This window comes from Prionailurus viverrinus, chromosome B3 (assembly GCF_022837055.1).
Source record: "Prionailurus viverrinus isolate Anna chromosome B3, UM_Priviv_1.0, whole genome shotgun sequence".
Taxonomy (NCBI): domain Eukaryota; kingdom Metazoa; phylum Chordata; class Mammalia; order Carnivora; family Felidae; genus Prionailurus; species Prionailurus viverrinus.
Window position 1 is genome coordinate 1,060,663 of NC_062566.1, and position 140,631 is coordinate 1,201,293.

The following is a 140,631-nucleotide window of genomic DNA, read 5'->3' on the forward strand; positions in this document are numbered from 1 at the left end:
TTTGCATTGTTGGTGGGAATTCAGGCTGGCGCAGCCCCTCTGGAAAACAGGATGGAGGTTCCTCAAAAAACTAAAAATGGAACTACCCTATGACCCAGCAATTGCACTACTAGGCATTTATCCACGGGATATAGGCATGTTGTTTCGAAGGAGCACACGCACCCCAATGTTTATAGCAGCACTATCCACAATAGCCAAAGTATGGAAAGAGCCCAAATGTCCATCGATGGATGAATGGATAAAGAAAATGTGGTGTATACATACAATGGAGTATTACTTGGCAATCAAAAAGAATGAAATCTTGCCATCTGCAACTACGTGGATGGAACTGGAGGGTATTATGCTAAGCGAAATTAGTCAGAGAAAGACAAATATCATAGGACTTTACTCATAGGAGGACTTTAAGATACAAAACAGATGAACATAAGGGAAGGGAAGCAAAAATAACATAAAAACAGGGAGGGGGACAAACATAGACTCATAAATATGGAGAACAAACAGAGGGTTGCTGGAGGGGTTGTGGGAGGGGCGATGGGCTAAATGGGTAAGGGGCATCAAGAAATCTATTCCTGGGGCGCCTGGGTGGCGCAGTCGGTTGAGCGTCCGACTTCAGCCAGGTCACGATCTCGCGGTCCGTGAGTTCGAGCCCCGCGTCGGGCTCTGGGCTGATGGCTCAGAGCCTGGAGCCTGTTTCCGATTCTGTGTCTCCCTCTCTCTCTGCCCCTCCCCTGTTCATGCTCTGTCTCTCTCTGTCCCCAAAATAAACGTTGAAAAAAAAAATTAAAAAAAAAAAAAAAAAAGAAATCTATTCCTGAAATCATTGCTGCACTATATGCAACAACTATAACTAACTTGGATATAAATTTTTAAAAAAATTTAAAAAGAAATAAATAAAGGGCAAAAAAACCCACAAACCAACACACACACACACACACACACACACACACACACACACACACACAGCAAACTCTTATAGGGGCTCCTGGGTGGCCGGTCAGTTTAGTGTCTGATTCTTGATTTTGACTTAGGTCATGATCTCACGGTTTATGGGACTGAGCCCCACATTGGTCTCTGTGCTGATGGTGCACAGCCTGATTGGGATTCAATCTCTCCTTCTCTCCCTGCCCCTCAAAAGAAATAAATAAACTTAAAAACAATCCTCTTATAGAAGAATACTTAATCACAGAGAAAAACGCCCATAAAGGATTTGGTTAAAAAATGGAGGTGAACACATTGCTGTATTTTATCAGTTTTGGATACGTGTTGCTTTTCACCTCTTAACATCTGAAACAGGGTGCACCAAAAAACCAATTCCAGGTGAATTATAGATATTCATGTGAAAGGTGAAACAATAAAGCTTCTAGAAGATACTATAGGAGAGTATCTTCATAGTCTTGGGGCAAGAAAAGACTAATGAAACAGGAAACAAAGCATACCCATAAAAGGCCAGTAAGTTGGGCTACATTAAAATTAAGGCATTTTTGTGCATCAAAAGACGTATTAAGAAGATAAGAAGGTAAGCCCCTGGGGCATGCGGGTGGCTCACTCAGTTAAGCATCCGTATCTTGATCTCAGCTCAGGTTTTGATCTCAGGTTCCAGAGTTCAAGCCTCGAACTGGACTCCACACTGGGCATGAGCCTATTAATAAATAAATAAGTAAGTAAATAAACAAATAAGTAAGTAAATAAATATTAAAGTAAAGCCACTGAATAGGAGAAAACTTTTACAGCGTATGTATCCAAAAAAGGGAACTCATACCAGAATATATATCAAACTCCTACAAGTCACAAACGGGCAGAATCCAATGGGAAAAAAAAATGCACAAGACTTGAGACAGGCACTTCATAAAAGAGAATAATCAAATGAATATTAAGCATACGATAAGTAGCGCAGTCCCCTCAGTTTCCAGGGAAATGAAATGTACAACCACCACAAGGGGCGCCTGGGTGACTCAGGCTGTTAAATGTCAACTCCTGATTTTGACTCAGGTCATGATCTCACGGTTTGTGGGTTCGAGTCCTGCATGGGGCTCTGTGCTGACAGTGTGGGGCCTGCTGGAGATTCTGTCTCTCTGTGTCCCTCCCCTGCTCATGCTCTCTCTCTCTCTCTCTCTCTCAAAAATAAATAAATAAACAAACATTAAAAAAATAATAAGGTAAAACTTCCATGAGTTACCACTGCACACCCAGAAGAATGACCAAAATCGCAAAGAATGACAGTGCTGAGGGTTAGCGAAAATGTGGCGAGACTGACATGAGAGACTGAAGGTCCCATAGGCTGCTGGTGGAAAAGAAATTAACCAATCCCTTAGAAGACCATTTGGCAGTGTTGGTGAAAGATGAACACTTACACAGTAACTTGTGAGCCGTTAATTCACTCCTAAGTGTCGTCCAACGGAATTTCATACATACATGGAGCAAAAGACAAGGGCTAGAACATTCACCATGCCTCATTAAAATAGCCCCAAACCAGAAAAGCCCCTAATGTTCATCAACAGTAGAACAGATCCGGGGCGCCTGGGTGGCTCAGTTGGTTGAGCAACCGACTTCAGCTCAGGTCATGATCTCACGGTTTGTGAGTTCGAGCCCCATGTCGGGCTCTGTGCAGATAGCTCAGAGCCTGGAGCCTGCTTCGGATTCTGTGTCTCCCTCTCTCTCTGCCCCTCCCCTACTCAAGCTCTGTCTCTCTCTCTCTCTCTCTCTGTGAAAAATAAATAAACATTAAAAAAAATAAAAAAAAAACCAGTAGAATAGATCCATAAATTGTGGCAGATTCATAAAATGGAGTGTCAGACAGCAACAGAATAAATTATAACTATTTTATGCAAAAGCATGGATGAATTTCACAGACGCAATGTTGAGAAGTAAGACACAGCAGAATACATGCGTCTGATTCCATTTCCATCAAAACAAAAATAGGCAAAAACCAGTCCATTTTAGTAGGATTTAGGACGGCAGTTACTTTGGGAGAAGTTGGGAAAAACAGTGCCAGGAGGTGCATGAGGAGGGTTTTTGGGGTGCTGGTGATGTTATGTTTCCTGAGCTGGGCAGTGACTGGGGGAACATTCATAAGTTATACATCAGTAGTTTGTGTACTTTTCTGCATATGTGAATACATATATTATGCTCCGGTAAAAAGTTAAAAAAAAAAAAAAAAGGAGGGAGGATAGAGAGAGAGTTGGACAGAGGATATTAATTACTCACAGACCTTTGTTGAAAGACCTGTTCAATGATGCCTGTCCCATGATGGAATACAAGACACTACCCCGAGCTAAGAAACTGGCAAAACGTGCTGATGAATCTACTGGAAAAACATGAGGGAACTTAGAAAACTCACTGGAACTAAAATACTATGGAATAACAACATGGAATATAGCAGAGAAGAAATTGGAGAGAAATCATAGAAGTTTCTCGTATTTCTAAGACCCAGAAAGAAAATTATCAGTTTTAAACTTTGTAAAGTCAAGTTAAGAATTTAATTTCTAGGGGCGCCTGGGTGGCTCAGTCGGTTGAGCGTCTGACTCTGGCTCAGGTCATGATCTCACAGTTCATGAGTTCAAGCCCCACATCGGGCTCTGTGCTGACAGCTCAGAGCCTGGAGCTTGCTTTGGATTCTGTGTGTCTCCCTCTCTCTCTGCCCCTCCCCTGCTCATGCTCATGCTCATGCTCTGTCTCTCTCTCAAAAATAAATAATAAACTTAAAAAAAAAAGAATTTAATTTTTAGGGGCACCTGGGTGACTCAGTCGGTTAAGCGTCCAACTCTTGATTTCAGCTTAGGTCATGATCTCATGGTTCATCAGTTCGAGCCCCATGTCTGGCTTTGCACTGAGTGTGGAGCCTGCTTGGGATTCTCTCTCTGCCTCTCCCGTTCTCACTCTCTCTCTCAAAAATAAAATCTGAAGGGGCACCTGGGTGGCTCAGTTAGTTAAGCGTCCAACTTCAGCTAGGGTCATGATCTCACGGTTTGTGAGTTCGAGCCCCACATTGGGCTCTGCGCTGACGGTGTGGAACCTGCTTGGGGCTCTCTCTCTGCCCCTCCCCCAATGATCGTCCTCTCAAAATAAATAAACTTCAAAAAATTAAATATTAAAGTACATATATAAAATCACAATCAAAAAATTCTCAAACATAGAGTTAGTCATAACTAAAATAGGACGTATGGACATCGGGCTTCCTGATGGGATGCATTGGGAGTGACACAATTTATAAAATTCCTGTTAAAGGTGTTTAACTTGAATCCAGCCATAAGGAAACCATCAGGCAAAAGAAACAATGTAACTGTTAGGATATTCTACCAAACAGCTGACATGGCTTTTTCAAAAATAGCAAGGTTATAAACACCTCCCACCCATCCACACACAAAAGGACAGGGTAGTGCTTTGGGTTAGAGAAAACTAATGAGGCATGACAACCACAGCAAGGCATGATCTTTATTGGATTCTGGATCCCTGAGTTGCTCCCTAAATTTCACGAAATTGAGACAACTTGGAACAAGGAATATGGACTATCTGTTACATAGCATTATTGCATCAATGTTAAATTTTTTGTGTATGATGATGTGGTGCCCGTTTTTGTGGACTCACTAGTGCTTTCCTCTAGCATAATTCTCAAACTTTTGGGATTTTAGGACCCCTGTACACTCTTGGGAGCTGTTGAGGACTCCAAAAAGCTTTGTTTATAGGAGTTATACAAAACTACATTTACTGAGTTAAAAGTTAAAGCAGATTTTTTTTTTTTTAGGTTTATTTATTCAGGGGCACCTGGGTGGCTGCCGGTTGGGTGTCTGACTCTGGATTTCAGCTCAGGTCATAATCTCAGGGTCGTGGGATTGAGCCCTGTGTCGGACTCTGCACACTGGGCATAGAGTCTGTCTGAGATTCTCTCTCTCTCTTCCTCTCCCCCTCTCCCCTGCTCATGCTCTCTCCCTAAACAAAAACAAAACCGAAACCAAAACAGTACATTTCTCACCCCCCCCCCCCAAAAAAAACTTAGTGGGGGGCGTTGTTTGTTTTCATTTTTGCAAATCTCTTCCTGGCTGAGTTGATGGAAATAGCTGGATTCTCATCTCTGCTTCTGCATTCAGTCTGTTGTGCATGTTGTTTTGCCTGAGGAATATGAAGGAGATCCGGCCACACACAGATTTATATTTGGAAAAAGGAAAATGAAGGAGGATTAAAAAAAATTTTTTTTTAATGTTTACTTATTTTGGAGAGAAAGAGCACCAGCAGGGGAGGGGCAGAGAGAGAGGGAGACACAGAATCCAAAGGAGGCTCCAGGCTCTGAGCTGTCAGCACAGAGCCCTATGCAGGGCCCTGAGATTATAATGAACCTGAGATTATATCCTGAGCCGAAGTTGCCTGCTTAACCGACTGAGCCACCCAGGCACGCCACGAAGGAGGATTTTAACAGCTTTTCGAATATTGCAGATAATCTCTCCCCTCCGATTATCAAAGACCACTTAATTTTTATTTTTTAAACTTACTTTATTTTTAAAAAATCATTTTATTTTTTTAAGTAAACTGCACCCAACATGGGGCTTGAACTCATGACCGAGAGATCAAGAATCACATGCTCTTCCGACTGAGCCAGCCAGGCACCCCAAATGTTTAATTTTTAATTTTTTAAAAATTAATTTTATTTATTTTTAAATTTACATCCAAGTTAGTTAGCATATAGTGCAACAATGATTTCAGGAATAGATTCCAGTGACTTATCCCCCAACCGTTTAATTTTTTTTTTTTTAATGTTTATTTATTTTTGAGAGAGGCAGAGACAGAATGTGAGTGGGTTGGGGCAGAGAGAGAGGGAGACACAGAATCTGAAGCAGGCTCCAGGCTCTCAGCTGTCAGCACAGTCTGAGGCGGGGCTCGAACTCATGGAGCTGAGAGATCATGACCTGAGCCGAAGTCGGAAGCTCAACCAACTGAGCCACCCGGGTGCCCCCCAACTATTAAATTTTTTTTTTAATTTTTTTTCAATGTTTATTTATTTTTGGGACAGAGAGAGACAGAGCATGAACGGGGGAGGGGCAGAGAGAGAGGGAGACACAGAATCAGAAACAGGCTCCAGGCTCTGAGCCATCAGCCCAGAGCCCGACGCGGGGCTCGAACTCACGGACCGCGAGATCGTGACCTGGCTGAAGTTGGACGCTTAACCGACTGCGCCACCCAGGCGCCCCTAAAACATGTTTTTAAAAAATGTTTATTTATTCTTGAGAGAGAGAGAGAGAGAACAAAAGCAGGGGAGGGGCAGAGAGAGAGGGAGACACAGAATTTGAAGCAGGCTCCAGGCTCTGAGCCGTCAGCATAGAGGCAGATGTCGGGCTCGAACTCATGAACTGTGAGATCACGACCTGAGTCGAAGTGGCCTGAGCCATCCAGGTGCCCCAGAACACATTCTGATCAAATAATCTTGCAGAGGAAAGATAACCTAGCTTCAAGGCTGTGACGTGAAAGCAGAGAGAAAATGATAGATTTTCTGCCCAGTTATCAGGTTTAGGGTCTTTTTAAGAAGTGTTCCCAGAAGCACCGCTATGTTGTCTGTGCCAAAAATTTTATGTACTGTCCTTGAGCGTGAAAAACAGCCAACTGGCCGGTTGTATAGAGTCCGCACCGGTCCTCCCACCAAGAGCCTCGTGACTGTCACATGCTTGTTTTCATCCTGTGTGAGGCAGTGATAGATTCCTGCAGGAGTTATTGGAATGTCATCATTTTCTACGAAAGCCTGGATCCCCTCGTCTTCTTTACCTCTTACGTCAAAGTATCCACTGACAGCAGAGGGGCGGTGACTCTTACATCCAAGCCCAACGGCTCCTTACCACGTGCCTTCATCTTTTCTTTGTTTCTTCCAGTTTATCTTTGCATATGGTTATCACGTGCATCCAAGAGTAGTTTCCCTTATTGGATCCCTTCTCGTTCTGGGTCACGCACACATTTGTCAGCTTTCCAGTAAAGGACGCGGAGTTGGCGTGGCGGCTCCAGACTGACCCAGCAGCCGGGCTCTTGGGCGGTGAGGCCACCCTGGGTCATCCTGGGACTCACCTCTGTGCTAGGCCTGCACCACGGCCCTTCCCCGGGGGTGGGTATGGCAAGCATCAGGGCCACCCCAACTTGCACGGCCCACCCGGCTCCTTGATCCAGAAAGGCCCAGGTGGCCTTTCTGCTTTGCATATCTGGGCTCTCCACTGCCCAGCCTTGGTTTCCTGTGTTTCCTGGTTCCTGAGACTGGGTGAGACCCCACCTGGGGATTCTTTTATTATAACAAAACATACAAGGGGTAGTTTCTTAAAAGTTAACTGTTGGGGCACCTGGGTGGCGCAGTCGGTTGGGCGTCCGACTTCGGCCAGGTCACGATCTTGCGGTCCGGGAGTTCAAGCCCCGCGTCGGGCTCTGGGCTGATGGCTCAGAGCCTGGAGCCTGTTTCCGATTCTGTGTCTCCCTCTCTCTCTGCCCCTCCCCCATTCATGCTCTGTCTCTCTCTGTCCCAAAAATAATAAACGTTGGGAAGAAAAAAAAAAGTTAACTGTAACGTGGACTCCAGAACAACGTCAATGTGCCTCTCCTACTGTTACATTCGTATCTGTTACATTCAAATGCATTCATTTAAAAAAGATTTGGAAGCTTATTTATTTATTTTGAGAGAGAGAAAAAGAGCAAGCAGGGGAGGGGCAGAGAGACAGGGAGAGAGACAATCCCAAGCATGCTCTGCGCTATCAGAGTGGAGCCCGATGAGGGGCTGGAACTCACGAACCGTGAGATCATGACCTGAGCAGAAACCAAGAGTTGGGCGCTTAACTGACTGAACCACCTAGGTGCCCCTCAAATTTATTCTTGGACAGATTTTTTAACCCATGCATAACATTTTAACATCACTACTGGTCACCTGGAAAATACTGGATTGCTGAGTTATACAAATCTTCTAAAAACTGATACATTTCACTATACAATATGAAAAAAAATCACATTTGGAAATGCCACCAATCTCATTAGCAACATCCTTAAGAACTGGGAAGCTCTCAAGTTCAGGGGATATGTACAAGTTTCACAAAATTTTAGTTTCCCTTGAAAGCTTAAATGCTGGGCCCCTGGGTGGCTCAGTTAGTTGAGCACCCCACTTCAGCTCAGGTCATGATCTCGCTGGTTGTGGGTTCGAGCCCCACATTGGGCTCTGTGCTGACAGCTCGGAGCCTGGAGCCTGCTTCGGATTCTGTGTCTCCCTCTCTCTCTGCTCCTCCCCTGCTAATGCTCTGTCTCTCTCTCAAAAATAAACATTACAAAAAAAAAAAAAAAGCTCATATGTTATCATTGACAACAAATACTGTCCATTACTTCCTTGAAATGACTAACTTCATTCATTTTTGAGATAACATCTGCCAGATATTCAAGTCTGAAAAACTATAGTTTCTCTATCAGTTGTTCTTTTCAGTTAAAATAGTGATCTAGGGGCGCCTGGGTGGCTTAGTTGGTTAGGCGGCCTACTTCGGCTCAGGTCACGATCTCGCGGTCCGTGGGTTCGAGCCCCGCGTCGGGCTCTGTGCTGACGGCTCAGAGCCTGGAGCCTGTTTCAGATTCTGTGTCTCCCTCTCTCTGACCCTCCTCTCTTCATGCTCTGTCTCTCTGTTTCAAAAATAAATCAACATTAAAAAAAATTAAAAAAATTAAATAAAATAAAATAGTGAACTATGGGGGCGCCTGGGTGGCTCAGTCAGTTAAGCTTCCGATTTTCGATTTTGGCTCAGGTCATAATCTCATGCTTCGTGAGATTGAGCCCCATATGGGGCTCTGTGCTGACACTGTGGAGCTTGCTTGGCATTCTCTCTCTCCCTCTCTCTTTGCCCCTTCCTCCTTTCAAAAATAAATAAATATTTTAAAAAAATGGTGTTCTATGAAAAAAGCAACTCAAATAAGCCTTTAAATGCCTTTCCAGAAGACAACCATCTTACCTGGGTCTCCACCAGCAGCCCTTTCTACGCACTTCCCACTTTTATTATCTAGGCTATTTGAAAGAGGTATACCCATGAGTAAATATTTAATATAGTTATTAATTTTTACTGCTTTATTAAGGATACCTTCATACTGTCCCTTAAACCCAAAGAATGCATGCGGTGTGCAATCAAATCACTGCTACCAGAGTTTGGTGCCTGTGTCAAGATTCCTAGTAAATTTTCAGCAGTTTTCCCCAGGTGCGCAAACATTAACACTGAGAAAGTAACTTCTCAGTATTGTTATGATAACAGTTTTGCCCTCCAGGATAACCCCATCCTTCCCCCTTCTGGGTCTGAGGGCCGCACTTTGAAAACCGAACCACATCCTCCTCTCCTCTCCACCGGACTTTACATTAAGTTCTTATCTTTCGTGCTCCTTGCTCCCAGGAACAGGGCAGCTCCACCCCCCACCCTTGCCACTTCCCTCCCCCCCCCCCCTTCCCTTCCCTGCTCACTCGCTCTGTTCCAGCAGGTGGCTGCTTTCAGCACTGGGGAGTGGCCAGCTGCCCTTGGTGGGGATTGCCTGAGAGCCCCTCACCCTTCTTTCCTGACCTCACTCCCTCTTCCCCTCCCCCAGGCTCATTAACCCTTCACTTCCCCCCAAGGGTGGAAAGGAAGCCAGAGGAAAAGCGTCAATATTGAAGGACACAGCCAGAGTGAGTCGTGCCAGGACTTGGGACACTGTAGAGCACCCACGTTACTGTGGCAATTTGTTTTAGAAATGAAAAAAGTAGGGGCGCCTGGGTGGCTCAGTCGGTTGGGCGTCCAACTTCGGCTCAGGTCATGATCTCGCAGTCCGTGAGTTCGAGCCCCGCGTCGGGCTCTGTGCTGACAGCTCAGAGCCTGGAGCCTGTTTCAGATTCTGTGTCTCCCTCTCTCTCTGACCTTCCCCCATTCATGGTCTGTCTCTCTCTCTGTCTCAAAAATGAATAAACGTTAAAAAAAAAAATTAAAAAAAAAAAGTATATTATCTTGATTGTTCTTTTTCTGGTTATAAAATAGATGCTTGTTGCGTAATATTCAAACCACCCAGAATTGTATACAGTAGAAATTGAGAGTCTCCCCTAATCCCCCTCCCCCCATGCTCTCTCTGGTTTAGGAACCTTCAAATTTTCACATGTATGTATTTTTCATACATATGTATGTATATGACAATGGGATATTTCTCTGCAACTTTCTATTTTCACTTAATGTATTGTAATACAGCAATAAAAAATAAATAATAATAAATAAAAAATCAGCAAATTAAAGATCTACTTCATTTTTTTTAAGTTTATTTTACTTAATCTTGAGGGGGGGAGCAGAGAGAGAGAGGGAGAGAGAATCCTAAGCAGGTTCTGTGCTCAGTGAGGTGCCCTATGCAGGGTTCGATCCCACGTGGGATCATGACCCGAGCCCAAATCAAGAGTTGGACACTTAACCGAGCCACCTTGGTGCCCCAAGAGACTATAAACAGTGCTGCAGTGAAAACCTTCCTCTTATACCCCCGAGCATCTTACGGTGAGTATTTCTATGGTATCCAGTCACTCAAAGTGAAATTTCTGGATGAAAGGGTATGCCCGTTTTATAAAAGGATGTGTGCCACCCAACTGCCCTCCAAAGAGATTATACTAGCTAACACTCCCTCCAACCACATCCACTGTATTTTGAAATGACCTCTTTATACATCCATTTCCCTGACACCCCCAGTGAGCTGAGGTCCCTTCAGGAATTGGAATGTGCCCTCTTTTCTATCCCTGGGTCACAACTGTCATGTCACAGGAGCTCATCCATGGGAATGAACGGATGTGGATGAATGAATGGACAATATGAACAACACCACTGTTAAAAAAAAAGAGAGAGAGAGAGAGAGAGAGAGAGACAACAGGGGCACCCATGTGGCTCAGTTGGTTGAATGTCTGCCTCTTGATTTTGGTTCAGGTCATAATCCCAGGATCCTGGGATGGAGCTGTGTGTGGCTCCAGGCTGAGTGTGCAGCCTGCTTAAGATTCTCTCTCTCTCTCTCTCTCTCTCTCTCTCTCTCTCTCTCTCTCTCTCCTTCTCCCCCACTTGTGCTCTCTCTCTCTCTCAAAAAAAAAAAAAAAAGGAAAGAAAAGAAAAAAGACAACAGGCCCCCCAAATGCCAAAAATGGAGTTACTTGTGCTAAGTCCGGTGTCAGTAAACCAAGACTTAATACCTAACTTAATGGCTGTTTCAGCGTCTCCCAGGGATGTGAACTTTAACCAGTCAATCTGGAATTACCTGTTCAGCCCTAGTAAGGTAATCCACCTGATAGACCCCTTGTGTCCTCCATAGGAAGGTAACCTTGTCTGGAAATAATCCACTCTTTGCTAGCAACTTCCTTGTCCTGCTCCCTTCTGCCTATTAAAGCCATTTTATTTATTTGTTTTTTACTTTTTTTTTTAATCTTTATTTTTGAGAGAGAGAGAGAGAGAGGGAGAGAGAGAGAGAGAGCGCGAGCCAGCGTGTGAGCAGGGGAGGAACAGAGAGAGAGGGAAACACAGAATCTAAAGCAGGCTCCAGGCTCTGAGTTGTCAGCACAGAGCCTGACACGGGGTTCAAACTCATGACCCGTGAGTTCATGACCTGAGCCAAAGTTGGTGCTTAAATGACTGAGCCCCCCAGGTGTCCCCTATAAAAGCCATTATGATATGATATGATATGATATGATATGATATGATATGATATTATTACTATATTTTGGAGAGAGGAAGTGGGGGAGAGGGGCAGAAAGAGAGGGAGAGAGAGAGCCTGGCACTGGGCTCAATCCCACAACCCTGGGATCGTGACCTGAGCTGAAACGGAGAGTTGGATGACCAACTGACTGAGCCATCCGGGCGCTCCAAAAACCTTTCATTTTGTACAGGTCTTTGGAGCTCCTTTCTACCTGCTAGACAGGATGCTGCCCAGTTCATGAAATGCTGAATAAAGCCAACACAACCTTTAAATTTTACTCAGGTGAATGTCAAGACCGCCAACAGGTTTCTTGCCTGTGCGTCAGGCACCATTTTAAGCATTCAATCTGCACAAATTTCTTTAATCCTCATAACTACTAGGAGTGGGTGCTGTTATTATCCCCATTGGCAGATGAAGAAACTGAGGCTGGGAACTTGAATGGCTTGCCCAGGCAATGAGCCAGTCGACTTCCGCAAACAGGCAGAAACCTTTACCCTCCAGGAATGATTACCCTCCAGGAATGATGCCTCCGGTTCCTTTTTAATGCCTTTTTAATCATTTCTCCTTGGCCCATCTTTTGGATCTCCAGTTTTCTTAGGGATTAACTGAAGCAACCTGAGAGAATATTTCATAAAGGTAAGTAGTATTCTGGGGTGCGTGGGTGGCTCCATTGGCTAAGCACCTGACTCCTGACTTCAGCTCAGGTCATGATCTCACCGTTTGTGAGTTCGAGCCCCATGTCGGGCTCTGCGCTGAGGGTGTGGAGTCTGTTTGGGATTCTCTCTCTCTCTCTCTCTCTCTCTCCTCTCTGCCCCCCACTTCTCAAAATAAATAAATAAATAAACTTATAAAAGTATTAAATAGTATTCTGACATCTTCCAAATTTGTGTCTGGACCCTGCCTGTTATTATCCATAGATTTGTTTTACAAAGTTAAAACCAGAGTAGCATAGTGTGTGCTCTTTCATCGGGAGGGGGTCTGGGGAGTTGTCTACCCTGCATGATGACTTAGGTGGAGTCGAATGCTGTGTCAAGCCCCCAGTGCAGGCTTGAAAAGGTGGGCTTGGCCACCTGGGAGTGCAAAGAGTCTACCTGATGGGAAAAAGGGGCAGTGCATAGAGTCAGGGACTGTTTGGGGGAATGGCTAAATTTAGGGTTCTTGGGGAGAGGAAACAGAAGAGAAAGACGGTGAGGAAAGTGAAGGCCAGGAAATGTTATAAGCTAATTCAGACTCGACTGTATCAGGCACGGGGAGCTAGTCCAGGTATCTGGCTGTGGGGTAAAGCTCTCGGGGCTGTGCTTCAGGGTGGCGTGGTGGGAGCAGTGGTCAGGTGACTGGGAAGGGGCGGGAACAGACTGCTGGCAGGGAAATCAGTTTAGAAATGACCATAAATAGCTCTGCTATCAACACCCTCCCCTCCCCCCACACACATACACTTACCCTGCCTTCTCCTCTTTTCTGATTTCTAATAATGGCATTCCTATTCTTCTAGTCCCAGGGACCCAGGGATGGAAGTCTGAGTCACTCTGACTCCTCTCCCTGCCCAAGTCCTGCCAGCTGCAATTTCTGCTGATTCTATCTCTAATCGGTCTCTGGAGTCTTAAGGGTCCTGCCAGGACGTTATGTCAGGCCTGCGCCCGGTTCAGGGACTCTTGGCTCCCTTGCCCAGTCCTGATCCTCTATCCCCCAACACCCTCTCACAGCTATTGTCAGACTTTACACCCTGCCTGCAAACATACCAGGAAACTAACGCCCTGGGGTGTCCACCTGGGTGAAGTACAAGCCCCTCACCTCTCCCAGCCTTCTTGTCCAGCCTTCTCCCATATCTTAAATCTTTTTTTATTAAAATTTTTTTTTAATGTTTTATTTATTTTTGACAGAGAGAGAGAGAGAGAGAGAGAGAGAGAGAGACAGAGCAGGGGACAGGCAGAGAGAGGGAGACACAGAATCCGAAGCAGGCTCCAGGCTCTGAGCTGTCAGCACAGAGCCCGATGCGGGGCTCGAACTCACGACTGTGAGATCGTGACCTGAGCGGAAGTCAGACGCTTAACCGACTGAGCCACCCAGGTGTTCCCCGATCTTAAATATCCTTAAGGGCCAGCTTGCTGGATGCTCTGACCCTACGCTCACCAGGCTCTCCCTCATCAGAAATAGTTTTGGCTTTGAGAGATGCCTCACTGTCATCTAAGCTCTTCTTGGGACACTTGCCTCTTGTGCCTGGTTTGTGGTGATTGCACACATGTGTGTCTGGCTCCCAAAGGGATTGAGTGATGAGCATTTTTGTGCCCCCCACAGGAAACTTGCATATGACCTAGTCTCAATAACTAATTGCAGTTTGATTAAAAATATGGAAGGGTATGGGGTGCCTGGGTGGCTCAGTCAGTTGAGCATCTAACTCCTGATTTCCGCTCGGATCATGATCCCAGGGTCTTGGGATCGAGTCTCAAGTTGGGCTCCATGCTAAACGTGGAGCCTTCTTGGGATTCTCTTTCTCCCTCTGCCCACCCCTCTCTAAAATACAATTTAAAAAAATTTTTCAAAAAACATGGAAGGGTGGAGTTTCACTTCTGCTGACCCCAAACTGGAGGATCTGAGCATTTTTCCTTTAAACACTATTTTTCTATGAAGTGGCTGTCAGGGCCAGTAGTTATGACCACCAAGAATTCCAAGCAAGTGTAGGGGCACCTGGGTGGCTCAGTCGGTTAAGCGTCCGACTTCGGCTCAGGTCATGATCTCGCGGTTCGTGAGTTCAAGCCCCGCGTCAGGCTCTGTGCTGATGGCTCAGAGCCTGGAGCCTGTTTCAGGTTCTGTGTCTCCCTCTCTCTGACCCTCCCCCATTCATGCTCTGTCTCTCTCTGTCTCAAAAATAAATAAAGGTTAAAAAAAAAAATTAAAAAAAAAAAAGAATTCCAAGCAAGTGTAGTTAATAGGGATTGTTTTCTCCTTTTTTCTTAAAAGAGCGATAGACTATGAGCCACATACATGGGTAGGAACTAGAGTTCTGCTACTTCCTGGCTCTGTGACTTTGAGTAAGTGTCCTAACCTCTCTGAGCCAAAGTTGACACCAGCTCCCTCGCCAAACAGGCACTGTATGGGGAAGGCTGGCATGGAGCTGGAGCCCTGGGAGGCAGGGAGAAAGCAGCAGTTTAATCTCAAGACTTTGCCTCAACTGCCCTGGGCTGCTACTGTATTTGTGAAAAACACATGTGCCCCCACCCTGATCCCTGTGCAGGTGAGGGCTGGACTCTGGAACACACCGAGGCTTCCGTGCTACCTCTCACTGGGGCCTCTGACACCCTGGTCTACCATGTAAAGGAACAGATGAGCCCCTGGGGACAGGCAGCAAATTCTTCCTGACCTTTTCAGAAGTGGTAGTCTGGGTAGTTGACATACATTAACTGAATCTCATTGTTTGGGCCAGAAGGATTCTCAGGGGGTCCATTCTCCCCGTTGACAGGTATGGACACTGAGGCCCAGGTGCCTGATAAGGCCAGGATGGCATAAATCCAAACACCAGAGGCCTCCAAGGTCTTTGATGGTGTTTTGAGCAAGAGAATTGGGAACGGAGTGAAAGGGATTAGGAGTCATTCTGGGACACGCTGGCCCGAGATCAGGCCTCTGACTGAGACCTCAGACTTTGAGGGGGTCCAAAAGCAACCTCCCCTTGGACCCAGTCTGCTGGATCTCAGGGCCAAAGCAGTAGCTCTGTCTGGCTGGGACAGGGAGAAGAAGCACTAAAGTCGGTAATTCAAGGTCGCTTTCCTGGCCCAGCCCCATCTGGCAATGTTGACTGTTGAGGCAATGTTAGGGGAGAGCTGGGGACACAGGGCAGAACGTTGGTTGCTAACATTCGGAGTGAGATGGTGTGACCGGGACAGTGGGGGCTGGGGTCAGATTTTTCTAAATAAAACCCAGGCCGGGCTGGTGTCCCATTTCAAGAACATGGGTGAGGAGAGTTTAGTCGCTGATGACAGAACCAATCAGTATGGTCTTGTGCGTGTAAACAGACAAACATGGACCTGTTTGCCAGGGTGGGGGCTGAGCTCACTCATTCAGTCCAGGCTGCACGAGGACTCATCTGGATCGTGATAAGCCATCAACTACAACCGCTGAGCACAGGGTGTGCTCGGAGACTTTTTACTTACATTATTGCACCCACGTCTCCTGGGATCCCTGTGGCTGTTACAATTGCCATTTCGGACGGGGGGAAAAAAACAGACTCTGGCTATGCCGGATGACTTCGAGGATTAGCCGCTTGACCTTCTGGGGAGAAGCAGAGGAGAGAATTCGGCTCTTGACTCCGGACAGTCTACGCAACCCGTGGAGGGGACAGGAGTATCTGAGAGCGCACCTGAAAAGAGCCGACGTGCCCGTGGTCTCAGTTCAGGAACAAGGAACCCGCGCTTGGTTAAGGCGAAGGAGTTTCCGCCCAGCAAACGCCAAGGGCGCGGGAGTTTGCTCACTTTGGGGTGGTTTAAGATGATTCGTCAGCAACTGACACCCTGGCTTAAATAGGGCGTCCTGGAGAGAGGGGCTCGGCCTCGCTACCTGCTGCCCTGAGCCCCCAGCTCCGGCCCCAGCTCGCGGGCCGGTGCGCGTCTCCCCCGCCTCTCCCCGGCAGTTCGGCGGGGCTGCGCGCGGCGCCAATGGCAGCGCGGGCTGCGCGCTGGGGCGGGGTCGGGCCTGCGCGGGGGCCTCCCGAGGGGTCCGGCTCGGCCCCGGCCCCTCCTCCTCCCCGGCGAGGCCCAATCGGGTGGCGGCCCCCGGCAGCCCCGCCCCGCCCCTGCCCGCGCCCGGGCGCCTGGAGGGCCTTGGCAGCCCGCCGCCAGGCAGCCGGGAGCAGCACCGGCGCTCGGATCTCGCCCGCCGCGGTCGGTTCGCTCGCCTGCTCGGCGGGATGGCTGGGTACCTGCGGGTCGTACGCTCGCTCTGCAGGGCCTCCGGCTCCGGGCCGGCCTGGGCGCCGGCAGCCCCGACAGGCCCCAACTTGCAGGAGCAGCCGCGGCGCCACTGTGAGTGCCACGAGGAGGGTCCGGGCGAGGCGCGCTCCCGGCACCGCGACGTGGCGGCCTCCCGGGCGGGGACCGGGGAGCGCGACTCGGGGCGATCGCGGGCCGGGGATGGCGGGGTTGGCACACAAAGAGCCGGGGGGGGGGCGGGGACTTGAAGGACGGTGGCAGCTGGTGGCCCGGGAGCTGCTGGTCCTGCGGCCCTGCGCGAGCGGGGGTTCCGGGCTGCTCCGCGCCTCCCCCCCCCAGCTATTCCCGTGGCGGGTGCTGGGGGTGTCCCGGGCCCGGAGGGTGTCCTGCGCGCCCTGCGCCCCGGGAGGGGCCAGGCCAGCGAGTAGGGGGCTGGAGCGCCAGGCCCGGTCTCCCCGTGAGAGGGAGGGTCTCGGCGCGGTCCCTGCTCAGACAAAGGCGGGGAGACGGCCTCCACTTCCCTTTCCTTTTCAGCCGGGCGCGCTGTAATCCCTCCTCGCTGTCAGGCCCGCGTCAGCTATTTTTGGAGCCTTTTACGCGACAGCTGGAGGAGCGTGCTTTTGATTTTCCCTTTTGTTTGGACACCCCCCACCCCTCCCGTCGCACTGAAGTCTCCATCCTGGAGCCTCTCCTTGGCCTGACCTGCGTTTTCTCGCCAGCCGGCTCCTACGCTGCTCCGCCGGCCCCACTCACCCGACTGCCAGACTGGGTGATTGGGCAGCTGCTCCAAAATGTCACTTTCCCCACTAGTGACTCACTGCTTCTGTGGTGCCCTTAGCACCCTGCTTAGGAAAGAAGACAGTAGTCGGGTCATAATAAGCAGGATTAACCTGAACCCCCGTTACCCTCACAGGCTGCCCTCTGTGGCATGTGGCCTGCACCGTGGCTCTCCATTGCCAGCGACAAAAGGCAGGGAGAATGTAGGTCCCTTGGCCCTGTCTCTTGCCTGTTGCCACGGAAACCCCTTTCCTGACCTGGCCTGGAACCCCTTGGAGTGAGCCAGGACAGTGAGGAAGAGGGAGTGGGGCCCAGGCAGCCTGGCCTTACTGTTCCGGTAGGTAATCTTTAACTAGTGTGGGAGCAGCTGACCAGAATTGGGGAGGGGAAGGTGGGGGAGAGCTTGGGCCCCAGCCCCCACTTCTCCTGCCAAGGAGAAAGGGACATTTCTGCTTTTGTACTTCTGGGATTTGTCTTGTAAGTGGTTAGCCCTGCAACTCCAGGGTTCTAAGTGCCCCCAGGCCCCAAACCACCTCTATCAAAACAGCGTGAGAGTAAAGATATTTTCTCCCTTCTTGCCCCCTGCATTGATGGTAAAAAAAAAAAAAAAAGAAAGTTCTTTTAGCTGTAGGTCCTTCCAGAAGTTCCCAAGCTGGTTGGGTTATTAATGGGGAGAAGGCTTAGTGTTTGAGTTGGACATGAGACTTACAGCCGTGGCCTCTTCGAGCTTGTCACCCAGCAACACCACCGGAGACAGAATATTTAGCATTCCCCTTGATGACAAGGAACGTTTCTTTTGGCTAAAACACTCTGGTGTCTTTGCTGCTTGGTAACTCCACGGCTCCTAGTTTTGCATTTCCTAGGCCTCCAGCGACGGCTGGTGGCGGTTCTGATGAGCCAGATGTCGTGGAGGGGAGGGTGGGCTGTGCCCAAGCCCTCACTGTGAGAACGACTTATCTGGCCTTCCCTACCTTCACTCCTTGCCTGGCAACTTCTTACTTTTCTCACGCTGCCTCTTCACTTCACAGATCTTGGTGACTTGCCTGCACTCTCACATTCAAGGGCAGATTATTATTTAATGATTGTTGAAAGTTCTGGAGGCCCGCCTGGAGAGTTATTATGCGTTCCTCCCCGAGGCTTGTTTCAACTGCATCAGATAAGAACAGGGCTGCCCCATCAGAGGTGTTTTGGGTGGTCATGTTTAGGCCTGGAACGTTTGGAGAAGTCTCTGGAAAGCCTGGGACCCGCCCCCAGGTGCTCCAGTTGAGCTGGGAGCCTCTGGCACTGGTTCCGTTCAGGGCATAAGGTGCTGGAAACTGCCTTCTGGTTATTGGAAGCCGGGCTCTGTGACCTGCCCTGGAGTTGACACTTGTGTACACGTTTAAAATGCCAGTGGAGGGGTGCCTGTGTGGCTCAGTCGGTTAAGCATCTGACTCTTGATCGTGGCTCAGGTCATGATCTCACGGTTTGTGGGATCGAGCCCCGTATCAGGCTCTGCATTGACAACTCGGAGCCTGGAGCCTGCTTCGGATTCTGTGTCTCCCTCTCTCTCAGCTCCCCGCCCCCCGCCCCTCGCTCACTCTCAAAAATAAACTTAAAAAAAAAAAACAGTATAAATTGTGAGCTTCTCAGGGCAAGTTGCCCATTGCCTGGCAGAGACCCCTGTCCCATACATACATCTGTATCTGTGCTGGTCTGGTGCAATCTGATGGTAAGAACTCAGTGGTCTCTATGTGGCAGTGCATCCCAGGAGCACATTTCATCCCAACAGGAGGTGGGGGCAGGGCAGCCCTTACTATAGACCAAATAGACTGTAACTTGACATTCATCTGTGACTTCAACAACTATCGTGCTTCTGCTGTGTGCCAGGCATGTGAAGGTGCTGGGGACAGAGCCAGGAGTAAGAGGCAAAGATTTCTGCCCGTGTGGAGCTTAAATGCTAATGTGGGGACTGTTAGTAAAAAGGTAGAAGTTGGCTAGCATGGCGTTTGGAGAACAAAGAGGCCAGGAAGGTGTGCGTGGAGGTTTGGACTTGGGGGGGTGGGCAGGAAGCACAGAAAAGACCTCCTTGAAGAGTCGCCGAAGGAACAAAGGAAACAGGCCATTTGGTTATGGCCAACAGGTGCCAAGGCCGTGATGAAGGAGTGTCTGATGGAGGAGAGGAATGTGTGATGGAGGAGTGCATGATGGAGGAGCGTCTGATGGAGGAGTGTGTGATGGAGGAGTGTCTGATGGAGGAGTGTATGATGGAGGAGAGGAGTGTGTGATGGAGGAGTGTCTGATGGAGGAATGCGTGATGGAGGAGTATCTGATGGAGGAGTGTCTGATGGAGGAGAGGAGTGTCTGATGGAGGAGTGTGATGGAGGAATGCATGATGGAGGAGTGCCTGATGGAGGAGTGCCTGATGGGGGAGTGCGTGATAGAGGAGAGCCTGATGGAGGAGTGCCTGATGGAGGAGTGCCTGATGGAGGAGTGCCTGATGGAGGAGTGTCTGATGGAGGAGTGTCTAATGGAGGAGTGTCTGATGGAGGAGAGGAGTGTCTGATGGAGGAGTGTGATGGAGGAATGCCTGATGGAGGAGTGCCTGATGGAGGAGTGCCTGATGGAGGAGTGTCTAATGGAGGAGTGTCTGATGGAGGAGAGGAGTGTCTGATGGAGGAGTGCCTGATGGAGGAATGCATGATGGAGGAGTGTCTGATGGAGGAGAGGAGTGTCTGATGGAGGAGTGCCTGATGGAGGAATGCATGATGGAGGAGTGTCTGATGGAGGAGAGGAGTGTCTGATGGAGGAATGCGTGTTGGAGGAGAGCCTGATGGAGGAGTGTCTGATGGAGGAGTGTCTGATGGAGGAATGTGTGATGGAGAAGCGTCTGATGGAGGAGAGGAGTATGTGATGGAGGAATGTCTGATGAAGGAGTGCGTGATGGAGGAGAGCCTGATGGAGGAGTGCCTGATGGATGAGTGTCTGATGGAGGAGAGGAGTGTCTGATGGAAGAGTGCCTGATGGAGGAGTGTCTGATGGAGGAGAGGAGTGTCTGATGGAGGAGTGCATGATGGAGGAGAGCCTGATGGAGGAGTGTCTGATGAAGGAGTGCGTGATGGAGGAGAGCCTGATGGAGGAGTGCCTGATGGAGGAGTGTCTGATGGAGGAGAGTAGTGTCTGATGGAGGAGTGCCTGATGGAGGAATGCGTGATGGAGGAGTGTCTGATGGAGGAGAGCCTGATGGAGGAGTGCCTGATGGAGGAGTGTCTGATGGAGGAGTGTCTGATGGAGGAGAGGAGTGTCTGATGGAGGAGTGCCTGATGGAGGAATGCGTGATGGAGGAGTGTCTGATGGAGGAGTGCCTGATGGAGGAGTGTCTGATGGAGGAGCGTCTGATGGAGGAGCATCTGATGGAGGAGCGTCTGATGGAGGAGCATCTGATGGAGGAGCCTCTGATGGAGGAGAGGAGTGTGTGATGGAGGAGTGTCTGATGGAGGAGTGTGATGGCAGAATGTGTGATGGGGGAGTGTCTGATGAAGGAGTGAGTGACGGAGGAGCGTCTGATGGAGGAGTGTCTGATGGAGGAGTGTCTGATGGAGGAGTGCCTGATGGAGGAATGCGTGATGGAGGAGTGTCTGATGGAGGAGTGTGATGGCAGAATGTGTGATGGGGGAGTGTCTGATGAAGGAGTGAGTGATGGAGAGCCTGATGGAGGAGTGTCTGATGGAGGAGTGTGATGGCAGAATGTGTGATGGGGGAGTGTCTGATGAAGGAGTGAGTGATGGAGGAGAGCCTGATGGAGGAGCGTCTGATGGAGGAGTGTCTGATGGAGGAGTACACCTTTGCTTGTGGGAGAAGCAGAGAGGGAAGAGTCCTGAGCCAGGCAGAGGTCAGGGGAAGGGGGTCAGTGACAGATGAGGTCAAGCGTTGTGGGGACCACACATTTTTGAGGACTTTGGCCTTTACTCTGACTGAAAAGGGAAGTTTTGCAAGGTTTTGAGAAGGGTATTGTGGCCTGATTTACATTTTTTTAAAGCTTTTTTAATCTTTAAATTATTTTTTTAATGTTTATTTTTGAGAGAGACAGAGACAGAGGGTGAGTAGGGAGGGGCAGAGAGAGAGGGAGACACAGAATGCGAAGCAGGCTCCAGGCTCTGAGCTGTCAGCACAGAGCCCCACATGGGGCTTGAACCCACAAACTGAGAGATCTGAGCCGAAGTCCATGCTCAACTAACTGAGCCACCCAGGAGCCTCCCCGCCGCCCCCCTCCCCCATTTACATTTTAACAGGCGCATTCTGGCTTCAGGGTCCTGGTGGGAGGGTGTAGTCATACTCTGGCAAGGTTATTGGCCCTGGGGGTGGTAAGAAGTGGTTGGATTCTGGATGCATTTTGAAGGAAGAGCCAATAGGATGTTTCAGTGGTTGGCACGTGCGTGTGAAGGAATGGGGAGGAGTGAAGGATGACCCCAAGGAAATCTCTTCCAGATTTGCTGCCCTGCCTTCTTGAGCTCCCAGGAACTGGGGGCTTCTCCCCACATGCTGCTGGGCCACGCCGGCTTGGCAGCTTCTTGGCCGACAGCCAGGGCAGGCGTGTGGTTACCCACTTATTCTTGGGGGTGGCCATCTTGGGAGGGACCTTTAGCCTTGAGTTTGGAGCAGCAGGCCAATCCTGAAACAGGCGCCGGGTTTTGAAATCCTTACTTGGTGTTGGGTGCTCGGAATCCCAGACCCGGGAGGAGAGTTGGCCTCCCGGACTCCCTGTGGACTGGTGTAACTCCATCCCACACTCTGGCCAAGAGGCCAGTGTGCAACATGTCATCTGAAAATGTCACGGTGGCTGTCCCTTGGAAGCTTTCAGGGAGACCCCCGTGCTGTTCCTTGGGTTTCAGATTGTTCGTCATCTCTTGTCACCCAGAGAGGGGTGGACGATGGGGGTGGCTCTGCCGTATTGGCTGAACCACACACAAGGTCTCCCACTCTGATGCCTTGGGGCCTGTGTCCTCTGGAGGGTACGCGATAGGCCTGGAATCTTTGTGTAAAATCTCCTGGGTTGCTTTTGTTTTGAGTGGTTTAGATTAAAATTTTTTAAGCATTTATTTTATATTTGAGAGAGAGAGAGAGAGAGAGACAGACAGAGTGCGAGCAGGGGAGGGGCAGAGGAGAGCCGGAGACAGAATCTGAAGCAGCCTCCAGGCTCTGAGCTGTCAGCACAGAGCCCGACGCGGGGCTCGAACTCACGGACCGCGAGATCACGACCTGAGCCGAAGCGGGTCGCTTGGCTGACTCAGCCACCCAGGTGCACCCCTTGACTGATTTAGATTTTTAAAAACTTCGAAACCGTTATTTCTTATTTTTATTGTGGTAAAAATAGTGCATAACACAAATTTCCTGTCCTAGCCATTTTGAAGTGTGCCATTCAGTAGTGTTAAATACTTTCTCACTGTTGGACAACCAACCCCCAGAGCTTCAGCATCTTGCAAAACTGAAACTCTGTATGTACCCGTTAAAAACAGCTCCCCATTCCCTCCTCCCCCAGCCGCTGGCAACTACCATTATACTTTCTGTTTCTGTGAATTTGACTGCTTTTAGGTACCGCATGTAAGGAGAATCAGACGTATTTTTCTTTTTGCGACTGGCTTGCTCTTCACATACTGTCCTCAAGGTTTATCCCTGCTGGAGCTGTGGCTTGTGTCCGCATCTTGCTAATTTTTAAGGCTGAATATTCCATTCTATGTGTATACCCACGTAAAAAATATGCCACTTAAAATGTATCGACTCTCTGGGTAAGGTATGGGAATTGTGCAAAGCTTGGGCGATATGGTTATGAATTCCTTGCCTATTTATCACTGCTTCTCATTTATTTTAAGAGTTCAGAAACGTCCATCGTCGCTGGATTGAAAGTGTGCGGGAAATGTGGCCGTGTTGCTTATATAAGTGTGCCACAGTATAGGTCTGCTGGCCATCCCAAGGGCAACTGGTTTTGTGGAACTTGAGACGAAAGAATGAGCAGCAAACGCTATTGAGGAAGGTCCAGATCCCTCGCTCTTGCTCACAATGGCGGCACTTCCTTTTTCAATTTCTGAGCAAGCACATCCACATTTAAGTGGCGGGGAGCCCAGTCTGGGAGAAGCTCGAAATTGTGGCCATCGTTTAACCTTTTGGAGGGACGTTTTTCTTAGCCGTCCTGGATCCGTTTCCAGAGTCCTGTTCTCTCGAAGGCTCATACCACGTTCTGTTTTTCCCTTCGTTCCTTGAGGGACACTGGAGTTGTTTCCACCTCTTGCCCATTGTGAGCAATTCTGCTGTGGACGAGGGTGGACAGATGTTTCTTTGAGACCCTGCTTTTACTTATTTTGGATAGATATCCAGAAGTGGGATGGCCGAACAATATGGCGGTTCCATCTTTGATTTTTTTTGAGGAAGCACCACACCGTCTTCCGTAGCAGCTGCCGCACTGTCCATGCTCACCAGCTATGCACAAGGGTTCCAGCTTCTCCACATGCTCACCAACACGTTGTTTTCGGCTTTGGGGTTTGGGGTTTGGTTTTGGTTTTGTGGGCAGCCGTCCTTGTGGGTGTGAGGTGGTATCTCATTGTGATTTTTGATTTGCGTTTCCCTAACGAGGAGCGCTGTGGGACAACTTTTCATATGCTTCATATATCGTTTTTTTGGAGAGATGTCGATTCAAGTCCTTTGCCCATTTATTAATTGGTTTTTGTGGTTGTTGTGTTGTCGAAATCGCCTGATTTTAAAACCTTGGTCACATATGCTTTTTTTTTTAAAATTTTTTATTTTTTTTAATGTTTTTATTTATTTTTGAGACAGAGAGAAGACAGGGCATGAGCGGGGCGGGGGCGGGGGGGGTTGCAGAGAGGGAAGGAGACACAGAATCGGAAGCAGGCTCCAGGCTCTGAGCTGTCAGCGCAGAGCCCGACGTGGGGCTCGAACCCACGGACCGTGAGATCATGACCTGAACTGAAGTCAGGCGCTCCACCGACTGAGCCACCCACGCGCCCCTGAATATGCTTTTTTAAAATCGCTGCGTGAGCCAATCAGGAGTCTCTGCTGCTTTGGCTTCCGTGCCCCCCACGCCCCCGGTTCTGGGAAGGGCCCTTTCAAGGAGGCTGTGCTCCTGACTTTGATAACTGGGCTGCTTGCTCTCTCTCCCTTATCTGTAGGTTTTCCCTTTCATACTCACTCCTTTAGGCCAGGAACTATTATATTTTTTGGTGTTTCAGGAAGAGGTGCTTAGCACCGGGTTGTAAATAAGTGGGCCCTGTGGTCTCTGAGGGTTTGACACCTGCAGGCACCACAGGGAGGGAGGGCTGCCTGCTATGATCGTGACATTGAACTCCCAGATGGAGCAGGTGTGGAGCCCACAGCCCACAGGCTGCTGGGTCTGAAGCCCAAAACTTGAGTGGAGCCCAGCGAGGCAGAAACCTTTAAGACTGGCCACAAATGAATTCTCCTTAGGGGTTATGATTATGGTAGCTTCAGTACATTAAAACAACCTTGATTAGCTCTCATGACATTAACTCATAGGAGATGCTCTTAAAAACTAAGCTAGCTTGGGGCACCCGGGTAGCTCAGTTGGTTAAGCGTCCTCCTCTTGATTTCAACTCAGGTCATGGTCTCACGGTTTCTTGAGTTTGAGCCCCGCATCGGGCTTGGCACCGAATCTCCTTGGTGTGGAACCTGCTTTGGATTCTCTGTCTCCCTCTCTCTCTGCCCCTCCCCTGCTCATGCTCTGTCTCTCTCAAAGATAAACATTGAAAAAAAAAATTAAAACAAAACGAAGCTAGCTCTTCAGTGGCCCAGTAGACTTTCTGCGAGTCCTAAAGCCCTTTCCACTCAAGCTTCCAGCCCGGAAGGGTGAAGGAATTCTGCGGCTTGGGTCCAAAGGCCCCTGTGCCTCCTGGAAAGGGGGGCGGAGAGGTGCCGGCTGAGCTCACCTTGTCCTCCAGGGAATGGAATGTTTGGAGTCTGTGTTTGCCTTCTGCTTCTCCATACGTGACCCCCGAGGGTGTCCAGAGGCCACACTGGGGCCAGAGACCTGGGATCAGTCCTGACATTGACACAAGCCACGCTTCCTGGGTCTCATTTGTCTTCCTAAATAACCTCCAAGATTCCTTTTAGATTAAGAAAAGAAAAAACAAAAAAGCCTGTTTGCACATCTTTGGGAGATTATTTTTAGATTAAAAAAAAACCTGCGCACATGTTTGGATAGTGAATCATTTCGCTGCACATAATTCACCTTTTTCTTAGTGGGTTGGGGATGTCAGCACGAGTCATGGCTGTGGTGTGTGTTGTAGGGCAGTGATATGTGGGGGATCTGTTGGGTTTTGGTCACTTCTATTTTAAAATTTTTTAATGTTTATTTACTTTTGAGAGAGAGAGAGAGAGGGGGGGGGAAAGAACATGTGCGCGCGTGTGCGTGAGCGTGGGGGTGGGGGGGAGGTTAGAGAGAGAGGGAGACAGAATCGCAAGCCGGCTCCAGGCTCCAAGCTGTCAGCACCGAGCCCGATGCGGAGCTCGAACGCATGAACTGAGAAATCGCGACCTGAGCTGAAGTCAGACGCTCAACCGACTGAGCCACCCAGGCACCCCAGTCACTGCTGTTGTAAACGTGCTTAGGTGGTCATGCTTTTTCAGTGTCAGGGCCTGCTTTTCGTAGACGTCCGTCCCTTGCTGTCCACCTAGCAGATGTCGCTTCTTCTGACCGTTGGTGTTTTTAAGTGAACATCCTAATCCTTTCTTCTGATTCGCCGTCTCGTGTCTGGTGAGGCGGAAGATCCACGACGACATCTTGTAAGGATTGTGCGTAACCTAAGAGTAAATGGGCCCTAAGCGAGGGCGGAGGGGGCTCTGCTGGGGACAGAGCCCAGTCAGTTCTCAGCTGTCTCACTCCGGCCCGGGTGTCAGCGGTGAGCGAGCCTTCTGATGGTCGAGGCCCGGCTGTAGGTTTTGCACCTGTCTTGTTGCCCTCCCTACTCTGCAGGGGCTGTTTCTTCCCAGGCCGTGGGTACCTCTGTGCTACAGGCTAAGGTTCAACAAGTCTCGCTCAAGGTAGCCTGCACTGATTTAATTGGATGGGTCATTTTCTTGAGTTTTCTCGGGAATTCACTTCCCAGACTGTTGGTTTTTCTCATGAGTCAGACTTTCCTTGAAGAGCCTCCCCCGCCCGGCTCCTGTCCTCCTCCACTGTCGCTTTGGACCTTTGATGCTTCTCCGGCAGGACTGGCCAGCCTGCCAGCTTGGATCAAGGGTTCGGAGTGTCATTCTGGGCGCCCTAAGCCTCCGCTTGCCGCTGAGAAAGTGTGAATCCTGGTAGCTCTGTTGTCCTCAAGCTGTGTCACCTCTGGCAGGAAGCTGGCAAACTCTCCGAGCCTCAGTTGCACCACATTAAAAAAATTTTTTTGATGTTTATTTATTTTTGAGAGACAGAGACCAGAGCACAAGCAGGGGAGGGGCAGAGAGGGAGAGGGAGACACAGAATCCGAAGCAGGCTGCAGGCTCTGAACTGTCGGTGCAGAGCCCGACACGGGGCTCCAGCCCACGAGCCGTGAGATCGTGATCTGAGCCGAAGTCAGACGCTGAACCGACTGAGCCACCCAGGCGCACCCAAAGTGGAGATAGCCATATTCCCTTTGGGAGTGGTTTGAGGATGAAAAGGAATCACGCAAAGCGGGTAGGGGACCACGTCAGGCACAGAGGAGGTGTGAGTGCAGTTTCCGTGCCCACTTAGATTTAGTCGGGCTCTTGTAACAAGGTTACGAGGAAACCCACAGAATCGCTGGGGTTGGGCCACAGCGCCTGCCCTCGGAACTGGGTGGCGACAGCCTGTAGGCATTCCCTCCCCTGCCTGCTCCCGGACAGGTGGCCCTGCTTGGCTCTGGACCTCTGGCTCTTGGGCTCCTCTGCCTTCAGATTCAGGCCACCATCTTTCAGTCCTAGCTGGCCATCCTCAGTGGGGGGTCCGGGTCCCCCCCCCCCCCCCCCCAGGCGGCCCGACCCGGGAGCTGGTCCTGCCGAGGGGGAGTGAGTGTGGGTAACCGAGCCCTGGCTGACACTGCCCTCCTGGGTGAAGGGCAGGTCCCGCGGGGGAGGAGAGGAGCTCGCCCAGGACGCCCCCCCCTCCCCCAGAGGTATGATGCGCCGTGTTGCCCGGTCCTAGATGCCGACAAGAGGATCAAGGTGGCGAAGCCGGTGGTGGAGATGGACGGCGATGAGATGACCCGGATCATCTGGCAGTTCATCAAGGAGAAGGTAGTTCCCTCCCAAAGTGGGCGTTCAGCCCCCGCGCAGGCCCCCTCGTGCCCCTGAGTCACAGTCATCTGGGCTGATGCCTTGCCCTGGTCATCTGTTTCTAGCTCATCCTGCCGCACGTGGATGTCCAGCTCAAGTATTTCGACCTGGGGCTCCCAAACCGTGACCAGACCAACGACCAGGTCACCATAGACTCCGCACTGGCCACCCAGAAGTACAGTGTGGCTGTGAAGTGCGCCACCATCACCCCCGATGAGGCCCGTGTGGAAGGTGTGAGGGTGCGGAGGCGGGTGGGCTGGGGGCGTGGGGGCCGCGACACGAACCCCGTCTCCCTGCGACTTCGTGGGAGGCGTTGGGGCCGTGGGGTTTCCTGCAGAGGAGGCTGGGAGGGCCGGTGAGGGGCTGGCACCCACGTGGGGTGTGGCAGGGCGGAATCCAGGCCCGTGGCGTTGCTGCTGTGCCGCGCGGCTCTGGCCAGCACCGGTAGGTGTCGTGGGCCACGGACACGTTGCTGAAGCCGTCAGAGGAAGGGCGGCCTCCTCGGGCGCCCCTCTCGCCTCCTGGACTGTCCTGCAGGCAGGTTTACAGAGACACCTCGGGGCCACCTCTGGCCAGCCGAGTGCCGCGTGTCAGCTTGTATCTTTCAGAGCTGCAGCGGGCTCTAGGGAGCGTCGCTAGTGTCTTGCCGCTGTCTTGGCCTTGCGGGTCTGTCCCCTGCCCCCTGCGGCCGCGGAGGGGTCTCAGAGAGGTGCGCTCACCAGGCTTGGACCGGCTGCCGGTCCCTGCTTCTGGGGAGCACTTTTGAGGGTTTCCCGAAACAGTGGCACCAGTACAGGGATAAAGGGGCCACGTTTGGAAAATTCGAGAAAGGGTCGTTCAGGGGTGTGCAGAACTCTTTCTCTCTGCCTGCGTCCTACGGCACGAGGGAGCTGGAAGGAAGCATTCGAAGCACATTTCCAAACGCTCCAGACCTTCTTCTGTCTTTCGGGTTTGTACCTGACCCTGGGACATTGGGATCATTTAAGTGCTAAGCTCTTCTTTGTGGGGTTTCTTTTCATTTCTCCTGAACCCTGGGATTTCTGTACCCCTGTTTTATGGAGAAGGAAGTAGAGAGCCAACAGTCCCGGTAACGTGGGCTGGACTCCACGGTTCGTGGCAGTACTGAGGCCTGCCCTCTGGTCTTCTGGCCTCTGTCCAGCGAGACGCCATACTGCCAGAGTTCGTCAGACCGAGCTATGTCCACGCATGACGCGGGAATAATACACTAGCTGAAGGAGCCCCGATGTGCCAGGCACTGTTCTAGGCACTTTCCATAGAGGTTTATTTAATCCTGACAGCAACCCAAGATGCGAGGTATTTTTATCAGTAATTTCATTTTATAGCTCAGGTTAACTCACTGGCATAAAACTCACAGTTACAGGTGGTGGAGCTGGACCTTGAACCCAAGAAATCTGATCCCAGAGGGGCGCCTGGGTGGCTCAGTCGGTTGAGTGTTCGCCTTTGGCTCAGGTCACGATCTCACAGTTATGGGTTCGAGCCCCGCGTCGGGCTCTGTGCTAACAGCTCGGAGCCTGGAGCCTGCTTTGGATTCCGTGTCTCCCTCTCTCTCTGCCCCTCCCCTGCTCTCACTCTGTCTGTCTCTCTCTCAAAAAGAAATAAACATTAAGAAAAAAAGAAAAAAGAAAGAAGTATGGTCCCAGAGCCCACATACTTATATTTTAGACCTTCCCCAGGGTGATTTTTAGGGCTCCCATCTGGCTGCGTTCTTGCTCAGGGTTCAGATTTTGGTTGGAAGGTGGGGGCTGCAGTGGGGTCCCTTCACCTCTGTCCTCCTAGAATTCAAGCTGAAGAAGATGTGGAAGAGTCCCAATGGAACCATCCGAAACATCCTTGGGGGGACCGTCTTCCGGGAACCCATCATCTGCAAAAACATCCCACGCCTCGTCCCCGGCTGGACCAAGCCCATCACCATTGGCAGGCACGCCCATGGCGACCAGGTTGGCCACGGCAGGAGGCGGGACTCGGCTCTTCCTGGCCGGGGCCCCTCGCTCGGAACCCCTGGCCCGAGCCGTGCTCTTGTCTCTGCAGTACAAGGCCACGGACTTTGTGGTCGACCGGGCCGGCACGTTCAAGATCGTCTTCTCCCCGAAGGATGGCAGTGGCGCTAAGGAGTGGGAAGTGTTCAATTTCCCTGCCGGCGGCGTGGGGATGGGCATGTACAACACGGATGAGGTGAGGCCCTGGCGGGTGGCTCCTGCGTTCCCTCCTCCCTCTGGGGCCGCTTCGGGTTGGTGATGCTCACTACTCCCGCGTCAGTGGCTTGAGGAAGGTCCGAGGCCCGTGAGCCAATGCATCTTGGCTGTGTTTCGGGGGGACCAGTGCATCTTGGCTATGTTTCGGGGGGACCTGCTGTGGACCTGGTGTGGAGTGAGGCTGGAAGACAGACCCCCGCTTAGCCAGATGCCCCCGCACTCACTCCCTGACACACCTCTGGGGGCGTGTTGGTTGTCTGGACTCTTGGCTTAAGCGAGCTGGATAAGCAGTCTTTTCCCCTTCCCCGTCTCTTGGCTTTCGTTCCTTCTGCGGTTGGCCTCATTCTCAGGCTGTGACAAGTGACCACCGGCAGCTCCAGGCTTACCCCTGCCGACTTGGTTACCCTGTCAGAAAAGAGCCTCTTTTGCTCCTGGTTCCAGTGAAAGTTCCAGGCCTGGGTCACATGACCCTCTCTGAGCCAGTCACGGAGGGCTCAGAGAGGATAGGCTGGGACACACCGTCAACTCTAGAGACAGGCAGGTGGGCCGGGGGAGTTAGCTTTACCCCAGCCATACGGCCTAAGACCTGGGGAGCCCAGGGAGGGCTGGTAGCCCGCAGGCCGGCCGGGCCCCACGCCAGGGACCTCTCTCCCCCCGCAGTCCATCTCGGGTTTTGCGCACAGCTGCTTCCAGTATGCCATCCAGAAGAAGTGGCCGCTGTACATGAGCACCAAGAACACCATCCTGAAGGCCTACGACGGGCGCTTCAAGGACATCTTCCAGGAAATCTTTGACAAGTAACAGCCTCTCCCTTTATTCCTTCCCAGGGATCCCACAGCCCTTCTCTCCTGTCCCCCGGGCCCCTGTCCTACGGGGTGGCCGCCGTCCCAGTGCTTTTGGCTCGGCTCGAGGAGAGATCCTCACCCTGCCAGCCTCCCGCCCTCTCCCCACAACAGGCCCTTTTGCTCCCAGGCACTATAAGACCGACTTCGACAAGCATAAGATCTGGTACGAGCACCGGCTCATTGATGACATGGTGGCTCAGGTCCTCAAGTCTTCAGGCGGCTTCGTGTGGGCCTGCAAGAACTATGATGGAGACGTGCAGTCGGACATCCTGGCCCAGGGTATGCCGGGAGCACCTGTTCCCCAAGGGGTGGCTCGTCGGTCTTCTCCGGCTGGGGGGATTTGCAGACCCCCTTCGTAGAAAATGTGTCCGGCGTGGCAGCAGGACTGGGGCCGGCCGCCTCATTGCAGGGTGCCCCGTGGACAGCAGGGGGCAGGAGCTCTCCGGCATCTGAGGGAGGAAGGGTCACAAATTAGGTTTGGACTGGTGTATCACTAAGGCTGCTGTTACAGAAAAAGGAGAACCTAGGAGTTCAAGTTCTAAGGGGCCAGGTGCGTCAGCTGTGAGGTTGTTCCTGTCCACGAAGCCAAGCGACTGTGCCTCCAGGTTTGGGCCAGGGTTGGCTCCAGTAGAAAAATGGTTTTGAGCACAACCGGGTACTTTTCGAATTACAGAGAATTCGTTTTGCACAGTCAACCTGTTGGCTGTAGGAGAACACTGGGGAAGATGGCAGAGCCCCAAGCCCTAGAGCGTCCTCTAAGAGATAATTCAGATTGCAACAGAAAGCATGGACGAGACCCTTAGAGAAGTAAGAAGTAGCCGTAAGAGATAGCCCGATTGTGCCCGGCTGGCTCCGTCGGAAGAGCAGGCAACTCTTGATCTCAGGGATTGTGGTTTCCTGCCTCAAGTTGGGTGTAGAGATCACGTAAGAAATAAAATCTCTGGGCGCCTGGGTGGCTCAGTTGGTTAAGTGCCCGACTCTTGATTTCATCTCAGGTTATGATCTCACAGTCGTGGGATCGAGCCCTGCGCCTGGCTCCACGCTGGGCCTGGAGCCTGCTGGAGATTCTCTCTCTCTGCCCCTCTCCCTACTTGCGTGCACTCTCTCTCTCAAAAAATAGAATAGAATAGAATAGAATTCTAAAGTGAAATCTTAAAAAAAGAAAAGAAGAAATAGCCCAGTGGTGTTGGGCACAAGAGCAGCGCCCCACAAGAGTAGGGAGTAGACAACGTGTAGAGCAGAGAGCGGAAGAGAAGGGTACGTGAGATGGTTTGAGGTCTAGCTCCCGAGAAGGGAGGTGACGCCCACCCCGGGGTTGCGAGGAGAATGCGTGAGAATTCCTGATGTTTCATAAAACCTTGGCCTTTATTTCAATAAGTGTGGTAGTGGTCCTCCTACTAGAACAATTCCTAGCTCGGATGGAAGGATGAGAAGCCATAGCAGACAAGAGAGAGGCATGAAAGTTGCCCTTAAGCAAACAAGGAATGGGTGAGTGCGAAGGTCCAGGAAACATGGAGAAGGGACCCCTTCCCGAGTCTCAGCAGCAGAACTTCTCAGACAACGAATTTTCCTGGAGAAGTTTTTCGCTTTTTCTTTCTTGGGACTTAACACAGTTCTTGTTTTGGTGCCATGGGGTGCTTTTGAAGCCCAGGAGACCTTGACAATAGAAAAAGGTTGACATCTGGATTTGGGAGAATTTGGAGATAAGTCACAAAGCTTTAAAGTAGCCTGAAAGAGAGGCAGACAGAGGGATCGTTGGGAGGTAGCTGGTGGCAGGCTTTCTGCTTTCTGTGTGAACGAACCGTGCGGTTGCGAGCCAGGCTGGGTGGGCAGAAGTCCTGGGGTCTTGGGGTCTTGGCTCTGGGGGCCCCAGGCTCTGGGAACCCAGATGTATGTTAATAGGCTGATGATAGCCACCTTTGAACGCCCCCCTGCCCTGTGCTGGGCTCTAGAGACCCACGACAAGGGTGGGCAAGCCCGAAACAGTGGCTGTCCTCCTGGGTGCCGTCGGGGGTCACGAGCTGAGGGGGTCTCCTCCCAGCAGAAGGGCAGGGGGACTCAACCCCGGTGGTCTGAGGAGGGTGGGTGCCGGCACCGAATGGAGGGTCTTTCCACTCTTCAGGCTTTGGCTCCCTCGGCCTGATGACGTCTGTGCTGGTCTGCCCAGATGGGAAGACCATCGAGGCTGAGGCCGCTCATGGGACGGTCACCCGCCATTATAGGGAGCACCAGAAGGTGAGTGTAGGGACCGTGGTCGCATGCCCATCTGTCCCGGGGGCTCAGAACCCACTGGCTCTGAGGGCTGGGGGGATGGGGCTGACCCGTCAGCCTACGGGTGGGCGGTCGCGTCCGGGTGGCCCCCTTGTCGGCCGGTTCGGCTCCCGATCCCCCTACGACCCCCGCCCCCAGGGCCGGCCTACCAGCACCAACCCCATCGCCAGCATCTTTGCCTGGACGCGTGGCCTGGAGCACCGGGGGAAGCTGGATGGGAACCAGGACCTCATCAGGTGAGCGGAGAGGGAGGGGCCTGAGCTGGCCCAGGGCAGCTTCTAGGCGAGCTCTGTATCGGGGCCTCACTCTGGCCCGTCCCCTGCAGGTTTGCACAGACCCTGGAGAAGGTGTGTGTCCAGACGGTGGAGAGCGGAGCCATGACCAAGGACCTGGCGGGCTGCATCCATGGCCTCAGCAAGTGCGTGGCTGGTGACAGAGGGAGGGGCTGGCCTTCTGGGACCTTCTTCCCTGGGTGGGAAGAAGCCAGAGGACCCTCTTAGAGGCACCTCCCCCCCTCCTCATCCTCAGGTCAGCTTAGCTGCCAAGGGCCTGGGGGGGGCCAGGTCCACAGCCCTGAGACCCTGTGAGTTTGCCCCCCATCCCCGAGGCTAGGGGCTCAGAGCCTTGCCGTCCCGTCTGGACAAATGTCTGAAGTTGTGTGGCCCTTTGGCGACGGGCCCTAGGCAACCTTTGACGCGCAGCCTGGGCGTGCCACGCCCCACGGGCACGGGAGGGCAGCTCCTCGGGTGCCCAAGTTCAGGCTCTGCCCGGACCCAGGCTGGAGCCGCGCCTCACGTGAACGGTGTTCTCTCGGCAGCGTGAAGCTGAACGAGCACTTCCTGAACACCTCGGACTTCCTGGACACCATCAAGAACAACCTGGACAAGGCCCTGGGCCAGTAGTGGGCGCGGGGCGCGGCCCGCAGCGGGCGGGCCGGGGTGGGGGGGGCAGCGGGCCGCGGCTGAGCCTCCCGGCCCCTCTCAGGAGGCCTTTCTAGGGGACGTTTTTTATAAGCAAGATGTTTTTAAGAATATCTGTGTGTTTCCCCTCATGGTGATGTGAGGCAGGAACAGCGTGTTTTACCTCAGCCAGTCAGTGAGTTTTGCATACTGTAATTTATGTTGCCCTTGGAACACATGGTGCCATATTTAGCTACTAAAAAGCTCTTCACAAAACCGTCTGCTGTGTTTGTGCCCGAGGGAGGAGGCAGCCCGGCCCGGGGCCCCAGAGAAAGAGGCCCTCAAAGGGCCGGTGGATTCCACCCACGTCCCAGGCCTCCATTCACAGGGGCCACCGTGAGGCGAGGGGACCGGGCAGCCGTGTGAGTGTCCTGAATTCTACAGGAGCCGCCCGGCCAGCCGCTGGGCCTGTGGTGTGCAGGCCTGAAATTACCAAACACGATCCGGTTCCTATATGCTGATCTCCACTTGGGGGTTGTTACCACTTCTGGTAGATTCTGGTTGCATTGCCATTGATTGATTGATTTTTTTGCTTTGTTTTAACCTCCTAAAAATCTTGAGACCTCTTTATTTACCCTTTGCTTGGTCCTCAGAATGGGTTCCACACAGCCGTGGCTTCACGGCCCTCTGCACGGCTGCCTGGGGCTCGGGGCTGGGACTGTGAATGGAGGTCTAGGGCCCATCGGGTCCCTAACTTGGGTTCCTCCTCGCCATTCTTTGGCAGAACCAGAAAAGTAAGATGGAAAGTTGCAGTAAAGCAAAACAGATCCAACTTGAAGGGCTATCTTTTCATGCAGGGAATATATTCTACTTTTGGGGTCTCAATGCCCGGGGCGGGGGCCGGGGGGGGGGGAAGAGTTGTGCCATTTTCACCTGATCTAATAGATACTTGGCAACCCAAAGTCCATTTCCCCAGTTTCCAGGGTTGGGGGCGGGGGAGACTCTCATGGCTCTTGAAACTGGGCAGCTGGGACCTCGGTAGCTCGGAGATGGGTTCTAACCGCCCCTCACCCCGGTGGCCTCCGTGTATTTGAAGGACCGCGTCTAAAAGCTGGTGTGCTGGCTCTGCTTAAGGGCCCAACTCCTGGGGCAAAGCTCAAGCTTTCCGGCCCCTTCTTGCCCGTCAGTAGGAAGGGCCGGCAGCCTCGGAGGCGCAGTCTGGCGTCGTGAGCTGGCTTCTGTCCTGGTACCCTGTCGGTGGGTCAAGAGAAGTGGCTTTTCTCTGCAAGTGGTGGGAATTCTGGGGCCTTGGCCGCAGCCCTCCGCTCTTGGGCTTGGAGCGGCTCCCCGTAGGCGCCTGGCCCTGCAGGTGGCCATTCCAATGCCAAGGATGGTCTGAAGGGCGGTCTGCATTTCTTCCCCCTCCTCGGAGAGCAAGCGACGGAGAGCAAATGCCCTGCTGTGTGGGGCAGGGCAGCTTTGTTGGGAGTTCCTTCTGGGGGAGGGGTGAGGACCAAGTCCCCAAGAACCACGGGAAGAAGCACTCACAGTCACCTCGCTAAAGAATATTCATTTATTTATAATTATTGCTAAGTAAACTTCTCTCTTAAACGGGAACATAAAAACACAGTAGGGCTTTGCACAAGTGGAATTTCTAAACAGTTGGTTCGTATACACGTCAAAATAAGTTAGAATGGAATTCGTCCAGGAGTTTCCAAGTCACCCAAGAGGCCGCACGCCTCTCTTGAGAGGTTGGGGAGGGGTGAGGACAGGAGCCTTGCCGAGACCACCCCCCAGCTCAAATTGTTTAAGTTGTGCTGTTTCCTTCTCTTAGCTTTGCCTGGGTCCAAGGCACAGGGCAGGGGGCGTTCAAGTATTGAACCTCGCAGAGGGCCGAGCTGATGGCAGGGCTGGGGGAGGAAAGGAGAGCCCCGCCCTGGGGGCCAGACCATCTCCCTTGGGTTCCCAAGACCAAGGCCACTGCGCTGGCAGGAAAGAGGAGGAGGAGGAGAAGGAGGAGGTACAGGGTTCTTTTTGGTACCAGGGGAGAAAGACATTGTGGGAAGAGGTAGTTTGCAGGGGGTGATGCTTCTGCTCAGCAGGAGAAAATGTCTTCTACAGTGACGGGGGTCACTGCCACCTGAGGGTCATCATGGCGGGCACCTGGGGGGCTGGGGAGGGCCTCGGGGTTCTGGAGGGGAAGAGGCTCCTTTGAGCCCCCAGTCCTCTCAGTTTGTTGCCCCTTAGCATGAGCTTAAGCAGAGAAGGAAGGGGCACCTGGCTGCCTGATCCCGAGGCCACCTTGTCCTCCCCTCAGTCCTGATCACAGCCACCCTGAAGCCTGGCTTGGTCCTTCACTAAGGGTACAGCTTTGGGGGTAGTCAGCTGCATTTCAAACTGGTCCCCCCCCCCCCCCACCCCACCCTGGCTGTTCCCCCTCCTTTCCTGGTTTCTGGGCCGAAGTTGGTGGCTTCACCTCCTTCGTGCCTTTGGGGACAGCCCTGCCTGCCCCTCTCCACTGAGGCCTCAGGAGGCGAGTGGGCAGGAGTCCGGGTGCCCTAGCATTCCTGAATGTACTATTTCATGCCCTGGGCCTGTCTTCGGTTCCCAGGGCAGGAGCTGGCGCGGGGACAGAGGCGATGAGAGTAGGCAAGCAAGGGAGGGAGCTGTCGGCTGAGCAGAATCGAGCAGCCTTGGCCGCTGAGGTGGGTGGTGCAGAGCGAGTCACTGGCTGGAGAGGCCGGGCAGGGGTGGAGGGCCTGCCCAGCTCTGCGTCCTGCCTCTCGCCAGGGCCCGAGGCTCCCTGCCAGCCCCCCTCCGCGCCGGAGTCCTGCCTGGAGGGCCACCGGAGCTTGGGGAGGCGTGAAGCGCTCACGGCACACAAGGGAGCTTCCATTAGGAAAAAGAAAATGATCTCCAGCAGAAAGAATAGGTGACAGAGTTGGAAAGGAAAAAAAATAATAAATTACCTTCAAAATACCCCTTTTGCTCAAAATTTTTTTTTTCTCTATGGTCTTCATTTTCTTTTTAACTATGTTGTTCTTTCTGGGAACCTGTTGAGTCTTGGCTGTCCCCATCCTCAAAATGGATACTTGTTAATAATAAAATACTCCAGCCACCCCCCAGGTGGTCCTTGGCCTTCTCTGGGGACAGCCCCTCTCAGTCCCCGTGATCCCTTTGCTGTGCCCTGCCCCTCACTCGAGGGGGCCCCCATCTGTCTCAGTGTGTGCCCAGCGAAAGGCACATCCCAGCTTTGTTCACATCGGGGGACCCTGGTGCGGGGACCAGTTCAGCACAGAACCGGAGGACATTTGTTGAAATCCACTTTAGGGACACCCACTTTTCAATGGCTGGAGGGGGGCCTTCTGGGGGTTGGCTGGAGCGGGCATTCGCCGGGGGCTGGGCTACACCCTGCTTTCCTAAGGCCAGGACCCGGGCGGCATGCATGCCTGGCTGGAGGAGAGCGCGGGAGGCACCAGGAGGTAGAAGGCAGAGGGCCCCGCCTGGCTGTTTGTGGACAAGGTGGGGAAGGGGGGCTCTGGGGCCTGGGCTTTTGGCGGCCCAGGGGCTGGTGAGGGATCGGGGGGGGGGGGGGGGCAGTGCTGACCAGCACAGGAGCTCAAACATCCCTAGAGGCAGGAGTTGGTCCAGAGGAGAAACAAGGCAAGACTCACGTTCTCTCTTCCTCCGGTGCCGGGACCCCAGGAGGAGCCGACAGGAAGCGCATCAGACCCCTCCCCACTGGCTGCCCCAGCTCGGCTGGGCCCCCGGAGAGACCCACGGACCCGTGCCCCCGTGACCTATCCCCCAGCGGCCCCGATCAGCATTCCTCCCACCCTCCCACAGCAGCAGGCCAAGGAGACCCAGAGCTGGGCCTCCTGTGCTCTCCTTCCTCCCCCAGATGCCTGGGGCCTGGGCCTGGTTCACAGCTGAGGCCAGTAGTACAGTCTCCATTTGGTCTACGGGTCCCGAAGTGGTGCAAACGACTCCGCGGGAGGGGAGGGCTCGGGCCAGCGGGGCAGTAGCTTTCTCAGCCGCGGGAGGTGCGCCCGCGGCACGTGGGTCTCCCCCCGCGTCCCAAGCCCCCCTCGCCCTGTGGGCGCCCGGCTTGTGCTATAGCACGTTGTAGTAGGCCATCTCCTTCATGGCCTGCTCGGTGAGGACGCTGGCCTCGGTGCTGCTGTGCACGCCAGCGTACGTATAGGCGTTCTCGAAGTCTTCCGTCTCCTGCTGGCTGTCAAGCTCCGAGGGGTCCGTGCCCGTCAGCTCCATCATGGGGTCTGCAAGAGAGGCGCGCGTGAGGCCCGGATGCCGCCTCGTGGGAAGAGCCAGGCCCTCCTACACGGAGGCAGAGGACCTTCCTGCGGGATTTCCTAGTCCTCGCTTCCAGAGGATTCTCAGCTGCCTCCCTTCCTGCACGGAGAGGCCCCCAGGCTCCCTGTGGCTTCTCGCCTGGGTCACCAGACCTGAGCCCTAAAGTTGTGTGGGTGGGTGCAGGGCTGGCCTTGAACTTTTCTTTGTCATGCCTCTCTCGCCTCTCCTAGGGGTCCTCTGCAGGATCTCTTGGCCACATGCAAGCCTGCTGCTCTCTGTCGTGTTTCTGCAACACCACTCGCTTAGCACGAACTGCACGCGTGGTACTTCTCACAAATACTCCCAGCAACCCCGTGTAGGCGGTCAAAAGGAAGTTCAGAGAGGTTAACCAACTTGCCAAAGGGCACCCAGCAGAAGCACTGTTGTTTTAATTTTGTTTGTTTATTTTTGAGTGAGCGAGAGAGACAGAGTGCGAGCGGGGGAGGGGCAGAGACAGAGGGAGACGCAGAATCCGAAGCAGGCTCCAGGCTCCGAGCTGTCGGCACAGAGCCCGACGAGGGGCTCGAACTCACAAACCGTGAGATCATGACCTGAGCCGGAGTCAGACGCTTAACCGACTGAGCCATCCAGGTGCCCCGAAAGCACTGTTGTTTTGATCCACTGTTCTGCTCTGCCTCAAATGGCAGGAGGGAGGGGCGCCTGGGTACCCCAGGTACAACAATCAAAAATGTCTCCAGACTCAGCCAAACGTCGGCAGACTCACCCCCAGTGGAGAACCAATGGTGTGAGGGTAACCTCACCCCTTACCGACGAGCGGTTCAGGAATGAATTCAGGCCAGTGAATCACGAGGCAAGGCCTGTGTGTGAAATCTCTGAAGTCACCCAATTCTCACTGGTTTCCTAGAGCAAAAGGGAAGAGGCTCTTACTCTCCCCACTGGTTGTGCACAAGGAAGCACACTGCCCTGGCGACTGTTGGCAGCCATCTTGTGACCATGAGGAAAATCATAGCTAATGCCTCAAACAGACGGAGGGAGCCTCCCCGCCCCGTGTCATTATTATGGGGCCGAATCAGCCAGCTCTGAAGAAGGCCAGCCTGAGTGTGCGTGTGTGTATGTGCACCCAGAGCATCTGACACACTGTGAGTCTTCCTGTCAAGCCTGAGCTTCTCAGATCAAGGTTATACTCGAGAGGCAGGCTGGCTTGGGTCCCAGCCATTCCAGTGTCAATCACCTTACTCCCTGGTGCAGCCAGCAAGAAAGCCGTCCTGCACATTCCTGGTGACTGACCTCACGGGACAGAGCCTGTGCCTTCACCACCCCCTGGGGTCAAGGTGTGCAGAGACCTGTTTCCAACGGGAAGAGTTCTTCTCCGCTCCCTCCCCGTAGGTTAGATGCATGGCAGGTCTGCAGGGCGCAGGGGCTCTCAAACTCTACCGCACAGAGAATTATCTCAAGTGCTTTAAAGTGCTGGCACACCTGGGTGGCTCAGTCGATTGAGTGTCTGACTTTGGCTCAGGTCATGATCTCACAGCTGGTCAGTTCGAGCCCCGCATTGGGCTCTGTGCGGACATCTCGGAGCCCGGAGCCTCCTTCAGATTCTGTGTCTCCCTCTGTCTCTCTGCCTCTCCCCTGCTTGTGCTCTCTCTCTCTCTCTCATAAATAAATAAACATTAAAAAAAAAAAACAGCCTATAAAGTGCCTTAAAGTGCCGATCCTAGGCCGTATGCCAGATCAATTACATCTGAATCTCTGGGGTTGCGACTCCGGCATCAGCATTTAAAAAATTCCCCGGGTGCTTCCAACGTGCAGCCAAGTTTGAGTGCCAGTCCTTTTAGAGTCTAGATTGAAGGTTCTCCAAGGGAGGTCCCTGATAAGCAGCCTCGGTATCCCCTGAGAACTTGCTGGAAATGCAAATTCTGCAGCATGACCCAGACGTACAGATGCAGACACGCTGGGGGTGGAGCCCAGCCAGGTGTTTTAACAAGCTTCCAAGCGTTTCCAGTGAATACTAATGTCTGAAACCACCACCCTAGCTCCTTGCTTCTGAAACCCCACCGTGCAAACAAACCGCCCTGAGATCTTTTTGGAAATGCAGATTCTGACTCAGCAGAGCTGGGATAGGGCTGAGTCTGCAGTTCTAGCGAGATCCCAGGTGATGCCCACCCGTATTGTTGGTTCTTGTGCCACACTTTGCATAGGAAGAAGGGGCTACAGAGGGCACCGGTCTGCAGCCAACAGGGTTTCATCCTTGCCCCCAAGAACAGAAAACTGAGGACGCCTGTTTCTGCCAGAAAACCCAGGCCACTCCCTGGTTAGCTGCTGCAAAACCGATTCGGGATTATTGTAGGCACCCCCCAGCATCTGACGGACTGCTCGTGAGTTAAGTCCGGGCAAGTCAACTCACCCCTTCTCGTCCAGGCATGTTCCCGGCTACCTTGTCTCAGAAGGTGCACCAGAGAGTCAGATAGCTCCTGACTGTACAAGGAACCTCCCTGAAGCGCCATCATCTCTTGCTTCCGGCAGAATGTCTAAAGTGCCTCCTCCCCTCAGTAAGGCCCGAGAGACTAATGTTTTCCACTACTGACAAGTGTTGAGGGGAGAGGATATCACTAACCTTACGGATGTGACAACAAAGAGCCTATGAAACCTCCACTCAGCACAGGGGTGAGGCCCCTTACCTGAGTACGTGGGCTACGTTCTCTTTGGCAAGCACTACAGGAGTGTGATGGATCGCATTACACTCTTTGCCTTGGCTGCTGGGATGCTCAGAGCTCCCCAGGGATGTCCACTGACCCTCCCATGGTACATCTGGAATTGTGACCTCACCTGGCTTCCCTCATCTTTCCAGCGGCTATTTTCCCTTTTGTTAATTTCTTCCCCCTCCATTTATTTTAAATGTCATCTTCTAGTCGTCAACATAAAAGTGTCTGTCACCTCCTGTGTGTTGTGATCTTGCATGAGTTACCTAACTGCTCTGTCCTCCAGTCCCTGCATCTCAAAAATGGGGATAATAACAGAGCCAACCTCACTGTGAGGACCATGTGAGTTAATAAAGGCCTGGCACACAGTTAGCACTCGATCAATATTACTTATTATTTTTGGGGCGCCTGGGTGACTCAGTCGGTTAAGCGTCCGACTTCGGCTCAGGTCACGATCTCACGGTTCGTGGGTTCGAGCCCCGCGTCGGGCTCTGTGCTGACAGCTAGCTCAGAGCCTGGAGGCTGTCTTTGGATTCTGTGTCTCCCTCTCTCTCTCTCTCTCTCTCTGTCCCTCCCGTGCTTTCTCTTTCTCTCTCTCAAAAATAAACATTAAAAAAAAAAAAAGGTTATTTATTTGTATTTATTATTGTTTATGTGGGCCCACTTAAGTCCTCTGAAGAATACATAAATATCTCATCATTATCACCGTGACGACCTTCCAGGGTGCCTCCTCCCCAGACCTGAGCGCATCCCAGTGAGGTCTCTGGCCTGGCCGGCCTCCCCACGCCCCTAACCGGCCAGGAGGCTCCTGAGTGTGCCGTGACAGCGCTGCTCCCGCTCCGTCCGCTGCGCGTGGCCCACCCACCTTGGCTGTCCAGGCCGATGTCCATGACACCATGCTTGACCTTCATGTGCCGGCTCAGGTTGCCCTTGAGGTTAAACTTGCTGGAGCAGTAGGGGCACTTGAAGGGCTTGCTGCCCGCGTGCAGGTGCATGTGGCCCAGCAGGTTGTACATGCGGTTGAAGGACTTCCCACACACCTGGAACACACCGACTCCTGAGCCCTCGGGGAGCCCGCCGTCCCCGAACCCCCTGCCCGCTCCCGCCTCCCCGGCGCAGCCGGAGTCCCCATCGCTGTGCACGGCACTCACTCTGTCCTTTTCCCCTGTGACCCCAGGGGCCTGTGAGACAGAGTGGAAGCCGCTCCTTGCTGGTCACTGTACCACCCTCCCTGAGCTGGGGTTACCAGAAGCCCAGGGCCCGGCTCTCCGACCACACAGAGTCCCACGCCTGGGCTCTTTCCCTGGGGCTGTGCGGGGACCGTCACCCTCTCCCCAGCTTTGAAAAAAATACAACCGCAGCAGCTTGTAGGCTCTGAACCCTGGCATTTTCACCCCAAGCTGGGCTCCCCTGCTCGTGCTGGCCAGGCCAGCTCTGAGTGGGTCTCAGCTGCGGCCGTCGTGCTGACTCTGGGCGGCCCGTGGGGACATCCCGCCTTGGGGCCCCGACAGCCCGGTACCTTGCATTTGAATGGCTTCACAGGCGAGTGTACAATCATGTGCGTCTTGAGGGTCTGCTTCTGCACGAAGGTCTTGAAGCAGATGTGGCACTGGTAGGGCCGGACGCTGGTATGGATCAGCATGTGTCGCTTCATGTTTGCCTGCAGGGTGAACTCCCGGCCGCACACCTCGCACTTGAACTCCTTCACGCCCTGGCGGGGGGTGGGGAGGAAGGGGTGATGGTCAGGGCCACACGACGGGCACAGCCTCTGGAAGTGTGTGTGTGTGTGTGTGTGTGTGTGTGTGTGTGTGTGTGGACCATAGTGTCTGAGTGAAATGACTTCCTGGGGGTGTTCTGAACAGGGACCATGTGTTTAAAGTGGGGGAATGTTGGGGCAGGGCCACTTACTCCAGGAAGTCCTCCAGTCATAGGCAGAGACTGGCTGGGCCTCAATGGTTCCTGCCCACACACCCGCTGTCTCCCGCTCACCTTGGCAGGTGTACCTGTAGGTTTGCACCAGCACACCAAGGCGAATGTGTTCATTCATTCATTCGTTCATTTCATTCATTCATTCATTCATTCATCCAGCAACTATTCCCTGGGCACCTGCTACAAGCCAGCATCACACACGCCAGGCGCCAGGGACCTGTGGCCAAGAAGGCAGCCGTAGCCTGGTGGACTGTCCTCAGGTCAAGAGCCTGTGTATGCGTCTTCCCCCTCAGTCCCATCCTTCAGTGGTCTTTCTGGTTCACGGACCCCTTTGAGAATATGATTAAAAGCATGGACGCTCCAGGAAAAATGACACTCGAATCTGAGTACAAGAGTTCCCAAACCTCTGGAGCCCATCCACTTGACCCCACGAGAGTTCTGCAAGCTTCCCTGGTGATAAGAACCACCTGAAGTTCTCGTTACCCATACAGCCTCTCAGGAGATTCCTCCCTGGAGATCCCGATCCAGTGGGCCCAGGAATTTTTAGTCTCAGCAGATCCCCCAAGTGACTCCCATCACTGAAGGAGTTTGGGACGCTTGGCCCCAGGAGACAAAAATTCCAGGGGAAAACCCTCTGGTTTGACTGTCAACATGGTCTTTCGTGGTCTGCAGGTGACCCCCAGTGCGGGGCAGGGTGCTGTGGGCACAGGGGGTCTGATGTATTGTCCGGGGAGGAAAGGACAAAAGTTGGGGGCTCATCTCTTTGCTGAGTCAGTAACTTAGAAGATCCCCAGTAGGACAGACACATGTCTGTGGTCACAGCTGCTGTCCCAAGCGCTTATTTGGGACAAAGTTTTGTGTCATAATGTAACGGTGCCTGTGTCTCTTTCTTTTAGCAGATGGGGACACGTCATTTCGTGGGTATGCTTGCTGGACACGCTGAAGAGGTGTCTGACCACCAGGGGGCCCTGCCCCGGGCCGCCTCCCGCCCAAGGGCATGTTGCACACGTAGTGCAAATTCACGCCCATGACAGAGCTATGTGCGATTTTCTTAGCCTTTGATTCTTGTTTTCAGTTTTGCTTCACAGTATTATTTCTCTTTGGACGCTCTGCAGACTTGTGGGGGTTTTCGGTAGAGGAGAAAGACGGTACGAACAGGGCACGAGTGCGTATCACTCTCACCCTCACCCCTGCTCTGCTTTTAAGGCTGAGCTCAGACTCAGCTTCAGAGTCCTTCTTAACACACTTCCGCAGCTCTACCAGCTGACTGGGGGGGAACAGCTGCCATAAAACCTACAAATCAGGGGCGCCTGGGTGGCGCAGTCGGTTAAGCATCCGACTTCAGCTCAGGTCACGATCTCGCGGTCCGGGAGTTCGAGCCCCGGGAGTTCGGGCTCTGGGCTGATGGCTCGGAGCCTGGAGCCTGTTTCCGATGCTGGGTCTCCCTCTCTCTCTGCCCCTCCCCCGTTCATGCTCTGTCTCTCTCTGTCCCAAAAATAAATAAACGTTGAAAAAAAAATTAAAAAAAAAAAAAAAACCTACAAATCATCTCTGCGCCGGTAGAAAACGTTCCCGGGGCAGGGAAGGCCTGACAGGCCCTCACTCCCGCACTCACTGCCGTGTGCACAGGAGAGGCGAGGACAAAAGCTGGCCCTGGAGTGTCCCTAAGGCTGCCACGAGGGAAGGTGGGAGCTGTGCGCACACTCAGCGTCAAAGCGTGAAGCTGGTCGGATCTGGGGTAGAAACGATGGGGCAGCCTAAGCGCCAGAGAGGGGCTGGGGGACCCGAGAGGCCTCGTTCCGTCTGCCTGGACAGAAGGACCTCTGGGAGGGGGGGCAGTGGCTGAAGGGACGGGAAGGGCGGCAGGGGACAATGCGTCAAAGTTACGTCTAAGGGACATAGTGGAGCAGGACGGTGTGTTTCATCTTCTAGCCCCACAAACCGCTCTGCCTCGTTTGGCCACACTGGACTTCTCCGTAACAAGTATTTCCCCTTGCATCTGCTCTCTTTTCAAACGAAATGTATTTTGGGGCACCTGGGTGGCTCCGTCGGTTAAGCGTCTGACTCTTGGTTTCAGCTCAGGTTATGATCTCACGGTTTCACGGGTTTGAGTCCCGCTCAGGGGGGCCACGTAGGGCGGCTCAAAGCCACACTCTGGGGGCCAAGCCTCCGGCTCAGGAAGCATGATGCTAGGTTCTAGGGCCAGGGCTGGGAAGGGGTGGGGGTGGTCTCAGCTCTGGCTGAGAGTGGAGCCTGCTTGGGATTCTGTGTCACTTGCTCTCTGCCCCTCCCCCACTCATGCTGTCTCTGTTGCTCTCAAAATAAATAAACTCAGAAAGAAAGAAAGAAAGAAAGAAAGAAAGAAAGAAAAAGATAATTAAACTTTTCCTAAAGGGAAGGCACAGGTTTTGATACACTTTTGTAATTACAAGGAGAAGGGAAACCCTCTGTATTTCTGTCATGTCTGTTGCCTTGGGGCCTCCTGGCCTCGACCCTCCAGTCTAAAATAGGAAGGAAGGGCAGGCTGCTTCAGTGATTCTCCAACTGTGTTCCCCGGGGCCTGCAGGGGTTCCTCAAATATTGCATTCAAAATTTTTTATTTTATTTATTTTTTAAAAACGTTTATTTATCTTAATTTTTTTAACGTTTATTTATTTTTGAGAGAGGGAGCAGGTGAGAGTGGGGGAGGGGCGGGGAGAGGGAGGCAGAGGCTCTGAAGCAGGCTCCAGGCTGTGGGCACAGAGTACCCCCGGGGGGGTTTCCCACAAACCCAGGGATCATGACCTGAGCTAAAATCAAGAGCTGGATGCTTAACCGACTGAGTCACTCAGGCGCTCCCCAAAATGTTTATTTTTGAGAGAGAGAGAGAGAGAGAGAGAGAGAGCGAGCATTAGCAGGAGAGGGGCAGAGAGAGAGGGACAGAGGATCTGAAGCGGGCTCCACGCTGACAGCAGAGAGCCCAATTCTGGGCTCCAACCCGTGAACCATGAGACCATGGCCCGAGCCAAAGCTGGCTGCTCAGCGGACTGAGCCACCCAGGTGCCCTCACTCAAAACTTTACAAAGTAAGTTTTGCTATTAAAAAACCCCCTAATTTCAATTGTATTTTTTCTAATACTCATCCCAATAAACACGTAACTACAAACATAAGAAAAGTTCATCTGCGTACCATCTATATTAGCGCCTAGATGATCTCAAGCACTATTTTGTAAGCACCGGGTGGAAGACCTACAGGAGGGACCTCAGATCTGGGGCAGGGCCCTTGGGAGGGGCCCTGGCGGGGGGTGAGGGGTCCTGGGAAGGAGAGGGGAGGGGCCCTCCGAGGGAGGGGATGGGTCCTGGAGAGTAAGGGGGTAGGCGCCCTGGGGGTGAGAGGGGCGGGGCCCTGGGAGGGTGGAGGAGGGACCCTAGGGGGAAAGGGGGGAGGCGCCCTGGGGGAGAGGGGCGGGGCCCTGGGAGGGTGGGGGATGGGTCCTGGAGGGTAAGGGGGGAGGCGCCCTGGGGGTGAGAGGGGCGGGGCCCTGGGAGGGTGGAGGAGGGACCCTAGGGGGAAAGGGGGGAGGTGCCCTGGGGGAGAGGGGCGGGGCCCTGGGAGGGTGAGGGATGGGTCCTGGAGGGTAAGGGGGGAGGCGCCCTGGGGGTGAGAGGGGCGGGGCCCTGGGAGGGTGGAGGAGGGACCCTAGGGGGAAAGGGGGGAGGCGCCCTGGGGGAGAGGGGCGGGGCCCTGGGAGGGTGGGGGAGGGGTCCTGAAGGGTAAGGGGGGAGGCGCCCTGGGGGTGAGAGGGGCGGGGCCCTGGGAGGGTGGGGGAGGGGTCCTGGAGGGTGAGGGGGGAGGCGCCCTGGAGATGAGAGGGGCGGGGCCCTGGGAGGGTGGAGGAGGGACCCTAGGGGGAAAGGGGGGAGGTGCCCTGGGGGAGAGGGGCGAGGCCCTGGAGGGTGGGGGAGGGGTCGTGGAGGGTAAGGGGGGCGGCGCCCTGCGGGGGAGAGGGGCGGGGCCCCGGGCGGCGAAGGGGCGGGGCCCCGGGGGGGGAGGCGCCAGCCGGGCCGGCCCTACCTTGTGGGTGAGGGAGTGCTGCTTGAGGTGGTGGATCTGGCTGAACTCCATGCCGCACTCCGTGCACACGAAGGGCCGCACGTTCTGGTGCTTGAGCATGTGGTTCTGCAGCTGGCTGCGGTAGTGGAAGGACTTGTCGCACTCGAGGCACTGGTAGAGGGTGGGGCCCTGGTGGGAGGCCAGGTGGCGCTTGAGCTGGGTCAGGGTGGAGAAGTCCAGGCCGCACTCGACGCAGACGTGGCAGCGGCCGCTCTCGTGCTTCACTTCGTGGGCCTTGAGCTCGCTGGGGTAGGCGAAGCCGCGGCCGCAGAAGTGGCAGCTGTACGGCTTGACCTCGGAGTGCAGCAGCATGTGGCGCTTGAGGTGGCTGGTCTGCGTGAAGGCCTTCTGGCACACCTGGCACTTGTGGGGCCGGGTGCCCTGGTGCGTCAGCAGGTGCGTCTGCAGGTGGCTGGGCTGCTTGAAGAGCTTGCTGCAGTGCGGGCACGAGTGCGGCTTGATGCCGTTGTGACCCAGGATGTGCGTCACCAGGTTGTACTTGGACGTGTAGGACTTCTCGCACATGCGGCACTGCCAGCGCTTCTGGCGGTCACCCGCCTCCACCAGGTAGGAGTCGTCGATCTGCACGTTGATGTCCAGCCGGTCCAGCTGGGCCTTCTTGTGGCGCTCCGCCGTCGCGCCCGCCGAGTCGGCCTCGAACTCGCCCGCCTCCTGCCACACGAAGCCCTGCTCCGGCTTCACGGGCTCCGGGGATTCCATGGTGGGGGCCTCGGGGTCGCTCAGGGGGGCCAGGTGGGGCGGCTCGAAGCCACACTCCACGGGCAGGGCCTCCGGCCCCGGCAGCGCCATGCCGGCTTCGGAGAAGCCGTCCCGGGCCGGGTCTGGGAAGTGGGGGTCGAAGGGGGCCGCGTCCAGCTCCGGCCTCGGGGCTCGGGGCAGGTGCCGCAGCGTCCGGGGCTTGCGGCTGAAGGCGCTGAGGTCGATCATCTTGACGGCGCTGCTCTGCACCAGGGGCTCGCAGCCGCCACTGGCCGCCTCGGCGGGGGCCTCCCCTGGGCCTGCATCCTTGTCGTCACCAGGCACAGACACCTCGTAGACCTCCTGCTCCTCCTCCTCCTCCACCTTCTCGAACTTGACCTTGGGCACCAGCCGCACGGGCGGCCGCGTCTTCCGCCGGGTGTGCTTCTCGAAGGCCGCCTCCACCTCCAGCACCTCCTCTTCCGCCGGCTCCTCCAGGGCCCGCCCGTTGCAGGCCAGCTGGTAGATGTCGGGGCCCGGGGGCCCGGGCTCCCCGATGGCCGTCCCGGACAGCTCAGGCCCCAGGTCCGGGTAGAAGGCTTCGGCGCTTATGGTGGCTCCAAAGAGCTCATTTTCCGAGACCAGGCCCAGCACGGCGGCCTGAGCCAAGGACAGCACCACCACGGCATCCGTCTGTGTCCCTGAGTCCATGAAGCCCTCCATCCCGTGGCGGCTGGCTAGGAGGGCATCGCTGCGGGAAGAGAAGGGAACGTTAATGCCGCACACACAACAACACGCAGACACGCATTCGGCGAGCGCTTGGCCGATCCGGGGTGTGTCCGTCCCTGACGTCTTTCACCTCCTGCCCTGGGAACAGGACACACTTGTAATTACCGGGAGCAATGACACCCTCCGCATATCTGACCATCTTCTCCATCTCCCTGTGGGATCCTGGGTAAGCCCCGCCCCCTTGTTGGCCTCGGTCTTCCCACCTGCCACAGGAGGGTCGAATTGCCTCGGCGGTTCTTAAAGTAGGTTCCCCATAATGCCTTTCCAAGAGCCGCTCAAAAATCGGATTCAAAATCGCAGAAAGTAAAGTTCTATTTTAAAGTTTATTTATCTTGGGAGAGAGCAGGAGAAGGGGAGGGGCAGAGAGAAGAGAGAGAGAATCCCAAGCCGGCGAGGGCCTGGATCCCACCTACGGTGAGATCATGACCTGAGGGTTATCAAGATTCTGACGCTTCACTGAGCCACCCAGGGGCCCCCCTCTATTTTACAAATCAATTTTGGAAAACCCATCTCCCTACATGTAATATACACCTCATTCCAACACATTCTGTAGCTCCGCTGGCTTTGTTGCCAAGGCAATTAATTTCGCACAGACCCTCAGACTGTACGGTGAGGTGTTAAACAGCTGTCACCATTTGTAATGGCTTGACCATACGAGTGAGGTGCTTTGGTTAAAAATAAAGAAAGAAAAAATAAATAAGGAGCCGAGGTCGATCTGTCTTTCAAGCCTGATGCTCTAAGACTGTGTCTGTCACAACAGGTTACTGTTCTGGATTAGCTAAGTATAATACATTCAGATATCCAAACGTATGCCAATTAAAAATACAGCTCTTGGGGTGCCTGGGTGGCTCCGTCGCTTAAGCGTTGGACTTGGGGTCAGGCCATGATCTCGCGGTTCAGGGGTTTGAGCCCCAAATGGGGTTCTGTGCTGACAGCCCGGAGCCTGGAGCCAGTTTCAGATGCTGTGTCTCCCTCCCTCTCTGCTCCTCCCCCCACTCGCCCTCTGTCTCAAAAATAAATAGACATTGGGGCGCCTGGGTGGCGCAGTCGGTTAAGCGTCCGACTTCAGCCAGGTCACGATCTCGCGGTCTGTGAGTTCCAGCCCCGCGTCAGGCTCTGGGCTGATGGCTCAGAGCCTGGAGCCTGTTTCCGATTCTGTGTCTCCCTCTCTCTCTGCCCCTCCCCCGTTCATGCTCTGTCTCTCTCTGTCCCAAAAATAAATAAACGTTGAAAAAAAAAATTTTTTTTAAAAAAAATAAATAGACATTAAAAAAAATTTTTTTTTAAAAATACAGCTTTTATCTGATTTGTACAACTGGAACCTCATGTGAGATCTGATTTGAAGGAAGGGCCTCGTGATGGCTAACATATCTGAGGAGCCAGCTCCCAGGTTCCCAGGCACGCTCTCTGACCTACCAGGTTCTTTCACAGAAGCCAAGGCACCCACCTGCCCGGTCCAGACCCCGGGTGCACTGGCCTTCCTAGGGGCGGAGTAGCCGGCCTTGCACAGGGTTCTCGCACCCGCACCCGTGCTGAGCACCCAGCCCCTCCCGCCGGCCTCCCAGGCTTTCCTCAAATTCCACCTGTTCCTGGGACTTCCCGGCCCTCCCCGCCCACCCTGGCGCCCTCTCCGGGCCTCCCCGGGACCAGGATGTGTGCCCCGGATGTGGGAGGGCACGGTTAGAACGCCCACCCCGCTCAGCGCCTGCTCCAGGCGAAGGGGAAAGACATTCCTGGGGTGGCTCCCGCCTGCCTTGCCTGGTCTGGTCTCAGGGTCACGGTCAGGCGCATGGCGCGGGCTGCGGCCTTTCCTCAGGAAGCCGGCTCCGAGCCTGGTGTCTCCCTCCCCCCACAGGCCGGTGCAGCTTCCCCTTCCTGAAGCGGGCTAAAAATAAAATACCCCAGACAGGAATTTAGCTTCCTTGAAACAGACACTACAGATTAAACTATTAATCTTCAAGGAAGGCTCTCGTGGAAGGGGTCAGAGGAACAGAACCTGACACGGGGTTCAGGGTCCACCTGGAACAGGCTGGAGGGGCTACACCTGATTCAGCCCACCCCCACTTCCCCTGCTGGAAAGAACACGGAAATGGAGGTCAGGCAGCTCGGGCCCCAAGTCCTAGCTCTGTCACTTACAAGTGACAAGAGTCACTCTGAGGAGAGTCACCTCAGAGTCACCTCTGCACCTCAGTTTCCCCATCTAAAAAATGGGAATGGAAACACCTACCCCCTGCGAGGAAGGATTGCAAGGGCCCAGGTCATAACTCGGTGAAGGGGGATTAGTTAATTATAAAGCCCTCACCAAATGTAAACAATTAACTTCGTTATTTGCCCAGACCTCTGGAAGAAGATTTTCCTGCTGGTAAGGCCACAGAGCCTAGAGATTTCTCCATTCCAGGGCCCCAAATTCTGCCAAGGTTGGGGTGTTTCTGGGACAAGAACTCATTCATTCTAGGAACTAAGAACTCATTCATTTTCTAGCGCGACAAAAACTTTGCTAAATCCCTGCTATGGGTTGGGCCTGGTGCTCAGACATTCGAGGGAGGCGAGGCAGGGTCCTGCCCTCAAGGAGTCCTCAGAGGCGACCACTGTGCCCCCTAGGGCCACCCGGTGGGGCAGTATCCTTGCCTTTGCTCTCAGTGGCCAGTGTGACACGGCTCAAGTGACAGCCTTCACGCCCCGTTGTGGGTTTGAGCGAACCACAAACGCAGCACTTTTTCTAGACTGCCCTGAAGTCAGGGCCAGCAGAGGGAGGAACCCATCCCCAGCAACGGAGCCTGTGCTAGGTTTGGAGTTCAAATTCGCATTTTGCCCTTTTCTCGCTGGGGCAGATCCCACAGTGTCCCGAGCCTCAGATTCATTTCTGTGGAGGGGACGCAGTGCCTGGCCGTGGGGTGGTAAGGACAGGTAAGGACGTCAGTGCAAATGTTCGTTCCCTCGGGGCGCCCCGGGCGGCTCAGTCGCTTGAGGGTCTGACTCTTGATTTCGGCTCAGGTCGCGAACCCAGAGTCATGGGCTCGAGCCCTGTGTTGGGCTCCGTGCTGATGGCATAGAGCCTGCTTGGGATTCTCTCTCCTGCTCTCTCTGCCCCTCCCCTGCCTGCACTTGCTCACATGCTCTCTCTCAGAATAAATAAACTTAAAACATAATTTAAAAAAAATGTTAGTTTTCTCTTTGTCTTCCTCTCCTCAACCCCAAAGCTGGCACCCTCCCTTCCTGGCAACCTCAAGGGACCTGGGGAGCGGGAGCAAAGAAATCCTCACTCTGGCGGCAGAGGAGCCAGTGGGGAGCCGGAGCTCAGGTCTGGTGTGGTCCCCCCCGAGGGGCGGGTCACCGTACAGGTGACCATCCTGTTAGGAGTGACCTTTAAGACTGAAAGGGGCCACTCCTAAGGATCACCCCAGCCCCTGACCAGGCAGGCGTCCCCTTCCCGGGGGAGCAGGCAGGCGGTTTTGACCTTGGGGCTGCACTCCAGGTTTCTGTGACAGGAGCCCATGCCTGGGTGTAAAAAGGGACCTGCTCAGGGGTCTGTGCCCACGCGGGGCGGGACGCAGAGGGGCCAACGAGCCACAAATGTGGGCAAAAGGGCTACAGGTCTGGCTTTGCTGAGCGCTCAGAAGGTCCCAGGTGAGTCATTTAATGCGAAAAGCCACCCTACGGGGAGTGGGGGTGGGGGTCGCGTGCACTCCGTTTCACCGCCCAGGAACCCTGCGCCTAAGTCACATGCTTAGCGTCCTGTCGGGGCACAGCTGGGTCTGCGGGCAGGCCTGTGGGCCCTCCAGCCCGGCCCCATCCGGGCCCGGCGCGCCCAGCTCGGTTCCTTTGCCTGTGCACCCTGGCAGGTGGCGTCAGGGGCGTGGGCCCGGCCGCAGCTCCCAGGTGCTGCCCGGGGGTCCTCAGGTCCCGGGGAGACAGCAGGTGCTCCTGGGCCCTGGGCAAACTGCGACTGGGAAGCCTCGGGGCTATTCCTGTCTGGCTGCTCCGGGGTCCCCTCTAGGGCGGCCAGGGGCCCCTACGGGTCTGCACCCCGACCGCACTTCCTCCTGGAGTCCGCACGAGCCCCGTGCCCGCCTGGCCAGGCCAAACCCTGCCTTCCACGTACACGGGACAGACACTTGCCTGAGCAGAACACATACCACCCTGCGCATGCGCGTGCGGGTTGCGCAGGGGCCCCGTGTGCGGAGACAGAGGCCCCGAGAAAGGAGACAGACGGAATCTGATCCCCCTGCATTTCACGTGCGTGTTCCGTCCGCCACCCAGAGAAACGGGTCGTTGGGCAGGCGGGGGCTCTGCAACCCAGTGTCACTACTTCTCCTCCTCCTGGGCCACCTTTTAGGTCTCCCCTCCGCACACACTGGCTCCGGCCCTTGTGTTTAGGCCCCAGCTTGAGGCTACCCAGGGCGGGAGCAGAGCCTGGCCAGGTGCGCACCACCGGGGAGCCAGGCACCTCCCCCAACCCAGGCCCCTTGTGTCATCGGCCTGGAGCCCCCTGGTGGCGCTCCCCTCTCAGGGCAAGGCCTTTGCCCCACCACTCGTGCCGGGGCTCAGAACAAAAGCTCACCAGTGTCCAAGAGAGAGGGGAACTGGGACCTTCGCGGGCTCTCCACAGCCTGCTAGGAGGAGAGGGGCATCCATCCGGGCAGGATGGAGTTCAGCCTCCTGCCAGGGTACCCTTGGTTCCCCAGGGTGCAGAGAAAGGACATGGCTCCGGCAGGGAAACCAAGGGGAGGGAATAGCTTAAACCCTGGAGCTGGGAGTGGGGGGAAGCGAGGCCACAGCAGAAGTGGGGAGGCCGAGGAGGTGAGAGGGGAGAGAAAGGGGGAGGGAAGAGTGAGAGAGGGAGACTTAGAGGGGGAGAGGGGAAGAGGGGGAGGGAGAGATGGAGAGAGGGAAGGAGGGGAAGGGAGAGAGGGGGAGGGGGGAGGGACGAGGAAGTGGGGGGAAAGGGGAGGGCTATAGAGCTGGGGCTCTATGTGCGCCTGGGCCCCTGGGTCCAGAGAGGCTGAGCCTGGCGTGTGCGCGACAGGTGGCTTCTCCAGGGAGGAGAGAGGGTGGTCCCAGGTGTAAGCACTCATGGACTTCAACTTGTGGCAAAACCGCCCTCCATTTCCCCGGCCGTCTCCCTCACTGAAGACTTAAAGGTAAATCCGCTCACGTCCCCAGAAAGGAAGAGGAAGCAGAAGCCAGAGCTGGAGTCTTGTGCAAACCTCGGGGCTCCTTGCCACAGTCTCACTTCTGCCAGCCCCGGGCCTCACTGGACTCAGCAGCGTGAGGCCCGCAAAGAGGGAGCAGACGGGGGTGGGGGGGGGGGGGCGGCGGCCAAGGGGGAAGTGTGTGAGTCTCCCTTTGTCTCAGCTTCCCCTTTTCTCCGTGGACAGATTTGCTGAGCCCGCCTCCAGGAGTCAGAGTGGCTGGGCCACCAACACAGTGCCACCCGACCCACAAACCACACGTACACCGTGCCCGACCACTTCTTTTTACAGATGAGGAAAGGGAGGCCCGGGGAAGGGACGGGTCCAAGGTCACACAGTGAGAGGGCAAGGCAAAGACAGGTTGTGGCCCCAAGCCCACCCTCAGCCATGTGGCCTATGGGATAAAGTCCTCGTGCCTTAGCTGAGTGCTCGGTGCTGTCCCCAGCCAGGCTCTGCCTGACCCTCCACTAAATCTTCCTGTACCTCTGCAGTGTGCGTATGCACAAACACCTGTTTCCTACCTCAGGGCTTTTGCACAGGCTGACCCCTCTGCCAGGCCTGCCCTTCCCCTGCACTGAGTGAAAACCCCCTCATCCTTTAAGGTTCATCGCAGGCACCGCCTCCGGGGAAGCATTCGTCAGCCTGTGGGGCAGGGCGAGGGCCTCTTCCACAGCCTGAGACCCTCAGGTTAATTTTACTGTACATTTGGCCAGGCCGCGGTGCCCCGCTGTTTGGTCAAACACCCATCTAGATGTTGCAGGGAACTATCCTGTGGGTATGATTAACATCTTACGACCAGTTTACTTTAAGCCAAGCGGACTGCCCTCCCTAATGGGGGCAGGTCTCATCCGGTCAGCTGAAGCCTTACGAGAACATCGGAGGTTTCCCAGAGAAGAAGGAATTCTGCCTCAAGACGGAATCCTGGAAATCCTGCCCAAGTTTCCAGCTTGCCAGTCTGCCCTGCAGATTTCGGACTTGCCAGCCCCCACAATTGGGTGAGCCAATTCCTTAAAATAAATGCCTCTCTCTCTTTGTGCGTGTGTATATATATCTCCATCCTACTGGTTCTGTTTCTCTGGAAAAGTCTATACGATCACGCTGATTCATAACTGTATGTTTATGATCATCTCCCCTACCAGACAGCCCACCCAGAGGACAGTGACGGTGGGGGAACACGGTGGGCCCAGTGGGGGACAGTGCTGACAGAAAGACACCGGGGTAGGCAGGAGGCCGGGAGGAAAGAGCCCACGGTCACTGAGGGCTCTGGAATGAACGAATGAAGGAATGAGTGGGACCTGGGGGAAATCCTTGCCAGAGTTCCACAGATGCTTTGTTCTTCTCTGCCCCTTTACCTGCCTCAACCTCAGGACGATCCTGCCTCTTCCACAGGGGGGGCCTCCAGGCTGCACAGATGAGGCCTTGCTCAGAGTCCCCAGGGGTTCAGGCCCAGGAGCTCTGAGTTATTCTTACCTGGGACACCCTCGCAGGCAGGACAGTTCCTCCCGCAGACCTGTGGCAGCAAGGCCTGGTCTGAAAGCCCTTCCCTGTTTGGCCTCCCACGCCTGGGGGCACCCAGACGCACCCACCTTGGGAGCCACACCTCTGCTTTACAAGCTGAGGGCTGAGGAGGGCCTGGCTGCCCTAGAGTGGCCACTATGTGAGGCCCCCTCCTCCAGGGAGGCCACGGGGACCCCTAAATTCAAGAAAACAAGGGATGGAGCCCCTGTGGCAAGAGGGACAACCTTGGGCCCACTGTATCTGTGTGACCTCTCTGCCTCACACTCTCCCAAGGGCAAACATCCTGCTTTCATAGGGTCCAAAGGCATCGTTTGATTAAGAGTGCCGGTGCCCGGGCCTTGGGTATCTGGGAATGGGGCCCGGGGAGCTATTTTTTTTTTAAGTTTGTTTGTTTATTTATTTATGTATTTATTATTGTTACTTTTTTTTTTTAGAGAGAGAGATACAGTGTGAGCTGGGGAGGGGCAGAGAGAGAGGGAGACACAGAATCAGAAGCAGGCTCCAGGTTCCAAGCTGTCAGCACAGAGCCCGACGCGGGGCTCGAACCCACAAACCACGAGATCACGACCTGGGCCGAAGTCGGATGCTTAACCGACTGAGCCATCCAGGCGCCCCTATTTATTTATTTTTAATAATTGCTACACCCAACGTGGGGCTCGAACTCATGACCCAGAGATGTCGCGGGCTCTTCTGACTGAGCCAGCCAGGCGCCCACCCTACCTTACTTATATGTAGAATTTAAGAAACACAACAAAGGGGGCAAAGGAGAAACAAAAAGAGAGAGAGACAGAAACCAAGAAACAGACTTCACGCTAGAGAACACACTGCGGGCCACCAGAGGGGAGGGGGATGGGAGGGATGGGGAAACGGGATGGGGACTAAGGGGGGCACTTGTGATGGGCACGGGTGATGTATGGAGGCGTTGACTCACTGTATCGTGCACCTGAAACTAACGTAACACTGTATGTTAACTGTACTGGAATTAAAACAAAGAGCACTCTACCTTCCTGAAGCTGTGGCAAACCATCCCACGTGGGCTCCTTCCTCCCCCTCCCCTGTGGGCAGCTGCCTCACTCCCAGCCTGGGCCACCCCACACAGGCAGTTCACACAGGAGCTGGACCCACACCTTGGCCCGCTCCTCCCGTGCCCCAGATGGACTTAGGCGAAACAGGTTCCTCTTCTGGAAACAGGGCTAGGCACCAAGCCTCACAGCCTCACCCACAGGAGCAGACGTACAAGGAACTCACGAAGACATGCCATTAGATGGAGTCAGGCCAGGACACGAGCGGGCAGAGATCCTGAGCAAGACTGGGGTACGGTGAGTGGGGGCTGGGGAGGAAAAGGAGGCTCCCCTCCAGAGGAGCGAGGCCCTGGTCAGAGATGGACTGAGGCACCTTCGGGAGGGCCCGGGGAGCCCTGGTCGCTGGATGGGGCCAGCCCCTGCTTCTAGCCTGGGGAATCCCTGCCGACAGTCAACCCCCTTTGTCCTGAGGGAAGGCAGGTGGGTCTCTGATCCTTATAGAAATGAGCCTAAATACTAACCGGGCATCCGATGCACAAATTATGGGGGCAAATGCCAGGCCGCCTGCAGAGCTGTCCACAGGACACAGGGAAGCTTCCCCTTGATGCCAATATGGTGTCTTTGATCTGAAGTCACCAGGCCCCCAGAAGCCGTGGGCCTTGCGTCCTCCTGGCTGACACCCCACCGGCCCCCTGGCCAGATGCGTCTGTTTCTTTACCACAAAGCAGGAAAGAGGGGTTCTCCCACAGCAGAAGAGTGGTTCTGCTGATGGCCCTTGGCCTCGGCCACTTGGGCTGTGTACCCTCAATGCTGGCTTTGGAATCTTCATTGGCAAGGCTGGAAGGAACTTTGTGGACCCTCTTGTCCAATGCCATCGTTTAGAGATGTGGGAACTGGGGCCCCAAGCCCCCACCCCACGACGGACCCTGATTCCTGATACATTTCTGTCCCACCACATCAAACATGGTGGCCACTCGTGCTCAGGCTCCCCCGCCAGGGCGTCTGCCTTCCGTTGTCTGGTGGCGGTGAGGGTGGGCACGGTGGGACTGGGCAGCAAGGAATTCCCGCCATTCAACCAGCCTGCAGGAAGCGTCCTGAGCTCTCAAGAGTTCGGCCTCACAGCTGCCTCTTGACCTTCAACAGCTAAAACAATCCTGGCTTCTCACCTTGCCGAGAACCCCAGGCATTTCCACTGCTCCCACCATCAAGAGCAAACACCTCGCCCAAGGGCTTAGAAGAACTTGCATGATTGGTCTCTGCCCCTGTGGCAACTTTACAGCGAGCGGCAAGTCCCCTTACTTATCACCCTCCAGACGCGTGGCCTTTTTCCATCTTCTTTAACAGACTTGCCTGAACACGCCTTTTCGCATGCGGTTCCCCGTGCCTGGAATGCCCTTCCCGATTTTTCACCTTTCAGCTCGCAGACCTTCCTCGGGAAGCCTTCCCTGACTCCCTCCGTGTCCCCAATCAGGTCTGCAGCCCCAACTTCTAAGAAGTTATATGTTGAATACTCTCCCTTTCTCTTCCTGGACCTTATTACAATTTTTAATGATATACTGATTTATACAGCAGTTGGCTTACTCTCTGGAACTCCAGTTAGATGACAGACTACAAAGGTGGCGCAGGAAGCTTGTCTCTGTAACCCCCCCCCGCCCCCCTCCCCGCTCTGCACTCCCATTATCTGCTGTATGTGTACATATAGAATAAAGGTTGTCCTTTTGAGAACACCCATATTCAAATGCAAAGAAAAATAGAGGTCCCTTGCTGAGCCCCAGGTGGAACCACCCTCCTCCCCTGAGCCTTGACTTCCTTCCTTGAGCTTCAGGACCACCGTCTGTTCCCAGGGGAAGGGACAGCTGGCCTCCTGTTTCCGGAAGACTCCATGTCTTTCCTCCGAGCCCTGAAGCAAAAAGCACATGTTGCCCTCCAAACAACTATACTACGCTGGACCCAAAGATCACCAGCTTCACGTAACAGGGGAAAACAAACGAACAAAGAGAAGAATCACAGCTGAAGGAACGGGCATTTACTGGGCCTGAACTTCGTCACGCACAATTTCTAGGCTTCCAGGTGGCCCTCTGGGGTTGGGAGGACCGTTTCTGTTTTACAGTTGTGGAAACTGAGACTTGGAGAGAGGCAGGCCCCTGCAGGGTGGGTGCAGCCGACTCCAGCTGGGTCTCCCCAGGGCCCAGGCCAGCCCTGGGCAGGGATGAGCTTTCTGGGGCATGTGTTTTTCCCCTGCCAGCCTCAGTTTCTCCTCCAGGGCCTAATTCAGCCCTGGGAGCCCCTCGTGGCTTTCCTTCCTCCTCACCAGGCCCCGCCCTCACTGAGACCTCAGCTTTCTCCATCCCGTCTTCCTCTCCCTCCATCCCTCCCCTCCTCCTGTTTCCCTGGCAACCTCATCCTCCACTCTGCCACTTGGTCCCGCGCTCCCATCTCGTTCTTTCCTTTCATCTCTCCCCTGAGCGCGGGGTAAGGTCCAAATGCCCCTCTGTCCTTTGCCTCTGGTCTCTCACCCCCTTTTTGCTGTGCTTTTACCTCCTTCAATGCTCTCTTGTCATCTCAGGGCAACGTTTATTTACCTCTTGCTTACGAAAAAGGAAAAAAGAAAAAGGAAGGAAGAAAGGAGGGAAAAGAAACCCCGTTTCGCCAGCAGCCCTGGCCTCTCCATTCAGTCCCAGCCACCATTCTCTTTCTTAGGTAGCCCCCAGACGCAGACACCGACGCGGACACATCCTAGAATGGGCCCCCTGCCTGCCACCACGCAGGCTCCTTTCTGGCCTCACCCGTGGAAGGGAGGAGGCAAAGGCACAAGTCAGGGGGGACAGCTGTGAGGGGCCCAGGTGAGGGCTCACTGGGGGCAGGCACTCCAGGGGGCTGGGGGAGACGCCAGAGGCCTCCCCCCCGCCCCCCCCCCCCCCCCCCCCAGGATGAAGCAAGGGCAGGACCTAGAGTGCGGGATAAGCCAGGTCCAGAATCCCAGCAGCCCAGGGACCACCCCGCCCCCCTCGGCACACGGCAGTGGGGATGCCCAACGTACCAGGCCCTCCCCCTCCAAACAGGATGCTGGATTCATTCATTCGTCAAGATTCACTCTTCACCATAATCTTAAATTGCCTCTGAGATAAGGAAGTGTCCACTCTTGTAACCAGGTCTGCCCAGGGAGATGGGCATTTTAATTTGCACTTTACAGATGGGCAAACCGACGCTCGGGAGGGCTGTTACTTGTCCAAATCACACAGCCAGTAAGAGGTAAAGGGGGGCTTTGAATGGATTATAATCATGTTTTCCCCCTTTGAACGTCCCTTCTTCCCATGTTCCCAGGAGGGGCAGGTCAGGCCGCCCCCTGGCCCAGCCCCCCTGACCTTCTTTCTACATTTCTGTGTTTAATCTGGAGTGATCAGAAATGACAGGAGAAACAAAGAGATTTACCACAGAAATTACAAGCAAGCCGATTATCACTGTGGCCCCAGCATCTCAAAGCGACAGACAGAATAGACGGGCTGGTGGAAAATGGTATTACTCCCCTGTGAGACAAGAGTCACATGGAGAAAAAGGGGTCCTGGGTCTTTGGGAGCCCCGCAGGCTTGTGAGCATCTATGGGAGCTGTGACCAGTTCCTGGGCCAGGGCATTAGTCCTGGTATCGGTCCCCTAAGCCCTGGGACCAAGCTGCGGGAGCAGGTCCCGGCGGCGGCCTACCCTATCGGCTGCAGCTGGCAGGGCCTGGTCACAGAGGTGTCAGTGACACAACTCAGCTTCTCCGCCCAGAGGCTGGCTTAGCACCTCAGGAACCCCACGAGCAAGGCCTTAAGGAGGAAGACATAGGAAGGGAAGGACAGGTTTCGGCTCTGCAGAGGACCAGAGGTGAGGAACCTGGCTCTCAGTCCGGCAGGTCTGGCTTGCACCCCTGTCTCTGCCACTTATGAGCTGCATGGCCTGGGGCAATTTCCTTGTGAGCCGGAGTAGGCGTATGGACAGGATCTAGCACGTACCGAGGTTCTTCCTTCAGGTCAGGCTTGTCCCGGATGAGATCGTGTATAGAAAGCATGGAATCCTGATAACAGAACCCGCTTTACAGAGGAGGAAACCCGGGCACAGAGAAGTTGAGCCACCTGTGCAAAGTCCCCAGATACGCCCAAGAAAGCTGGAGTTCGGGTTTCCGCTCTTGGGTCTCACTCGAATGCTGGTGCTTTTAAGGTCAAGGAGACCAGGGAGATCGAATTTGACAACACGGCCGGGGCACAGGAAGGACTCAGTTTCTAGGAGCTCTCATTCTTATTCTTTCTATCCCCATCCACTCTGTTGGGGCCAGGCCAGTGCCGGGTGCTGGGGGGACCCAAAGATCCCCACTCTCAGGGACCTCCCGGTTTGGTGAGAAAGACAAGACGAAGAACTACGAAACAGTAGAGCAAAGCAGCAGACAGGAAATAAGCGGTAATGTGCGGGGCACCACAAAAGGGACGGAGCTACTTTGCTTTTTTTCTCCATTTCCACCTAAGGGGTCAGGAACATTTTTCCTTGTAAGCTGGCCCTTCAGAAGGCGGCCACAGACACGCAGGGAGTGGACCACAGAGCCGGCCGCATCCCAACACGTTGGTTTGCGTGCGTGCCCATCCCCTCATCTGCGACAACCATCTCCCCGGCAGGTTTAACTGAGCCCACCAGCGCAGTGAGCTTGATCCCTGGTGCTCAGTACACAAAGGTCGGCGGTGGTGGCCGGGGGAGGGCTGGGGAGGCCCAGAGCCGGGGAAGGCTGAAATGCAGGAGAGCCGAAGAGGGCCCGGCCAGCTGGAGGCCCAGGATGGAGGAGGGGAGAAGAGCAGCGGGCAGAGAAGGTGCGGAGGGGTGAGGATGGGGGAGGAGCGGGGCCTGGGCCCAGAGCCCTCCTCTTCTTTCTCACAGCAACCCGTGTGAGTCGCCCCAGGGACTCCATCCCGGCAGAGCCCCTGGCACGCCTGCCTGCTGATGCCCATGCCGTAATCAACATTTATTTTGCAGTCACCCACACGCCCGACTCGAGAACAGATTTATGCCAGGAGAGGAGGGAAAAAAAAAAATGCCTCTCTCATTCACGTAATGCCTCCCTGTATCTCCTGGGGGGAGGGACAGCTGGTGCAACACTTAGGCTGACAGTGTGCGTGCAGACATCAGGCACACACGCCGTCCACACAGGCTGGAATCAGCGGCAAGCCGGAGCAACTTGCAACTCTGTTCTCTCCTTAGTCACCTTCACGCAGCGAGTTGGGGGACAGGACCCACGCGAGGAGTGGGAGCCCATGTGCATACTTGAGGACCCCGCGGACTGGCCCGGGCGGGGGGGAACACGCACAGGGCGGGTGGAGGGAACCCACAGTGCAGCTGTGAGATAAGTCAGGCGAGAGACTGGCAGGGAAGGCAGGAAAGCATCCCAGCCGGGTGCTGCTGGGTCCGTACGGTACCGGGAGCTAACGGGGTGCGCCCCGGGGGGCCTCATCTACGGGCTGGAGGAGAGGTGGGGGGGAGTCCTGGAGGACAGGGAGAGCCAGGAGAGGGGCCTGGAGGCCAGGTCCCCAGAGGGGGGCGGTTCCACAGACTCAGAGGAAGTGTCCCAAGCGGCCAGCACAGCCCAAGCGGGACCCGGGTTCCTCTTCAATCCAGATCGCTTCAGAGACCTCATCTGCGTAGGGGGGGGGGGGCCCAGGTGCTGCAGTTCAAACGCATGTGGGGCCGTGACCCAAGGGCCAGAGTGATCTTAGTGGAGGCGACAATTATAAAACGAGCAAATATCTGCCTTCCCCAGAGGTGCTTGTGGTCCAGGTTGAGGATGACCACTGTCCCTGCCGTTGGGAGTCAGCCTACGGGGGCGGCAGTCAGCCTGGCCACCGCCTCCTTCATCTCTCAGAGCCTCAGTTTGCCCAACTGTAAAATGGATGGAGAAGATTAAAAAAGCACTGAGTCGGGGCCCCTGGGCGGCTCAGTCGGTTGTGCATCCAACTTCGGCTCAGGTCACGATCTCACGGATCCTGAGTTCAAAGCCCGCTTCTGATCCTCTGTCCCCCTGCTCTCTCTGCCCCTCTCTGCTCATGTTCTCTCTCTCAAAAATGAACAAACATTAAAAAAAAAAAATATATATATATATATATATGTATATATATAACTGAGTGAAAGTACCTGACATACAGGGCTGGAATTTGGTAAATGGTGATTTCTTGGTTTCACCAATATATATGTACAAGATATGTACACACACAAGGTGAATCACCTAGGACCCTAAAATATTTGCCATATACTTTTTACTACTAAAAATATGCTCTTACCACTCCCATGAATGAGCATGACCACTTGGAAAAAGCAGCTGCGATTCTGAGGAAGAAAAAGTAGCCAAATCAGGTGCACAGGGAGAGAGGCTGGAAATGAACCCGACTTTATGGAAGATTCTAGCTTAGTTGTCAGCCCACAAAGGAGCCCCCGCTTGCTTGGGGCTAGACGTTCCCGACCCCATGCCTGTAGGGCCATGAGGGTCCCTCGGGGCCCAGGACGTAGCGTGGAGCCCTGGAGAGGCAAGAGTGTCTTTCCTGGCAGGATGTGGAAGCCGTCCTCATAGATGCCACACATCATCTCTTCTATGGAACCCATCAAGGCGGCTCAAAAGGCCAAATTCCCGAGGCACTAGGGTGGCTCAGTCAGTTAAGTGACCGACTCTTGATTTTGGCTCAGGTCATGATCTCAAGGTTCGTGGGTTCGAGCCCCACATTGGGCTCTGTGTTGGCAGCACGGAGCCGACCTGGGATTCTCTCTCCCTCTCTCTCTCTGAAAATAAATTAATAAACTTAAAAAAAAGACCAAATTCTGAAACAAATCACAAAACTCCACTCTCCTCACAAGTGTAGCCCGCTTCTGGGGCCCCCGGGCACCTTCTCAGTCTCTAACAGCTGGGATGACCCACCGTCCACAAACACAGCCCCGGGGGGGTCACAAGGGGAAGGGAGAATTCGAGAATGAGATCCCCTGTGCTTCGCCCGATTCCCTGAAACGAAAATGCCCGAGAAGTTTCTCGTGTGAGAACCACACGAACTCACGCGTGCACAGGCCAGGGGGCAAGGGTCACCCTGCTCCCTGCGCTGCAGCAAGGCCTGGCTGGGCAGCGTCCCAGCTCAGAGCAAGCGCTGCCTCCGGGAGGCCTGGCGCAGTCCCTCCCCCATACGCCCCCAGATCTGGGCGCCAAGCACATGATGGAACACAAGCTCGTCGGGGACTCAGGCCGGGGAGTGAACTCGCCCGCTCACGCAGGCACGGCCCTCTGCAGTTTACAAAGCCCTCCCAGGCACAATGCCATTGGATCCTCCCCGCTGGGTGCCGATCTGGCTGGCATCTGTATGGGCATCTCCTCCACTGGACAGATGGGGGATGACGACCCTGATGTTAGCAGACCGGCTGGCGGGTGTCGGTGCCCGCCGGGGCCAACTCTACGCGCATTACCTAAGTCAGTACTGACCACTGTCTGTGTGCACCATCACCCCCACTCTACGGATAAGGAAACTGAGGCACGGAAAGATTAAGAACATCTTTAGAGCAGTGCTCCCCGTGACTGCCTCCATATTGATGCCTGCAGGAAGCATTTAGAAGCTTTTACAGCAACTTGAAGTTGCCAGGATGGGGCGCCTGAGTGGCTCAGTCGGTTAAGCGTCTGACTTTGGCTCAGGTCATGATCTCACGGTTCATGGGTTCAAGCCGCGCCTCGGGCTCTGTGCTGACAGCTCAGAGCCTGGAGCCCGCTTCGGATTCTGCGTCTCCCTCGCTCTCTCTGCCCCTCCCCTGCTCACACTCTGTCTCTGTCTCTCAAAAATAAATAAACGCTTAAAGGAAAAAAAAAAAAAAAAAAAAAGGAAAGAAATTGCTAGGACATCCAGGCAGGGTTGAAAAGGTGTCGTTCTGTGAGGATCACAAATACTAGCAGTTTTAAAAGTAGAAGCACTCACATAGAGCCCAGACTGGTTTCCGAAGGCCTGAGTTCAGTCTGGCCTCTGCTCCTTCCCAGAGGTGTGATTATTCCTTTTCTCTCTCTTTTTAAAAATGTTCAATGTTTATTTGTGAGAGAGACAGAATGTGAATGGGGGAGGGGCAGAGAGAGACAGAATATGGATGGGGGAGGGGCAGAGAGAGAGAGAGAGAGAGAGAGAGAGAGAAAATCTGAAGCAGGCTCCAGGCTCTGAGCTGTCAGCACAGGGCCCGGCGTGGGGCTTGAACTCACGAACGGTGAGATGACCTGAGCCGAAGTCGGACGCTTAACCGACTGGGCCACCCAGGTGCCCCATATTCTGTTTCTCTTTACTAAACTGGGGCGGTTCTGACAGCACCTGCTTACAAGTTAACAAACTCAAGGTGCTCACAGAAGAACCTGCCACGCCTATTTGCTACTATAATTAGCGCCTGGCAACCTGCTGGGGGCCATACTGTGGGTCACTGGAGGTGCTGTGGTCCTTGATGTAGCTCTTGACCACTAGCTCCTCTGCTGTCCTGGTAGCTGGGGGCCCATGAAACGCGCCTGCCTCCGAAAGCCTTTCCCCAGAGGCAGACCCTCACCCCTGCCCCCTGCCCCCCACCCCCAGGATCTGCTCCCCTTTCATCTCTAGGCCAGGGTGGCTGTGGGGGCCTTAACAGGGTGTGAGGAGATGTTCTTGCCCAAACCGGAAATACCTGATGGGCAGCCAGCACACCTAACTCTTGCAATCTCCAGGTTTGCCAGCAGGTGTCTTGAGAAGCAGGTGGGGTCAGGGAGAGCAGTGGTGGTGGCCTCCCCGCCTGGCCCCAGTCTCACATGTCTCTCTGCAGCGGGGACAGCACCTGCCCCCCAGGCATCTCCGTCCTTCCCCGGAGTACAAATCCCAAACTTCCCCAGATAACCACATTGCCTGCTACCTTTCCCCGTCGTCCTCCAGGCCCACGGGGAGGACACAGTCCATGCTCCAGGCACATTTCCTGAATAAACCACCCTTCAAGGGGTTCGGATGGACCTCCCCGAGCCCCCCCCTCCACCTGGACCCCGGCCGCTCCTGCTTACGCCACCCTCCCGTCCGCTGCTGACTTGTCCCCTCTCCCTTGCTCCACAGACGTGGCTGGAACCCTGTCTCCATCTTCCTTGGGGAGGAGACCACCCCCTTCCCTCAATACCCTGTGCCCTCAGCGGGTGGGGGACGGGGTCCCGCTGGGAATGCAACCTTCTGTTCTACACAGCCCTCGGCTGTGTGCTGTGCGGTAACCATTAAAACATCCGCTGAGGACAAATTCAGTTCACACTTCAACAAACATTTATGCGGCATCGTCCGTGGGCCAGCTGTGCGGGGCGCGGCAGAGGACACACACAGAGCTCGCCCTTGGGAGTCACCCCCTCGCCCAGGCCTCCACTTTGGCCTCTCGGCTATGCCAGCACCCTTGCTCTGCATCGTCCAGGCCACCCACACCCCAGGGCTCCTTCCCAGAGACGCCCGTGTCCCCCGAGCTGTCCTAGCCGGCTGCAGCCCCTGGCGGTGCCCAACTTCTTGCCTTCTCTCTACCCCCGAACAGGGGGTCAGGTCCTCCACCCCCTCTTGGACCCCTGCTCTCTGTTCCCCCCACTGGACGCCATAGGTGACCACTTCCAAACACAGAGGATCCGGGGCTCTTCCCTGACCAGGCAGCAGCCCTGCATCTTCCCTGGGCTCCAGGCCGCTCACGGCTTCCTTCTACCTCTGTTCCCTCAGCTCAGTGGCCTCCGCTTTCCCATCTTCCCAGGGCTTCCTCCGACTCTCCCCTCCGTGCTGACATCACTCGGCCTACACCTCTCCTCCCTGCCCCCCACCCCCACCCCCCGCGTTTCCTGGGTGTCGAACCTTCTGCCAACCATCCCTCTAAACTCCAAGGATCCTCCTCTCCAGTTCCGGTTTCCCAGCCTCCTCTCCAGGACTCCAGGTCCAGCCGAGGCAGGGTCCCCCGCCCCCCGGGGCCGAGGCCACACCGGACAACCGTGGCTCCGTGTGGAACCCGGCCCTCTTCCCGATGCTCAGCCTACGCACGGCGTTCCCACGGCCTCCACCGGGCCCTCCCTTGCAGGAGAGCGAGGCTCCCACAGAGCAGGGTGGTTTGGTGGGGAGGGGGGTCCGCATCCACCTCGGACCCTGACCCTCACGTCAAGGCCGCCCCTAGGGCCAGGCAGAGAGGGAGCAGGTCCCCAGGGTTATGTCTGAATCCTGCACAAGGCAGGACCAGGCCAGCCCCTGGTGACAGACTCTCAGGACTTCCCAGTGAGAACCATCTGCCCGTGAGTGGCTCCCTCTGGTCTGGCGGAGCCTCTTTCCCAAACACCCTTCCCTCTCGGAGTGGGAGCCTGGAGGAAGCCATGTCCCGCATGGGGATTTTTTTTTTTTTTTTAACACATTTGGAGCCACGGAGGAAAATGAACACATTCACATTCTCTCTGCTCAAATAAACCGACTTCTCTGTTCGTTCTCTCCCTTGAAAACAGAAGCACTATTCAAAAAGAGAAAGAAAAAAGAAGAAAGAAAGAGGCAACAAGAAAAGAAGTGAATAGAAGAGGAAGAAGGGGAAGGAGGGCGGGAGAAGAGCGTCCCCGAGGGAGCCGGCAGGGCTCAGAATGAAAGGCAGAGCGTGAAGGGAAGGAGAGCGCACAGACAAAGCAGGAGAGAAAGACAGGAGCTTTGAAAGGAAGAGTGTTCCTCGTGAATACGGCGTGCAGGGGAGAGGGAGCACTTGAAAAGGAGCAGCCGAGGCAGTGACCCCTCATTCACACTCGGTGCCAATCATGGCGACAATGCAGACCCTTTCTTCTTTTCTCCTTCTCTCCTTTCTGGGGAGAAAGGGAGGGAGGGAGAGGCTGAGAACTGCAAGTTAATTCCTAAAAATACAAAAAATAAATGCAGTTCCACTGGAGAAGCATCAAAGAGTGGCTTGAAAGGCTTTCCCCGAAACTCACTACACCCGCGAGGGAAGTGCTCCCTCTTGGGGAGCGGGGGCACAGGCCGGTGGCCACCGGCTTTATTCCAGGGTCAGCCTCCTCCCATTGGGTCCTGGGTGAGCCGAGGTGGAGAGGGGCCCCGGGCTGTGACACTGTCGGGGAGGCCCGGTCTCCGCGGGCGGCCTGGCCCTCGTGGTGGAGAGCTGGCTGAGAGCTGAGGGCCCAGGCCCAGGGCGACAGAGGAGGGTCTGCGCCGGGCAGCTGTTCTGGCTGGATGCCGGCCTGGGCCGCACAGCCGTGTGGGAGGCACATGCTACTTGTGGAATGAATGACACTGGCGGCTCGGGCATGGGGCACCCTCTCCAGGGACGGCGCCAAGGAAGCGCCGCTCAGGCCTGCTCGGGTCAGGCCTCGTTCTGGGAGGGTGAGAGGCGGGTGACTCGTTTTCATTAGCTGCCGGCGGTGGGATCACTGTGTTTACAAGGGAGGGGCCTCCATGGACACATCACAGATCAGCACTTTCCTGAGTTAGCCAAGACCCAAACACTGCAAGATATACGGGTGCCCCAAGAAGCCCAGGTCCTGGGGCACCTGGGTGGCTTAGTCGGTTAAGCGTCCGACTCTAGGTTTCGGCTCACGGTTGGTGAGATAGAGCCCCACGTCGGGCTCTGCGCTGACAGCCTGGAACCCGCTTGGGATTCTCTGTCTCCCTCTCTCTCCTCCCCTCTCCTGCTTGCACACACACTCTCTCTCTCTCTCTCTCTCTCTCTCTCTCTCAAAATAAAGATCAATTAAAAAAAAGAAAAAACTCCGGGTCCCTCTTTCGGAACAGTCCGAGATCTGGGCTTCTGTCCTTCCCTCCTCCCTGCGGTCAGACATCAGTAATGACTCGCGCCTACTGTGTGCTCAGCTCCAGGTAACACAGCGCACAGGACTGTCCCTACTTGTACAGTCCTCAGTCTAGTGACCAAATGGCTCCCAAGATGTCCCTCTGAGATCACAGGTGAAGGCCCCGGGTCCCCCTTTCTTTGTCTTTCCTCGTCTCGCTCTCTTCCTGTCTTTCAATACTCATGGAGTCATGACGAAACCCGAAATGGGGTCACCTTTACGCAGAGGTTCCTTTTTCCCTTCTGATCATCCAGACGCTGGATAATGAGAAACGCCTGGGAACAGAGAGGCTGGGCGCGGGAAGACTGATTGGTTTATTGACTGATTGATTGAGCGAGCCTCCATCTCACTTCTCCACTGAGCCATCAGTCTGTGCCGAGCTCAGTGGCTTGGGCTGGGATTAGAGAGTGACAAGGACCAATCAGAGGCCCTGAGATGCTTGAGGCCAATCTAGTAGGGGGTGGGGGTGGGGTGCACCGCAGAGCTGGGAAAGGAAACCCTGCCTTTGCTAGCTTCATCTGGGAAGGGCTGTTCAGTTGGAACGGGCCCAGAAAGGCCTCCAAACCCAACCAGGAAGCCGAGAGAACAGGCACCGGGAAAATGCAAAGGAGCGCAGGGTCGGAAATTTCACTGAACCGCCAGGAGCATATAATTACTCTTGCATTTCAATCCAACAGATGCAAATTCCAACAAATATTTATTGAGCGCCTGCTATGTGCCAGCCAGCTCTTGTGCATTTCTAGGGAGGAGGCAGTGAACCCGACCAAGGCTTGCCCTGGAGAACTCACGCTCATGGTATATAGGGGGCGCGTCAGGCAATGAAACAGGTGATTACAATTTAGGGTGAGGGGGGCTGTGGGCGCCCTGAGGAGGGACAGCCTCGGGGAGCTGGGGGTTCAGAGAAGCCTTTTCAGAGGAGGGGGCATCGGGTTATTGTAATACGTTCCCATGAACTAGATTTTCAGTTGTCTTGAGAAAGCTTTAAAGAATTTCACCGGCGAGATACCCCAGTGCCTAGGAAAAAACCAGAATTGATCAATGAGCTATAGATAAAAACACCTGATAGATGTTTTCTCAATCCTTTGGTGTACTGGGAAGAATGAGTAATAGACCCAGAAAACCAAGCTGCCGAGAACAATAATTAACTTTTTTAAAAGAAGAAATAGAGCTCAGCGCTCGGCTTAGCCGTGAACAGTATGAACATTGTGAGTTTAACCCCAAATCGTGATAGAACGATATTGGCAGGAAAGGCAAGAACATGGAAGCAACAGATAATGTCCCAAATTGCTAAATGGAGAAGTGGTAGGATAAACACAGTCTTTCGAAATATGGAGGTGAACAACAGGAGACATATAAAAGAGCCGAGAGACTGTTTATGGGTCTGGAGGGCTGGGGTGCGCGAGGAGGTGGGTGGGGCCCGTGGCTGTACCCTTACCAGACCTCCAGTATTGACTTTAAAAAAGATGCATATGCATTCGTTTGAGAAAAAACAAAACCAAAAGCAAGCAAACAAGCAAAAAAAGGCTTGGCAGAGGACTCGTTGTTAAGTCAAATTGGGATCTTTCTGGAGGACTCAGCCAAGAGAGACCCAGAAAGGGCACCATGCGTATACATTTATGAGAACAGAAATTTCTCCGAGAAAGAACAGAATTCAGCGGGCTCCTGCCCAAGGTAACATAATTAGACAGAACAGAATGCAGGGAAAGTGCCTTGGGAGAAAAATCTGCAGAATATTGGCATGTGGTTTTGAAAACAAGATCCAAAGCACCAGGGATCCTTCCCTGGGGGGGGGGGGGGGCGGCGAGGAGATCCAGAGACCCAGACATGGCTCTCCTGCAGGGGCCTAGATCCTCGGGAAAACTGGGGTGCGTGTTAATACAGCCCACTAGGGCAAGGGCAGCATGATCTATGCGCAGGGAGGGTGGCGGTCGGGACACACTGGCCTGAGCCCTGGGACCCCCTCACCACGCCCCCCGTCCCTCAGCATCGAGGCCACCGTGCCCAAAGTGCCCTCCTGTTCTGGCCCTCACACGTGCATGCTGTTCCCACCAGCCACTATGCTGTGCCTTACCGTCTTTGGTAGGCCTTTTAAACTCGAAACACATAACAGCAAAACCCCACTTGTCCAGAGGTCCCTTCTCCCGGCAACCCCACCTGTCCCCCAAAACAGAGAACAGCAGAGCAGACCAGACAGCTCAGAACGCGCAGAAGTTGATCGGACGAGCGTGCCTCCGAGAAGAGTCTGTGCTCTTCCCTCCTGGACCACGCCCCTCGCTTGCAGCCTCTGGACCCAGTTCTAACAAGCTTGTGTATCTGGCTTCCCAGGCCGGCAGATGCGAGCTGCAAATGAGGAGGAGGAGCAGGAGGTGGATGGGGTACCACTGCTGGAGGCTGTGACGGCGAGGGCACAGGACGAAAACTACCAGCAGGCAGTGTGGGGCCAGCCAGGGTGGGACAGGCAAGTTCGGCGTCTCCGCACCCACATCACTCACTAAGCTCACGACCGTCAAGACAGGGTAGATCTGGGGCACCTGGGTGGCTCAGTCGGTCAAACGCCCGACTCTCGATTTCGGCTCAGGTCGTGATCTCAACAGTTCATGAGTTCGAGCCCCGAGTTGGGCTCCGCGCTGACAGCGTGGAGCCTGCTTGGGATTCTCTCCCTCTCAAAATAAATGAATAAACTTAAAAAACAAAACAAAAGACAGGTTAGATCCTATTAGAGTATATCCAACATTCTGTTTGGCACTCAGGGATGCACGTGTTGGGTCCCAGGGCTGAGGTTTGGGGATACCACCTTGTCACTTAGCCAGTCTGGAGCAAGCAAAGCACTGCCTCTGCCCAGTCTCCCAGCTGCCACCTCTGTGCAGAGGCACAGGAAGCCCCAAGGCGGGTCACAAGGGCTGGGTTCTGGTCCAGGTCTGCTTACCGCGTGGACCTGTGCACAAGCTCAGTCTCTCAGAATCCCATCCACCAACTGTGGATAGAGAATGCCTGCCCGCTCCGGCCGGGCTTGGCGGGGATCAACTGAAATAATCTCGACAGCCAGCGGAAACATTTTATAAATATAATGTAACGTTGCTAAAGCCACCTCTTTTACTGGTGGCCGGACGGGGCATCCCATGACTCACACAAGGTTAGGGGACAAAGGAGATACCCTCGACCGTACCCTCTGCCTTAGAACTTTCTTAGACACAATGAAGCAATGATCAGGCCAGTTTCAAAACCACGCAAACTGAACTTGTACACGCTCGTTCGAAGACAAAGCCGGAATCCGTTCTACAAGACGGCTGGCCTGCCTGGACGCTTCAAAGCCACTGGCCCACGCAAGGCACAGGGGGACTGTCCGAGATTAAAAGAAGTTTAAAGAAAAATAACCACCGCACATGATGCGCGAGCCTTTTGGGATCAGGAAAAGAACCTAAAAGACATTTTTGGAGGTCAACGGGGGAATATTATAGTATGATATATGTCACACTATATTATTGATTAATGGTAATTTTTGAGGCATGATAATGGCGTGGCGGGTATACAGGGGAAAGTCCTTGCTCCTAAAAGCCACCTGCCGAGGTACTGAGGGGTGAAGCGTCAGGCCGCCTGTACCTCACTTTCAAATGATTCAGCAAAACCATCTCAAAGAGAGCGAGATAAAGCAAACGTAGCAAAATGTTAACAACTGTTAACAACTGGTGAACCTAGATGAAGGTTCTTAGCTTTTCTGTGAGGCTCGACATTTTCAAAATAAAAAGTTATGAGGAAACAGAACTTCGCCCCGCAGGCGGAGTGTGACTTTTTCTTTGCAGGCGCTGGGCCAATCTTTGGTCGGTTACCCAATCTGCCCGATGCAGAAAGTGAGGTGCTCGTGGCGAGGACGGGGCCATGCCTTGCTCCCCGATCCGCACGCACACACAGAAGACACACGGACCGTGCACTGGAGTCCGCAGGCAAGACGGATCACAACCCGCCTTGGCCCCAGCTACCCCGGCCCTGCCCAGCCCCGCTGCTTGAGGGCTGAAGGAAATTCAGTGCCTGGGCACAGCTTCCTCTCGGGTCCGCCCCCAAGGAGCTCATCTCTTCTCCGTCAGGCCCATCTCCTGTGTGTCCAGATTTCAATATTTTATGCCCGGGGCCCATCGCCCCCCTGGATCCTGAGTTCTTACAAATTCTTTCAGGCCCAGATCCTGCTGCTGAAGATGCTCTAACAGTCAGAACCACAAAGTACTTGCCGGAGATCATTTCAACTGTGACGTACTAGCTCAGCCCTCACTGCACCGTAGCCAGGCCGTGGTGAAGGCCGGAAGCCCCCAGGCTCTGCTACCCAGGGGTGATGCTCACTGGTGATCGGGCCTCCGTTTCCCTTTCTGAACATGGGTCCTTCCAGCTGACTCTCTAGGGACCCCAGCTCTGCTTAGCGCTCTCTTAGTTCATTCTGGCCGGAGGCTCGGGGCTGGTTGGGCAAGGCAGCCTTCCCATCGCCGGAGAAAGGTCCTAGTGCATTCTTGCTGCGGCCAGGACTGGCGGCTGGCTCCTGCCACCTTCCTAAAGTGCTCCCAGTGGGTTCCCGGGCTCACCACCCTGGAGGAGTAAATGAAAACGCCCAGGACGAGCCCATCCCCAGAGGCTCTGGTGATTTTCGAAAGCCCTTGGGTGATTCGAATGTGCACGAGGGTGGAGTACAGCCCCCCAAGGAAGCCGATCAGAGCGAAGACAGACCTTCTCCCAGTCCTGCTGCCCTCCTCCCCAGCCATCCTAGGATTCCACCTTCCGCCTGTCCTCTACAGGAGCCGTCCCTTCCTTGTAATGTCCCCTCCCATCCCCACCTCCCCAAACCTCTAGCATCCTTCAAGGTGGGGCTCCAGTCTCACTTCAGCAACTCCGGGCTGCCCGCTTCTTCAGGAGGACAGGGCCCTGAAGGCAGCACAAGGGTCTGGATGCCATTCTCAGGCATCAGGAAGCCAGGGGAGGGTTTCGGGCAAGGAAGGATTGTGATCCAATGGCTGTGTGCAAAGTCCTTCTGGTTACAGTGTGACGGAAGGCCACGACGACGTGTCCCCGCTGGGCTTATCTGTTTAAATCTTTCACAGTCCCCACCCCTACGGCTCTCGGCTCTCTCTCGGCCCCCCTGGAGGAAGCCTGGAGGCCTCCAACTTTTGGAGCCGTGGCCAGATTTGTCACCAGGGCTCATGGGGTGTCACAGGGAAGAATGGAGCAGGCTTTCTCGCCACCATGGCCAGTAGGGCTGACAGCTGAATGTGGGGAGGCCGTGGTGAGTGACAAATGCTAACAATGAGAACTCATCCCAGGCTCCCAATGGGCAGGGACCATCTGGACAGAGCCAGAGGCCACCGAAGGGACATCCCTCAGTGGGGGAAGGTGGTTGCTTGAGCCACGTCGGGGAGGGGCTTTGGAAATCCAAGGAGCATTCGCGCTCATTCAAAGGGAGGTGAAAATCAAACAGCACCAAAGGAATGGTTGGGAGATGCTAGACAGCAAACACGGGAAGGGTTTTGCCCCAGACGAAAGCAATGGGGAGAGGACGAGGGCAACAGAGGCCGAGGGAGGGTGAGAAGGAAAGGTGGAGGAATGGGAGGGAGGGTCCAACGTTTCTGAGTTTACCAAGAGAGGGGGAAACAGGGTAGAGAAGAAAAAGAGAAGTGGAAGTCTCTCCAACCCTTGAGAAAAGCTGGCCTGCGCGTGGGACGGGGTGGGGAGAGCGTGTCTCAGAGCTCACAGCTGGTGTGGCAGTAAAGTCCCTCTTCTTCCAAAGAGAAGCCCAGTTTGGTCACCCCAGAAGCATCAGAACTCCATGAGGCTGGGAAATGCTGACCTCAGGGTGTGGTCCCCCCTGGGGCACCAGGTTCCTGGGAGGGCCGGTGCTGGGTCCACTGAGCTCTGCTGTAGCCATCTTGAGACTCTTACTGATTTTCACACACGGGGCCCTCGTTTTCATTTTGGAACAGCAAATTATGTGGCCGGTCCTGGCTGACCTTTCCAGAGGACACTTTTGCTGGAAAGGCAGGGAGCAGGAAGGCAGTGGGCCGGCTCCGGCTGCAGCTCCCTGTTTGCTAACCAAATACACAACCTGGCCTTGTTGACTCAGCCAGCAGCTATCAGCAAGTACAGGGCTTCCCATCCCTGGCCTGACTCCTAGGGAGCGTGAGAGGCTGGGGGCGCTCAGGGTCCGCCACACCCTGGGCACAATGCGGTCCTGACCCCATCCCTTGGTGTTAAGAGGCGCGGGTGGCACTCAGGCGCAAAAGCCAGGCTGAACGCCCGCCCGGTCCTGGAGAACTGCCGTCCGCAGTCGGCCAGCGGCCGAGGGTCCACATCCGGGAACAGCTGGGCTCCTCTGCGCACAGTGGAAGACGCCACGTCTGTGGTTGCTGAGGGCTCCATGCAGGGAGCCGGAGAGCTGCGGTGTTTGGGGACAAGGCCACGGCTTCACGCGTGTGGCCCCCACACCATTCAGGGGACCACTGTGTGGTCACGGAGTCTCTAAGTGAAGTGGCAAGGGGGCGCTTGGGTGGTTCAGTTGGTTAACCGACCGACTTCGGCTCAGGTCACCATCTCGCGGTTCAGGAGTTCGAGCCCTGCATCGGGCTCCTCACTGACAGTACAGAGCCCGCTTGGAATTTTCTCTCTCTCTCTCTCTGCCTCTCTCCTGCTTGTGCTCTCTCTCTCTCAAAATAAACTTTAAAAAAATAAAATAAATGAAGCAGAAAAGCAGATCCAGCCAACACGGTGACCACAGGCCTGACCCGAGCCCAGCCCGCATCCAAGCTCCCCTTTTCTGCTAGTCCTTCACTCAAGGGCCAAGGTGCAGACCAGGGACCCCAAATCCTAACACACTGGCCTCTCCCTGCTGCCAGAACTTTCCTTCTGAAGACCAAAGGCATACACTCCAAACTCCCCTTCTACCAGGAGGGAAATCCTAGGGTCTCACCGCTCCCACTTTGGTGCTTCTCTGGAGCCCTGGCCATCAGCCTCCTGCTCCCAAAGGGCAGAGGACCCCGACAGCATCATTTCCAAGGGCTTGCAGTTCAGATGATCAAACCCTCTCGGGCCCAACGTGGGGGTGACATGGAAGCAGCCTATGTCCCCACAGGTGACAGGTGTGCAAAGGAAACACACCCTGGGACAGAACTCCAGGCAGCTGGGGCCTGGGAGCCCCACCCACGGCCAGGACAAAGCCAGGCTTCAAAGACCTGCAAAGGTTGTCCTGGGCCCCAGGGTGGCAGGAGGGCAGGTGGGCCTCTTAAAAGGGGCCAGGAGAGTGGAGGCAGGAGGCCGGGGCCCCTTCGCTGCTAGGGAGGGCCCTCCAGGAACTGAATTAATCAGCAGGAAACTGATGACTGTTTCCCCGGACCAAGGGCACAACACACACACACACACACACACACACACACACACAGGAATTCAGAAACAGGGAGGGCAGCTGGCAACTTCCTGGAGACCCACAATGCAATCTACTTTTTCAAATAACACAGACAAAACAACACAAAGAACCCATCCCCCGTTCTCAAGCGCGGAGTCCCTTGTATTATCTCATTTTTATCTTGCACGAAAGCCCTTCCAGGAGGGACCGCCACTCCCCAGTTTCTGAACCCCTGAGACACGGAGAGAGAAAGCCAGTGGGGCCAGAGTCCCAGCCGCCAGTGCCTATTCGCAAAGCCAGGCCTGCAGGGACTCCCAGGGCCATCTCCGAAACCACCCCGCTCTACCCCTGGACGACACGTCTCTCCCGCAGGCTCCCCGACCAGGCTGTACACGAGTCCTCTGGGGCAAGTAGAAGGGCTCACAATGGAGTGGACAGCTGGTGTGGCAGCCAATCGCCTTCTGCATGAACTGGCTTGCTGAGATCCCTGGAAGAACTAAAGCTAGGGGCGCCCGGGGGGGGGGGGGGGGGCTCGGCCGGTTAAGCGTCCGACTTTGGCTCAGGTCACCATCTCATCGTTTGTGGGTGCAAGCCCCGCGCTGGGCTCTGTGCTGACAGCTCAGAGCCTGGAGCCTGCTTCGGGTTCTGTGCCTCCCTCCCTCTGTTCCTACCCCCTCCCTGTTCTGTCTCTCTCTCTCAAAAAAAAAAAAATAATAATAAAACATTAAAATAAATAAACAAAGCTACCGGGCGGCCTCCTCCCTGCCGCAGGAGGTCAACGAGACGCCCACGGTGGTTCAAGATACAGCCGTAGGCCACCCCCCGGGGATGTCGTCCAGGTAGCATCACACGGGACAAGTTGCTGAACCCCATTCTCAATTCCTCTCGGCCAGGTGACACCCTACAGAACAGCACACCCTCAGCCCATGGCCCGTCCTTCTGTGTGGCACCGGCCTGAGAACGTGTGACCGTGCTCATACACTTGAGCGATTAAAGGTGGATGTGTATCTTGGCTCTCGTGCGAACGGTGCTTGGTGAGAGAGCCTCCAATCTGCCCTCTCGAAGGTCGTCTTGGCGGCCCCTCCTGTCTCTTCAAAACAGAAAAATAACAAACGTTTAAGTTTCTTAAGTGTTCTCGGAATTTACATTCAACTGCACATGGCCTGCTGAGCTCCATGGAGCCGAGGTTTGAAGAGAATGGTCTGTCAACGGGAAATCCACAAGCATTCAGTCCGAGTATGAAATTTGCAATCCTTAGCTGCGTTCATCGCTCCGCTGGGTTCCTCCAGAAGGAAACGGGCTCCGGTGTGGACTAGCCCAAGCATCCGCAGGTTTACTCACAGAAGGAAAAGGCCACTGAACAGTTCAAGGTTGGCCCACGTTGGCCGTAACAAGACTGGCAGGTAGGAACCACCTGACGTTATTTCAAGACGTGGTCTCTTGGGGGGGCTGCCTGGGCTCAGTCAGTTGAGCGTCCGGCTTCGGCTCAGGTCATGATCTCATGGCGTGTGGGTTCGAGCCCCATGTCCGGTTCTGTGCTGAGAGCTGGGAGCCTGGAACCTGCTTCGGATTCTATGTCTCCCTCTCTCTCTCTGCCCCTCCCCCACTTGCACTCCGTGTGTGTGTGTGTGTGTGTGTGTGTGTGTGAAAAATAGATACGTCAAAAAAATTTTTTTTAATTAAACACAGAAGAAAAGATGCGGCCTCTTGGGCCCTGCCGGGATCCGGTGGATTGGGGGCTGGATGCAGGGAACTGTAACGTAACAAGTTCCCGAGCAGTGTATAACAAATGGTGTGGCCACTGAACACGCCCCTGTTGTGTAAGAACCGGGGGTTACAGGGTGTCACCAGGGGCTAAAAAGTTTTGGCCTTGTGAACGTAAGACAAGCTCAAACGAACAGGACCAACTGGGTTGACTGCACGGGGGCAGCATCCGTCCCTGGCATTGAGAGACCAGTGGAATAAATCCAGTTTGTTGGTTGAAGGCGGTCTCACAATCTCGGCTCAGTGGGCCTGGAACAGAGTAAACGCTCAACTAATGTCAGCTGGTGCTGTTCATAAACAAGGGAACTGAAGCCCAGAAGGCTTGTGATTTGCTGAAAGTTCAGTTCCTGGCAAAACCAACACTCGCCCTGGAACTCATGCCTCCTTCCCGTGCCTCAGTTTCTTCATCCATAGAATGGACGTAATATAGTTCATAATCCTTACGTGGCTAGCACTCAATAAACAATAACTGCCCATATAATCCTTACTATCCATGTTGAAAGTCTGAGAAGGACATAAAATCTGTTTCTGTCTGACCGGAGTTTGTTTACTCTGCATGGATATTAGCACTGAATGCCATGGTGATGCTGAACGGCCCAAATGGCCCCTATACCTTGACGGGGGCCCTTTCTGGTTGCGCCGGGAGATCTCCCCACCCTGCAAATACACCACCCTGTGACACATGCCTGGTCTGTGGCTGCTCTTGGGGAGGCCAGCTGGCGGAAATTGCAAACGTGTTCCGGGCCCTGAGAGGTTTCCCAGTGGGCACTCTTCCTGCACACTTATTATGTCTGTAATATGCCAGGTGTGGGCCTGGGCACTGGGAAATAAAAGAACAGCAATACACAGAGCAGAGCCTTCCCCTGCCATGAACTTACAAAACTGGAAAGTGGGTACAAATTTCTTCTGATGATGAAAAATTTCTATTATAAAATTGAAAAAAAAAAAACACGAAACAACCTGCCCGTTGCAAAGAGTCTGAAAAAGATGGAAGAGAAAAAAAAAAAAAAATTAAGGGTCACGTGGATGGCTCAGTCAGTTAAGCTCTGACTTCGGCTAAGGTCATGATCAGTCTGTGAGTCTGAGCCTTGTGTTGGGCTCTCTGCTGTCAGCACAGAGCCTGCTTCGGATCCTCTGTCTCCCTCGCTCTCTGCCAGTCCCCTGCTTGTGTTCTCTCTCTCTCTATCTCTCTCTCTCAAAAGTAAAGAAACAGGGGCGCCTGGGTGGCTCAGTCGGTTAAGCGGCCGACTTTGGGTCATGATCTTGCGGTCCGTGAGTTCGAGCCCCACGTCGGGCTCTGTGCTGACAGCTCAGAGCCTGGAGCCTGTTTCAGATTCTGTGTCGCCCTCTCTCTGACCCTCCCCTGTTCATGCTCTGTCTCTCCCTATCTCAAAAATAAATAAAACTTAAAAAAAAAAAAAGTAAAGAAACATTAAAAAAAAAAAAGATGGGGCACCTGGGTGGCTCAGTTGGTTAAGCTTCTGACTTTGGCTCGGGACATGATCTCGTGGTTTGTGAGTTTGAGCTCCATGTCCGGCTCTGTGCTGACAGCTCAGAGCTTGGAACCCGTTTCGGATTCTGTGTCTCCCTCTCTCTCTGCCCCTCCCCCACTCATGCTCTGTCTCTCTGTCTCAGAAATAAACATTAAAAAAAATTAAAAAAAAATTAATACTCCTTCTGGTCCTAACCACTTCTTGTGTATTTCTTGTGTATTTCTTCTTGTGTATTTCTTCTTGTGTATTTCTTCTAGGTCCTCCCCAAGCACCTGGTTTTCGCAAGGCGTTGATCATGGTGTATACAACCTGGTGTATTGCTCCTGGCCCCTCACCTGGACCACTGAGCAACTTTCCATGTCGCGCGTTCATTACAAAAATTGACGTTCATCGACACAGCACGTCCGCATGAACACACAGATCCCCCCTTCGCCTGTCCACACCCACACCGAAGGGCACTCAGATTGCTTCCGGTTTGTCCACACTGCCCACGAGATGCCTTCCTACATTCATGCAGAGGGAAGATAAAGGGAAGAGGCAGACATGTAATTCGATGGTGTCAGATGGGCCTGGGTTGAATAATGCCACGTGTGAACTCAGACAAGTCACTTAACCTCTCTGAGCTTCAGTTTCCCCGAAAATGGGCGTAACGCCCCCTTCGTACAGTTGTGAAGACTGTGAAAACTGGAGGCCGTCAGTAAAACACCCAGCGCGGGGCCTGACAATTAATTACGCATTCTTTTCTCTTAAGTAACAGAAGGTCACAGCTGTGGTTCCTGAATGCCTTCTAGGACAATCTGCAGAGACACCCTGGGAGGATGGTGCTCCCAGATCCTCTGCACAGCTAGCTAAATTCTGGGAAATTTGGGACTCACAACTGAAGTAATTTGTTACTTCAAGAACAAGTTGTGTTCTGCAACTCACTTCAAAACGGCTCAGAAAAAACCAAACACACATACACATGTACGTATGAGGCAAATAAGGCAAATATTAGTATCTGTTCTCTCTAGTCCTGGGTGTGTATTTCCTGTACTATTCTTTCAACTTTTCTACAGATTTGCAGTATTTCATGATAAAACCTTGATGAAAACTCCTGCTTTAAATTTAAACGGTAAAAAACCGTATAATACTTTAAGAAACCTTGCACTGCATTAATTTATCTAGAGAACTGACCTGGTCCCTGACCTCACAGAGCTTACTTACCACACAGCATTTCTTCGGGCAGCGTATTTTCTTGCTAATTTTATGGGCTGTTCAGTTTTTTCTTGCTAATTTTATGGGCTGTTCAGTTTTCTCTTCAAGCTTAAATCTCGATTTTTCTTTTTTTTAAACAAACATATGCATGATCTTAGAATAGAAATTTTAACCCTTTAGGTATCTCATGATAAAATCTTTTCCCCTGGGCTGTCGATTGTTTTGTAGAATTCACATAGTACTTATAATTACTTTTAAGTTTATTTATTTATTTTGAAAGAGAGCAAAGGAGGGGCAGAGAGAGAGAGAGAGAGAGAGAGAGAGAGAGAATCCCAAGTAGGCTCTGCTCTGGCAGCACAGAGCCCAACTTGGGGCTCAATCCCACAAACCATGAGATCATGACCTGAGCTGAAATCAAGAGTCCCATGCTCAACCACCTGAGCCACCCAGGCCCCTCCCCCCATTTGTTTAATGTAGTCAAATCTGTCGGTTTTTTGATGACTTTTTTATTTCTAAACTTTGGAAATCAACCTCTAGCCCAAGACTTGGTGCAGGGTAAACTGTACATACGAAACGTTTACTTCTTTATTACGTATTTCTGTTTCAGTATTATTGTATTGACTAGGATTTTAAAAGCGAGGTTCAACAGTGAATATGATGGCGGGCCTCCTTAGCTTGTTACTAGTTTCAACAGGGATGCCTCTAGTGTTTCACGGTTAGTAACGACATTGGCCATCAGTTTGAATTACATCTTTTTTTTTTTTAATGCTTATCTATTTGTTTTTTAATGTTTATTTTTGAGAGAGAGAGAGAGAGAGACAGACAGACAGACAGACAGAGGGTGAGCAGGGGAGGGCAGAGAGAGAGGGAGACACAGAATCTAAAACAGGCTCCAGGCTCTGAGCTGTCAGCACAGAGACCGACTTGGGGCTCGAACTCAAGAACTGTGAGATCATTGTGAGCCAAAGTTACACGCTTAACGGACTGAACCACCCAGGCGCTCCAGTGTTTATTTATTTTTGAGACAGAGAGAGTGTGAGAGGGGGAGGGGCAGAGAGAAAGGGGGAACAGAGGATCCAAAGTGGGCTCTGTGCTGACAGCAGTGAGCCCAATGCGGGGCTCAAAGTCGGGACCCTCGAGATCGTGACCTGAGCCAAAGTCAGACGCTCAACCGACTGAGCCCCCCAGGTGCCCCTGAAATAGATATTCTTAATCACGCTATGAATACACCCTTCTATTCCTTTTTTTGGTGTATTGATTAGGTAGAAATGGTGGTTCGACTTTAATCAATTTCCCCCCCACATATATTGGAATCAATTCGGTTGTACTTCTTTAACCCATTAGCATGACGCGGTTACTATATTAAGCTTTCCTGATATTGACACTTGCCCCACTGGGTTATGGTGGATGACTTAATACATTATTGAATTTTATTTCCGACATAACATTTCCATCCTTTAATATGGTTTCTTTGCCATGCTTAATATCAGGCTTATTTTCCTTTGTAGGATGAATTGGATCGTTCCATCAATCTTTTGCTAAGCCATGGAAACTGCTTAATGTTATCAGTACCATCAAATTTAAAATAATTACCTAGCAAAAAACACTTGGGACTGGTGTCTTCTTTGGGTAAAGGGGGCAGTGCTTTGATAACAATCACAAATTTTTTTCTCATTTAGCAACATATATATTTTCAGAGAAGCCTCCATTTAATTGAGATTTTCAAACTTAAGGCAATTGGGCTTATATATACATATCCGTATTTTTAACTCTCTATTGCAACGTTCCCTTTCTTATTCCTCCTATTTTTTTCTTTTCTTTCTTTCATTTCTCAAGTCGATTTGCCAGAGGTTAGTCTACTTTATTGTTTGTTTAAAAACAGAATCAGCTCTTGGATATATTTGCTAATTTCGCTGTGTTTCTGTTTTCTAATTCATTTATTTCTGGCTTTATTCTCCGTTTCTCCCCGTTTTCCTTAGGGGCTGTTTTTTATTCATTTTTTTTTTTTTCCTCTAAGATCTCAGGCTAATGCTTGGCTTATTCCCTTTTTCTGTTTCCCTTCTTAATAATAAAAGCATTTAGGTCTATGAGACTAGCTGCAGCTGCCTCCCAGAGGTTTGGTTATGTGGCATTCTGGTTTTCGGTGCTTTCTAAATATTTGTCACTATATTCTTTATTTCTTCCTCGACCAAATAGCAGTTGAGGAGAGGGTTTTAAATTGTTTTCAAGCGGTTGGGTTTTTAGTTTTAGTCCGTTTAAATGCACAATTATTTTGGCTACGTTTACTGCCTGGTGATCAAAGGACTCCCCGACTGGCACAATTTCTGTTTTGGGTGGAACGTGAGTTCTTACAGTTGGTTCCTGGTGGCTGACAGAAATGTCTGCAAAGCATATGCTCGCTTGCAAAGCCCAAGTGCGTTTTAAAAGTTCTTGCTTGCCATAATGTTATGTCAAATGAAAAAGAAAGAGGATATGAAGTTCAATGTGTTTGTAACCATGTTTAAAATACAGTATATTTACATATGTGCACTGAAAAAGGCTGTGAGGAAATACATAAAGGTACTCAACAGTGTTGGTAAAAGTCTACTTGAGGAGATTAGGGGCAATTTTTACTCTCTTTACACTTTCCTGTATTTCTTTTAAAAGCTTATTTATTTATTTTGAGACAGAGGAAGAGAGAGTGTGAGAGAGAGAGAGAGAGAGAGAGAGAGAGAGTATGAGGGAGGGGCAGAAAGAGAGGAGAGAGAATCCCAAGCAGGCTCCACACTGTCAGCGCAGAGCCTGACGTGGGGCTCGATCCCACGAACCGGGAGATCGTGACCTGAGCCGAAACCAAGAGACACGGGGCTTGATCCCACAACCGTGAGATCATGACCTGAGCTGCAATCAGGAGCCAGATGCTTAACCAACTGAACCATCCAGACGCCTCCACTTGTCTCTATTTTTAAAAGTTTCTGGGGCACCTGGGTGGCGCAGTCGGTTAAGCGTCCGACTTCAGCCAGGTCACGATCTCGCGGTCCGGGAGTTCGAGCCCCGCGTCAGGCTCTGGCCTGATGGCTCAGAGCCTGGAGCCTGTTTCCAATTCTGTGTCTCCCTCTCTCTCTGCCCCTCCCCCGTTCATGCTCTGTCTCTCTCTGTCCCAAAAATAAATAAACGTTGAAAAAAAAAAAAAAAAAAAAATTAAAAAAAAAAAAAAAAGTTTCTATGTAAGTGTAAGAATTACTATTTTAATAAGATTTCTTTGAACGCTTATTTGCCTAAGGTTTGGGGACAGAAATGCTCTGTGGCTGAAACTGATTTTGCAAAGCTCCCCCCGGCCAGAGTGAAGGAGGTCACCATGAAGAACCAGAAGAATGACTGAATTTGGACCCCGAACAGCAATAACACCTGAAAACGGTGGCCCTTGTGAGGGACCCAGTCACTCTGGTGCTGGAGGCCCCCTCTGGAAGAGGACATTCATTCCCAGGGGGCGCCCAGGAGGGCCACCCTCATCCTTTGCGGTCCCCACTCGCATATGGGCGCCCCTCATTACTGTGATGGTGGAGCCATCCCTCGAAGGAAAAAACAGCAAAATCCAAGTACCTCAACATGATCTCAAAGGCCCACTCCCACCCCGCCCCCCACCCCCCAAAATGCGTTTTCAGCCCCACGTCAACTCCCAGAGCTGAATTCGGAGCAACTCTGGCCAAACCCCTCCCCCACCCCCACTCCTATTTGAGTCCTTGGAACTGGAAAAGGTGGCCGGCCTCCCCCTCGACTATCCCACCAGCTCCGCGGGTCACCCCAATACCAGCGGCTCTGGAGACTGAAAGATCCGGAGAGATCCAGAAGCCTGCTCCGTGACTGCCCACCCTGACAAGGAAGCAGGGAGGGGAGAGGGAGTTCAGGAGTTCCTGGGAGAACCACCCTTCGATAGCCGTGGGCCAGTGAGCGCACTGCACAAGCACCCCAGCCCAGCCAGCCACCCGGGCTGACTCCCCTCTCTCGTTCATTACCTGGAGTCGCCTCACACTGGGGTCTTTCTCCTGTTTCCCTGCCCTCCAATCCCGCTGGCCTGAACCCTCTGCCCTGGAAGACAGCGGCAGGGAGGAGGGAGAAAAGCGTGCTGGGGAGGAAGGGGGACCGGGAGGACCTTCAGATGTCTCGCCTGGCTTCCGATGAGCTGCTGCCCAGTCTGGTGGGTAGTCTGGGGTCACCTGTGTCACAGGGAGGAGACACTTAGAAAGCCGGGGAAGAGAATCCTGAGGGAGGTGCCCTTCCCCACCGGGAACGGATTAAGGTGGCCAAGCAAAGACGGACGTGGGCAGAGAGACGCGGGTGTGCCCTGCTCCCAGCAGCGTCGTCTCTGGGGAACGCTCGCTGCCTGGCTTTGGCTCAGGTAAGGGGTGTGGACGAGGGTCCCATGATGCCACCGGGAAAAAGAGCCAAGAACATCCTTTCTCCAAAACCCCGTCCCACTGTCACCGCCTCTGTTTCTTCCTCTGTCCAGGCAGTTCTGCCCGCCACCCTGGAGGTTCTGGGCAGTGACCTTCAAACAGGTCTACGTTCAAAACTTACTCCACTTCCAGGCACCAACTTCCTGCCCTCTGCTCCGTGCAGCATCTACACGGCAGGCTGAAACACCCAAATCAGAGTGCAGCCAAGGACTTGCAGCCACGGCCTTCTGGAAGAGTGCTCTCCAGGAAAGCTGTGTTCTTGCCACATCAGCCAGCAGAAGGACTTACAGAGAGAGAAAGGGAGTGAGCTCGTGGTTTCCTGTTTGTTTGCTTGCTTTTTACATTTATTTATTATCTTGAGAGAGAAAGGGCACGAGTGGAGGAGGGGCAGAGAGAGAGAGAGAGAGAGAGAGAGAGAGAGAGAGAATCCCAAGCAGGCTCTGCACTGTCAGCACAGAGCCCGATGCGGGGCTCGATCCCACGAACCGTGAGATTGTGACCTGAGCTAAACTTAAGAGTTGGATGCTCAACTGACTAACCCACCCAGGCGCCCCTTGGTCTAATTTTTATCTAGAAGTCAAAAGGCTCTCCAGTGGCTGATCTGGCCCAGCCTCTACATCTCCTGCTTTACCGGTCTGTTATGCCCTAGGGGCTGGGTGGCAGGGTGGTTCAAATGGATGGAGTGTGGACTCTGGACTCAGTCACACCGTGGGTTCAAATCCCTTACAGGTGCGAGCCCTTGGGAAAGTGGCCACCTTTGTGAACCTGTTTCCTTGCCTCTGAAATGGGTCTGGAATGCTATTTCTTGCAGGGTTATTGAATTCAAAGAGTCTAGCCCCATGCCTGGCCCAGAGCAGGTGCTCAACAAACATTGGTTTTCTTTTTCTTTCTTTTGCCAGATTCTGGGAACCCGAGCCTGAAGATCTCATGCACTCAGGCAACATTTCAAAAGATCTTCCTACATTCTCAAATCAACTTGGTAACTATAAATATGTATTAGGAACACACCCTGGTGGAAAAATTTTACTTGGGGTTATTTCTTGATGAGGGTTTTTTTGTTTGTTTCTTTTTAATTTTTTATTCTTTGTTTTCTTGGTGAGTTTTAAGAGAAACAACGAAGCATAGAGAATGTACTTTTGTAAATGATCTGTAAACAATTGGCACAAAGCTGAAATTTTAGGTGAAACGAGAAGGAATTCAGGCAAAAGTGCCATACTTATTCCTCTGAGGGGTTTCTCAACTCTCAGATCAACATTTCCAAGGGGATTCCCCCACATGGAGTTTTAACAACAACACAAGCCCCAAGTCCCCCTGGTTTTATGCCAATGATCGGTCATGTTGCTTTTTTTGCTCAGAACCCACCGGGGGCTCTGCCTGGCCTCTGGATTAAGTCCAAGCCTTTGGACACATTCCCAGATCGGCCCCGACCTACACCCCCAGCCCCATCTTCCAACATTGCACCTGCACATCCTACCTTCCAGCCACACCAACACCGCCCCCCCACCCCCCCCCACCCCGAGTCTTCAAACGTGCCTGTTCTTTCTGCCTTTGCATGTTCTAGTTACCCAGTGGAATGATCTTCCTCCTGCTCCCGGTCTGCTGGGACCCTGCTAAATACCACCTCCACCAGGCAGTCTTTGCACACACCCCCGCCCCCACCACGTTCCTCACTTCCTGTTCTCATGTCTACTTCTCTAATATTCCTTCTGGCTGAGGGCTTGCTGGGGACAAAAACCCTGTCGTTCCCCTTTAGATCACAGAGTTTAGCACATGGTAGGTGCTTGGTAAATGTTTGCGGATCTGATGAAGGAATAAAGAAACGAATGAGATTTGTAAGAGAAAAGAGAATCCAGGGTGGCACAGGCCTCTCCCTGGACTTCACAGCCCTTTGGTACCCAGGTAGTAATGATAACCATGTGTTACACAGCACAGGGCACAGCTATAAAAAAAAAAAAAGTAGGCTCATAAACCCATTTCACAGGCCATGAAACCAAGGCTTGGTCATGGAGGCTGTGCCTCACTGGGGCTAGGAGATGGTGAGTCATGCTTCCTGTGATCCTGAGTCCTGTGGGTTGAAGTAACGTCCTCCCCTTTGCCTCTGAGCCCACTTTGGTGGGGAGCCTGTGGGTAAAAGAGCAGCTCTGTGTTTCTGTGTTCCCTTAGGCCGAGAAGGTGTCAGGGCAGAAGCTGGACCACGCACGGGAGCAAACCTAGGACTCTCTGAGGCCACCCGGAACCGAGACCCCCACCCTGGGACCCAGCACTCTCCACCTGCTAAGGGTGGGCTTCCACATCCCCTCCAACAGGACACCAAAGTTGCCCACTCCTCGCGCCTTGGGTGAATCCAACATCATCAAAAGCAGACCCCCGTCTTCCCCGGATCTTAATCGGCTAAGAAGCAAAGTGACAAGTTTCATCGTATGTGAGGTAGCAGGATGGGATCTAACCACGTGTCACAAGTCGGAGAGTGGGGGATGGCAATGGGCCATTCAGGGAAGAGAGGCAGGACCAGGCAGATAAGAGATCTCATCCACCAGACAGATAACGGGGCTAAAATGACAAAGGACCTAGAAGCCATCGCTGATGGGTCGAGAGAGAAAGGAAGAGCATATTAAATTTTAAACAAAGCCCACCCCAGGGAAACCTCCAGCCTCCCTCTCCCAACCCACGCCTCTCATTTCCAGAACAGGTTCAGAGAGACGGAAACGTCCGTCCCTCCTCTCAAGGGGGTGAGTTTCGTGTTTTTGTTTTTTTGTAACCCGACGGGCAGCAGCTGGCATGCTGTGTCTCTGGGTGGGGGCGGGGGGGCGCAGCCTGGGCCTCCAGGAGCCCCGGCGGCCTTCCTGCCAGGCCTGGGAAAGGAGGGCAGGCTGGGATCGGGCCTCGGATGGGACTGGAGGGTGGAGGGCGGCTGGGAGCCACAGCAGAGCAGGTGCAGGGAAAGAGTAGTGGTCAGGCTGCATGTGCCAGATCCAGGAGGTGGGCACCAGCCTGGGTGTCGCCAGCGGCGAAGAGGAAAGCTAAGAAGTCGGGAAGGTCCTCAGCGGCCACACCAACTAAAACTACCATAAAGAACATGCTGACACGGAGGAGGAAGAGAGCCGAAAAGGGGGAAGAGTGTGGAGCTGGAACAGGAAAGCCCGATTTAGCCTAAGCAAATGCTACTTCCTCAGTAATTCCATCAAACCTCCCTGCGGTGTCTCCCCCCCCACCCCCTTACACGGTGGAGGAGTCAGGCTGCCAGGGCTGAAGGTCTGGGCAGATGCACTCCCTCCGGGACAGACTCTGGGGCCTGGATAGGAAATCCCCCCCCCCCACCCGCAACCCCAAACCCCAACCCAGGTCAGGACGAGCAGCCTTGGTCTCTGGCGTTAGGGTAGGATGTTTGTTTTATGAGCATCCTCTTAGAAGAAAGGCTTCGAGAAATTTCCCCAAGAGACTCCGGAACCCTCAAAGCCAGCACTGTCCCGGGCATTCTAAGGATGGGCATCTTGGGGCTTCCCACCTGCCCAGATGCCTGCAGTCAGAGACTCTTAAGAAAGGCCTCAGCCCTCGAGGATGGGAGGGCCACTTACTCTTAACAAACAGGGGCTCAACATTTGGAAAGGGATGTCGGAAAAACACACAGCCAGGTTTTAAAAGAGAATGACTTAAGTCTTCACCCCAAAGGAGTAAAATCTGCATACGGTCTTTCTGGAGGGCAATTTTACCTTCTAAATCAAGAGCCTTTAGAATGGGTCCTCGGCCTAGGGATTCCCTTCTAGAAACAAGTCCCAAGGAATAATCAAGGCCGTGGGCAAAACTGCCCAAGGATGTTTGCTGCAGCGTTCCTTAGAAGAGAGAAAAAGGGGAGAGAATGTAAATGGAGGAGTCTGCTTATATGTATTATGGTCCGTCTGCTCAGAAGATAGCCCTTTAAAGTGAGCTGGAGGGGAGGGGCGCTCTGCAACGTATCCAAACGTGGAATCACTATATTGCATACCTGAAGCTAACACAACACCATATGTTAACTGTACCGGAACTGAAAATTAAAATAAAAAAATAATGTGACTTGAAGGAAGAGGTTTAACTCAATGAAAATTTTAATCACATATTGTTAAGGAAAAGCAAAAAATGGGAATGCCAGCTGGTGCAGCCACTCTGGAAAACAGTATGGAGGTTCCTCCAAAAACTACAAATGGAACGACCCTACGACCCAGCAATGGCACTACTAGGCGTTTATCCACGGGATGCAGGGACACACGCACCCCCCCATGTTTCTAGCAGCACTATCGACAATAGCCAAAGTACGGAAAGAGCCCAAATGTCCATCGAGGGACGAATGGCTAAAGAAGATGTGGTATATATATATACAATGGAGTATTAGTTGGCGATCAAAAAGAATGAAATCTTGCCATTGGCAACTACATGGACGGAACTGGAGGGAATAATGCTAAGTGAAATTAGTCAGAGAAAGACAAAAATCATATGACTTCACTCATATGAGGACTTTAAGGGACAAAACAGATGGACATAAGGGAGGAGAAACAAAAATAATATAAAAACAGGGAGGGGAACAAAACAGAAGAGACTCATAAATATGGAGAACAAACTGAGGGTTACTGGAGGGGGTGTGGGAGGAGGGATGGGCTAAATGGTTAAGGGGCACTGAGGAATCTACTCCTGAAATCATTGTTGCACTAGATGCTAACTGATTGGGATGTAAATTAAAAAAAAAAAAAAAAAGATGTATATGCTTTAATAATTAAAAAAAAAGAAAGAAATTGGCAGAGTGAATAAAGAAAACAGGACCCCCCCCCCAAAAAAAAGGGAAAGCAAAAAAAAAAAAAAAGGAAAGAAAGAAAAAAAGGCAACATGAAGGTACATACGGTATGATCTCATTTGAATTAAAAAATATATGCTGGAAGGGTATATAATATACTAAAATATTAATAATTATAGATGGTTTTTGCTCTCTCCTTTTTGCTTGTTTATATTTCCTAAATTTTCTGCAAAAAATCATAAATCTCTTTGTAACAAGAGACAAAAAATCAATAAAATCTATTTTCTTAAAAAAACAAAAGGAAGAGATCCAGGCGTCAAGAGACCTCTCATTCCTTGGACATTCAAACCCGGAGTGGAATTGAAAAAACAAACAAACAAATAATAATAAAAAAACCCCAAACCCTGAATGGAGACATCTTTTTTTTTTTTTAATTTTTTTTTTTTACAACGTTTATTCATTTTTGGGACAGAGAGAGACAGAGCATGAACGGGCGAGGGGCAGAGAGAGAGGGAGACACAGAATCGGAAACAGGCTCCAGGCTCCGAGCCATCAGCCCAGAGCCCGACGCGAGGCGAGGCTCGAACTCACGGACCGCGAGATCGTGACCTGGCCGAAGTCGGACGCCCAACCGACTGCGCCACCCAGGCGCCCCATGAATGGAGACATCTTAAAACCACCTAAGAATATTTTCAACAAGGGGTAGTTTCCAGTGAAGGGGAATGAAAATCTCCAGGAGGCCTGAATGAGTACAGGGAGGGTGTGAGTCATAAGCAAAGAGCCAACTCCCCCAGAATAGCCAGAAGTCCACTTTCCTGTCTAGCTCCTTCGAAAAACTGTCACCAGGGGAGGAAGAGGACAGCAAGCCGAGGGGCCAAGGTGCGAAAAGGCAAAACAAACGTTACTTTTGTCCTTCATGGAGGACAGGGCAGCGGCCATCTCTTGAGACAGTATATTCAAAAAGGAGAGAGAGAGAGAGAGAGAGAGAGAGGCCAGTTCCTGAGCCCAGATTTGTTAATCTACCTGGTGCTAGGGAATGAATTTTGACCACCCAGGTACAAAAGCTCTAAAACAGGGGTTTGGAAGACAAATTCTCACAAGCCTTTGTAACCAAAGCAAAAGAACTTGGCTGACGTTACATGGAAGTTTTTCTGGAGAATGAGCTAGAACACAGGCAGATAATGGACGGGATTGCTGGGGAGAGTCAGTAAGAGCACAGAGTGTACCATTTACAGAAGTTGGCCTTTGTCTAAAGAGAGATGACCTACAGCGCCAGGAAGGAAAAATTCCATGGGACACGCTTAATTATTCAAGAGTCAGGAAAATCCACGGAAGCATAATGGCAGACGTCTACGTTTCTCGAGTCCTCTTTATGATCGAAAGCTTTAAAGTCTACCTCCAATATCAAAATGTGTCCATTTGAGGCACGTTTAACCGGGCGCCTCCTATCTGTTCACGCGTTCAGCAAACAGCTGGGTGCGAACTTCACGTGGGGACAGCTCTGTGACGTTCAGGGCACTTCCACGTCCGCCAGCCAGACAAACAAAAACGGACAGGGTGGGTCATTAGGATGCATCCCTCGTAAAGACGCCAAGTAGCACAGTGACAGGGAGTTGGAAGGTCGGCTCAGACCCCGGGATCCCGAAGACTTCTTACCCCCACGAGCCCTGCTTCTTCCTTAAGAAATGACGACTCCAACTCCGCAAATAAATATGACACCACACCCCAGGACAGGTGGTGCTGGATGATTTTTGTATCTCTTAAAGACATCAAATTCTTCCCCCGGGGGAAGCCGTACCTATAAATTACAGCCTCGTATTATATACGGCCAACACCTTTAGCTTTGTTCTCCTACAGCATTTCTCCTTGACAAAAAGGAAGCAGTCAATACTCTACTTTGAAAACAGCAGAGGAGGTGTTTCTGTGAGACAAAAAAAAAAAAGAGAGAATAAAGCGAGCAAGCACTTTTCCTTCCCTTTAATTAAAGGGATGCCGTCCCATCGCACCTCTCGATAGAAAAGTTGAAACAGAAATTTTTTTTTCTTCCAGAATCTTCTAAGTACCCAGTGCCTTTAGCCCGAAAAACTTCTCTGCCATATAACAAAGCGAAGGCACCAGCTTAAGGCACCAGGAAGTGTTCCCTCGGCACCTGGCAGCAGCTGGTACCTACCTGAGGCCAGTCCACAGACAGTAATAAAAGCTCCCTTGAAATAATGTGAAGGTTCAGACACTCTGATAAAAGCTGGGAACTTCAAAGGTAGGACTGCAAAGCCCATCCCTAATCCTCCTCGTTGTGTCTGATGTGGCTGGCTGGGTTCTGGGCTGGCTCCACCACCTACTGCCTGAGCTTTGCCCCATAGGCATTTGTCAGCCAGCGAGCCAGCTGGGGGAGGTGGGACAGAAGTGCACATCCACTCCCTCGGGAGGGGTGGGCCTCAGGCCACAGTGTGCGGGTCACTGGGCTTTGACCAATGAGATGGCACCTCGAAGTAAAGGACGAAAACCAGAAAAAAAAAAACCCCAAACAAGAAGCTGATCTACAGACAGGAGCCCAACAGTTCTGGAGTGAGAACTGGATTCAAGGCCAGTTTCCAAGGCTCTGTCCATGAACTTGGGCAAGTCATTTCGGACTTCCAGCCTTCAGTTTCTTGGTCTATAAAAATGGTAACCTCACTGGGGGTTGCTGAGGGGAGTAATAACTAAAACAGCCTAAGTGAAAATGCAGAGCAAAGGTGAGATTCTTCTCCCCTCCCTTCTTTCTTTCCTCCCAAACTTCTTTTCTTTCCAAATACATTTTTTTAAGTTTGTTTTTGAGAGAGTGTGCGTGTGTGAGAGGGGAGGGGCAGAGAGAGAGAGAGGGAGACTGAGGATCCGAAGTAGGCTATGCGCCGACAGCAAAGAACTCGCAAACTAGGAGATCGTGACCTGAGCCGATGTCAGACACATAACCGACCGAGCCACCTGGGTGCACCCCATGCACTTTTGATTTTAATAAATATCGTCTCTATACAACAGAGACTTTTGAATAAAAATCCTCTCTGTATACTGTGTGCTCTATCAACAATTATCAGAATATCTCTTCCCAGTGTCACTTCTCCATAGTAGACTTCCATTTCTCTAATTAGTAGTGGGATGGTTAAGTGCCATTTGTATTTCCTTTTCTGTGAACTGCCCATGTTCTTAGCTTATTTAAAAAATTGAGTTGCGGGGCTCCTGGCTGGCTCACCTGGTGGAGCATGCAATGCTTGATCTTGGGGTCGTGATTTTGAGCCCGACATTGGGTGTAGAGCTACTTAAAAAAAAGATAGAAAATATAATAAATAAATAAGCAAAACATTAACAAATTGAGTTGATGGTCTTTTTCTTAATGATTTGTAGTTCTTGAGATATTAAGGAAACCAGTTCATGTCTACGACCTACGTTGCAAAAACGGTCCCCTAGTTTTGCGAACTAGCAGACTCTTTTGACTCCATTTATGATGATGTTAGCCACACAGAAATTTTTTCCTTGCATACAAGTATATTAATCTTTTCCTTTATGACTTCTGGGTTTTAAGTCACAGTTAGTATTTTCCTGAATTCATTTTTTATATTTACCATCTCTAAGCCATCTGAAATATACTGTGTTATAATGTGCTCGTTTTTTTAGAAGGCCATCTAGTTGTTGTCCCAAGTCACAAATTTTTAAATGCCATCTTTATGTCATATTAATTTACCTTTAATTGACCTCTAAGTCCCTTGTCTTTTTTCTCTTCCAAATCCTGCCCAATTGCCTCACATCATGCTCTTTCTCTCCATGGTCCTCACATGCCTTCGTTCCGTTTGTGAGCCAAGGGCTGGTCCACATTATCGTGACTGATAACCATACAAGCGGTGGTGAATTTCGGCATCTTAGAACAAGCAGAGACCTTAGAAGCATCCTTTCATTTCATAGGTATGGACGCTGAGATCCAAAAGGGTGAACTAGACTTGTCCAAGATTACAGGGTGGGTGAGCGCTTGGATTTTTTTTCTTTAATTACTACCCAAGAAGAGGAGAAGAATTGATTTTGCCGTAAATTCTGCTCAATCAATAGGGATCTACTAAGCCACTACCACGACCAACAGGGAACTAGGCATTGGGGCTCCAGAAATAAATAACAGCTCTGAGTTTTCAAGAGGGTCAGAGTCCAGCATGGGGACTAAACACACACACCTACAGACTAAGCGGTAAGGGAACAGTGGCCAATGGATGTGGAAGAACAGGTCAGTTTTGCAAGGGACGGCATGGGGAAGGCTCAGAAGATTCACCGTTTTTAACTGCGCCTGGCGTGACCAGGACTTGTCCAAATGTGAAGTGAAAGTATTTGGCAATAGGGGAACAATGAGACAAAGTGGGGGTGTCTGGTGGTATACAGTCAGGAGGGAAGTAATCAGGCTTAGCGTTAGCTGTGGGTGGACTTTCAAAAAAAGTTCCTCTGAGGATCTGTGGTCATTGGCAGGCCCTCAAAACTACACGCTAAGGATTATAAATAAATGGACCCATCTGGAGGGCCTTAAGGTGTCTGTTGTAGAAGGCAGCATATCCTCTGTGGAAGAATGCACTTTCATCCCATACCTTGAAGAATTCTCACAGATAGAATTCTAACAAACATAAACTTGCAATCAAAAATCACAAGACACATACAGAAGCAAGCCCTCAAGAGTGGGAACCAGCAGAAGCAGCACACAACAGAACTAACTATACCTGCAAACACTTCAGGTATTGGAATTACCGGATACAGAGTACAAAATAAGTATGTTTAATGTGATCAATAAAATGGAGAATTAAAAACACAACTAAGGAGTAAGAGATTATTTAAAAAACACAAATCACCAGGCATATTAGGAAAGGATAGAATAGAAACACAGCAATAAAAAAATATAATCATCCAGGTTAAAAACCCAAAGCCAAGGGGCACCTGGGTGGCTCAGTCGGTTATGCGTCTGACTTTGGCTCAGGCCATGGTCTCATGGTTCATGAGTCTGAGCCCCACGTCGGGCTCCATGCTGATGGTGCGGAGCCTGCTTGGGATTCTCTCTCTCTCCCTGTCCCTTCTACATGTGCGTTTGTTCTCTCTCTCTCAAAATAAAGAAATAAACTTAAAAAAAAAACAACTCAAATCATGAGCATCAAAAATAGTAACTGCAATGGAAACACATCAAATATATTACAATTTGTGAGTTAATACTGATACTAAAAATACCTCTGTGGGTGGACCAAACAGAAGATTAGAGATAACTAAAGAGAGAATTAAGAAGCTGGAAGACAAGTAAGACATTCCCCAGAAAACACTACCAAAAACCCAAAAGATTGCAAATGAAAAAGTTAAGAGACATAGAAATAAGATCAAAACACATCTAACTGGAGTTCCCAAAAGAGAGGCCAGAGAGAGATAATGATGGAGAGACAATATTCCAAGAGCTAATGGCTGAAAAGCCTCTAGCACTGATAAAAGTCACCAATCTTTGGTTTCAGAAAACCCAACGAATCCTTAGCCAAATAAAATCTAATCCACTCCTAAGTAAATAATATTGAACTGCAAAACATACAAATGAGCCCATACCCACACACATGTAAACCACCACCACCACCAACAACAACCAGGGAGAAGAGATTACCTACGAGGAACAATGATTGTGCCACCAACTTCTCAACATCAACAATGGCCAGAAGACAATGGAAAACTATCTTTAAACACTTAGGGAAGATAACTGGCAAGCTAATGTTTTATACCCACTAGAACAGTAACAGTAAGGATGACATAAAACGTTAGCCAAACAGGAAGGAGAAGTTTACGATGAGAAGATCTTCACCATATGTTGTGATATCAGAAAGTAGGTCTGAGATGCAAGGAGAAACGTTAAGTAAGCAAAATGGAAAATATGCGGAAAATGAAAGCATAGGCTAACTGTATAGAACATTCAAAATAAATGCCCGGTTTGTGGAACTGAAGAGAGAAACACGATGCAGCTAAACCACTGGGTGACGACTGCATGTGTCCCAACAGTGACTTTACAGAAAGCATTCCCAAGGTCCTTGCATTATTTGAGAAGAGATAGACACCAACTAACTTTAAATCTTCTGCAGTCTGCAAGCATCAAAAGAATAGAAACAGAGTGTGTAAGCTGCAAAGCAGTAAAGAAAAAAAAAAAACAGTGAAGGAAAGAAAGGGAAAAAAAAAATCTTTTAATCAACTTAAAAGAATGAACAGCCCGGCTGGCTGAGTCAGCCGGTGGAACGTGCGACTCTTGATCCTGGGGCTGCGGGTTCGAGCCCCCTGTTGGGTGTAGAGATTGCTTAAAAATAAAATCTTTTTTTTTTTTTTTAAATTAAAGAATGAACAAAGAATCCGAAAAAGAAGAAACAGAAAACACAAAATACGATGGTACAAAGAAATCCACATGTACCCAAAACTATAACCAATGTAAATCCAGCTCTGAACTGTGTATAGGAGACATGAAGACAGAGATAGATACAGGACGAGAGTCCTGGCCTTGCAGACTGAAACCATAAGCACAGAAGGGGAAAAAGTAGCAGAGAACCATGGCCGAGGCACCAAAGTGTTGGCAGGAGAGGAGGGAATGGCAGAAAACAGTAAGTCGTAAGAGGAGGGCCCAGAGCGACGAGCCAATATTTGCCATGGAGAAGTCAAGTAAGCAGAGGCCACAAAAGGGACTGCCAGGCATGCTCAGGGGGTGGGTCAGGGGCCTCTGCAAGAGCAGGATGGAGTGGGGGTTGAACTACTCTGCTGTTTTGGAGCTGGAGAGGAGAGAGGGAGAGGAAGCAGGGACAGAAAGGGTGAACTCTTCCCTGTGAAGTTTTGGGTGCAGTGACACGGGAAGTGGGTTGGGGAGAAGCAGCGCCAAAGGGGAGGGAGACAGGTGTGTCTGTATCTGTAGGCAGGGAATTAGGGCACAGGAGGATGTGGGGTGCTCAGGCCTACGGGGGCAGCCAGGGCAGGACACAGGGGATCTAGGGATGGGGTTGATGGTAGACATGTTGCCCCGGTGGGTAGGCATAGGTTTCCCAGCTTGGCGCAGGGGTGTTCAAGGAGGGAAGTGCAGTGGGGAGATGGGAAGAGTTCAGAATTTCAGAGGTGACCTGCTTCCCGGTAATAGCAAGTCCACAGCGCACTTGTGGTCTGTGGCTAGTGAACGGAGCCCTGATGGGAGAGGAGGCATGTAAACTCGGGGGCCCCACGATCAAACATCGCAGGGTGGGGCTGACCTACCAGCACCACCAGCTTCCAAAGGGAACCTGATGCTTTTCAAGAGGCCGGCTTGGATGTGGTCCTTTTGAGGACATTCTGATGTGGTGCATAAAACCACCACTGAAGTTCGGCTATTGTTTCTTACCGAACACCTGCAGGATAGCCTCCCCATCTGGAACCCCGTTCTTCCACGGCTGCCCCACTGGGGATGGGAGGGGGTCATAGATGGCATTCGGGCATGACCAGAAGACAAACCACACTGAACCAAGAGTCATTACAGAAGCGATAGTTTCCCCTGTCAATCTGGAGGGTGGACATTCCCGCTTTCTGTGGCGATCCTTCCTACCTGACCTTGATTCCCTATTTATTACACACTGAGGGTATGGAACGAAGAAAGGGAAGGTGGTCGGGCTACATTGGGATTCCCTGGTCTCAGCTTCTGACTTCACTGAAAATCCTCCCGCTTCCAACACCTCTCTCAGTATTCCCAAAATATACACACAATAGAGCATATATATTTAATATCACAGACGCCTTTAGGATGACGGTTATAGAAGACAGAATTAAAACCCCCCTAGAGGCCAACCCACTTCTAACAGTCCTTCCCTCCATTTATAAGTATATAAATTATAAAGATCATACACACTGATAAAAATTCAAATAGCACAGAAATGAATTAAAGAGAAAACACAAGGCCTCTGTACTTGGGGGTAAGGCATTAGGGATGGGGGAAGGGTCAGGTCTGTGAGCTACACGCATTCATTAGTAAGTAATGAGAACCAGTCCATTTTACCTTTGGAAGCTGCCGATTCGACATACATTTTTGGCCCTGCTTTGGCTTCTAATATCCTTTAATCCCCCTTTCAAAATCTGTCCCAATCTCCTGCTACCACCCCACCCCTTATTCGACAGTGCACTTCTTCAAGCATCTTCTGGCCGAATCTAGAATCTGTCATTTAGCTTGCAGTGCTGCGGCTGTCTTGTTTCCTAATTCTTTTTTCTAAGCAAACAAAATGACTTAGGCCCAAGAGTGACACAGACTCTCGTGGGCTAGCCTGGCAACCTGGGGAAAAACCTTTCTGTCTTATGCACGCGCAGTTGGGAGACACCTGGTTTTTTGTTTTTAATTTATTTTGAGGGAGACAGAGAGAAAGTGGGGGAGGGGCAGAGAGCGAGGGAGAGAGGGAGAATCCCAAGCGGGCTCCACGCTGTCAGCGCAGAGCCCGACGCAGGGCTTGAACTCACGAACTGCGAGATCATGACCTGAGTTGAAACCAAGAGTCACGGGCGCTCCACTGACTGAGCCACCCCGGCGCCCCTGGGAGACACTTGCTTGTAACCTAGGGACCTTTGTCATCTCAATTTCCATTCTCCTAAAAGTGCTCTCCCCTAGTCCCACCTGCCCTGCTAGGAAGTTAGGCTTTGTGAGCCGGGACTCTGGGGCCCAACCGTCCAGTGCCGGGCCTGGTTCTGACACGTGACCTCCAGAAAGCTATTCATCCTAAATGAGCGGATATATGGAAAGTGTTTAGGATGGTGCCTGGTCCACAGTAAGTGCTGTGTAGGAAGAGAGTTGGGTGCAATGAGCTAAGAAAGGCATTTGCCCCTAGTTCGGGCGAGTCGCAGGTCCCTCTGAGGCCGGCAAAAGCTCTGGATGTTCTCCCCAGCAAAGCACGCACACGTCCACACAACACTCTGCACGGCTGCACGTGCACAGGGGAAGCCCTCCCTCCCCCAACCCTCCCCAGACTGCAAGGCTCAAGCACCACGGGCCTTGGCCCTCTGGTCCTCTCCACACTGATGTGAGGATCTCAGGCACAACACTCCGTGGCCATTCTTAAAGTATTATGTTCACAGGCAAGGAACTGTTGAGCAACTCCCTCGTTTTAGGTTCCGCTTTTGGCAGAAATGGTGTACCTTTCTTCCCCAAAGCCCTTCTGACCCTTGAACAGTTTTTCTCTCGATTCAGGGCAAATCCTCCCTGGGTCACCTTAAGACAATCTCTCTGCGTGCAACAAAGCCCCACACGCTCTTTGCGAATTATTCTGATCCTTCCCCAAAGCTCTGCCGGTCTGGCCGCTCTGCAGCATTTATGGGAAGTCAGACCACCACACGGACTAGCGCCTGCTGGGGGGGGGGTGGGGGGGTGGGCCCACCAGAGGTACCGCAGAGGTGGATGCTGTGGACGCCCAGGCCCTCACTCTTAATAAGCTTGGAAACAGCACACACCAGCAAAAGCCAGAGATGACAGAAGCCAGAAGGAACTTTGCGAGATGATCTAATTCCCTCATTAACCGGAGAAGTGACTCTCCCGTGGTCATCCAACTCATTCACAGCCAAGCCGAGAATCCCCCCGCCCCCCCACCCCGTTCAGAACTTTGATTCCTTTGGCATTTCTCAGACTTTACCACGCAGGTGAGTCGTGTTAGAATGCAGATTCAGCAGGTCTGCTGAGGGCTGGAGATTATGTATTGCTAACAAGCTCCTGGGCGGGCCGGGCAGACGATGCTGGTGCTGTGGGTGCAGGGCCCGGGGTTTACATCAAGGTTAACGGACGATCTCACCCTGGCTAAGGCCTCTTCACCCACCTTTTTCCTGTGGCTGTTTAAATGCCCTTTCTTCGGGAAAGCCTCCCTTCCCTCATCCTCCCTGATTATCAGCTCCCATGGCCTCTGTACTTTTCCCTTTGAAGCGTTTATAACAACTGTAATTAAAGAGTATTTGCGTAATTATTAGTTCAGTGTCTGTCTCCCAGGGAGACTACAAGCTCCATGAGGTCGGGCCCAGCACAGAGGCTGGTAAATCACACCGTCAATGAAAGGGTAGCTGTTGTGGTCTGGAAGAGCCTGGACCAGCATCCTGGATCAGGAAGGGAGGGTTTACACGTGTGGGAAACACTTTCTGGAGCCCTCAAGGCCAACAGCGACACTTCTAGCTTTAAAATCCCCGCCGGTTTCAAATACATGCCAGCCAATATGGAAGTCGAAAAGCATGCTTAAGAAAAGAAAAAGTCTCCTAAATCTTTATCAAGTGCAAAATAGTCCCGACCTGGTGCTAGCCACTCTGCTCGGGGGACAGGGAGGCCTCCCAAAGAAGCATCCCTTCGAGTCTGCGTTGGGTGAATGGTCTTCGAGCGCGGTGCGGGTCCCGGCAAAGGGAAGCAGAGGGCAGGCTCCCTGACCAGCCTCGCTCCACTGCAGACCAACAATTTCTTTTTCAGTGTTTCTCTGCCATCCTTTCGAGGAACCCCAAAGCTCTGAATGCTCAGCTCCTTGGTGTGGGCAGGGATCCCTGACCTCAATTGTCACTGTAGGGAGGCAAAATCTGAAGTCAGTCAGCCTGGGTTCAGGTATCAGCTCTGTGCCCCTGGGCAAGTTATTCAACTCCTCTAGGCTCTAGTTTCCCCATCTGCCAAACGGGAATAACGATTCAGTACCAGCACCTGCAAGGACTAAGTAAGGGACACGATATACACAAAGCACGTAGACAAGCCCGGCCCAAGATACCCTGATTATTATTATTCTCCCGCGATCCAGTCCAGTTCAAGATGTCTCTATTGTTCTGCACAATCTCCACCCAGTGGCTCCACCCATGCAGGATCGACTCTTCCCAGCTGCTCCTGCCTTACCTGTCTGGAGCTTGTTTGAAGCCATGACTCACTGCAAAACTCTGCAGGTCCCATCAATCACCTCCCTGTCCCCACCTCTGTGTGTCACTCGTGGGTTCCTACTGGGAGGGAGGTCTTTTTCCTAATGCCCCGTCCACTTATTCACCAAGGATTATCGAGGGCCCACCATGTGCCAGGCCCTGTTCTGAGCACAGGGGCTTAGCCACGAACACAGACCTCCTACCCTCACGAGCTGACATTCCAGTAGGAGAGCTAACCCACGAAGAGACATCGGTTCAGGTCTCTGGCTCTTCCTTACACCCCCGTTCTTCGCCGCAGACCAATCCTAAATAAATCACACACAGGAACAGGGCACGAAGGAAGCACTCCGGATCAAAAAGTGCCGAGTGTGACTTGGGAACATCCCGAGAACTAAACCGCTTGCCTCACTGAACTGGCAGACTTTGTTCCTGGTGTCCCCTAGTAGTCACCCTGGCCCGTCAAAGCCTCTGGAATAGTATGTGTGTAACAGAGCTGGACAATAAAGTGCCCTGTTTACCCGTCTCATGCAGGGAGCATACGCCCACGGTTTCATGGTCTCGGAGCCACACTCTCTGGACAGAGCCTGATTCGGGATCCCCAGCGAGAACAGAGGCCAAGGCCCTGTGTTTAAAAGCACCGGAAATGGACTCTGAAAGTTCTGGTTCAGGTACTGGCATTGCCACTTAGAGCACAGCCCCAGGCATGGAGCTTTTCTCATGCCTCAGTTTCTTTTAGGCCATCTCTACAGTGTCTTCCGGCTTTGAAGTCTCAGGGTTGAGACCAACCATCATTAACACGAGACTCAGCAGATGCAGAGATTCCTTCGGTCAGCAACATGAGCCCCTGCCCTGGGACCTGGTGGGGGAGCAAGCCCAGTGAGGAGCCTGTGGGGAGCATCCTCCGGGATACACTTGACTCCTCCTTTGTTTACTTCCTCCCTTCTACCTTCGAACTTGAGCAAACTCAGATGGAAATATCTCCGGGCCGCAAGGCAAACCTAAAATAGAAGTCGTGCAAAACCTCTGGTGGTCCCATTAGTCTCCCTTCTGTCCACTCGGAAACCATCCCAGACCTTGTCTGTCTCCTGGTCTCTAGACAGCGAGCCTAAAAGAAGTCTCCCCGGTAGGAAATGCCTGGTCGGGATGGAGGTGACCAAATACAGAACAAACGGCCTGCTGGCCGCACACCACAGGACAAGGACTCACCTAGGAATCTGCCCAGAGAAGAGTGAGCATCTGTTCTCACTTCAACTCACTGCGTCTCCCTCCAGGCGAGCCTGGAGGAAAGAAAATGTGACCCAAATGTCCAACACCCCCCAACTCAAAAGAGAGCTGCTCTCTCCCACTGCCCTCATGTGAGGAAGCCAGGTCCTGCAGGTTTCTGGAGCACTAATGCAGCTGGAACTATAGGTGACCAGCTAGGGCTCAAACAGGTGCTTGGCACAGGGTGACATGTGGCCCATGGGCCGGTTGACAAAATCACCAAGAAAGCTCTAGAAAACAATATTCACTTAAAACAAACAAGAAACATACCGTTATGCTAGGTCTCAAAAATCAAAACCAGACAGGCCCATGGCTTGATCGCAAACACTAAAAATACATGTTCTGATGTCTAATGGCAATTAGGGGTGGTTTTCTTCCCTTCTCCCACAAGACCCGGCAGGTCTTTTAAAGGCCCCTGATAAGAGCACAACAGGGATGCAGGCCCAGGGGCCCTCTACTTGGCAGAAATGAACTTTGACTGGTTTTGCTTACACGTGTACAAAGGCAGGACTCAAAGAGTAGCTTCAAAGTTGGCTGGGTGACCCCCCAACGGTGCAAAGTCCTGCTTTGCACACCTGTAGGGGAATTTTTGTGACTCCCCAGGCACCCACGGGACCCGGCTACCGTCCCCTCCAGGTCGACACCGGCTAGGAGTTTCCATTTTGCCCAGAAATAAAGGCGTTCAGAGTGCCCTTAGCAGTTAGGCGCTCCGCCCGGCAGCCCGAAGGTGGGCCACCAGGATGGCCATTCACTGGACCGCTCCGACGGGGAAGGACGGGCACCTCGCAGTGTCCCAGTGAAAACGCACCCAGGCTACGGCTCTGCCTTCGCCCCAATCAACGCAGAGCTGAGAGACAGATACATTAAGGACCGTTTCGGGTTAGTTAAAACCCACGCAAGCACCGCCCTGGCCTCTTAAATCTTCCCAAAGTACAGCTCAGACTGGAGGGAAGCAGTTGCTGCGACCATAAAAGTCATCTTAAAAGGCAAGTTGGAAAAAAAACCCCGATACGCACTAGTTAGCAAGTCCGCAGTTAGGGGGGCGGTGGCACTAGGGCCGGGTCTGTGGGATCTGCGCGCCTGCAGGGGCTGCCCCGTCGGTACCCGGGTCCCCGCGCCCACCCGGCAGCCTCGGGCCCCCCCCCCCACCCCGTCTGACGCCGGCGATCACACCCCACAGCTCCGTCCAATTAGGAAAATGACCGCGAGGAGACGGCGAGTGGGCAACGAGGAAGGGGAACTGAGACTAGGGAGGCTAGGGACAGGCCGTGGGGACCCCGCCAGCCGGCGAGCACCTTCAACAGGTCCCCGGCCCGGGGCGCCCCGACGCCGGCCAGGCGGGGGTCCTGCAACGCACGACGTGCGGCCGCCGGCTGCCCTCGGGGGGCACCCCCAGCCCCCCCCCCTCAGTCCGCTCGGCCCTCCCCCGCCACCACCACCCCCCCTCCCGGGACGGCGGGGACGCGCCGTAACCGTCCCCCCCCCCCCCCCCGCACCGGAGAATAAAGTTTGTGGGCAGCCGCAGGGGCGGGGCGGCGCGGAGAGGGGGTGAAACTTTGAGTCCCGGGCCGGGTGCGGGGGGAGCGCGCGGGGCGCCGGGACACCCACGTGCGGGCCCGGGAGCCGCCGCCGCCGCCTCCCCGGCCTCCCGCTCCGCCGCCGCCGCCGCCGCCACCGCGGCGCTTTCCTTTCATTTCTGCTTCTCTCTCTCCCTCTCTCTCTCTCTCTCTCATTCGCGCGCTCTCCTCGCTCTCGCCCTCTTTCGCTCGCTCCCTCCCTCCCTTCCCCCTCCCCCCCCCCCCCAGACGCCATCTCTCCCTCTTTCCCCGGCTCTCCCTCTCTCCCTCCAGCTCCCCGGCATGAGGGAATGTGGAAGTGAAAGGAAAAGACGACATGTTTGCAGCGCGGCGCGGGCCTGCGCGCGGCCGTCCCCGGGGAGAGGCGGGGGGCGGGTCGGCCGCCGCCGCCTCGACCCACCCCCGCGCCCCCCGCGCCCCCGCCGGCGCGCCGCCCGGGGCTGCGGGGCCGGGGGCCGGGGGGCCGCGCGGGACACTCACCCTGGTCCGGGCGCGGCTCCTGCGCTGGGGGCCCTCGGCGGGCCGGGGCCGGGGCCGGGGCCGGGCCGGGGGCTCCTGGCTGCCCACCGCCCGGGCTGCTGCTGCGCGCCCGCCGCCCGCCTCCACGCGCGCCCGCCGCCTGCTCCTGCCGCCCTCCCTCCGGCTCCTCTCTTTCTCTCCCTCTCTCTCTCTCTCTCTCTCTCCCTCTCTCTCCCCCCCTCCTCTCTCGCTCTCTCTCCCTCCTGCTTGCTCGCTCGCTCGCTCTCCCTCCCTGGAAGAAGGGAATGAGGCAGGGCTGACGTGAAGGGATGCAAAACAGCTCCTCCTAACCCAGCTCGCAGAGGAAGAGAGACAGAAAAGCAGCCCTTTTATCTCTCTTTTGTTTTCTCACTTCCTTCCACCCCCCCCTCCAGCACCCCCCTCCTGTCAGCCCAAGTTTTCTTTTCTCTTTCTACCGCAGAGAGGATTTTTCTTCCTTTCTTTCTCTTTCTTTCGGTTCAACTCTCCCACTCAAATTGAAAGCCCTGGAGGGTTTTCTTTCTCCTTTTTTTTTCTTCCCTCTTTTCTTCCTTCTTCCTCCTTTCTTATTTCTCTAAAAGGGTTTTGTTTGCTGTGGGAGTTTCGTTTGAAAATCAAGTCACGCCTTTTTTCCTCCTTTTCTCTCTCTCTCTTTTTTTTTTCTCCTCTCAGCAGAAAAGGGGAACAAAGATTAACTGAAGCGGGGGAGAGGGGGAGCGTCTGAACCTCGCATGGAAATGGGGGGCCCGGCCCTGCCCCGCACAAAGGGGGCCCGGGGGCTGCGCGCCCCCTCCCCCCTGGGAAGCCCGGGGCGTCCTCCCGAGAGGAGGGTCGGCGGGGGCGGGGGCCGCGGCGGCGGCGGCGGCTGGGTGCCGGCTCCTTCCGAAGTGCGGGCGGGGGCCGCCGAGTCCGCCCCTCCCCAGCCAGGGGTGGAAGGCTGGGTGTGTTCTTTACTTATATATTTTTAAAGTAGGCAGATGGGCTTGGAACAAACATCCCCGCAGAGCACTGAACTGTAAAAGAGCCTTTAAACAGCTGTTTGCAGAGCCCTGGACGGCCAGACTCGAGGGAGCGGCGCGGGCTGCGAGCGCCGGGGCCGGGGTGGGAAGGGGCTCGGAGGAGGCGCTGGGATCGCCCCCCCCACCCCCGCCGCGCCTCCGCCCCCGAGGGCTCTCCGATCCCGGGGCCTGGGCCGCGCCCCCCACCCCCACCCCGGGAGCGAGGCTGGGGGGCGCCGAGGCGTGGCCGTTCGCGGCGCGGGGGGTCGGGCCCCAGGCGCCTCCCCGCGGGGCCGCGGGCTTTGCCACCGCCTGGCCTCCCCCCGTCCCCCCCCCTCCCCCAGACCCCGCTCCCCGGGCAGGGGCCGGACCTTCGGCTTCCAACCTCCCGAACGCCCGCCACTCGGAGCCGCTTCTCGACTCCGACGCTGGGCCGGTCTGGAGTCCTCGGACTGAGCCGGGCAGAGCCGCCCGGAAGGGTCAATTATTCATGGGGCGCCTGGGCGTGCTCCCAAGACCTGCTCTGCCCTCAGCTTCTCCGGAGAAGTGGGGAGAAGGCAAGGGAAAAGTTCCCTGAGCAAAGTTGGCCACATTTCTCATTTTCCCAAGTAAGCGTTGAGCACCTGCTGGATGCCTGACCCACGGACGGGGGCTGCCGCCAAGGGGCTGGGGAGAAACGTGAGGTCTCCGTGGGCCCCCAGGGTTTCCGCAGGAAACAATGCCGGAGCGGGCTGCAGCCCGGGACCGGGTCATCGAGAGGAAGGAAAGCCTGAATCCTCACCCCTCCCTCTTCTCTTCCTTCCCCTTCTCTTCCTTCCTCCCGGCTGCTTCTCCTTGGCTCCACCCCTTCTCCTCATCAATTCCTCCCACACTTCCCTGCTCTCCCTGGCTTTTCACTGGAGGGTCCCTTCTCCCAGCGGGGAGCAGATGCTGAGCCCCATTGTCTCTCCCCCAGTGACTGCAGCCTCCCGGGGACGGGACCTGCCACTCTTCACCCCTCCCCCCCAGCCCAGAGGCCCGGGCCTTTAGAGACTTGGAGCCCCAAGGCCACTGCCCCTCGCCCCACCCTAAACCGGCTCCCGGTGTTGTGAGCAATGACTCCAGTCGCTCAGAACGTGGTTTGTTTCTGACTGGGAGTGAGAAGACAGTAGCCGGAGACTGCTTCAGCCAGGGGGACACCATGGTTTTCACATCAGGGCACTGAGCCCGGGATGACCCCAGCGCACTGGCCCACTAAGCCCTCTAAATAGGATAGAAGGGAAGCCACATTGCTGTCATTATTTATATACTCCCCCCTCAGCGCACCTCAGCTGTGTCCTCCAAACAAAGCAAAACGCAGCTCCGATAATCAAACATTCATTTAACAAATGCTTACCGAGTCCCTACTCTGTGCCCGCTCCTGTGCTGGATGCTGAGGACCTGGCCGCCAGCACACGTGGCCCTCGCTTAGGCTTTGTAGACCCGCAGGGGAGGGGAAGAAGCCAGGAGGCCGGCAACCGCAATGCCATGAATGAACCAAGGAGGCACCACAGAGCGTTCTTGGAACCGGGGTGATCAGGGATGGCTTCCTGCGGGAGGTGACATCTAAAAGTAGGCCTGTGCCAGGCAAACGCATGGGAAGGTACAGCCTGTCCAAAGGCCCCAGGGCAAGAGAGCACATTCTCACAGATTCTTGGAAATAGCCACAAGTATTTGCTGCAGTGGGGGAGTGGGGAGTGAGGAAGGTCAGGGCACACAAGTCAGGGAGGGGCGAGTGGGGACTGTGTCAGGGCACAATCAGCGAGATGGGCCCTATCAGCGAGATGTTCAAATTTTAGCTTCTCCCACTTGCTAACTTCAAGAACTTGGGTGAACAACAGTCTCAGTGAATAACTTAGACTCGGTTTCCTCACTTATACAATGGGGTCAAGAAGTCTTGCGCGGTGCAGAGAAGGGGTCTTGTGTCTTAAGGGTGGGGGGCTCACTGGCTGCATATCCTGGGCAAGTTGACGTAAGTTTCCCATCTGTAACATGGGGATGAAAACACCTGACCCCCAGGGTTGTTGTGAGGCTTAACTGAGCCCATGCCTAGCGTGTGGTGCATAAGTGCCAATACCTGGTGACTTTTATTCATTATTATTATAAATCGGGGAGTGACTGCCAGGGAGGTGCCCTTACAACCTGGGAATGACTTTACGTTCTGGGCCGAAACCAAAATGACTCACCGTGTCAGAAACGCGATGGGCTCTCTGTGGAGGAAGCATTCCTTCAAAGATGCCCTGTGTCCCAGTGGGTTCACTGGGACTGGGGAACGCCTAAAGCCTGCTCAGGACGGCCAGGACATCCTGGATGTCTCGGAAATTTCACATCCTGGAAATGGGAAGACTGCGGTTGCAGAGGCCTGGCCTGCTCCGTGAAGTTGTGGCCTGCCTGAAGAACAAACAAGAATTAGAAGAGGGAGGCCTCATAAAATCCAGGAGGGCCCCTCTGAGCAGACACCTGGCTGTGTTTGCTCAGCGAAGAGAAGTAGACACAGAAGTTCACACTGAGGGGGGGAGAGGGAGAGAAAGAGATTATCGACTCCTCCAGAGCCCGAATTAAATCTCTTAAAACCTCTCAGGCCTTTGCTTGGGTTCCTCATTCCCCCAGCAACCTGCAGATGAACTTGGCACCAGGAAAACGCCCCCCGGTTGGAGGCAGACACCGACGTTCCAGTTCCTGCATTGTAAACATTTTATACTTCTATTATTTCTCTGTGACACAAGTTCATTGTGAAAGAATTTGAAAATCAGCTAAGCCAAACTGAGAAAGAACCCCCTGTAGAGACATTATATTTTGGTGTATATTCTTGGGTGTTTTATACCCACATATCCACATGTAAATGCACATCATAATAAAACTCCAAAGTCAATCTTGTTAAACAGATGAATGATTACACATGTAAATATGTTATTTTTACAAAATTAACAAAAATGGCATAACCCTATTCCAACTGAATCACAACCACTTTTTAAAGAAATGTTCTTTAATGTTTTATTCTTGAGAGAGAGACAGAACACGAGTGGGGGAGGGGGCAGAGCGAGCAAGGGACACAGAATCATCAGAAGCAGGCTCTAGGCTCTGAGCTGTCAGCACAGAGCCCAATGCGGGGCTTGAACCCACGAGCCTTGAGATCATGACCTGAGCCGAAGTCGGACGCCCAACTGACTGAGCCCCCCGGGCGCCCCTACAACGATACCTACCCAGTGATAGGCCACAAATATCTCTCCCTGTTTAGAAACACAGGGTCACTGCTAATGAATGATGCCATTCCATATATACATATATGCATGTATCTTAATTTGTTTAAACAAATTGTTGCACTGTAGGATGTTTCCACTTTTATGAACCTACTATGATAAACAGATTTCTACAGTCACCTTTACGCCAGGTAGATGTCGTATTCTGGTCATCCTTTTGCATACGAGGAGACTGACGCACAGAAATGTTACAAAAAACCCACAAAACTTCCCAAGGTCACAGCTATGGAGCGACTGAATCAGAGTTTCTAGTTGGGATTTCTTTCCAGCAAGTCTGTTTTCTCCTTTTCTTCTTCTTCTTTTTGTAAAGTTTATTTTGAAACGGCGGGGGCCGGGAGGGGGGGCAGAGAGAGAGGGAGAGAGAGAGAATCTCAAGCAGGCGACGCACCGCCAGAGCAGAGCCCAACGTGGGGCCCGAACCCACGAACTGTAACGTCATGACCTGTGCCGAAATCACTGAGACACTTTTAACCGACTGAGCCCCCCGGGCGCCCTTGTTTTCTCCCTTTCTTTAGAGTAACTGTGCTCTCCACCTACCTCCCTGATACCTTTTTCTCTCACAGATTGCCGGTGAGAACCGGTCTGGGCAGGTGACCCACTTCCTTCTCTGGCACCTTTTTTTTTTTTTTTTTTTTTTAAATTTTTTTTTTTCAACGTTTATTTATTTTTGGGACAGAGAGAGACAGGGCATGAACGGGGGAGGGACAGAGAGAGAGGGACACACAGGATCGGAAACAGGCTCCAGGCTCTGAGCCATCAGCCCAGAGCCTGACGTGGGGCTCGAACTCCCAGACCGCGAGATCGTGACCTGGCTGAAGTCGGACGCTTAACCGACTGCGCCACCCAGGCGCCCCTCTGGCACCTTTTTAATTTCATTAGGGTCCACGTCTGGGGGTAGTTGGGAGGCACGAAAGCAGGTAATATGTGAGACGGGACCCGTGGCGCTGTAGTTCATAAGTTGTAAAGCTTATGTGAATGTCAGGAGCTACCAGCAAGGGCCTAGATACACAGTCAGACAGCTGCCAAGACTGTTCAGCCAAGTCCCCTCTACTTCCCCAACCGAGGAAGGAACGCAAGATTCCCACGAGAGAGGAAGAAATCAGCAGTTGTGAGGCAGACTCAGTAAACGGAGGCCTCTCCTGGGCATGCCATGGTTGCCTGCCTGGAGCTGAAATGGGAAGGAAGGTTTGTTATTATAAGGTTTACTAATCCTCATGATTTCCCCGAGGGAGGATGCATTCATGCCACAGGCCTTCCAGAATGTTCATGCCCATCTCTGAAAATCTGAGGAATCTTGTAAGCTGAGAAAAGGGATGAAACACAGCTCTTCAGTGTCTCGATTGATGTGTTCGCCAGAGTAACCGCTTGGAGATTAGCAGGTGAATATTAAAATGTTTCTTTCGTTGACAGAACAGACATTTAAAAAATATATCAGTGCCTTTGCAGTGTTCAACATCTGGATTTTTAGTATCAAACCTCCCGACTGGAACCCCGCCAATGGAAGGCGTAGGACCCCAGGGTTGAATTAAAAGGGACTGCGGAGAGCGGAGGTGGACGGACGGGCTGGATGCCGGGAGACCCAGAACGGGTGGAGGGTCACTGAGAACGAGGCTAGGGGCTGACGTCCCACAGAAAATGGGCACCCACTCACGGTCCTCAGAAGTATAGTAATAATTTAGGAATCACCAGGGTTTGCAGGGCAAACCCAAAGAAAAGCAAAAGCCTGTGTGGACAGGTGGGGGCAAACATCTGACATTTGCAAATTATTTTCCCAGGAGGAATGACAGGGTGCCATCGAATAATCCAGCTCCTCTGACCCCTTCCTTGTGACCGATGGTGCACATCTGCGTGAGTTAATTCCCATCATCGCTTGGATCCATAACTTCACTGGCCTTATTTGCAAAAATACAAGAATAAAAATATGCCCAAAGAAACAAAGGCCATCGACCATAAACAGGAAACTGCCAGCTTCACCAAACAGTTAAAAACAAATACGTAAAAGCCACAATGACGACACGTATGGCTATGGGAGGGCTAATCAGTACACAGCCTGGAAAATAGACAAGTTTCAAAGCTACTTTAATTCAGTAACTTTCATTCTAGAAATCTGAGAGAAATGGGTGCATGGGTGTCTTAGTCATGTTAAGCATCCGGCTCTTGATCTCTGCTCAGGTCTCAATCTCAGGGCTGTGAGTTCAAGCCCTCACATGGGTGTGGAGCCTACTTAAAACAAAACAAAACAAAACAAAACAAAACAAAACAAAACAAAACAGCACACTGGTGTTTAGAAATCTGAGAGAATCAGCAGGGTGGGGGATGCCTGACTGGCTCAGTCAGAAGAGCCAAACTCAAGTCATGTGACTTGAGTTTGAGCCCCATGTTGGATGTAGAGATTACTTAAAAATAAATAAGTGAACTTAAAAAAAAAAAAAAGAATCAGCGAGGTGGACAAAAATGTATGTTAAGGGTGTTTATCAAAGTATTATTTATGTTGGCAAAGATTGCAGACAAAAAAATAAGGAGAAGGAAGGAAGTAACCTAAGTATTCAACAATGAGGAAATGTTTGAAGAGCCTATGGCATGCACATTTGATGTAGTACTTTTTGGCTATTAAAAACCATGTTTTTGGGGCGCCTGGGTGGCGCAGTCGGTTAAGCGTCCGACTTCAGCCAGGTCACGATCTCGCGGTCCGGGAGTTCGAGCCCCGCGTCAGGCTCTGGGCTGACGGCTCAGAGCCTGGAGCCTGCTTCCGATTCTGTGTCTCCCTCTCTCTCTGCCCCTCCCCCGTTCATGCTCTGTCTCTCTCTGTCCCAAAAATAAATAAACGTTGAAAAAAAAATTAAAAAAAAACCAAAACCATGTTTTTGAAGAATATTTAATGACATGGGAAATGTTTGTAATCTGCGCGAGATACAAAATTGCATAGGCATCAGAATTATATTTTTGTACAATTTTGCATATACATATAGATTTATCCCCAAAACACATATAAAATGCTGGGAAGGAAACACAAACAACTTTCGAGAGTTATTTCTGTCTGTGGGAATTATAGGTGATTTTTATTTTCTTCTTTTTCTCAGTCTGTTTGCCGAATTTCTATGCTGATAATAATCTTATTTTTTTTAATGTTTTTTGGGGGGGAGGGCAGAGAGACAGGGAGACAGAAGATCAGAAGCAGGCTCTGCGCCGTCAGGGCAGAGCCTGATAGGGGGCTCGAACTCACAAACTGTGAGATCGTGGAATCGTGACCCGAGCCGAAGTCGACGTTTAACCGACTGAGCCACCCAGGCACCCCTGATTATATTATTTTAAGCAATGAAGATCTCCTCTCCTTAGGCGACAGTGAGAAGACCCAGGCCAGACCCTCAAGGGGCTTCCAGTCCCTAGAAGCGACAGGCCAGCAAACAGGAAGTTAATTCTGCAGGACGCAATTAGGTCTCCTCCCTTGGGAACGTTCGAAGACCTAACGGTAAAGAGGAACCAGCGTTTTGGTTGCTGCTGGTTTGGGCTCCGGGCTGAATAGACTATCTATTGTGAAAGTGTATTGTGCACAAGGAGAATGGGGCTTTTTATGAAGGGAAATCAAGAGGGTGCCCGGTGGTAGGGTGGTAACTGCTAGGCGCGGGGAGGAGGAGGCAGGCCTGGGGGTGGTGGGTGGGCCGTGGGCAGGGCTGCCCTGAAGGCCCTTCCGAGGCGTCCTCCCGGCCTACGTGCGGGTCACGGTGTCCAGGACTCGCCGAGTCCTTGGCGCTGTGTTCATCGACAGGAGCTCAGCAAATGTCTCCTGTCCCTCCTAAGAAAAGATGAACGAATAAGCCTATGGCATCAGGGATCACGCTCGTGAATTTCCTTTAAGGCATTAATTAAACATGTTGTCTGGAAAAGAAAGACTCCATTGTGAAGCCATGATGCCAAGCAAGACAGGAGGCGAATTTATAGTCTTCACCAAGGCGGCAAGGGGTGTGTGTGTGTGTGTGTGTGTCTGCTTTCACATCAGGAGGGACCTGAGTTCAAGTTTGAATGCGGCCACGACTTGAGTCTCAGGAGCTCTTGGCTGTGGCAACTTGCCAGCTGTGTGACCTTGGCCAGACTCTGCCTCTGAAAGCTTCACTGCCTGGAAAATGGGCTGAGGGCAACCTAGGCTCAAGAAGGTCAGATGAGATGATGCCTGCAAGGTAATGCTGTGTAGACAGCAAAGCACTCTGCAAACGGAAGGAGCTTTTAATGTTAGCATGATTACCTATAACACCCCCAGGCATCACCTGCTTGGCAGGGACAGGGGAGGGGTACCTCAGGGTGATGGCTTGGCTGTGTCGAATCTTCAGACACGAATTCTCTTCTTGGTCTCCATCTTTTGCCTTTAATCTTCGCCTCATCAACAAACATTTACTGAGAATCTGCCCTGTGCCGGCCACCCTCAAGAGTCTCCCAGGCAACCAAGGGTGACACGTGTAAGACTAGTGATGACTTATGCAGGAACAGGAGAGCCCAGCTCTTGGCTTTGGGAAGACTTCTTAGAAGTGGTGACGTTTAAAAGGAGTCTTGAAAGAAAGGCGGGAATCTGCTCAGCAAAACAAGGGAAGAGTTTGAGCAGGGAATAGACTTTAGGAAGTTCCTTACCCCCCAGTTTCCTGCTCTGAGGCATCCTACCTCACTGCTGAAGGAGACAATCCATGCAAAGGGCCTTTCCCAGAGCCTGGCCTCTCGTTGCTACTGAAAAAAAGCCCGTTCTTTGTCCTCTTGGCATCAAAGTCACTTCCCCTTAAGCTTACTTCTTGTTCACAGACTGCTCTTTCCCCCCAGTTCCTGGAGGTACTGACTCTTGGCTTGGGCTGCAAGCTACTCAGCCTATTTTCCAGGATCCACAAAATACTTCTAAAAGTGGAATTTTCGGGGCACCTGGGTGGCTCGGTTGGTTGAGTGTCAGACTCTTGATTTCAGCTCAGGTCACGATCTCTCGCTTGGTGGGATCGAGCCCCAGGTCTGCCCTATCAGCACAGAGCCTGCTTGGGATCCTGTCTCCGCCTCTCTGCCCTTCTCCCAGCTTACGAACTCTCTCTCTCTCTCTCTCTCAAAATAAATAAATAAAAAAAAAAAAGGAATTCTTTTTGCTTTTTACAAAAATGTTTATTTAGGGGCGCCTGGGTGGCTCAGTAGGTTCATTGCCTGACTTTGGCTCAGGGCATGATCTCTCAGTTTGTGAGTTCAAGGTCCACATCGGGCTCTGTGCTGACATCTCAGAGCCTGGAGCCTGCCTCGGATTCTGTGTCTCCTTTCTCTACCCCTCTCCTGCTTACTCTCTCTCTCTCTCTCTCTCTCTCTCTCTCTCTTTCTCTCTCAAAAATAAATAAAAATTTAAAAACTGTTTATTTATACTGAGAGAGAGAGAGAAAGCGAGACAGAGAGAGAGAGAGAGCACGCACAAGTGGGGGAGGGGCAGAGAGAGAGAGAGAGAGAGAGAGAGAATCCCAAGCAGGTTCCACAATGTCAGCACATAGCTGATCATGGAGCTGGAACTCACGAACAGTGAGATCATGACTGAGCCAAATTTGAGTTGGAGGTTCAACTAACTGAGCCACCCAGGGCCACCCCCCCCCCCAACAAACTGGAATTTTCAACCTTAAAGAAAATTCCAATAAATTTGATTTTTTTAATTGAGAGAGAGAGAGAGCACAGCGGGGGAGAGGGGCAGAGGGAGAGAGAGAGAGAGAGAGAGAGAGAGAGAGAGAAAATCATAAGCAGGCTCCATGCTCAGTATGGGGCCTTGATATGGGTCTTGATCCCATGACCCTGGGATCATGACCTAAGCCGAAATTAAGAGTCAGACGCTCAACTGACCGAGCCACCCAGGTGCCCCCTTCAATAAATTTGAAATAGAGACATCATATGGGCCACATCCTTTGTTTACGATATGCTAAAAGTAGACATAAATGTTAATTGACAATTTAAAATTCTCCGCAATAGCTCTTAGATAAAGGAGAAAATGAAGAATAAAATGTTCGTTTGGAAAATAACAGGAAGAACCAAATCTACCAAAACCAACAGTGTATGTGCAAAGCGTTACTCAAAAAGTTATTTAGCTTTTAAGATGATTTTACTATTAAACTCAGAAAAAGTTAAACAAGACACTCATCACACAATTTAGAAACATTAAAAAACAAAACCCCAAACAAAAATAAGGAAGCGATCAGGAAAAAAGCCAAAAAGAACAGGAAAATGGAAAACAGTCCCATTGATGCATGTGTCCTTGAGTTGGTTCTTTTTGTAAAAGTGAGGTCTGAAAAATACAATGGATAAACATCACAAAGAAGAAAAAGAAACAAACACAAGAACACAAGGTGAAAAATGGTGGGAATAACAAACAGATCTTAAAAAGAAAAATATGAAAGGATCTTACATGAAGTTGCTGACAAATCTGAAAACTCCAACGAAATAGGTAATTTTCTTTCTTTTTTTTAAAGTTTTTTTTTTGGTGTTTTGTTTTGTTTTGTTTTGAAAGAAAGAGAGAGAGCACGAACAGGGGACAGGCAGAGAGAGAGAGAGAATCCCAAGCAGGCTCCACACTGTCAGCACGGAGCCTGATGCGGGGCTCGAACTCACGAACCACGAGATCGTGCCCTGAGCCGCCATCAAGAGTCGGACCAAACCAGGCGCTTAACCCACCTAGCCACTCAGGCACCCGGAATAGGTAATTTTCTGGGGAAAAGAAAAAATGGAGACGTTCCTCGGTTTGACAGAATCAAAAGTAGAAACTCTAAAGTACCTCCTTCAGTTTCTGCTCGGAAACACCCTGGACAGACAGCGGTCCCCGGGCCCACTTTCCAAAGCCCCGCGCCCCCCACCCCCCTGTGTTTCCATTTTCCCCACAGCGTTTCACACCATCTGATATGACATATGCCTAATTGCTTACTTGCTTCCCTTCCTCTCTCCCCACTGGAATATGAGCTTCCTGCGAAGAGAGAATTTTTTTTTTTAATTAAACTTTTTATTTTGACATAATTGTGTTTTTTTTAATTAAATGTTTTATTTTGAGATAATTGTAAGAAACCGTGTGGCTTCCTGCTGTATACCTACTGCACAGAACCTGGGCCTGGCACGCAGCAGGCATTTGAAATAAATACTACTTTAATGAATAAATGCATTGAGGAAGGATTTAGGAAAGATATCAAGAACACTCTCCCCCAGAGTTCTCAGTCCAGAGGGTTTTATTGGGGTGGGGGAGGGTGTCTTTTATAGTTTTGAGGCGTGAGGAACCCCGTGTTCTATAAGTCAAACCAGAATATAGCATTTTCTATGTGAAGAAAACTGCCTTTTTTTTTTTTTTTTTTTTCCAAGAGAAGACTTGAACAGGGAGAGACAGACCCTGCACCTGAGGTAAAGGTTGAATAATGTGCATGTAGAAAGGTCAAGTGAATTTACAAGCTTAGCGCAGATCTGAACGTGATTCTCTTTCAGACTTTTACCAAAAGATTATAAAATTCATTGAGCAACACAAACAGGTAGAATTTCAAAGACAATTTTGTTTTTTTAAATTTATTTATTTTTTTTTTTTTAATTTTTTTTTTTCAACGTTTATTTATTTTTGGGACAGAGAGAGACAGAGCATGAACGGGGGAGGGGCAGAGAGAGAGGGAGACACAGAATCGGAAACAGGCTCCAGGCTCTGAGCCATCAGCCCAGAGCCCGATGCGGGGCTCGAACTCACGGACCGCGAGATCGTGACCTGGCTGAAGTCGGACGCTTAACCGACTGCGCCACCCAGGCGCCCCTCAAAGACAATTTTGTACAACGCGAGTAAGAATGGAGGGAACAGATCTCTATATAAAACGTATTGGAAAATTACAATATTTAAAATCGGGTGCTATTAGGGCAAAGATGTAGTTATTTCATTATTTTTTTGTTTCAAGTTCTTCTTGAAAGGGTGTGCAATTATTTTAATAGGTTAAATTAGGTAGCTCAGAAGACAACAATCCACGGACTAATTTAACAGGTCACCAAGTACTGTCATCGGGAGAAGAGAGTTATTGTTATTTTTACTTTTTAAAGTTTATTTATTTTGAGAGAGAGAGAGAGAGAGAAAGAGAGAGGGAGAGAGAGAGAATTCAGGAGGGGCAGAGAGAGAGGGAGAGAGAATCCCCAGCAGGCTCTGCACTGTCAGCACAGAGCCCGACTCAGGGCCGGAACTCATGAACTATGAGATCATGACCTGAGCTGAAACCAAGAGTTGCTCACTTAACGGACTGAGCCACCCAGACGCCCCCAAAAGAGGGTTATTTTAAAAATTATTTTGGACTGGCTGGCTGGATGCCTGGATGGCTCAGTTGGTTACATGTCTGACTTTGGTTCAGCTCATGATCTCACGGTTTGTGAGTTCGAGCCCCACGTTGGGCTCTGTGCTAACAGCTCAGAGCCTGGAGCCTGCTTCGGATTCTGTGTCTCCCTCTTTCTCTGCTCTCCCCTCCTCACCCAGTTGTACTTGGTCTCTCTCTCTCTCTCAAAAATAAATAAACATTAAAAAAACCAAAAAAATTATTTTAGGCTAACAGCAGTTGAGGTGTGGGGGGGGATTCTATTCTTACCTTACATAATAATACAGCAAATAGCTTCTATTTGGACTTTAATAATAATAATAGATCAAACCATTAAAACATTAAAGGCACTTTATTTCTTCTAAAAATTTTTTTTTAACGTTTATTTATTTTTGAGACAGAGAGAGACAGAGCATGAACGGGGGAGGCTCAGAGAGAGGGAGACACAGAATCTGAAACAGGCTCCAGGATCTGAGCTGTCAGCCCAGAGCCCGACGCGGGGCTCGAACTCACAAGCGTGGGATCGTGACCTGAGCTGAAGTCGGACGCTTAACCGAATGAGCCACCCAGGCGCCCCTTAAAGACACTTTCAAACAGCTGGAGAAGGAATAACTTTTCAAGCTTAGGCTCAATGGAGGAAATCAACAGAAAAAAGAACATTTTTGGTGATGTAAATAAGTCAAACTTTGCCATGCTAAGAAAACAAAAATTTTCTCTAAGATCTATTAGTAAGTGAAGAAATCAAGTTGCAATTAGTATAATGTTCACAAAAGGAAGAAACGTGCACACAAAACAAAGCTATATATTTCTGTGCAACTATACCATGTGTATAAATGTCTAGAACATGGTGAGAACAGACGTCCACAAACAGCATTTGGGGTGTGGAGTGGATTGGAGAAGAGGGTGGGCCAAGGGGACATCTGCTTTATTTGAAAAAAAAAAAAAAAAAAAACCCCCTTTTTTTTTTTTTAAATGTTTATTTATTTTTGAGACAGAGAGAGACAGAGCATGAGCAGGGGAGGGGCAGAGAGAGAGGGAGACACAGAATCCGAAGCAGGCTCCAGGCTCCGAGCTGTCAGCACAGAGCCCGATGTGGGGCTCAAACTCATGAACCTAGGAGATCATGACCTGAGCCGAAGTCAGATGCTTAACTGATAGAGCCAGCCGTGCACCCCATATCTGCTTTATTTGAAGCATGGAATTTAGATTTTTTACATCAAGAATAGGCTCATATTTGCTTGTGTAATTTTTTTATTTACCTATTTATTTATTTAAGTTTATTTATTTATTCTGAGAGATGAGCAAGAGCATGAGCAGCAGAGAGTCAGAGAGAGAGAGAGAGAGAGAGGAGAGAGAGAGAGAATCCCGAGCTCTGACAGCGCAGAGCCTGACTCAGGGTTTGAACTCACCAACCGTGACATCATGACCTGAGTCGAAATAAAGAGTCAGATTGATGCCTAATCGACTGAGCCACCCAGGCACCCCTGCTTGTGTAATTTTAAAAGATAAAGTGAGGACAAAAACAAAAAGGTAGACTGTGAAATATTTTTAAATATTTTAAAAGCCATCTCTAAAAATTATATAAAGAGCTTGTATAAATGATTTTTTAATTAAAAAAGTCTTTTTTAAATATTTATTTTTGAGAGAGAGAGAGAGAGAGAGAGAGAGACAGAATGAGCGGGGGAGAGGCCGAGAGAGAGAGAGGGAGACACAGAATCCGAAGCAGGCTCCGGGCTCTGAGCTGTCCGCACAGAGCCCGACACGGGGCTCGAACTCACAAGCGTGGGATCATGACCTGAGCCAAAGTCGGCGGCTCCACTACGGAGCCCCGCAGGCGCCCCAATTTTTTTAAACTGTAAAATCCCAATAGATAAATGATGAAAAGATACCATGAACCAGGTCGCTCAAGAGAAAACACCAGAAAACAAAACTAGAAGAAAACGTTCACACTCACAGCTGTTTCAACTAAAGGCTAGCACGGCGGGTTCCGATTCCAGCTTGCCTTCTGGGCCCCAGGGCCAGCTCCATCTTGGGACGTGGGCACGTTGGGGGAGCCTGCAGCAGAGGGAGGAAAGGGGGCAGTGCCAGAAGGGGGCCCCCTGCCCAAATCCTCCTAGCTGGAGATTTTGCCAGAGTTGGCCTCCTGTGCAGCGGGCGGCCCTGTCCTGCCTCCGCACGGCCTCCCTGCCTTTTCTGCGACAGGGCTCCGTGTGGGGAGCAGATCTGGTGGGATGGCCAGGCTCAGACAAAATAGAATTCTTTGCCGAGGGCTGACCACCTGAGAAAGGGGAAAGCTTGGCTTTGGGGCTTCCCAGAGCTAGGAGGAAACCAGGGGACAACGCGGGCAGGCTGAAAAGACAAAGGGATTTTGAGTGTTTTGTTTTGGTTCTTGAGATACAGTGCGCTTGCGTGTGGGGGGGAGGGGCAGAGAGCGAGAGAGGAAGAGAGAGAATCCCAAGCAGACTCCGCCCTTTCAGCTCAGAGCACCAATGTGGGGCTCGAAGTCAGGAACGGTGAGATCATGACCTGAGCCAAAGTTGGATGCTTAACCGACTGGGCCCCCCGGGCTCCCACGGGCCTGGGCCAGCTGCCCTGTAATAGCCTTCTGACCCTCTCTCTGTGTCCACCCTGGAGCCCTCTGACCAGTCTTTAAAGTCTTACTGTCTTAAATCCTTTTAATGGATGTCTATTGCTCTCAGGATAACTCAAGGTAAAAAGCGACATTTATTAAGCAACAACTGTGTGCCAGGCACTGTGCTTTATCTCCTTCAGCTCTTGCAACCCTGTTAGGCAGATACCATTACTTCCAGCTGGCTGGGCCACCGTCAACGAATTCATTTAGTGACTCAGTTTTATCACCTGCTAAGTGGGGATAATACTTTATCTCACTGGGTTATCGTGAGGATCAAATTAGTTACATCACGTCAAGTGCCTAGAGCGTGCCCAGCAGGTCGCAAGGGCTTGTTAAATTTAGCTAGGTGTTCGAGAAGATGCCCCCTTTTGCAGCCAGGGAAGCAGAAACAGAGAGGTTAAGAGACTTACCCAACCCACCCACCCCCCGGTTGCTAACTGACCCAGTCGGGATTCACACCCAAGCCTGCTGACTCCATCACTGTGCTGGGTTTTCAAGGAGAGTCCCAGGGGCCCTGCCTGTTACTCGCCAGCCCCCTCCAAAGCCATCTTGGTAACCTTTGCCTGTTGCAGCCCCTAAATACACCTCAACCCTCCCACCTCTGCCCTTCACGGTCCTGTCTCGTCTCCTGTGGGCCTTTGTCTCCTCCAGGAAGCCCTCCCCGGACCTCCAGGCCAGATTAGGGCCCTGGTAAGTTCCTCCCGTAGGTCCAAACCCTCCCCCCACTTCTTGGCAATACTTTGTGCCCTAGCAATTATTGAATTGTTCGTAACACTGTGTTTGCTGTCTGTCTCTTCTGGCCTGTGGCTCTGTAAGGGTGGGGACCGTGTCTTTTTTTTTGGGGGGGGTCCATGTCTTTCTTAAAGCCCCCAGTGCTCAGTCAATGTTTGGAATGAATGAATAAATGTCTGAATGAACCTGGGGTCAATCATCCTTGTCAACTAGATGCTGCAAAGCTCTTCTCGGAGGGAAGGAGGTGATGAGGGGGGACTCGGTTGGAGATCCAAGCCGGGCAGAGGCCATCTAGGATGACCATGAGGAGAGAGGGGTTCATTGGTACGAGGGACTGTGGGGGCCAGCTGAAGGGCTTATCGAAACACAGAAGGCAACGTATCCATGGTCAGAATCTTGCTCGAGCTCTGACGCTTGAGGGCCTGAGTGCAGAAAACTGCATAGAGAGGGCCCGGCACATAGTAAATGCTCAGTAAATGCTGGTCGTTCATATTAACGGAATAATCATCTGAATGGAGTTTCTGGGAAAGGCTGTTTTACTTGGGAAAAGGGAAGGAAGGAGGAAGAACACGGACAAAAATATAGAGAAATTGGAAGCACGAAGTGTTTGTGTGTGTGTGGTCTGTATGGGGGTGACCAGGGTGCATCTGTGGAAGCACTCTGGGTGGCGAAGCTGGGAGAAGGGGTTGTGGCCAGAACGGAAAGGTCTTGGATGCTGTGTTAGGCTATCTGGGCTTTATCTTTTAAGCCAGCGATTCCCAAAGTGTGTTTGTTAAATGACAATGCGTAAGGGGCACCTGGGTGGCTCAGTCGGTTAAGCGTCTGACTTCGGCTCAGGTCACGATCTCGCGGTCCGTGAGTTCGAGCCCCGCGTCGGGCTCTGGGCTGATGGCTCAGAGCCTGGAGCCTGCTTCCGACTCTATGTCTCCCTCTCTCTCCGCCCCTCCCCCGTTCATGCTCTGTCTCTCTCTGTCTCAAAAATAAACAAAACGTTAAAAAAAAAAATGACAATGCAGAAGAATGGCTTTGGTTTCAAATGAGGCGAGGGATTGACCGAGTAAAAAATAGTCAAAACGGGTCCTTTACCGGAAGACTGCTTGGAGCGCTTAACTTGTCCTTTTGTGTTGGGATTCTGTAAGAGTGCATATGGTATAAAGGGTTTCTTAAACTTGCCTGACCCAAGAATGAGGGTTCTAAGGAACATAAGGAAGGTTATAAGAGATGCTGCCGTGGGCCCTAGGCAAACCTGAAAGGTCTTGGGGGGGGGGAGGGTTGCAAATGACGGAATCAGATTTGTGTTTTAGGCAGAGAAATTCTGTGGCGTGGTTGCACTGGGGGGAGAGCACAGGGAAAAGGAGAGGGAGGGAAGTGTGTAGTCGGTAGCTCTTGGGAAACAGAAACGGCACAGAGAATCACCTTCCCTGGTCAATGTTGGGGGGGCGGCTTTGGCCTAGGCTCAGCTGGGGTGCTGTCGCCATACTTCTAGATGGTCAGAGAAGGGAAAGGCTGAGTGCTGGAGACACGGGGGTTTGAATGCACCTGGGGCTGAGACTGGCCCCCTCTCCCGCCTGTTCCCTCCCACAGGCTCAGATAATTCCTCCCTAGGCCCACCTTCTCGCCTCCACTGTGAACAGGTGTCCTCCAACCCGGCCCGATGCACCACCCCGGTGCTATGGAACCACCTCCTGGATTATGGCCCCGTCTCCTCCCTTGGATTCCACCCGTGGGCCCCAAATGACCCAAATCGTAGTAGAGTTACAAGACCCACTTCCGCGCACATCTGTAAAAAGAAGATGTAAGACAAATGTTCTCCTTGATGTACCTATGTCAAGAGAAAGGAAAACCGTAACATGTGGAGGGAAATTCAACATGGCAGAGAGCCCCTTCAGACCCTCACTGGGGTCTCCATCTGGAAGCTCATTCTCATTCATTAGTGTGCTTTTTCCCAGGCAGCAGCACTCAAAGCAAATAAAGGCAAGGTTTCAGATCCCAAATCCTTTTTATTTATCATCCACTGTTGGAAGTTTTGCTCTCCCTTTTTCGTTACAAATATCCAAGCATTTCCACTCTATTATGGGTTACATTTAAAAATGTTAGGCTAGTTTGGGAAGTTTACAATAAAAAAACTCCCCCTCCCTTCTCCCCACATGGGTAGAAATGTGCTGAGCTCAAAACTGATTTAAAAATGAATTTCTGGAGGATAATTTGTCTGGAAGCTATTTGGCATAGCTGTGTGGCCACAAAATTGTGGATCTGTTCATGAGTTTGTTCACCCCAAGGAGACTTTTGCATTCTTTTTTATTTTTTCTATTTTTTCTTTTTTATAATTTACATCCAAATTGGCATGTAGTGCAACAGTGATTTCAGGAGTAGATTCCTCAATGCCCTTTCCCCATTTAGCCCATCCCCCCCTCCCAGGACCCCTCCAGTAACCCTCAGTTTGTTCTCCATATTTATGAGTCTCTTATGCTTTGTCCCACTCCCTGTTTTTATATTATTTTTGTTTCCCTTCCCTACGTTCGCCTGTTTTGTCTCTTAAAGTCCTCATATGAGTGAAGTCCTATGATTTTTGTCTTTCTCTGACCAAGTTCACTTAGCATAATACCCTCCAGTTCCATCCATGTAGTTGCAAATGGCAAGATTTCATTCTTTTTGATTGCTGAGTAGTACTCCATTGTATAAATATACCACATCTTCTTTAGCCATTCATCCATCGATGGACATTTGGGCTCTTTCCACACTTTGGCCATTGTTGATAGTGCTGCTATAAACATGGGGGTGTCTGTACCCCTTTGAAACAGCACACCCGTATCCCTTGGGTAAATGCCTAGTAGTGCCATTGCTGGGTCGTAGGGTAGTTCTATTTTTAATTTTTTGAGGGACCTCCATACTGTTTTCCAGAGTGGCTGCACCAGCTTGCATTCCCACCAGCAACGCAAAAGAGATCCTCTTTCTCTGCATCCTCGCCAACATCTGTTGTTGCCTGAGTTGTTGATGTTAGTAGACTTTTGCATTCTTTTCCTTTCTTCTCCTTTCCTTCCTTCCTTCCTTCCTTTCTCTCTCTCTCTCTCTCTCTCTCTCTGTTTTTCTCATTCTTTCTGATATCCAAGACCCCCCCCCCCCCATCTTGCTTCTCTTGATGCAATCCCAATATTGCTTGGAGGGCTCCCCCTCCACCGTTCTAAGGCCATGCCTGGGTGGGTATTGACCCCACCCCAAGGGTGGCACGTGCCCAGCCAGCCAACACATGTTTCCCTGTGTCAGTGTTGAGCCAAGTCAGGCCAGCTAGAGCCAGTGAGACTCAACCAGTCGTCTGACTTGTTGGACTACCTTTTCCCTCCTCCGGAGAGGGTAAGATGTTTGGGGCTGTGGCTGCCATCTTTCCATGATAGGAAAGTGAAGCCATCATGGAGGAGACCAGAGGCGAGGAGCTGGGATGGGACTCAGCCTTTGATCCAGGCTGGGCTAGAGGTTTTGCTCTATTAGCCATGAACCCATTTGGCTTAAGCCAGTTTGGGTTGGGTTTTCTGCCACCTGGCAACCAAAAGAGCCCTCACTAGTTCTCTCTCTCTCTCTCGTCCACTGGTCTCTTCTGCATTAGCGGGCCTCCTGGCAGATTCGCCGATGCCCCGCTGTTGAGTGAAATGCACTACCCTTCTCTCTCTCCTTGTAGGGTGAGCAGTGTGTACATGACTTGCCGAAAGAAAAGAAACTGTTTTTAAACAGTCTGAGCTCCTGTCTCCTCTGCCCCTGCAAATAGGCCAGTCACATACGTTCCCAGGGCTCCAGCAGACACTAGCTGTCCTCTGGCACCTGTCCTGAAGCCTGGAGTAGTTCTCCTGCAGGGACAGGCAGCCAGCCTGGGGCAGAAGCAAGGAGACATGAACCCAGGGTGTTCTGAGCCTCCCGCTGGCCAAACTGGCCAGACCTGCCTCTCCCGCCCCTTCTCTGGAGGCAGGAAGAATTCTCGAGCCGTGTTTGGAAGAATATCGAACCCGGCTTTTAGGAGGGGAGAGAGGTGGGGAAGGCATCAGCCAGATCTGGGTCCGGATCCTCATCTCACTGCTCGCAAGCTGTGTGCCAGGCACATGTTACTGAGACTCAGTTATCTCATCTGTAAAATGGGCAAGTGGAAACCCATCTCCGAGACGTGTGAGGCAGCAATGAGCTAATGCGTGCGCCTCTCTGGCACCTCGTTCAAAGCCCGGCACGCGGTAGGGTACCCCTCGAGCGTGTCCATAGCTGGCTCTGCAAGTGATGGTCCGTAATTATGTGAGCACAGGAACGAGGCTGCTGTTATCTTTATTTCAGCAGAATTAATTATTCCTTAGACAAGGGATGTAATTTACGGTGAGAGACAAGGAAGAGAAGCAAGAGGAAGAATAATGAGAAAACAGCACGTGCTAGGGAGGAAGAGCCACGCGAAACGCCGCTGTCTGGAGATCTTTATGCCGACCCTCTGCCAGCCGATGCCAGGAGCGCTGGCCCAGGTGTCGGGGAGCTGGGTCCCAGCCTGCGGCAACCCCTCCAGAAACTCACATCCCTTGAGTTCTGGCTGAGATGCTTTCCTCAACTGCGTGACCTTGCGTGGGTCACAGCTTCTCTGAGCCTTGTGTTATATCTGGAAAATGAGGGTAAGACGCTTGTCTCTTTCAACAGGATGGATGTGGGGACTGGAATGTGGAATGTGGAAACACTTGTCAAATTCCCTAGAATCCTAATATGGTCCCAGATGGCCTAAATATTCTATGGTTTGGGTCCTGCCGTTTTCCAATGCACATTAAACAAACGTTTTTTTTTTTTTTTTTTTAATTTTTTTTCAACGTTTTTTTAATTTATTTTTGGGACAGAGAGAGACAGAGCATGAACGGGGGAGGGGCAGAGAGAGAGGGAGACACAGAATCGGAAACAGGCTCCAGGCTCCGAGCCATCAGCCCAGAGCCCGATGCGGGGCTCGAACTCACGGACCGCGAGATCGTGACCTGGCTGAAGTCGGACGCTTAACCGACTGCGCCACCCAGGCGCCCCTAAACAAACGTTTTTAACATACTTTTTCTACATCTGTTTCGTGCCCTGGAGGATGGGTATGGTGGGGACAGGGTGGGGAGAGCCGCAGCACAGAATTGGGCTTGGGCTGGGCTCCCTGCTGGAGGAGGTGGTTGGGGGTGGGGGCTGTTAAACGGGGCAGGGCCTCAAGTGGGAGAAAGGAGGCAGGCTAGCCACTTAGGGGTCAGACAGACCTGAATCTGAATCCTGGCCTCCCTCTGGGAGATTTGGGACAGATCACCTCTGAGCGTTCCAGCCTCCATTCATGGTCATGAGAACGTTACTGTGCAGACAGAAAGAGAAACGTGTAAAACACTTAGCACGGTTCCTGGCGCCTTTTCAGCCTCCCTGAGTTTTGCTTTGTTACCAAAGGAGGAAAAACGAATCAGAAACTCAGGAACCCCCGAGTCCAGCCTGGGTTAATTCGGAAATGAATACTTAACCCTCCAAGGGCGAGTCTGATTTTCAAATGTACTGGTCTTCCTTCATCGAATACTACTTGACTGGCTTAGAATGGCAGCGTGCGGACTCTCACGGTTGGAAGGGATGTTAGCAGGGCCTGCAGCCTTGGCCTCAGGGATCCTGGGCTCTGCAGAGTTGCATCAGTGCCAAGAAGGCCCAGTCGGCAGGGATCCAGGCTATGCTGTTGAAGGAGGTTTACAAACCCCAGGGCTCCGTGCGAGAGTCCATTATGGGGCTCCTCCGGTGAGGCTGAGGCCCTTCTCCGAAGAATCCTGCAGGAGTAGACTTCATTCAGTACCTTGCTTTACCGGAGCAAGAGTCTAGTGTCCCGTCATGGGCAGCCGTGTCTAATTTTATTTTATTTTTTTCACGTTTCAGATATTTATGTATTTAAAAGTTGATTTATTTATTTTCAGACAGCAAGAGAGAGTGCGTACCCACAATCGGGGGAGGGGCAGAGACAGAGGGAAAGAGAGAATCCCAAGCGGGCTGGATGCCGTCAGCGCAGAGCCCGACTCGGAGCTCGATCCCAGGAACCGGGAGATCATGACCACGGCCGAAATCGAGCCAGATGCTTAACCGCCTGAGCCACCGAGGCGGCCCAAGTTTCAGCTCTGTATTAATCCGTGTACAACCCAACACATACGAGCACCGTGTTGTGCATTTGGAAGGGACGGATTTCCTTGTATATGTGGAAAACCGTGTGGATGGTTTCTGGAAGAGCTTCATTCTAAGCAGCTTTACAGTGAAACACGTTATTTAGAAATCTGGGCCTTCCTTCTTCAGTTTGGTGTAATCTACATGCCCTGAATAAAACTTGTATCGATCATTGGAACCCAATTTGTTCAGAGTTCTGGGTTATTTTTCTGATCCTAACTGACGTCTGGAGGCCAGGCACAAGACATACGGTACTGCCCTGGTACCTCCACCCCCAATAAATGTAAGGAGGGAGGTCAAATTCGGATGCTTCTTGGCCTGATTGAGGATCTGGCATAATGTGGTTGTGGCAGGGGCCTCAGGTCCAGAAGGAGAAAAGATCAAATCTGCAAGGCCAGGCACCAACTGGTCTCTACACCCTGTGTCCAATTTTAGATAGATTTCTCGAATTCTCCATTCCTAAGGAGCAGGCTCCAGCATAACCTACCAGGAGCTCCAGGATTCTGCCTGATAGGCCCTCCTGGGGATGAGCTGGCGGGGCTGAAGGCTCATGCTGAACAGCAGAAGAAGGAGAGATTCCAGAATCCTTGAGAAGTCAATCCTTTTGGCTGGACTGTCTGGGCGCCAGAGGCCAATGGAACAAAGAACACTGTCCTGAAACCTTACGCCGTAATTAATATCACTGAGGCTCCGAAGGACATCCCATCGTTCTAATAAAAAATGAAAGCCAAGGAGGCTCAGTGCCCAGACTGGCCGGCAGACACTTGCCAGACCAGGCGCCTCCAGCAGAGGGCGCGCTCAGGGATGGGAGGTGCCCCCAAGCCCTGTCCCTTCTGATCGGGCTCAGCCAGAGCAGGGCAGATCCCAGGAGACCCGCTGCCCAGGGATGCGAGTCATTCAAAGGAGAGGCCTGGGCGTGTTGGGGGTGGGGGAGATAGAGAATGGGGCACCTGCTTCGGGGGTTGACCCCAACTTTGCACATCCGTTTGTCACTCATTTGTCCCTCATTTCGCACTGACTGGGTTTCCACTTAGTGCAGGGCACGGTCGGGTCTTTTCCGCACACAGCTTCCAGGTTCGGCTGCTAAAGACGCCACTCGAATCACACGCTTCCGCTCCAGGACCTGTAATGACTCCCCATGTCCATGGGTATCATGTGATGTCTCTGCCTTGTGTCAAGGCCTTTGATGGCCTGCCTTCTCCCTTCCAATGTATGTGCACCGTTTCCCTCAGGCCGACTGGGGCCCTCACTCATTCTTCCCAAACTGCCACCTGCCTTCTTGTCCGTAAAATGGCACCGGCAGGCACCCCCCCCCCCCCCCCCCGCCCCCGCCCCCCGCCACGGAGTCGCTGTTGTATGGGTTACATTAGAGAACACGAGTGAACCACATGCCTGGCACACAAGGGACATTTATAATAAACGACCGTGCTGATGATAATGATACTGCTGCTAAACTAATTCTTTCCATTTTTAACATCCGCCCCCCCCCTCCTCTCTGCCCAACCCAAACGTCTCTGCCCTTTGCAGCCCGGCCTACAGCCACCCTTCTTTCCAGAAGCCACGCAGAGTCCCTTTGGGCCAGTGGTTTGCAAATCTGGGGCATTGGGACTCACCTGAGAAAGTCTTTTTTTCTTTGGCATGGCTTAAATTTTTTTCTTTTGGTGGCAGAAACGCATAATATGAAATTTACCACTTCCACCATCTCTAAGGGCGCAGTGCAACAGTCTTAAGAGTATTTACGTTACTGTGCAACAGATCTTTTGAGCTTTTTTACTTGCAACAGTGGCACCGTATACATTAAACAAACACTCCCCACTTCCCGCTTGCCCCAGCCCCTGGCGCTCACCCTTTAACTTTTGTCTCTGTGAATTTGTCTACGTTAGATCCCTCGCATAAGAGGAGTCGTACAATATTTGTCTTTCTGTGACTGGCTTACATCCCTTAGCCTGATGTCCTCAAGGTTCGTCCGTGGTTAGCGTGTCACAGGGTGGCCTTTCTCTTTAAGGCTGCACAACGTTCTAACATATAGCGTATATACATACACGCACACACATATTTGTAAACCGCATTTGGTCGATTCATTCATCCACTGATGGACATTTGGGTTGCTTCCATCCTCTGGCTCTTGTGAATAATGCTGTCGTTGACAGGAGTGTACGAATATCCGTTTGAGTCCTTGCTTTCAATTCTTTTGAGTCTTTACCCTGAAGTGGGACTGTTGGATCTAAATGGTGCTTCTCTTTCATTCTTTGAGGAGCTGCCTCCTTGGCTGTTGTGCCATTTTGCAATCCTACCAACAGGGCACAGGGTTCCGATTTCTCCACGTCCTCGTCAGCACTTGTGATTTTCTGTGTTTTAAATGGGTGTGTGGTGGCAGTCTCATCTGTCTGCTTTTGCTTTTGTTTTTGTAGTTTTGGTGCCGTGTCCCAAAAAGTCATCGCAAAATTGAGCGTCGCGAAGCTTTTGCCTGATGTTTTCTTCAAGGGGATTTGTAGTTTGGGGTCTCACGTTTAGGTCTTTCATCCATTTTGAATTAATTTTTGAATGTTTTTAATGTTTATTTACTTTTGAGAGAGAGAGAGAGAGAAACAGAGTGTGAGTGGGGGAGGGGCAGAGAGAGAGGGAGGCACAGAATCGGAAACAGGCTCCAGGCTCTGAGCTGTCAGCACAGAGCCCGGGGCGAGGCTCCAACTCCCAGACCGCGAGATCATGACCCGAGCCAAAGTCGGCTGCTCAACCAACTGAGCCACCCACGTGCCCCAACAATCTGCAGTTTTCTGATTCATGATCACAGGACATCTCCATTTACTTGTGTGATCTTTGCATGTTGGACCATCTTTGCATGCTGGGAATAAATTCCACTTGGTCATGGTGTATAATCTTTTTTAACGCGCAGTTGAATTTGGTCTGCCAATGTTTTGTTGAGGATTTTGGCATCAATATTTATCAAGGATATTGGTCATGGTTTTCTTTCCTTGTAGTGTCTTTGTTTTTTTTCTTTTAAATGTTTGTTTGTTTATTTTGAGAGAGAGAGAGAGGGCTCGTGTGAGAGTGGGGAGGGCCAGAGAGAAAGAATTCCAAGGAGGCTCCGTGCTGTCAGCACACAGCCCAACATGGGGCCCCATCCCACTAACCGTGAGATCGTGACTGAGCCGAAATCAAGAGTCAGTCGCCTAACTGACTGAGCCACCCAGGCGCCCCATGTCTTTGTCTGGCTTTGGTATATGCTTAACTCTGGCCTCATAAAACAAGTTGAGGAGTGTTCCCTCCTCTTCAACTGTGTTGGAGAAATTTGAAGAGGATTTGTGTAAATAGTTCTCTAAATATTTGGTAGCGTTCACCATGAAGTCATTTAGTCCTGGACTTTTCATTATTGGAAGGTTTTTGATTACTAGTTCAAGCTCTTTGCTGCTTATAGGTCTGTTAAGATTTTCTTTTATTTTATTGAAGTGTAACTGACATAGAACATTATATTAGTTTCAGGTGTACAACGTAATGATTCAGAATTTGCATAATTGCAAAATGATCACAATAAATCTAGGTAACATCCATCGCCATACATGGTTATACACTTTTTTCTTGCAAAGATGATTTTTTTTAATGTTTATTTATTTTGAGAGAGAGGGAGAGCACGCATATTAGCGGGGAGTGGCAGAGAGAGAAGAGAGAGAGAATCCCAACCAGGCTCCATGACTCGGGGCTCAATCTCAGGAACCATGAGACCATGACCCGAGCCAAAATCAAGAGTTGGATGCTTGACCAACTGAGCCACCTAGGCACCCCAAGATCTACTCTTTTAGCAACTTTCAAATACGCAATACACTATACTCATCGTGCTGTACATTGCATTCCTCAGATTTTCTTTTTTATTATTTATGTATTTGTTTGTTTGTTTATTATTTTTTAAAGATTTTATTTTTAAGTAATCTGTATGCCCAATGTGGGGCTCGAACTCACAATCCCGAGATCAAGAGTAGCATGCTCTACCAACTGAGCCAACCAGATGTCCCTCAGATCTTTTTTTAGCAGTTTTTATTTATTTAGAGAGAGAGAGAGAGAATGAGAGAGAGTGTGTGCATGAGCGGGGGAGGGGCAGCGAGAGAGGGAGAGAGAGGGAATTCCAAGCATGCTCTGCATTGTCAGCACAGAGCCCGCAGGGCTCGAACGCATAAACTGTGAGATCATGACCTGAGCAGAAACCAAGAGCTCAACCAACTAAGTGACCCAGGCCCCCCAGATTTTGTTTTTTATGATGATCCAGACTTTTTATTTTATTATGTATTTTTCAAGAATTTCAGTTTAATTAACATACAGTGTTATATTAGTTTCAAGTGTACAATATGATGATTCAACAATTCTGTACATCAACCTAGTGTTCATCACAATGACTGTATTCTTAATCCCCTTCATCTATTTCGTCCCATCCTCCCTCCCAACCTCCACTCTGGTAACCACCAGTTTGTTCTCTGTATTTAACGGCCTGGTTTTTTGTCTGTCTTTGTTCTTTGTTTCTTAAATTCCATATATGACTAAAACATACGGTATTTGCCTTTCTCTGATTGACTTATTTCACTTACTGTTGTACCCCCTAGATCCATCCATGTCTTTTAAGTGGCAAGATTTCATTCATTTTTATGGCTGAATAATATTCCAGTGTGTGTGTGTGTGTGTGTGTGTGTGTGTGTGTATCACCTCTTTATCCATTCATCTGTTGATTGGCACTTGGGCTGCTTCCATAATTTGGCTGTTGTAAATAATGCTTCAGCAAACATAGGGCTGCATATCTCCTTTTGAATTAGCGTTTTCATATTCTTTGGGAAATACCCAATAGTGGAATTACTGGATTATATGGTAATTTTATTTTTAATTTTTTGTGGCACTTCCATACTGTTTTCCACAGTGCCTGCACCAGTTTGCATTCCTACCAACAGTACATGAGGGTTTCTTTTTCCCTGTATCCTCACAAACACTTGCTGTTTCTCGTATTTTTTATTTTAGCCATTCTGATAAGTGTGAGGTGATAGCTCACTGTGGTTTTGATTTGCATTTTCCTCATGATTGGTCATGTTGAGCATCTTTTCATGTGTCTGTTATCCATCCATAGGTCTTCTTTGCAGAAATGTCTATTCATATCTTCTGCTCATTTTAAATTGGATTATTATTATTATTACTATTGGTGTTGAGTTGTAGGAGTTCTTCATATATTTTTATACTAACCCCTTATCAGATATGTCATTTGCAAATATCTTCTCCCATTCAGTAGATTGTCTTTTAGTTTTGTTGATTGTTTCCTTCACTGTGCAGACTCTTTACTTGGATGTAATCATACTAGTTTTTATTTCTCTGCCTCTGCTCTAATCTTTATTATTTCCTTCCATTTGCTGGTATTACATTTTGTTTGTTCTTCTCTTTATAGCTTGCTTAGGTGTATGTTTAGGTTGTCTATTTGAGATTTTTCTTGTTTCTTGATGTAGGCCTGTGTTGCTATAAACTTGCCTCTTAGAACCCTTTTTGCTGCATCCCCAAAATTTTGGACGATTGTATTTTCATTTTCATTTGTTTCTACGTAAATCTGATTTCTCTTTGATACCTTGTTTAGTAGCATGTTATTTAACCTCCATGTAGTTGTGGTCTTTACAGATTTTTTTTTTTTTTTTTTTTGTGGTTGGTTTCTAGTTTTATGGCATTGTGGGTCAGAAAAGATACATGGTATGACTTCAGTCATTTTGAATTTGTTGAGACTGGTTTCGTGGCCTAATATGAGATGTATTCTGGAGAATTTTCCATGTGCATTTGAAAAGGATGCGTGTTCTTCTGTTGTAGGGTGGAATTTTCTGAATGTTTCTGTTAAGTACACCTGGTCCAGTGTGTCATTCAAAGCCACTGTCTCCTTGTTGATTTTCTGTTTAGATGATCTGTCCATTGATGTGAGACGTTAAAGTCCCCTACCCATATTGTATTACTATTGATTAGTTCCTCTGTGTTTGTTATTAACTGCTTTACGTGTTTGGGTACTTCCATGTCGAGTGCATAAATATTTACAATTGTTATATCCTCTTATTGACTTGTCCCCTTTATTATTATATAGTGTCCTTCTTTGTCTCTTGTTACAGTCTTTGTTTTAAAGTCTATTTTGTTCTATATAAGTATTGCTCACCCACCTTTCTTTTGACATCCATTTTGCATGATAAATGTTTCTCCATCGCTTCACTTTCAATCTGCAGGTGTCTTTCGGTCTAAATTGAGCCTCTTGTAGGCAGCACACAGATGCGTCTTTTTTTGTGTGCACTCTCTCACCCTGTGTCTTTTTATTGGAGCATTTAGTCCGTTTACATTTAAAGTAATTATTGATAGATCTGTATTTATTGATTTTATTACTTGTTTTTTGGTTGTTTTTGTGGATTTTCTCTGATCCTTTCTTCTCTTTCTGTCTTTCATGGTTTGTTGGCTTTCTTCGGTGATAAACTTGGATACCTTTCTCTTTATTCTTTGCATATCTGTTACTGGTTTTTGATTTGTGGTTACCATTAGGTTTGTAGATAACCTCTTCTACATGTAACGGTCTATATTAAGTTGATGATCACTTAGTTTGAACCCATTCTTTATCCCTCCCCTCCCCTCCCCTTAGGTATGTGGTATCCTTCACATCCTTTTATTTTGTGAGTCTCTTAACTTATTTTTACAGATACACTTATTTTTACTGCTTTTGTGCATCCAACATTTGTACTCTCATTTATGGTTTTTCTTTCCATTCAGAGAGCCCCCCTTTGATATTTCCTGTAGGGCTGGTTTAGTGGTCATGAACTTCTTTAGTTTTCGTTTCTGTGAAAAACTCCTTATCTCTCCTTCTACTCTGAATGATAGACTTGCTGGTTAGAATTTTCTTGGCTGCAGATTTTTCCCTTTCAGCACTTTGAATATACCATGCCACTCCTTCTGGCCTGCAAAGTTTCTGCTGAAAAATCTGCTGATGGCTTTATGGGATTTTCCTCGTATGTAACTATTTTCTTTTCTCTTGCTGCTTCTAAATTTTTTTCTTCAGCACTACCTTTTGTCATTTGAATTACTATGTGTCTTAGTGTGGACCTCCTTGGGTTGATTTTCTTGGGGGTTCTCTATGCCTCCTGGACCTGGGTATCTGTTTCTTTCTTCAGATTAAGGAAATTTTCAGCTATTGTTTCTTCAAATAAATTTTCTGCCCCCTTTTTTTTCTCTTCGTCTTGGATCCCTATAATGCAAATGTTATTACGCTTGATAGATCACTGAATTCCCTAAGTCTATCCTTGTTTTGCATAATTCTTTTTCCTCTCACTTGCTCAGCTTGATTACTTTCCGTTCCTCTGTCTTCCAGGTCATTGATTTGTCTCTCTATTTTCTGTAGCCTGCTGCTTATACCATCAAGGGCATTTTTAATTTCAACTATTGTGTTCTTCATCTCTGATTGGTTCTTTTTTTTTTTTTTTAATCTCTTTGTTAAGGTTCTCGCTGACGTCCTTCACTCTCTTCCCAAATCCAGGGAGTATTTTTATGATCGTTACTTTAAATTCCCTTTCAGGCATATTACTTATCTGTTTTGCTTAGGCCTCTTGCTGTGGTTTTTGTCCTCTTCTTTCATTTGGGACAGACACCTGTGTTTTCTCATTTTACCTAACTCTCTGTGCCTGTTTCTGTTCTTAGGAAAGTCAGCTACATCTCTTGCTATCATAGTAGTGGTAGTGGTGGGCGGGGCATCCATTTTTAACAAGTCCTCTTCCACAGGGGACACACAGCTACCGCAGTGACCAGGGTGGCCGAGGCTGCACCTCGAAGCGGATGTGGGTGGGTGGGTGGGTGGGGCAGTTTTAACAAGGTGCAGGTGTCCTCCTAAGGAGGTTGGGAGATGCAGTGTTGGCAAGGTTTGCACCTGTATGTTGGGGGAGGGGACCTGCAGACCTCAGACTGAGGCAGGTGTGGCCGAAGGAGGCAGGACACAATGTAAGCAAGTTACTTAGTGAATGCCAGGGTACCGTACTGGTTCCTGCAAGTGGTTGTGTGTTTATGCTGGGAGGCAGGGGAGGGAAATGGCACCTGCCAACTCCTTTATTCCTGGAGAAGTCCCTCAGGGAACTCTGAGATCAGTGACTAACCCTCCCTCCTCTGTGCTCCAGGTGGTTTTTCAGACTGCTGTCCCTTTGCTGTATCTCTGCAGGCTGTTTGTTGTGCTTTGTCTTTAAGGGTGGGGACTCAGCTTCCTCTTGCCCTCAGGGCTCCCCCAGAGCCGAGCCCACTGCTTTTTCAAGTTCCAGGCTTTGTGTCCAGCTGGTTGTAAGAACCCATGAAATTTGGCCCCTCTGATGTTCAGTGTCAAATGCTATGCGGATTCGTCTTTCCTGTGCAGGGTCCCGGTGTGATAGTCTGCTTCTCACCCCTCTCTGGGCCGGGCCGTGGTTCCCCATCTCTGCTGGCCAGACCCATAGGGTTTAGCTCTCTGCCGTGTCCCTGCCCTTCCTGTCCTCTTCACTGTGGCCTTTTTTCTACATAGAGTTGTGCAGTTTGTTCTGCCAGTCTTTGGGTCATTTTCTGGGTTGTTGGCACTGATGTGAGTGTTAGGTAGTTGTATCCATGGGAGGAGGTGAGTTTAGGGTCCTACCACTTTGCTGTCACCTTGAAGTGACTCTTGCTTTTTTTTTTTTTTTTAATTTTGTTTGCAACGTTTTTATTTATTTTTGGGACCGAGAGAGACAGAGCATGAACGGGGGAGGGGCAGAGAGAGAGGGAGACACAGAATCGGAAACAGGCTCCAGGCTCTGAGCCATCAGCCCAGAGCCCGACGCGGGGCTCGAACTCACGGACCGCGAGATCGTGACCTGGCTGAAGTCGGACGCTCAACCGACTGCGCCACCCAGGCGCCCCTCTTGCTTTTTTTTTTAAACCCATCCCGTTGCTCTACTTGTTTTGATCAGAGTGTTTAGTCTGCTTACATTCCAAGTAATCATGGATAGGTGTGTACTTCTTGCCATTTTGTTACTTGTGTTGTCATTTTTGTCGTTCTTCTCTGTTTCTTTCTTCTCTTGCTCTCTTCTTTCATGGTTTGCTGGCTTTCTTTAGTGATATACTTGGGTTCCTTTCCCTTTACGTTTTGCGTATCTATTACCAGTTTTTGATTTGTGGTTACCATTAGGTTTGTATATAGCATCTTCTGCATCATCTTCTATATTAAATTGAATGGTCGCTTCAGCTTGAACCCATTCTAAAAGCACTGAAGTTTTACTCCTCTCCCTCCGCATTTTATGTATATGGTGTGATAGTCTACATCCTTTTATTCAAGAGATGCACAATCTCTTGACTGATTTTTATAGATATACTTAATTTTACTGCTTTTGTGCTTCCTACTTTTCTTACTCCTATTTATGGTCTTTGCTTTCCAGTGAGAGTCCCCTTTCACATTTCTTATAAGGCTGGTTTGGCGGTGAAGAATTCCTTTAACCGTTATTGTCTAGGAAACTCTTGTTTCTCTCCTTTTTATCTGAATGATAGCCTTACTGGGTAGAGTATTCTTGGTTGCAGGTTTTTTTCTTTCAGCACGTTGAATGTATCATGCCACTCCCTTCTGGCCTGCAACATTTCTGGTGAAAAATTTGCTGATAACCTTATGGGGTTTCCCTTGTATATAGATGTTTTCTCTTCTGTTGCTCAACTTAAAAATTCTCCCTTTGTCACTGCTTTTTGCCATCCTTTTTAAATTTTTTAAATTTTTTATTTATTTTTGAGAGCGAGAGAGACAGACAGAGTGCACGCCGGGGAGGGGCAGAGAGAGAGAGAGAGGGAGACACAGAATCTCAAGTAGGGTCCAGGCTCTAAGCTGTCAGCACAGAGCCCAACACAGGGCTTGAACCCACGAACTATGAGATCATGACCTGAGCCAAAGTCAGACACTCAACCGACTGAGCCACCCAGGTGCCCCCACATTTTGCCATCTTAATTGCTTTGTGTCTTGGCGTGGATTTCCTTGGGTTGATTTTGTTGGGAGGGGGTCTCTGTGCCTCCTGGAACTAGATTTCTGTTTCCTTCAGGAAGTTTTCAGCTATTATTTCTTCAAATAAATTTTCTACCCCCTTTTCTCTCTCTTCCTCTCTTCTCCCTCTGGAATCCCTAAAATGTGAATATTATTACACTTGATGGTGCCGTGGAGTTCCCTAAATCTATTCTCATTTTTTGTTAGTCTTTTTTCTTTCTCCTGCTCAGCTTGTTTTCCATTCCTCTGTCCTCCAGGTCACTGATCCATTCTTCTGCTTCCTCTAGTCTAATATTTATTCCATCTAGTGTGTTTTTAATTTCAGTTATCGAGTTCTTCATCCTCTGATTGGTTCTTTTTTATGTTTTCTATCTCTTTGTTCAGGGTCTCACTGAAATTCTTCACTGTTTTCTCGAGTCCAGGGAGTATCTTTATGACAATTACTTAAAATTCTCTATGAAGCATATTACTTATCTCTGTTTCATTCACCTCTCTTGCTGTGGTCTTGTCCTGTTCTTTCATTTGGGACATATTCCTCTCTCCCCTTTTGTCTAACTCTCTGTGTTTGTTTCTCTGTGTTAAGAAAGTCAGCTACATCTCTTGCTCTTGAAAGTAGTGGGCTTACAAGAAAGAGGTCCTGTAGTGCCCTGCAGTGGAGAGTCCCCTGTGTGTCTTCCATGCACCCTACTGTTGTGACTGAGCTACAGTTGCCTTCGGTCTAGTCACCTGCGGCGGCTCTCTTGGCCTATTTTGGCAGAGTACTGTCCTTATGTTGTTAATGGGCCAGTCTGGGGCTGCTGTGGGCTTGAGTTGGGTCAGACCAGGCATCTGCCAGAGCTGGGTTGCACTAAACTGCAGGGCACTCTCCCTTGTTGTCCCCTGAGAAGGTTTCATTGGTAGGTGGGGCCTGCAGTCAGAACAGCAGTTCATGACCCATTGTTGATAGGTGTGATTTTAAGGAATTTATCCACTTCCTCTAGGTTACCTAATTGGTTGATGTACAGTTGTTTACATTATTCTCTTATGATAGTTTTGATGTCTGTAAAATCAGTTGTAATGTCTCCTCTTCCATTTCTGATTTTAGTTATTTGAGCCTTCTCTCGTCTTTTCTTAGTTAATCCAGCTAAGGGTTTGTCAATTTTGTTGATCTTTTCAAAAAGCAACTTTTCATTTTGCTGATGCTTTTCTATTGTTTTTTTTTTTTCCTATTCTCTATTTCGTTTATCTCTGCTCTAATCTTTTATTATTTCCTTCCTCTGCTAGGTTGGGTTTAGTTCATTTTTCTTTTTCTGGTTCCCTGAGGTATGAAGTTAGATTGTTGATTTGAGATCTTTCTTCTTTTTTCATGTAAGCATCTACAGTTAGAAGCTTCTCTCTTAGCATTGCTTTCACTGCATCTCATAAAATTTGGTATGTTGTGTTTTCGTTTCATTTGTCTCGACGTATTTTCTAATTTCCCTTGTAATTTATTCTTTGACCCATTGGTGATTTAACAGTGTGTTGTTTAATTTCCAGGAGTTTGTGCATTTTCCAGTTTTCCTTCTGCTATTGATTCCTTCTTTTCCTTCCATTGTTATTGGAAAAAGATACCTTCTATGATTTCGATCTTTTAAAATTTGTTAAGATTTGTTTTGTGGCCTAACATGTGGTTTATCTTGGAGAATGTTCTGTGTGTACTTGAGAAGAATGTACATTCTGTTGTTGTTGGGTGTTCTGTATATGTCTGTTTGGTCACTTCGTCTACAGTATCATTCAGGTCCTGCATTTACTTAGTGATCTTCTGTCTGGTTATTCTATTTCTTTCCTTTAAAATTTTTTTTATTATCTATTGAAAGGTAATACATTCAGAATTTTAAAATTATATGAGGTCCTTCCATTTTTGTCTCCTAGTTCTCTTCCCCAGAGGGACCCACTGTTATCAGTTTCTTGGCTCTTTTGGGGGAGCTTTAAACAAAATATATATTTCTGGGCCCTTCCTGGAGTTTTTGATATCATAGATCTGGAGAGGGGTCTGGAAAAATGTACTTTTAATAAGCCTCCAAATAAGGTGATGCTGCCACTCCTGATTTGAGGATTACCGCTCTAATCATCTCTCAAATAAATGAACATAAGGCGCAGGCATTTAATTGAAAAGGACTAAGGCCCTGAGCAGGATGGGGTACTCAGGGTAGATAATTGAGCAGCAGAAAATTTCGAAGAATAAGAGGCCATCAAAAAGAGCATTTTGCCGCTGGACAGTGGTGTGGAGTGATGGAGAAAAGGCCAGCCTGGAATTAGGAGCCCTGAGTTCTCCCAGATTTGCCACCAGTTGCTGGGGATGTTGGACACCAGTCGGTGCCCTTCTCTGTCCTGGGTCTCCTGCCCATGAAGTGAAGAGATTGGACAAGAGTCCCCAAGAGCTCTTTTCCCTCCGGCTCTATCATTAGGGAGATTCTAAGCCTCTGCTTTCCCATAGCTTTTCCACGTGTTTGTCACTGTTTCAGAATGCTTGCATCCATATTCATCGTCCCCCCACCCCCCACCCCCAGACGTGTACTGAGCTTGAAGAGAGAATTGTATTTTCTACATAGAGGATATGGGAAGGGGATCCCAGGCAGAGGTATTAGTGTGTGCATGAACACATGGTGGCAAGAAAGGGCATGGCCTCTCTTTGGAGGCAAGTGACTGCAACAGACTCAGCATAAGTGGGATGGGAGGAGTAGGGAGTGTGTCCCGGGAACCTGATGGAAAGGTGGGAGCGTAAATGTGTGTGTGTGTGTGTGTGTGTGTGTGTATTTACTGTGTATTTATTTTTGAGAGGTAGAGAGAGACAGAGCACGAGCAGGAGAGGTACAGAGAGAGGGAGACACAGAATCCGAAGCAGGCCCCAGGCTCCCAGCTGTGAGCACAGAGCCCGATGCGGGACTCGAGCTCACAAACCGCGAGATCGTGACCTGAGCCGAAGTCGGATGCTTGACTGACTGAGCCACCCAGGCGCCCCCCAAAACATGTTATTTTTGACAGAAGATTGGCAGCATTGTGAGCTGCTTTTGAGGTATGTCTCCCCTTCGTGAAGCCTGTGGGATTGACTTAGCTTGGCAGAGCAGTGACGCTCGCCGGGGGACCCCCATTGCTGACCTTTAAGGGGGAAGGGAGCCTGAGAAAGAGTCTGAGGGCCATCCGAGGTCACATGACTCATAATAAAATGCACCTGCACCCCCAATGAACTGTATCTAATTACATAAGAGTAGTATTTGCACTTACCCGTTTGCCAAACGTTACATTTTGCAGGCAGACGTGTATTAATTGTGAGTGTGCTATTTTTAGTCTTTGAAGGCAATCTTTTTTGTTTGCTCGTCGGTCGCTTTTTAGGCTGCAGACATGGTGCTCAGCCTCGGCCCCGCGTGAGGCGGCGTGGGGTGTGCCGAGGCCAGCGGGTAGCCGTTTCGGGGAGCCTCGCTGCGCCAACAGCAGGAGCTTCCTCCCCACGAGAGAGCTGCGCCACCAGAAGAGCTGGCTGCTCCCGGAAGTCATTTTATTTCGGGCCAACTACCGTTCACTGAGCACCGGGTACCTGCCAGGCTCTGTCCCGCCATCGGTCAGGCTGCAGGAAGGATTTCTGGCCTTGATGGGAAGCGGGAAAGCACGGTCTCTGGAGTCCCTTCGTGTGTAATGACTTCATGGCTATGAAGGCAGCCCGCCATTCAAAGTGTGATTCCTGAGCCAGCAAGTGTTGGCTGGGAGCTCGTTAGAAATGCGGATCTTGGCGCCCCACCCCCCACTCCCATCCCTAGGAATCAGAATTTGCATCTCCCAAGATCCCAGGTGATTCGCATACACAGTTCAGCTCCAGGAGCGCTGCTGCCCTGGTCCCCTGACAGCCTCCGTTCTCTCACCAGCAGTGGCCTGTCCCGGGCTGACCGCAGCTATCCACTCACGAGTTTATTTGTAACGTGGGGTCATCATGAGCTGATGGTAGCAAATGCATCCCCAGCCAGCGACTCAGGGCCACAGTGGGGGCTGGCTGGCTGCGGGCTGTGGGCTGTACAGAAGCTCGTGGAGAACACTCAGGCAAAGGGGGGGGGGCACAGCTTGGGGTCTAGGCGAGGAGTGGGTCTTCCAAGGACGCGCTGCCAGTCTCAGGGCACCCTCCGGTACCCGAAGAAGCTGATTCTGTCTTGCACGATGAGTGTCTTTGGCTGACCTCGGACTGGCATGGAGCCACGTGGGACTTCCTCTGATGTGCAGGTCAAGGATGCTGCTGCTAGGGAGATGTCTTTGGGGAGGACAGAGCGGCGCCCACACGGGCCCCGGGCAGGGCTGGGATTCTGATTTTCTTTCCTACGACCTGGGAGTCCGGAGGCCACGCAGTCACTTACCCTACCTAAGCTTTTGCTGGCCACCCATCACGTACCAGGCACTTTGCAAACGTCTAACTAATCCGTGCCCCGATATCTCCAAGGGGTGTGTTGGCGGCTGAGGGCCAGTCTCGTGGGGTGGCGGCTGGCCCAGGCTGCCCAGTGCGCTGCCTTACAGGCCTGTCCTAAGACAGCCAAGGCGTGGGGCCTGGCAGGCTGGACAAGCGACAGGAGAGTTACGGGTCTAGCGGGGACTGAAGCCTGTGGCGCCCGTCACCTGCCCTCACGCGGTTTGCAGTCCTGGGAGGGGTTAGGCAAATGCCCACACCACGCTGAGGTAGGGTGGGGGATCCCAGAAGACGAAGCCCAGGCTGCTGGGTGGCCTCAAGGTTGCCAAAGGGCCTGTCGCCTCTCTCCCAGGGAGCCCTTGTGAAGCCCTGAGCTCCCAGGTTGCTCCTGGACCTCAGCCGGGGGGCTGGAGGGGAGGGGGTCCCCTGCCTGCCGGACCTGCATGGAAAGTCACCACGGTGCTGCTTTCTAGCGCTCTCTCCGGCTCCCGATTTCTAATAGCTTAGCTTATTCTCTTTTATTATTTTAGTGGATAGATCTCATCATTCTGACTTGTATTCTTCCCAATTATTTTTTCCCTTTTAAATGGTCTCATTTCACCTTCTCTTCTTTCAAACCTTTTAAGCCTTCTGGTTTCCTTTCCCATGTTCCCTTTAATTATCTGTTTTTATTGTTATATTTCCCTTCAATTGAAAAAATCGTATTTTTCTGACGCGAAAGGGTAACGCATTTTTATTGCTAAATGTTTGGAAAATATAGGAAAAGGGTATAAAGAAGAAAATTAAACCATCCCATTAAGCTCTGCTCTAGGGGGATGAGCTCTGTTGTTTTATTCTAGTCTCTTCCGACTACTTTTTCTCTCCACAAACACTTACGGGGTAGCCCTTTACTGTCACTCTTTGCCGCGTGTGGCATGAATATTTTCCCATGATCGG

At 51.7% G+C, this 140,631-nt stretch overlaps 2 protein-coding genes and 1 long non-coding RNA gene across 7 annotated transcripts; 1 reads left to right on the plus strand and 2 right to left on the minus strand.

Annotated features, from left to right (window-relative positions):
• Window positions 1–1,115: 1,115 nt before the first annotated feature.
• LOC125167383 (uncharacterized) lies at window positions 1,116–16,275 on the minus strand. Its single transcript, XR_007152774.1, has 3 exons — window positions 16,013–16,275; window positions 15,807–15,924; window positions 1,116–1,639 (listed from the first exon to the last, which is right to left on the minus strand). It is a non-coding gene; the product is annotated as an uncharacterized LOC125167383 (long non-coding RNA).
• A 173-nt stretch (window positions 16,276–16,448) lies between these two features.
• On the plus strand, window positions 16,449–34,148 carry IDH2 (isocitrate dehydrogenase (NADP(+)) 2). Of its 2 annotated transcripts, XM_047861444.1 has the most exons (11): window positions 16,449–16,673; window positions 27,514–27,605; window positions 27,710–27,875; window positions 29,442–29,602; window positions 29,694–29,837; window positions 30,518–30,654; window positions 30,830–30,981; window positions 32,825–32,937; window positions 33,112–33,209; window positions 33,299–33,391; window positions 33,791–34,148. In XM_047861444.1, exons 1-11 carry the CDS (start codon window positions 16,559–16,561, stop codon window positions 33,873–33,875), a joined length of 1,356 nt encoding a protein of 451 aa, XP_047717400.1. In that variant the 5' UTR covers window positions 16,449–16,558; the 3' UTR covers window positions 33,876–34,148. The 2 variants fall into 2 exon arrangements, with proteins under 2 accessions (XP_047717400.1, XP_047717401.1); XM_047861445.1 differs by lacking the exons at window positions 16,449–16,673; window positions 27,514–27,605; window positions 27,710–27,875 and adding an exon at window positions 27,972–28,593.
• Window positions 34,149–35,431: 1,283 nt separating this feature from the next.
• Window positions 35,432–104,914, minus strand: ZNF710 (zinc finger protein 710). Of its 4 annotated transcripts, none has more exons than XM_047861443.1 (5): window positions 104,804–104,914; window positions 46,868–48,356; window positions 42,405–42,596; window positions 41,751–41,925; window positions 35,432–38,152 (listed from the first exon to the last, which is right to left on the minus strand). In XM_047861443.1, exons 2-5 carry the CDS (start codon window positions 48,326–48,328, stop codon window positions 37,986–37,988), a joined length of 1,995 nt encoding a protein of 664 aa, XP_047717399.1. In that variant the 5' UTR covers window positions 48,329–48,356; window positions 104,804–104,914; the 3' UTR covers window positions 35,432–37,985. The 4 variants fall into 4 exon arrangements, with proteins under 4 accessions (XP_047717399.1, XP_047717398.1, XP_047717396.1 ...); XM_047861442.1 differs by lacking the exon at window positions 104,804–104,914 and adding an exon at window positions 104,552–104,773; XM_047861440.1 differs by lacking the exon at window positions 104,804–104,914 and adding an exon at window positions 103,165–103,271.
• Window positions 104,915–140,631: the final 35,717 nt, after the last annotated feature.

Excerpts from the sequence above, each read along its gene's own strand:
- IDH2 (XM_047861444.1), top strand. The coding sequence starts at position 16,559 with ATGGCTGGGTACCTGCGGGTCGTACGCTCGCTCTGCAGGGCCTCCGGC. Across the intron at positions 16,674-27,513 it reads GGAGCAGCCGCGGCGCCACT|ATGCCGACAAGAGGATCAAG; the intron begins GTGAGTGCCACG and ends GCCCGGTCCTAG. Across the intron at positions 30,982-32,824 it reads GTCGGACATCCTGGCCCAGG|GCTTTGGCTCCCTCGGCCTG; the intron begins GTATGCCGGGAG and ends TCCACTCTTCAG.
- ZNF710 (XM_047861439.1), bottom strand. The coding sequence starts at position 53,029 with ATGGATGCCCCTCTCCTCCTAGCAGGCTGTGGAGAGCCCGCGAAGGTC. Across the intron at positions 48,357-52,955 it reads CCCCTCTCTCTTGGACACTG|CGATGCCCTCCTAGCCAGCC; the intron begins GTGAGCTTTTGT and ends CTCTTCCCGCAG. Across the intron at positions 42,597-46,867 it reads AGCACTCCCTCACCCACAAG|GGCGTGAAGGAGTTCAAGTG; the intron begins GTAGGGCCGGCC and ends ACCCCCCGCCAG.